This window comes from Taudactylus pleione, unplaced genomic scaffold (genome assembly GCF_031769625.1).
Source record: "Taudactylus pleione unplaced genomic scaffold, aTauple2 ptg000006l, whole genome shotgun sequence".
NCBI classification, from domain to species: Eukaryota; Metazoa; Chordata; class Amphibia; order Anura; family Myobatrachidae; genus Taudactylus; species Taudactylus pleione.
In genome coordinates this window covers 20,155,681-20,281,565 of record NW_028284409.1, presented here as the reverse complement: position 1 = coordinate 20,281,565, position 125,885 = coordinate 20,155,681, and the positions used below count along the sequence as shown (strand labels likewise).

Here is a 125,885-nt window from a genome sequence, read left to right as displayed (position 1 = left end):
TCTTGTATCTTTGGCACTTGCGTAGCAAACATGCATACGCATCGTGCCATGCGATTTGCAGCGGCTGCGTGAGCCACAGTACGGGATGCTGTGGCTGCTTTCGCACCATGCAATCCTATGGATCACGGGTGCAAACGTAGCAAAGATGCAAGTGGACATAGCTGTAGGTTATGTGGGGTAACTATCTCCTCCCTTGACTAACGGCGTCCACTGTACTTACGATCGGGATACCGGCTGTCGGGAACCCGTCGACTGTATCTCCACTGATGTCTGGATTCCGGCACGGGTCTTCTGCTCGCGGTTCGTTATTCCGGCGCCGGGATTTCAGCAGCCGGCATCCCGATGGTAGGTATAATAACTACATCCCCTCTCAACAGCTCCGTCATTTTCTTCTTTTCCTCAGTAACTGATGCAAACGGGTTCCCTTGAGTACAGATTTGACTTTAGGGAAAAGAAAAAAGGCACATGGTGCTAAGTCTAGAGAGTATGGATGGTGTTCTAGTTCTGCAATCTTTATGTGCGTTGTCCTGATTGTGGATGAAACCATTTTTACACAACTCTGGCCTCTTTCATCTGATTCTTTCCCGCAAAGCTGCTAGAACATTTTTGTAGTAATGTTGATTCATCATTCATTGATGTGCAAGTCCTTCTGGGATGTTCATCATCTTCAACATCCCCACGACCATTGCTAAATCTTTTGTGCCGCTCAACCACACGTGCCCGTGACATACAATCTGCCCTGTAAGCCCCGGTTAGCATACAGAAAGATTCAGTTGGCATTTTGTTCAGTTTAATTAAAAATGTTTAACACATTGCTCTACTTTTTAACTAAGCATTTTTACGATGCACGGGAAAAACACAACTTCTTGGAATGCTGTATGATAGCAAACTATGTGAGAGAGTTTAAAGGGCCCGTTTAAAGGGCATGCATAATTAGCAAGGTAGCGTCATTGTACAAGTCACCTGCATGTACTTCAGCCAGCACTGATCGCAGTGCTTGTGGCAGGGTAAGGCTACCTCAAGGGCTATGAGCAGCTCTGATACCTCTCGATGTTACAGATTAATCAAACAATTCCAGGACATGACGTGTGTTGCGAGGGGAAAGGGGGTGTCTTAATGCACTTGTGAGTGCTCAGTGCCGTAGCTCGCTAAGACATAGAGGGCGTCCTTACGCCACGCAGTGCGAGCATTTAATTTAAATATCCGGCCCCTTTTTGCCAGCGAGCAGCCACATCATGTGAGCAGGTCTGAATGAGCTCCTCTGTGAGGAGGAAGCAGCATCAGCATTGAAACCACCCTGATTCCTCCTCCTTAATGATATGTGACAGCTGGGGAGACTGAATGCAGGGGAGATCGATGATCCTGCTATGAGTGGTGCTGAATCCAGTGCGCTGTTCTATGAGGATCAGGTCTGTCAGCTGGGCAGCACAGTAATACAACACATAATTCTGCCATTACATCTAGGCAAACTAATAGAGACAGCCTTTAGCTTCCAAGTTATACAGGAGCTGTTGCCACAGAATTCGCTCCAATCTAATAAGCACAGAAGGCTCAGTTATTAAATGGAAATTTTGCCTCAGTAAATATTTCTCAGAAGACAGCTTACTGCTGCTGTATTGCACTTATGTTATATACATACTTACCGACATTCCTAGGCAGGTTTCCGGGCGCAGCAGGATGGGACCTGCTGCTCTCTTTGGGGGGTGGGGCAAGACGATAGACGTCATTGCCCCACCCCCATACAGAAAACTGTGTTTTGGGGGTCCATACGGAGGGGGCGGGGCTAAATGTTGCAATTTGTGCCATTTAGCCCCGCCCCTTACCTACGGACCCGAATATTCCAGGTAGAATCTCCCTTTCCTGCCCACTGGAAGTGAGCGGGATGCGGGAGATATGCCTACTTTTCCAGGGGTGTGGGGGGGTTACCAGAAAAATCAGGAGCTTCCTGCGATTCCCGGGAGAGTAGGCAAGTATGGTTATATACTGTATAGTCTGATAGACTATGACAGGAAAGGGTGCTCAGAACTTATCGACAGGACAGCAAGGGATTATAAATTACAAGTACCAGCACACTAATAGGCTAGCCTATGATGCTCAGTTTGTTATATAGTGGAAAGCAAGAAATAGTGTTAATTAATTGTGCCAAACTGGCAGCTTAGATGGAGTGCCCCCGAGTGCCCCCAATGAAAATTCTGTCAATGTCCCAATATTTATGCACCTGACTGTATATACAAGTGGCCATTGTTTTATTTTGTCTCATGCAAAGGGACATACAGGAAACTTTAAATTGGATGATCAGTAAAAGTATATTAATGTATTATATGCATATTTATGTTGTGATTTACTTATTGTAAGTCTAAATGTATTTTTAGGACAATCATTTATAGTCATTTTTATTCCAAAAACTGGCACCTTGTTTATTCTTTCTACCATATCCAATTATAGGTGTAGGAGTAATAAGATAGTTTATTTGATCTGAAATTCATTTGTAAGGTTAACAGCGCAAAACTATTGTCTGTAAAATTCTAATAGATTGCTTACCAAACAACTCTGCGAACAGGTTTCTCTTTAACACTTCCTTGTTAAATATAGGTAAATAAAATTGCAATAAAATTGAGCTAAAAGTAAGATTTATTCACAGATTACAATTCAGCAGAATATGCTTTATCAAGGAAAGGGGAAAGAGAGAAATAAATACCTGCACTCTATCATATAATACCAAGCCCCTATATGATCTTAATATAATATCTTATTCATAGTCATGGGGGTGCAGCCCTAATCAACCAAATTGAATCGTTTATTAGAAAAAAAGGAAAAAGAAGTTGATGGTAATGGGCGCACGAATCAAATATATTGCAAGATAAAATTTAACTTTTAATGGTTATTACCTTAAAAAAGATATCCCCGATATGGGAAAATATACAGTGAAAAATAAGGTAAAAAAATTGATATCAAAACAAAACACACATGTAAATAAAAGAACGGCAGGTCCACTGTTGTGTTGTTGTGCAGTGTTGACTAATGTCTAAACATATATTGTGTCGGGGGGAATCCCTTTATATAATTCAAAACTATTGTCAATTGATACCTCACCACTCAAGATGCTGTAATAGGTATACAACAGAACGGATTGTGATTAACTATGGACTCTTATTGTAATGATGTAAGGCCATAGCCCTTATTTAATAAGGTAAGTATATCACCCACTATAGTAAGTGTGCCACACAGAGGGATTGTTTGTATCAATATTATCTAAGCCCCACTTCAGATTTATCGTGGTGATTACCGATTACACCTCTTAGTAAATACCGATATTTAAGGTATTGTATTTCGCATAATGGAGGTAACTCTTATCATATATTTACTATAATCCTTCAATTGAAGTGATACCTATCTTTATATATTAAAGTGTTTGTTTCCCAAACATCAGCAGCTCACTGCTGTTAATTGTTATGTTACATCCAAACGGAAGAACATCGGCATATTAGTATACTTTAATATATATTTATTGAATGTTGTTATGGGCTGGTTATGATCCAGTCCACAATTATATAAATCGTTTACTGGTATTAGTTGTATTTAAATTAAGACATTCACAGCCCTAGATATAATATATTGATTTTAAATCCACATAAGTTCTCAATAAATTAATTAATGTATTCTCACAGGTCAAGAGAAGGTAGTGGGTTGTTTGGCAACATTCTAACAGATTATCCGTTTAACTTGTAACATGATTCATATTATGCGTATACTTAAACCCTATATCAGTTTAGTAGGACACACTATATTATCCAATGTGTTGGTTTCACTGTGACAATTCTGCTGTACATAAAACTAATTGAGTAATGACTGATATCTAATATATATAACAGAATTATTGGTCCACTGACATCCTGGAGCAATTGGAGGTATTCACTGAGTAATAACACAAAATAGGCTACTATGTAGCATCACACATAATTATAATAGAATCATATTCTTTGCACAACAATAAACAAGCATGGAGCTGCCAGTGACGCCGACGCGCGCGTTTCACTGTAAACAGCTTTATCAAGGCTGAACCCGAGTGTTCCGTTCGACCGGCTATAGTAAGACAAATCCCCAATCAGATTTGTGTCCTTAATCACATGTCATTTTCAGCAGAATAACAATTGCCACACTGGACATATGATTCAACAATTTCAGAAGACAACTCATCATACACACTGTGAGTAATAAAGATTACACTTGTATCCACAAATTTAATAGAGCTGGAACGCTTCTTTCTTGCGCTGTGATATAAATGGGTTAACGAAATACCTTAATGCTTCAATATGCAACATATATAATGACTCTACTCTCATACTAGGTTTAATTAATACCGCTTTTACACCAAAATTGCGGGTCTGACTCGGAGTTGGAACAGATTTCATACCTGGATCAGACCCGGAATTTCCCCAGCGCCGACCCAGGATATTCCCAAGTTGGCGCCGTTCACACCGGAGCCGGGGTTGCATAGACCTGGCTTTTCCGGCGTTGAAGTGGACACTCCAAGCGCCACTGAAGCCGGACCAATAGGCCGGCATGCGGCACGCTCCAGGTCATCGTGACCCGGAGTGTGCTGTTCACACTGCAGGGTTTCACGGGTTACTCCTGTGTTAAACCCTGCAAGTTACCTGGGTTGGATTGCCGAGTCACTCGACCCGACGATCCAACCCTCTCCCCTTTTAACCCTGCAGTAACCCGGGATTTAGCTCTGGTGTAAAAGGGGTATAATTAAGTCCCAAAATGTCCCTCAAGTCACTTAGACTCTGGCCAGTTACCTTTCGTTGGTGCATGAAGGGATGGGTACCTCAGTAATATTTATATTATTCTGATCTTTGATGCTGTTGATTAATGTCTGTACTGACACTTAACATTTGCAAGCCCGGGGATGTGCTGACACTGAAGAGGGTTACTCTGTCTATACTGGTGTTTCCTGAAAGGAATTTAGATCCACTATATAACAAGCACAAAAAATATTTAAGGTACACCACCCTAACAAAGATTTTGAATTGAAATGGTTTTTAAATTGAGTATATTTATTTTTAATATGTGTATTTCTTATATATTAGTTTTTAATCATTGTTTTATCTTTTAACAGTAGTACTGGAATTCGTTGCACTTTAATTATTAACATCATTTATGGATTGCCAAAACCACTATTCCCAGAGTTCTTTTGGGTTTTAAGAGATGGAGAACTGTTTTTTTCCGTTTTATTGGAAACAGAGTAGAAAACTACAAATCCCAGACTCCTTTGGGCATGATGATGCAACTTCCGGTTTTCGGAGCTAAGGAGCCGCGATGTGACTTACGGCCTGCAAGGACGGCATCATGCGAGATATGCCGCTATCTCCGGGGGAGGGTTAGGATCTGACCTCCATTCTAGAGAGGTCCTCCCATTGGCGGATGAGCGCTGACTGTGATATTTCTACACGTGGACTTGTTTACATTTATAACCGGAAATGGTACATGCGTGGTGTTCCGGTATGGACTTCCGGAATTTCGTGATATGGATTTACGATTTATATCTGAATATACATTTTTACTGTTTGTGAAATAGGGCCAGTGTCCCTGGGATTATAGGGCTAGCAGAGCTACTTAGACTTTTTTGATTTATGTTTATTATAATGTTGTGTATTTTACTTGTAATGAAGTTGGCTCCTCCCAGTAATTAAGTCTTTATTGAAGGGGGTATTTAGGGAGCCCATAGTTAGTAGACTCTCACAGCCTTGACAAAGACCTTGAACTGGTCGAAACGCGTTGGCAGTAGAGTGACATCAACAGACCTTCCTCCAAAAGCCTGTGTGAGACGGATGTGGACGAGTAGCTGAGGTTACCCGGGTTAGAAACATCTCCTCAGTCATTTTTTGCATCTATCTGACCGGATTCTGGTACGAGGCTAACTTCACTTGAGACATTGTACCTGTTGGTGGTTCTAAGGAGCCTCAATCATCTATTCAAGTGTCTACATTTTTAATGAAATTATTGTTTGTGATGTACATTAAACGTGTTATACATAAATCTTGGTTTTAATTAGCCTATTTTGGAAGACACGTTTGCTATTAGTGTGTGCTGCAGGGTGATTATTACTTCACCTATTTGTTTAATTAACATTTGTTAATTAATATTATGCTTATTTTTGTTTGACCATCTACACTAGATTATATTTTTTTCTTTTTACATGGTTTGACTTTCCATATCAATCCTTCAAGACGGAAGGATAAAAGGAAAAATAATTGGTACATTTAAGATAAGTATCACTTTCGACATGATCTTTTATTGGCGCTAGGGTGGTGTACCTTAAATATTTTTTGTGCTTGTTATATAGTGGATCTAAATTCCTTTCAGGAAACACCAGTATAGACAGAGTAACCCTCTTCAGTGTCAGCACATCCCCGGGCTTGCAAATGTTAAGTGTCAGTACAGACATCAACAGCATCAAATATCAGAATAATATAAATATTACTGAGATACCCATCCCTTCATGCACCAACGAAAGGTAACTGGCCAGAGTCTAAGTGACTTGAGGGACTTTTTGGGACTTAATTATACCCCTTTTACACCAGAGCTAAATCCCGAGTTACTGCGGGGTTAACCCGGGTAGCTCCTTGGTGTAAAAGGGGAGAGGGTTGGATCGTCGGGTCGAGTGACTCGGCAATCCAACCCAGGTAACTTGCAGGGTTTAACACAGGAGTAACCCGTGAAACCCTGCAGTGTGAACAGCACACTCCTGGTCACGATGACCTGGAGCGTGCCGCATGCCGGCCTATTGGTCCGGCTTCAGTGGCGCTTGGAGTGTCCACTTCAACGCCGGAAAAGCCAGGTCTATGCAACCCCGGCTCCGGTGTGAACGGCGCCAACTTGGGAATATCCTGGGTCGGCGCCGGGGAAATTCCGGGTCTGATCCAGGTATGAAATCTGTTCCAACTCCGAGTCAGACCCGCAATTTTGGTGTAAAAGCGGTATTAATTAAACCTAGTATGAGAGTAGAGTCATTATATATGTTGCATATTGAAGCATTAAGGTATTTCGTTAACCCATTTATATCACAGCGCAAGAAAGAAGCGTTCCAGCTCTATTAAATTTGTGGATACAAGTGTAATCTTTATTACTCACAGTGTGTATGATGAGTTGTCTTCTGAAATTGTTGAATCATATGTCCAGTGTGGCAATTGTTATTCTGCTGAATTGTAATCTGTGAATAAATCTTACTTTTAGCTCAATTTTATTGCAATTTTATTTACCTATATTTAACAAGGAAGTGTTAAAGAGAAACTTTTTGCAGAGTTGTTTGGTAAGCAATCTATTAGAATTTTACAGACAATAGTTTTGCGCTCTTAACCTTACAAATGAATTTCAGATCAAATAAACTATCTTTTTACTCCTACACCTATAATTGGATATGGTAGAAAGAATAAACAAGGTGCCAGTTTTTGGAATAAAAATGACTATAAATGATTGTCCTAAAAATACATTTAGGCTTACAATAAGTAAATCACAACATAAATATGCATATAATACATTAATATACTTTTACTGATCATCCAATTTAAAGTTTCCTTTATGTCCCTTTGCATGAGACAAAATAAAACAATGGCCACTTGTATATACAGTCAGGTGCATAAATATTGGGACATAGACAGAATTCTCATATTTTGGCCTCTATTCACCACCACAATGGCTTTGAAATGAAACAAACAAGATGTGATTTAACGGCAGACTTTCAGATTTAATTTGAGGGTAATTACATCCAAATCAGGTGAACGGTGTAGGAATTACAACGGTTTCTATATGTGCCTCCCACTTTTTAAGGGGCCAAAAGTAATGGGACAAACTAAACAATCCTAAATATAACTTTCACTTTTTAATACTTTGTTGCAAATCCTTTGCAGGCAATTACAGCCTGAAGTTTGGAATGCATAGACATCACCAGACGCTGGGTTTCATCCCTGGTGATGCTCTGCCAGGCCTCTACTGCAAATGTCTTCAGTTCCTGCTTGTTCTTGGGGCATTTTCCCTTCAGTTTTGTCTTCATCAAGCGAAGTGCATGCTCAATCTGATTCAGGTCAGGGGATTGACTTGGCCATTGCATAACATTCCACTTTTTAGCCTTAAAAAACTCTTTGGTTGCTTTTGCAGTATGCTTTGGGTTATTGTCCATCTGCACTGTGAAGCGCCATCCAATGAGTTCTGAAGCATTTGACTGAATATGAGCATATAATATTGCCTGAAACACTTCAGAATTCATTCTGCTGCTTTTGTCAGCAGTCACATCATCAATAAATACAAGGGAACCAGTTCCATTGGCAGACACACATGCCCACACCATGACACTACCCACCAACATGCTTCACTGATGAGGTGGTATGTTTTGGATCATGAGCAGTTCCTTTCCTTCTCCATATTCTTCTCTTCCCATCACTCTGGTACAAGTTGATCTTTGTCTCATCTGTCCATAGGATGTTGTTTCACAACTGTAATGGCTTTTTTTTAGATGTTGTTTGGCAAACTCTAATCTGGTCTTCCTTTTTTTGTGGCTCACCAATGGTTTACATCTTGTGGTGAACCCTCTATATTCACTCTTGTGAAGTCTTCTCTTGATTGTTGACTTTGACACATATACACCTACCTCCTGGAGAGTGTTCTTGATTTGGCCAACTGTTGTGAAGGGGTTTTTCTTCATCAGGGAAATAATTCTTCTGTCATCCACCACAGTTGTTTTCCGTGGTCTTCCGGGTCTTTTGGTGTTGCTGAGCTCTCCGGTGATTTGGCCACACCTAATGTTTTTGCTATCTCTCTTATGGGTTTGTTTTGTTTTTTCATCCTAATGATGGCTTGCTTCACTGATAGTGACAGCTCTTTGGATCTCATATTGATAGTCGACAGCAACTGATTCCAAATGCAAATGTCATGTTAATTAAATAACGAGGGAATAGCCCACACCTGTCCATGAAATAGGTTTTGAGTTGATAGTCCCATTACTTTTGGCCCTTAAAAAGTGAGAGGCACATATAGAAACCGTTGTAATTCCTACACCGTTCACCTAATTTGGATGTAATTACCCTCAAATTAAATCTGAAAGTCTGCAGTTAAAGCACATCTTGTTTGTTTCATTTCAAAGCCATTGTGGTGGTGAATAGAGGCCAAAATATGAAAATTCTGTCAATGTTCCAATATTTATGCACCTGACTGTATATATATCACTCCTACTAGAAGATGTGAGTTATTCACTTTTAGAAACACCTCTCCTGCACCAATTTTGGAATGTTTATGCAGATTTTTGTTGGTTAGCTGCAGTAATATAGCATAAAGTCACAAATAATTTTCCGCTATAAATGTTCCAAGTTGTATCCCCATATATAAGTTGCCTGTTTATCGTTGGTCACTCATATGGGTCACAGTATTAGGAGACCCCAGGAGATGTACTCTCCACTGTGCAGCTCCAGAAATTCCAGGGTATCCAGCACAATATGAAGGTTAAGCAAAAAGAGTGACAGCACAGCGGCATACAGCAATAAATGATCCACGTACCTCTCGGCTAAAATTGGATGAACTCTACTCATATGGTCTAAAAAGTCCCCACATGCGATCAGTCACAGCTTATATCAAACTTTATAGTTGAAAACCAAAACATAACCTAATGATCCCTCTTGGGATTTGATCCCTGGTCTCAGTCTCTAACCCAATCATATACCAACTATACTATATGTCCTGCCGATACATAATTTGAGGTAAAATTAATCCTCATGTTTCCCAAAGTATTTGAGTAATTAACCTAACCTCACTGATGTCATGAGAAAGACTAAAAGCATCCCACGACCACAGGGTAGGATCAACATGAGGATCAATTTTACCTCAAATTATGTATCAGCAGGACATATAGTGTAGTGGGTATATGATTGGGTTAGAGACCAGGGATCGAATCCCAAGAGGGATCATTAGGTTATGTTTTGGTTTTCAACTATAAAGTTTGATATAAGCTGTGACTGATCGCTCAATATTATTTTTCATGTGGGGACTTTTTAGACCATATGAGAATTATGTGTATGTAGAGTTTTCAACCCTTCTCATTACCAAGCTATGTAGTGTAGCGGAATGATATAGGTTTATGGTCTAGGAGACTAGAGTTCTAATTCCTTAAGGGGAAGTAACACTTTTGTAATCTAAGTGGTTTGTATTCATTGAATTATTATTGCAATATATCATTATTGTTTTTTTTTAGATCATAAGTTCTTTTTTATTTTCTGGGTATTGTTTATAAGGTGCCAGTAGGTGAATGACTTTATATTGAAAGATAAAGTTTTATAATATGAAATTTCTAAGTAACTTTGCAATGCATATAACACTAATAGGTTTATATGAGTTACACCTGTTGAGAAAGGTGTTAACTAATTAATTAGATGGGCAGGTATAAAAAGGAGATACCTGTACCATGGAACCTTATGCTCTTTAATAAAGCTTCCCAGGTGAATGTGAAACGTGTCAGCGACAGACTTTTTTGCTGATAATACTAGATTTAGATGGATGGCTGACTAGTCTATATCTACTTTCAATTATCCTCTACAACGGTCAATATCTTGGAGGAACATCCTCTAAAAAGACGGAGATTGGACTCTGTCTAATATAAGCTGCACCACTTAATTTTGTTTGCCTGACTTAATTGGAAGGATTTATTCTAGCGGGAGCCGCAGCTATATGGTGCTCGCTAGCAGTGGCAGGACTGCAAAGCAGAGAGGTACGTACCCAGAGCTGTGGATCATTTATTGCTGTAAGCCGCTGTGCTGTCACTCTTTTTGCTGGACCTTCATATTGTTCTGGAAACCCCGGAATTTGTGGAGTTGCACAGTGGAGAGTACATCTCCTGGGGTCTCCCTATACTGTGACCCATATGAGTGGATACAACGAGGAGCCTTATAGCGGAAAATAATTCATGACTTTATGCTATACTACTGCAGCTAACCAACAAAAATCTGCATAAACATTCTGAAATTGGTGCAGGAGAGGTAATTGTAAAAGTGAATAACTCACATCTTCTAGTAAGAGTGATATATATACAAGTGGCCATTGTTTTATTTTGTCTCATGCAAAGGGACATACAGGAAATTTTAAAGTGGATTATCAGTAAAAGTATATTAATGTATTATATGCATTTTTATGTTGTGATTTACTTGTTGTAAGTCTAAATGTATTTTTAGGACAATAATTTATAAAGTTATTTTTATTCCAAAAACTGACACCTTGTTTATTCTTTCTACCATATCCAATTATAGGTGTAGGCGTAAAAAGATCGTTTATTTGATCTGAAATTCATTTGTAAGGTTAAGAGCGCAAAACTATTGTCTGTAAAATTTCATGCTGGTTCATTAGAGCTGGCACAAGCTCTTTTTTGTTTTGCAGCTAGTTATGTCTTTTTCAGATTAGCGCCTCCCCTTAGTCTTTTTCTTTTACTGAGAAGCAATCTATTACACCATACCTAACATTACCTGTACATTAGGGGGTATTACACATCGGCCCCTCATGCACAATTACAGGAGGTCTGACCCGTCTTAGAAATTGCAAATCTCGTTGCACACAGTGAGTACTTAAGTTGCGTAGGCAATCACAGTGGCTAATTTATATAAACCCATGCAACAGCTTGAAAATGGACAGACACCTGCATTTGTGCAACCACTCTCCTATCACCCCCCCCCCCCCGAATGCTCACGGCCTGTCACTCACACTGCGATCGATAGTACGCAACAATTGGCCAATCTGCGTACGCGGTTGCAATTGCGATCCGTGCTAAATCAGGCAGAATGTACTAAGGGCAGTAGTAATTGATACCTTTGATAAATGGGATTAAATTCTTGAATTATAAGTAGTATTGTTTGGTCGAAGTAATTGCCTTTTCCTAACTCAGTCTTGAGTATAATAATTAGTTCAATAAAATCCCTTTTCAAAAACATCTCATTGTATAGGTATAAGCATGAATTGTTACACAAGCTTTTCTGACATGAAAACAATTTCTCTTTTATTTAATTGTTGCATTAATATTTTCCATTCTATCACTCAATTTGAATTATCCCTTTTATCTCAACAATAGTGTTTCTTTCTAATGTCTGCATTATTCCAAAGGGACAATTATAGTCATTTTATTGCTATAACCAATGGATGAATAATAACAAACCTCTGACTTATCTATGTGGCATACAGTATATTTCTCAAACTGCATTTCACTGAAATATGGTGCTCTAACACAGCAAGAATCAATAATGATTATTAGCAAGATAAATTAAACAAGAGGCTTCATCATTGTTCCAGACAGCACTTTGTGGATACAGGGCCTGATTAAGAAAGGATCGTAGTTGCTTATACACCCCGCAATAGGCCGATTGTTGCGCACTGCGCATGCCATTTGTGGGTTGTGATGTGTGTGCTCGGGTGAACGCAGGCATGCCAGTGCGTTGGGATGGCATTGCAAGGATGTGCATAAATTATCCACTGCAATCTAATAGTGCTATGATCTATTTGCTTATGATTAACCATTAGTTTTAACAGATAGAAATCTCTAGTATTTCTGTTTATTTATAAAAAAAATATTGAATACTTACAGTAGAGTACAGTACTGGTTTCGTAATTTTTTTTTATATCAGGTTAATTATCCAGCACTTCTATTTTTTCTTTATTACTCCTTTATACAAGACTTGATATCATGTGAATTATTAAGTGGATGGATTCCAATATATAAAATAAAATCAAAGACAGGTAATTGTAAACTGGTAATTACAACATGAATTATGAATTAAGTACTTGGAAATTACGAATTATAACTTACCGATAATTCAGTTTCTTCGAAAGCTCCATGGCAGCCATAACACTGGGTTAGTCCTCCATTTCCCCAACGACAGACAGGAAGTTTTTTCTACAGGGACCTCCCACTGGGCATATATATGCTACCTCCTCCCTTTCCTTAGTGTCTTTTGAGTGTCTCTTCATCACCTTCTTTGTAGGAAAAAACAGAATTCCGGGAGGGTAATCTAAAGACTGCCATGGAGCTTTTGAAGAAATTCAATTATCGGTAAGTTATAAGTTAGAATTCATTGCAACGCACATCAGAATATGTAAATCAAGCATCCAAAATGGACGGCAAACCTCAATCAGTACAAAGCATGCATTCAGATTTCATCAGTGAAACAAGCCAAACACACAATGCAGCGCCCCCACTAGTCAATAATGAACTGCAAACTTGCAAACAAGAGAATTCTAGACACAGGGAACCCATGAGGGACAACCTTCCCCCACACCAGGTGTCTGAATCTGCAAACTACAACAAAGGCACAACTACCCGCACACAAAGGTGGTATGATACAAGCCAACAGGAACCACACTCTCCTAACAGGTAAGACCACACACCATTTACTCACCATGTTAATGCACAAACCGCATCTCCTAGAGCCAATCAAGACACATTAGACTTTGCCAAGTTTCTTGCTCGCCGTGAGCTGGTCACAAACGGACTCTCAAAGTTCAATGATCGCCCTGAGAGCTTCAGAGCCTGGCAATCTTCTTTCCAAAATGTAATTAGAGGGTTAGACCTTTCACATAGTGAAGAGATAGACCTTTAAATTAAATGGCTTGGGAATTAATCCGCTGAACATGCTGGAAGGTTAAGAGTGATCAATATTAACCACCATGAGAATGGCCTTAATATGATCTGGGATAGACTTAAGGAGTGCTACGGCTCACCAGAGATAATAGAAAGTGCACTATTCAAAAGAATTGATGATTTCCCTAGGTTACCTAACAAAAGCTACCAGAGAATGAGAGAATTAAGTGACTTACTAATGGAGCTTCAAGTAGCCAAGTGTAAGGGAGACTGACCAGGATTTGCCTTCCTCGACACAGCCAGAGGCATTAACCCTATAGTGCAAAAGCTACCTTACAATTTGCAGGAGCAATGGCTCACCCATGGTTCCAAATATAAGCAGCGGCACAACGTATCATTTCCACCATTCTCTGTTTTTGTGGACTTCGTGCACCAACAAGCTAAGACCAGGAATGATCCTAGTTTTGCCTTTACACTGACCAGCTCAACCCCTATTCTACCTAACCCCTGTAAAATGTCAGTCGCAGTTCACAAGACTAATGTGCATTATACAGATTCTTCCCACAGATCTACACATTCTACTCATCAAGAGAACAAAGATCCTGCCAAGCAGTGTCCCCTGCATAACAAACCGCATCCTCTCCTGAAATGCAGACCCTTCAGAGAAAAGTCCCTGGAGAACCGCAAAGCATTCCTAAGAGAAAATGGCATCTGCTACAAGTGCTGCTCTTCTACAACCCACCTTGCCAAGGATTTTAAGGCTAGTGTTAACTGCATAGAATGTCACAGCACAGAACACAACACAGCTCTACACCCTGGACCTTCCCCATTGACTTTACAACACAGTTATGGTGACAGAGCATGGCGGGGAGCTCAGTGTGGAGCAAAGAGACAATACTGCCAGTCATACCAGAGATAACTTCACAATGTACCGAAGTCTGCAAAGACACTATTAGCAGCAGATCTTGCTCCAAAATCTGTTTGGTCAGAGTCTACCCCAATGGCCAACCAGAGAAAGCCATCAAACTTTATGCAATCCTAGATGATCAAAGTAATAAGTCTCAAGCCAGATCAACCTTCTTTGAGACCTTTAAAATCTAAGGACCCAGCACTCCATACTCCTTAAGGACTTCAGCAAGGAGTTTCGAGACAATGGGGAGAAGAGCAATCGGCTATCAAGTTGAGTCCTTAGATCAGGGGTTCCCAACCACGGTCCTCAAGGCACACTAACAGTTCAGGTTTTAAGGATAGCCATACTTGAGCACAGGTGACTTAATTAGTACCTCAGTTATTTTGATTTAACCATCTGTGCTTAAGCATGGATATCACTAAAACCAGGACTGTTGGTGTGCCTTGAGGACCGAGGTTGGGAATCACTGCCTTAGATGGAAAGACATGCCTTCCCTTAACCACTATCACTGAATGCAATGAGATCCCTGATAATAGGTCTGAAATCCCTACACCAGACGCAGCTATCTATCATGCACACTTGAAATGTATAGCACATCTGATACCAGAACTGGACCCACTAGCCCAGATAATTCTACTCATTGGGAGGGATATCTTACGAGTCCACAAAGTCATAAGTCAGATTAACAGTCCATACAATGCTCCTTATGCTCAAAGATTAGACCTAGGATGGGTCATAATAGGAGAAGTATGTCTTGGAAAAGTGCATAAACCAGTTACTGTCAACAGCATGCTTACCTGTACTTTAGAAAACGGATGCCATTCTCTATTTCAACCATGTCACAATCACTTCCTCATAAAGGAACCACCACACTGCACTGTCATGGACTCTCCTAGTGACAACCACATCTGTGACAGCTACCAAGAACATTTGGGGTCCACAGTCTTCCAAAGACCAAAAAGGGATGACCAAGTTGCAATGTCCATAGAGGACAATCTATTCCTGGAAATAATGAAAAAAGGGACTAGTCAAAGATGATGCCAACAGTTGGGGTGCACCTCTACCCTTTAAAACACACAGATGGCGCCTACCTAACAGAGAACAAGTATTTCAACGCTTCTCTTAACTAAAACGCAACTTCCACAGGAAACCAGAAATGAAAGATCACTTCTTCTCTTTCATGGACAAAATATTTGAGAATGGTCATGCTGAGATAGCTCCCATTCTTAAAGACACAGATGAATGCTGGTACTTACCAATGTTTGGAGTATACCACCCAAAGAAACCAGGTCAGATCAGAGTCGTGTTTGATTCCAGTGCCAAGTTCGAAGGCATCTCCTTAAATGATGTTCTCCTGACAGGACCAGACCTTAACAACAAACTCCTTGGGAGTACTCATACGTTTCCGTAAGGACTCTATTGCCTTCACAGCTGATATTCAACAAATGGTCCATTGCTTCCTTGTGAGGGAAAGTGACAGGAATTTCCTAAGATTCCTTTGGTTCAGAGACAATGACCCCTCTAAAGATATTGCAGAGTACTGCATGAGGGTCCACATCTTTGGTAACAGCCCTTCCCCTGCAGTTGCCATCTACGGACTCAGACGTTCAGCTCAAGAGAGTGAGCTAGAGTATGGTTCTGATGTTAGACAACTTGTAGATGACTGTTTAAAATCTATGCCAACGGATGAGACAGCAATCAGCCTCCTCAAGAGAGCTCAGGAAATGCTTGCCTGCTCTAATCTCAGGCTTCACAAAATAGCTTCCAACAGCAAAGGAGTGATGGAAGCCTTCCCTTCTCAAGATCATACCAGTGACTTAAGGGATTTAGATGTAGGAACTGATTCTCCACCAGCTCAACGTAGCCTTGGACTCTTATGGGACTTAAAATCCGATTCCTTTACCTTCTAAGTGAACAGTGAGGAAAGACCCTACACCTGCAGAGGTGTCTTGTCTGTTATAAACAGCTTGTATGACCCCCTTAGAATTTGCTGCTCCTGTCACTATCCAAGGTAAAGCCTTGCTCAGAGACCTAGCCTGCGAGTCATCCGACTGGGACGCGCCACTGTCTCCTCAGAAAAGAGATTTGTGGGAGGAGTGGAAAAGTTCTCTGTCCACCTTAACCAACCTTTATATTACACGTTCATATGCTCCTGTGCCTTCTACAGAAGTACAAAACCAGAAACTGTGTGTATTTTCTGATGCTTCAATCCAAGCAATTGCAGCTGTTGCACATCTTAAAACTGTGGATACTAGAGGCCAGTGTCGTATTGGGTTTGTCATGGGCAAAGCGAAGTTAGCACCACTTCCAGAGCATACCATACCCAGGCTAGAACTTTGTGCTGCAGTGCTAGCTGTGACAACGATCCATACCATGATCTCAAATTGTCAACTTGAGCCACACAGATTCCAAAGATTCTCAACTTGGAAATCACTTCTTAGAGCAATTACCTGCCTAACTCATGTAGCCTGTTCATTTAAACGTGCCAGATTTCTAAGAGTGACTGAATGTATAGGTTGGCATCACTGTCAAAATATTTACGCAACCAAAGAACTACAAATTCGCTCAAACATCAACACTAAAGGTGTAGAGCGATACCTCAGTGAGTAAAGTTGTACATAGACTTTCAACCTGCCTCATTCTTCTCATATGGGAGGTACATAGGAAAGGATGATTGGCATAATACACAGAATCCTTAATTCCATATTCCTACAAGTAGGTACTGCAAGACTTACTCACGAGAGTTTAACAACTTTCATGGCTGAAGTCTCAGCTATCGTCAATGCCAGACCTTTGGCTGTTTCTAATGACCCAGAAGATCCGCTTCTGCTTATTCCTGCTACTCTTCTTACTCAGAATACCAGGACTATCTATGTTCCTTCTGGAGAGTTTACCAACAAAGAATTATTCAAACGACAATGGAGGCAAGTTGCCAAACCAAACCTAATACCTGGTGACATTGTGCTTGTCAGAGATTGCCAGTCACAACGTAACGAGTGGCCTTTGAGTATTGTCACCAAGACGTTCCCGAGCAAGGATGGAAAAGTTTGTAAGGTCGAGGTCAAGATCTGTAAGCAAGGAGAGACTAAGTTGTTTCTCAGATCAGTGTCCGAACTGTTCTTACTGTTACCTACTTAGAGTTTAAATTTGTGTTATCAACGATACCAGACGGGGAGTGTCATGCCTTCAGCATAGGGTTTATGTCACACTAATTCACATTAGCAGCCCCACCTAGTGGTCAGGACAGCAGCAGTTTAAATCTGAAACATTTTGACCTTCTTAGCATTCCATAGCAGTCTAGCAATGCATTCTGGGCCAAAGGAGCTGTAAGCAGCTATTTCCTTTTTCACATGGTCTCAGATAGTCATCATTACATATGCTCAACCTGGTACAGCATCCGATGGTGAGTTCTAAGCTTCAACTGTGCCATAGATCTGCTTAGTCTATACTTTGCATACTGTATGTTTCATGTTGTTTGCATATCCCGTTATGTATATGTTTGCCTTGCATTCCCATGTACATATAGTAATTGCTTTTCATTGTTTGTTTTCAGTTTAACCACATCACTTGCCATTACTTGTCATCACATCACTTGTCATATCATCACATTACTTATCATTTCTACGCAAGTTCCTCTATCGAATAATAAACTCAGTTCTTCAGATCACATCTGACTGGATTATTGGAAAATAGAGTATTGGTTATGCTGGCTGCTCCAAATTTGTCACTTAGTGCGGGGCAGTACAAGGTACACTGCAGAAGACACAATAATAAAGTTTCTACTATACCTATACTAACTAAACCAAAACAGTTGCAACCATCTAATCAGGACTTACCCCATCTGGACACTAATCGGCTGTTGGAGGGAAGGCTGCTGCTGCTATTGTTGCTGCTCCATGTCTGCACTTACAGCTCCATTCGGCAGAACTCACACCTGATGTCTTCTCCGGTGTGCGGCGCCATTTTAATAGCCCTTTGACCCTAGTGATGGACGGGCACCTGCGCAGTGTGCGCCGTTCTGCCTCCTGGGTGTTGACGTTATCCCGCTCTGCCGGCCGCGTCCTACACGAGGCTACAGCTGATTCAGCTGTAGCCCAGCGCCCATCATCTCCTTGCTCCTGGTGGCCACGTCGTGCAAAGTCTGACTAACTCTGCAACAGCGCTACCAGCCATCTCTGCATACCTTCTATATGACCCCAGGCACCACCCCACCACAGACTGCAGTACAACGGCATCTTGCTGGGCACAAAATTGAGGCGAGTCCTGTCTGGTAAAAAATAACAAACTTCCCTACTCTGTCTAGAGACAGGAAAAAAAGACATTAAGGGAGGAGGTAGCATATACACGCCCAGTGGGAGGTCCCTGTGGAAAAAACTTCCTGTCTGTCGTTAGGGAAATGGAGGACTAACCCAGTGTTATGGCTGCCATGGAGGCTGAAGAAGAAATGGTTCTAAAACTCTATGTATTATTGTGTTTAGGAACTATTTAGATTTTTCAAAAGGCACACACAGTTGATTTCCACATAAAATGAAAATAGGAGGATGACTGGGTTAGCCATATGCACAGGGGTAGATAATGGTCTTAAAAATAAACAGATTGCTATTCTCTATGTTACACATACCGGTTAACTTATCAGTAAGGTATATTTGCAGATAACCTGGGGTTATAAACAGAAGAGTACTGTAGAGTCCAATTGCCAAATGATGTACAAAATTGGTAAGCTGAAAAGGAAAGTGGCAGATGATGTTTAACCTAGGGTAACTAAGATTATGCAGCCAGCTAGGCTGTGGTGACAATTACACCATTTACAGTGTAAATACAAATGGGAAATCTAAGATGGAAAATGATTTATAAAGATTAGCAAACTGTAAACTGAACAGCTGCACTCAGTGTAAGACAGATGATGCTAGACAAATAAAGCTCCAGGATGCATTAAGCAGTATGGATTCATTCCTTGTAAACCAAACAATTTTACTACAGTAAAATCACTTTCCAGACCACATTAAATATGGAGTACAGTTTGAGGCATTTGTCTACAAGAAGGAAAAAGCACAACTTACGAGTGTTCAGGAAGCAATGATACTAAGGAAATGGAAGAGTAGTGGACTAGTTTACAAAGAAAAGATGCCTTAGAGGTGATCTATTTAGTGTTTTGTGAAAGGGATCCCAACACGCGGTATCCAGGGATGACGATGTAGTAAAGACATCGAAAAGTAGTATTACTGTGTCTAGTATGACTTTATTACCTGTGTGCCATTGACAGATATTGTGTGTGTATGCATTATATAAATATATTTTTTTTTATTTATCTTGCAGCAATATTTTTTTTTTCCGTCATATTACTTTGACGAAAGGCACCACTGAACCCAAAAAGTGAAACATGGTATATTACCATGAAAGTAAAATACAGTGATCGCGCTGAATGAAAAAAACTGTGGGTCCCAAGGACCCCTCACTTTTAAAAATTGGGGTCCTACTCCAGAGTTTCTGGGTCCAATCACCATTTATACCCACTAACTGTAGCACGTAAACACTCGCTATAGCGAATATTTTGTACTGAGAATGACATGGGGAGAAGGGCACAGGGATGGGAGAGTACACAGGAGAGCAGAGTGGGTACAGACATGGGGAGAGGGTAACGGGCACAGGTGGGAGGGCAGAGTACACAGGAGAGCAGAAGTGGTACAAACATGTGGAGAGGGGAACAGGGGGCACAGGTGGGAGGGCAGAGTACACAGGAGAACAGAAGGGGTACAGACATGGGGAGAGGGGAACAGGGGGCACAGGTGGGAGGGCAGAGTACATAGGAGAGCAGAAGTGGTACAAACATGGGGAGAGGGGAACAGGGGGCACAGTTGGGAGACTAGAGTGCACAGGAGAGCAGAAGAGGTACAGACATGGGGAACAGGGGTGGGAGGGCAGAGCAGGATTTAATAAGGGTCATAATCTATGTATAAAAAAACAGTACAGACCAGGTTTATCAATGAGAAGCATCAAACAGGTCACTGCAAGTTGTTTTATTACCGTAAGTAAAATGTCTGCGGCACACCAGTTATACCCCGAAACGTGCATCACTCAGTGAATAGGGTGTCTCTAAGGCCTGGCGCTGTGCCCCTCAGTGCTTCTAGGTAGGACCCTTCAGCTGAACTCTCCTCTCCTGTGGTGAGTCCCTGGCCATGGTGGTGAACAGCAGGTGGCACCCTGTCACAGATTTCTGCAGGGTGCTTAATGAAATAGGTATTAGAGGAGCTGCATCATTAGTTGATGGAAACGGATCTCTGTCCGTCTCATAGGTGAAGCCTCTTGATGGCAGATTGGTTGGGAGGGGGCTGGAGGAAGACACAGCCCGGCTGCAGTCCTATCGCTGTCCTCGGCTGAATTATTTTAATCAGCTGGAAGAGTCGGGCGCTTGCGGTCGTTTATACTTTGTACTCCCAGCTCAGCCTCGCATAGGCAGTCAGGCACTCTAGGAGTCTGGACACCTCAGCGTGGAAGTCAGGTGGAACGCACAGTCGGCGGCTATTGGATGAAACACCGCCGGCGGTGATTGGTGAATGCTGCCGGTGGTGATTGGCTGCTGTGTGTGTGCAGCAGCAGTCATCGCCGGCAGCATCTCCCCAACCAATCACAGCCAACAGTGATTGACTGTTCTGCGGTGTGCACACAGCACGTCCTGGGGGACCAGATCATTTTTAAAAACAGAGTCCCTCACTTCCTGTATCGAGTAAAACTGCGCTATAGCGCATATTTCGCGATAACTGAAAATACATGTTCAGCATTACTTCCCAACAGAGCGGCAGATTAAAGTATTATCTTCCACTCCCTTCAAAGCAGAATAGACACATACGTAGGGCAGTGTCCTAATAGGATATTATATAGTTAAAAATCCTGAGACTTTTGAACAGAGCTATTTGAACTGCTGCCTCACCATGGACTCTGTAATTGTGTATGAATCTACCAATCCAATTGTGTGCGGAGTGTCTCCTCTGTGTCATTATTATGCACACAGCACTAGGAGGGAACTCCCCTCAGCACTGTCAGTGTCTCTGCCTGACCTGTAAACCTTTCTTCTGGCACTGTCAGTGTGGCTGTCATTCAGTCCTATTTGTGAGTCTGTCTGTCCTGTCAGTGTCTCTATCTGACCAGTGAGCCTGTCTTCTAGAACGGTCAGTGTGACTGTTCCTCACACCTGTTTGTCACTCTGTCTATCCTGTGTGTCTGTCTCTCTGACTTGTAAGGTCAAAGACAGATACACAGCATAGACAGAGTGACAAGTAGGTCTGGAGAACAGTCACACTGACAGTGCTAGAAGACAGGGTCACTGATAGACAAACAATGACAGTTCTAGAAGACAGGCTAGTCTTTTAGAATGGTCATTGTCGGTCCCTCAGTCCTGCTTGTGTTTCTGCCTGTCCTGTTAGTGAGCATCACTTTTGAACTCTAGTAAATGTGTGTGTGGTGGGGGGGGGGGACCAAAATATTGTGTGCTTTAGGCTTATTGTAGCAGCTTTCCTTTAATTTGTTCCTAAACCAAGCATTTTGATACCTCCCTGTACAATTACCCCTGCATATGTTCAAAATACATCAACATCTATAATATATAAAGATATACTTTTGTGCATGTAAATCAATGTGTATGTTATTTCTTCCAAACTAACCCATACAACAATTATTATGGACCATTTGTATGCAGTGAATCTCTCAAGTCTATTCATTATATGACCTAATAACAATGCACAACACCACACAAAGCAATGACCTCAGGAGAGTTCTTTTGTTTTATAATTTATTTGGCAAAGCGTAGCTGCATAAACTGTTCGGTTGCAAGAACATGGCTTACACAGCATGTGTTGAACACAGCAGTGACGTATAAACTGTATTAACAGGAAAAGCTTGGATGTAGCATAAACTGCCAATCATTACCTTTCTGAAAGACAATGAAAACTATTTCTTAAATGTTCAATCTGAACAGCATCATTCAATTGTCTGCAGCTTTATCTGATGCACTGAAGACTCCTGGGCTTCATGACCTGGTAGCACAGGGACAATAAAAGACAAACACGTTTCCTGGTAGTATGACAAAGCTGCTGACTGCATCCACATGCTATTCTACGACACGTGAACAATAAAGCTCTGAGAAGGAAGCTCAGTTCTATATTTTTAGCAGCGTTTAGCAGAAACTTTATGTTGTGCATGTATTTTAGTGTCATTTGGTAACAACTCTCAAATTTAACATTGATGTTGAACATTGCAGTTTAATGTATGAAAAGATTAAAACAAAATATGTGCAGTTTTAAATGTGTTGCATCAGCACAGAGTAAGTCAAGCACTCTGGCTTTCTCAAATGCATAACAAAAATGCCCAGATGAAAGTTTGCAAATGACATTTGCACAGTTTACATTTTTTCTTAAAAGCCAAAAAGAAAAACACGTCCATGCCTTTTATTTGTTTGTAGCAGGGTAACAAAATTCAAAACAAGCTGCACTGTTGAGTTTGATGAAAAAGCTTTTGGGAGTGCAGTACAGCACCAAGCCATAATACTATGTTTGGATCAGAGTGACGTAGCCATTATAATTCATCCCTGTAGAGAGAAAGGAAAATTATAATATGTTATTGGAAAACAAAATGTCTTAAACCATCAATATAAAGACAGAAGCAAAGCTGCAAGCAAATACAGACTGGAAGCCATCTAACTTCATTGTTAAAGGGGCAATAAAATATATTATGACATTGTTCTGTTCTGTGTAAAGGTGGAATTGTCTACTGCGTTTATATTGTCACCTCTTCAATGCTATAAAAGATCGTCAAAAACGCCATATTTTTGGTTGGAACCTTTATCCTTCAAATATATTTTTCCCATCTTAAAAATATAAGAATACTGTGTAATGTTACTGCCAGGGGGGTTGCTTTGTGGCTTAAAGAAAATATACAAAATAAACAGCTTCCATCAAAACATAACTCCCAGTACAGAGCAATACCAAATGTACTCTACTGCTCAGATTCATTCCTTGATAAAATGATTTGGCGATTTCAGACAGTCGGAATGACAAATAGTTCAAATCGTCCAGTGTGCACGCACTATGCGCTCTCCAGCCGGGTCGCCCGTCGCATCTTCAGATCTGCTGTACATGCTGCAGAATCTGAAGATGTGGATGACAATCCCATGCATTTGGATGCGGTGGGGGAACGCCATTGTGCGGTTGTTCACCATATTGTGTGGTGAATATTAATATTAAGCTAGTGTGGTGTGTACGGACCACACTATATGTTGTCAGTCTCATCTGCCGTCGGCTGTGTACACAAGTCGTCTAGTGTGTACCCGGCTTTAGTATGATTAGCTTATGGGCAGTTGATACCTGTTGTAGTATTTAGATAATCATACAGTAATTGTCCCTCTGATTGTCTCAGCAGTTAGCAATGCCACGTGGAACACATATAGTAAGTGGGTGTGTTGTTTAATTCTTGTGTTTTTCCAACTGTGCAACTATGAATCTCTTATCATAAACATTATATTTAGACACAAATCACTGAAAAAGTGAAGAATAGAACTATGAAAAAAGAAAACTTCAATAGGTTGTTTCTGTGGATGAAGAAGTGTGAAGTATTTGCGGCATGGCTCACAGCTTCAACTGCCGCAGACTCTCATCACTTACTTTATAGTAAATTACTATCTAGGTTTTCAGGAAATCTTCTGCTCTTACTTTTAGGATATTGCATTGGTTTAGTTTTTAGAAATAACATTCATTACACAAACATGACAATCAACAAAATACAGTGTATAGGAGAGTCCTAGACTGCACACCCTTAATATATATATATAATGGGAGGTGCTACCTGTTGAGACTATTAATGCAGGCACAAAAAAAGACAAATCACAGGTGCACAACTCCAAATTACTAATTATATATAAATACATTATGCAATAAAATTTTGCTATAAATAGGTTTTTAGCATAATCATGGCCAAGGTTATGGGCCTACCCACCATATCCAGGTAACCACTGTAGGGTAGGTCTCTAACATACTAGGGTTCAAATCCAGAGCACAGGAAACCCCAAACCAGCTCAGCCGAGCCACCCCAGGGCATCGCTCTAATGAGAAAGATGAAGTGTAAAGTAAGATAGGTAAGAGCAGCTGCGGCTGCATATATAGGATGGAGAAGTGAAAATACAAATATAATAAACAAAACAGTAAAAGTGTCAAAATGTGCAAAAAAGGAAAACATGTGTTATAATGCGATGCCCTGAAGCAGACCAATCAATCTAGGGGACCCACGCCCCAAAAATCAACCCTTGGGTGGCTCAGTTGAGCTGGTTTGGGGGGGTGTTGTGCACCTGTGATTTCTCTTTTTTTGAATCTACAAAATCAGGCAGATCGCACCAGCTTCCTAATATGTACTTTAATACAACTAATGCATGTATCATTAAGTGATCATATTGCCCTGATTCAGTTAGGAGGAAAAAAAAAAAAGGAGCAAACACGGAACAATTTAAGCTGCAAACACACTATACCATGTACTGTATCGTACACATTGTATAGTGTGTACGTCCGATACGCTGTTTGCGCCGGTTGTTCATCGCATCGTCCCATCTACTGTTCTGCACAGCAGATGGGATAATACAATGAACGACATGATGCTGTTGCATGCAGCATGTAACGACACATTGCGCCGTCATACCTTGGATCGTGCAGTGTGTAACGTGCACGCAACGTATCCTTACATCGCATCACACTGGTGTGTACCCAACGTTACTTCTGGAACATCCCATGTTGCAATGCAAGGGGTGCAAATGCATTTATTCTTTTGCATGCAGGGAAAATATTGACTACTTCTGCATGTAGCAAACAAATACTATGCAGCTTTGTTTTTACACTGAAATTTAATATTAAGCTAGGATGATTTAGAGCTCTTCAGAGCTCTAAATCTCTCTGCATATTTAAAATAAATATGCCCCAACTGCAGTGCAACATGGTTATCCCAAGTAACACATTGAACCTTTTGTTCGCTCTCTTTTTTTAATTCGCTCCTATCTCTGAATCAGGCCCATGGTGCTCTCAACAAGGAATATTAGTTAAATGTGTTTATGATAAATGTCCTAATACAAAATGTAATTCGCATAACAAATATGATGCATGCAATAAGGGAGAAGTGCAAGTTAAACCCTTGTTCATGCATTTACATATTTACTATAATAAAGTAATATGTAATAAATTACTTAAACGCAGCTCTTGTCATATCATGCCAATGCAGTCTGATTTGCTAAGCCAGTGTTATATGGTATGGAAGTAGCAGAGAGCAGTGACAGCAGCAAATGCAGTCATTCAAGTTATCTGCTAAAATCCAGACCTTTCACCTTGTGTGTGTTTGGAAGGAGAAAGAGTGGGACAGAAAATCACTTCCACCTTGACCATTGCTTTTCTTTGTCTGTTAAAGGCACATAGATCACCCCCATCAGAGGTTTCATTTTGACACTTCCATCTTCTAACTTATCGTATTGCTCCAACATTTGGTTTCCTCCAGCGGGTCCAACAGGTAGTATTAGTCTGCCTCCAGGCTTAAGCTGTTCTATAAGCTGAAACAGTAGAACACAGGATTTTATAAAGCGAGTTATAAAAAAACTACAGTTAATTGTATTACTGTGAAAAAGCCAAAAAAACATTCCAAACAAAAAGGAGCACACAGAACCACAAAAACACAACTGAGAAGCTAAAACCATACCTTTTCTATGTAATGTTATCTACAATTCATTGCATTTTGGTCATGTACTATGGTAAAAAAATATTTAAAACAGTGAAGACCTCCTGGTGTCCAGCTTAAAGGCACTATAAATGAATGGAAAATACTGCATGTGAAAGACCCAAGATGTGTCTACATACTACAGTATGGCCATATGCTAGAAGGAACCCAACAAACAAATTGCTTTTGTAGAGCACACAGCCAAGAATTCCTTCAGTGTAGCACTCCTAGCATCCTTACCTAAACCACCAGAAGTCATAATGCCCCCATTCATACCTGTTTCATATGGTGGTAGATAGGATAGCTGCTGTGTGTAAGAATGAGGAATGATACAAGGCAAGCAATGGATGTATTATAATTTGAACACTTTATAACTATGTACCACATGCTACAATTTGTGGGATTTCTGAAAATTGCTGAGTACTTTTTAACACAACAGCTTACTAATTATACAATGACATGCTCCCTATGCCTACAAACTAACTTCCTCTCTTGGCCTCTCCCAGTGGACTGACTCTCCTACAGATTTTGACAGTGACTGCCTTGGTTTTGTTTTCTGTAGAGCAGTGTTTCCCAAACTCATTCCGCAGGGAGCACTAACAATTCATGTGTTCCAGGTCTTCTCATAGAACACAAGGGAAATAGTTGACGATACTGCAACATTTGTACATCATCTAATGCAAAGTAGAATGACATCAGCAAAGATATCATAATTCTAATGACTTCCTCACATATAGTGCTATCTACCATTCCAAATATTAAAGACTCTGGAGACTGCCAAACAAAACAAGCATACTTATCTTACATCGTCAGTCAGGCCACCTCTCAACTCTCTCACACCAACCTATCACTAATGCTGGGAGGAGGCGTGGCAGTGCACTGCTGAGCCTGCTGGGACATCCTCAGACCACAGCCACGCCTCCTCCCAGCATAGAGAGAGGAGCAATGGAGAGAACCGAGTGACGCAGTTAGCACACCTCCTGTTCCTTTATTCAGCCCTCTCTCTGTCCCACCACAACCAATTTCCCGCCGTTTGGGCTTGTTTTGTTTAGGACGTCCTCGGCTTTTGTTGGGAGTTAGCACTGAATGTGTGAAACAAAACGTTTTCGCAGTAAAAAATTAGTTCTTCTCGGAGACGGTGTACTAACAATCCTGATGTTTTTTGTTATATTTGTGGCAAATATAGTGTTGCAAAGGAAAGAAAAAATATAACAGTATTCATAAAACAAGCGTATCAGGCTTGTTTTGGAAGTTACATAAGCCAGCAAGACAAGATTTGGGTGCCTCACAAAGTTTGTTAAACCTGCGTGGAATCACTCCGCAATTGGACTAAAGGTGATCGAAAAGGACTTAATTTTGGCATACCTATGATGTGGTGTGAGCCAAAAGATCACTTGAGTGACTGCTATTTTCATGCTGTAAATGTGAAGGGTATGAATCGATTTAAGAAACGCAAATGGGACTACCCAAGTATGAATTCTGCAAAACAACAGATACCACATTACCTGTACCAACATTCAGTTCTTTGTGCGAAGTTGAATGTGATGATGTGGAAATGTTAATCTCATCCAGTGCAAGTGACAACACAGATGGAAGTGAGTTTGAAGAAAGTTCCTCTACTACAAACAAATATTCTCAAAAGGAACTAAACGATTTCATTTGTGACTTGAATTTATCGAAAAAAGGAGCTGAGCTTTTAGCATCCAGACTTCAAGAAAAGCACTGTCGTGAGCCGGATGTTACTATAACATCGTATTGAAATAGACAGCAAGCCATGCTGCCGTTCTGTAGCCAAGATAACAATCTTGTGTATTGCGACAATATTCCGGAACTTCTCCAGATGATGGGCTTACCAGAATATCGAGCAGAAGACTGGCAGCTCTTTTTGGATAGTTATAATAGGAGCTTAAAATGCGTATTACTGCACAATTGGAATACATTTGCGTCGATTCCTATCGGTCATTAACAAAACTTAAAGAACAGTATGAAAATATCACGGTAGTCTTAGAAAAAAATTGCTTATTCTCAGCATCAGTGGTCTGTTTGTGTCGATTTAAATATGGTAAACTTTATTCTTGGGCAGCAAAGTGGATATACTAAGTGTCCTTGTCACATATGCTTATGGGATAGTCGTACAAAACAAAAGCACTGGCAGCAAACCGTATGGCCTCCAAGAGAAGTTATAACTGTAGGAGAAGCCAACATAAATCATGAGCCCTTAATTGACAGGAAAAAAAAAACATACTGCCGACTCTCCATATCAAATTGGGTTAAATTAAACAATTTGTAAAAGCATTGGACAAGTCAGGCGATTGTTTCACATATATTTGTCGAACATTTCCATCTCTTAGTATTGAAAAATTAAAGGCAGGAATTTATGATGGCCCAGATACAGAATGTGGTGAAGGATCCAAATTTTACCACATATATGACTGAAACCGAAACTGAAGCATGGCTGAGTTATGTGTCTGTCATTCAAAAATTTTTAGGCAATCACAAGGAAGACAACTATCATGAATTAGTCCAAGTGCTAAAATGTTTTGAGACAGTAGGTACCAACATGAGTATTATTAACTTTTTTGTACAGCCATTTAGATCACTTCCCGTCCAATCTAAGATATTTAAGCGAAGAACAGGGTGAACGGTTCCATCAGGATATCCAGGTAATGGAAGAAAGATATCGAGGAAGGTGGGATCGTCACATGATGGCTGATTACTGTTGGAGGGATAGCCCGCATCAAGAATACAAAAGAAAATCATACAAAAAACGGTTTTCATAGCTTCCTAACACTTATGTAATTATCTTTTTAACATTGTTTAATTTAATTTTTCATAAATATTAACGACATATGCATATCTCAAAAACTAGAGCCAATTGAAAAATAAGCATGGCATATTCATGATCAGGAGCACAAAATTAATCAAAATCGGCTCTTAAATCACTGGCAACAGATTGACTGTTCCCCAGTGTTATTGGTGGTCTGTACAAGCATCCGAATAGCATTTCATTACCGATGACGTAAGGATTTATTTGCAAAGTGATTGACAGGCAGGGACCATTTGTGGGCAGCAACGGGGAGGTGGCGACTCAAAGGAAGGCATGTTGCAACCATTTTCGGTGCTTGACTCTACCTGCGACCCTGTATGCATTCAAAGTGGTTCCATAGTCTGTTTCCACAGCCATTCAGCGCGACCATAGGGTTACTCAGAAGTCTGATGATCTACTGAACTGCGACCTTGTATGTAGTCGCTTGGATACAATTCCTGATGGCTGCTACACTTGTATATTTTTGGACAGCTGCTGTGTACATATCCGTATCCGCAGCTGTATTGGCATTAGTGTACATCTCTGAATCAGGCCTACTGTCTTGGTTCTCATCTGACATATCAAATCACTGATTCAGTGTTCACTTCTCTGGATCTCTTCTTAGTTTCTGCTGGAGTACCAAAATGCTCACGTCTTATTCCTTTCATTAGCTATACTATGATTATTGTTGATTTTTAAGTCTAAATAATTCTGGACAGTGAACATGAAAACATGACAATTCATAAATCAACTGCTAATGTTTACATGGAACTTCAAATTAATGTTGATAATCTGGAACTTTTAGTCCTTCCTGGCAAAATGTTCTCCTACACATTTGGGTGATGTAGAGTTGAACCCAAGTAGGCCCTAACTGCTCTTGTAATGCATGCACAGAATTAGACAGGTATTTCCACCTGTATGTAAAGTTGTACGCATATCTGTGACTGAACTGCTCCTATTTGTAGGCTTGGGGTTTGACTAGGTGCAAACGATACATCTGACAACAGGCGTATTTACATTTCTGAACACCACTGCACAACCTGCAATTCCATAGACATGCTCTCAGTGAGCATTGTCTAAGTGAATGCCCTTTAATACCCAATTATGGCCCTTCAGTCGCAAGTGGAAACGCAAAATAAATCGAGACCGTCTATGCAATGGCCGTACTTGTGTACGATTGTTTCCAGGGCATATGCAGAGCAAAAACACACAAGATATGCTACGCAAGTGCACTTGCATTAAATTCACCGGCCTCTCAATATGTTGTTCTTTTATTGCTTTAAGACAGTATGATATATGTATAAAGGTAGCGGAAAATGTGTGTATTTTACCAACTTATAATAAAAACCAGGATAAGTACAAAATGATTCTACAGTACTAAATAGCTAACAGAGATAACTTTGTAAGCAGCTATAGATTGCATTTATCAATTTAGACACGTCAAACTAGCAATGAAGGCAAATGGAGTCGAAAATATACTTACAGCTTGTGGCACAACAGGTGCTGCTGCGCCCACATGGATAGCATCATAAGGTGCTTCTTCAGTAAGGCCCATACGTCCATCTCCAACTGATGTATAAAGAAAAACAGAGGTAATTATTAAAAGATCAATATTTAGATTCTATGTTCTACCGACTTGGAATTAAACGTATTATGTTGCAGACTACAGTAAGAAAACATATAAAGAAATTATAATACACATTTGAATCACTAAAAAAAGATCAAAATTAGCAAGAAATTTTGTGTAAAAATAAAAAAATAAAAAAATCAAGACTGTCTGCTCCCACTGTCCTGGATACAAATACAATGGCAGTGTACATAGCTGAAACACACAACTACCAAGACCTATGGAGATGGGCGACTCAGTTAGATGCGAATATTTTGTTTTTACCATGTAGGTTTTTCTAAGTAATAAAAGGTGCATGTAGCAATAAGCAATTTAATTACAAAACCTGAGATAATTAGAATAGGTGAATATATTCTTACTTCACTAATTTTTGCTCGCACCTCCTAAGCTGGCGAAAAGTTATAAAAATTATTAATTTTAATCAAGAAAATTCAGAAAACAGGTTAGTACTTTAAGGACACACCTCATTAAAATATTATTTTTGGTTCCTAAACTAAAACAAAGCAAATACAAAAAATGGTTTCCCCCTAAGTCGCTTCCTCTTAACCATAAAATATGGAGTGAGATTGGTCTTTTATAGGGGGCTGGCATGTTGGTGTTGTGAATAGATGTAACAGACGGCTGTTTGTAAAGATATGGGAAGTTAATGTAGTTAAATAGCTTATATAAATACAGAATAATAATGTGAGGAGACATCAGGAATAACCTGAAATCATTACAATATCTGCATATAGCTATTATTCGGTTTGTTGCGGTCTGTCTGAGAGGAAACCTATTCATATAAAAACTTGTGCTAGTGTATCACTGTGGCACAAAAGCAGTGTCATGAAATTGAGCAGCAACCCATCCCACCGCCAGCCCCCCAAACCCCTTCATCTCCTAAGCTTGCATGGGGCTATATTTAAGAAGTGGCAGCTTTTGTAAGCTGCTGCTTCTCGGCAGGTTGGAGCTGAAAACTTAAAGCAGCACTCAACATTCAGTATAAAGCTTGCAGTGCTTTACTCTGAATGTCAGTGCTGCTTTAAAGTTTCAGCTGCAAACCGCAGAAAGGTGGCAGCTTTTCTCAAATATAGGCCACTGACTAATTTCTCTAGGTCTGGTTCTCCAGCACTGCTGACAGATGAGCTTCCACCTTCAGTCTGCCCTTCTTACTCCCTTTATCCACCTCTAAAAGGCTGCTGCATTCTAATTTCTGTCCTCCGCAAGCAGACAACAACTAGAGGGCTATTTTAGATGCATGTATTATACCCGATGCAGTTGAATTTTTCCTCTTTGACAACTCATTAACTCGATGTGCTGAGTAGATAAGTCTACCATCAGGCAAATGTCTGTATGCTACATAACAAGAGGCTTAAGCAAGCCTGCTAATGATGAAGCATGCTTTAAATAAATAAATAGAGATTATATCCATATATCTCTCTATCTCCTTGGTACAGATTATTTTTCGACATAGTCCCCATACTTGACTAAGCATTTGTTCCAACGGTTCGCCAAGGCATCTATCCTGGCATATAGGCAATCAGTGTCAAGTGCCTAAAGTCAGGACAAGATGGCTTTTCGAAGTTCACAGTCTGTTGCAAATCGCCTTCCACCCAGGTACTTCATTAATGGTCCAAAGAGATGGAAATCACTCGGTGCCAGAAATCTGATTACAGTATGCATCTCAATGTTCAACCATGCTTCCACAATCCCTGCAATCTTACAACTGATGTTGGGACAGTATGACTGATATGTGATGCAGTCTAATGGCCGCAGTAGGTAGCAGTGGTGTACCTGCTCTGCACTGGTTGGAAATTAGAAATAGAGAACACGTGAGAGATCCTTTTATCTACTTATTGAACTGTATTATATATTCATAATTGTGGAAACACCCTTATAAAAAGGAAATAAGTAAGGAAATATTGCAATGTCTACACATATGATATGGGAGAAAACTTTTTAGGGTATGTGGCCATCTTGAAGTCAGCCATCTTGGATTCAATTCTATTTTTTTAATTGAGAAGGTAATCATGTGACATATCAAACAGATGCAGAATTTTATAAGAAAAAATGGTGTTAATGACACCTCTTGCTAGTGTATTTTCACACTGTCGACATGACTGTTTTATATTTAATACAGCATTTGCTACTTTTTAGCTAATATTGTGGATTTTGTTTAAATATTCTGTTACTTTTTTTTGCTAATTTAGCTATTTTATTTGAATATTCACAATATTTTTATATAGTAGAATGTGAATCTTTTGACATACCTAGCATTGTATGGCCAAAATGGTATACACTATGGGCCTGATTCAGACCCACTCGCGAGCGGCTGTCCGCTCGCAAGTGGGTCGATGTTCTGCACTGAGCATGCGCACGACGGAGGGAGCTCCGTCGTGCGCATGCGCCAGGCGCGACGAGCGAAGGACTTTCCTTCGCTCTTTGTATCTGATCAAAGGGGGCGTACTGTCGATGTTGATTGACAGCATGCCCCCTTTGGTGGGCGTGCCTCCCTGACGGGGGCGTTCCTAAGGGAACGCCTACCGTCAGAAGCCGGCCCACTGACATCACTAGTGATGTCAGTGGGAGTGATTTGGGCTCTGATAGAGCCAAAATCACTCCGGGCATTGCGGTTGAAAGCCTCAACCGCAGGCTCCGGCTCGCAGTTTCGATGGTCGCGATGGTCAAGACCATCGCGGCCATCAAACTGCACGCTCGTATAGGCTGTGGGTGGTGACCCACAGCTATACGAGCGTCCAGGAGGACGCTCCATAGTTACGGAGGACGGCCCTCATTCAGAGCGTGCGCTCTGCTCAGAGCGTACGGCTCTGAATGAGGGCCTATATCCCTTCACTGTGGTGTGAGACAAGAGGGTTCTTTGGAATGATATCAGCAAAGCTTAGGACACATCTGTACTTAACTACACAAAAACAAAAACTATACTCCTTAACTACATAAAAGTTTCTTCTACTTCTCATTCATAAGATTGTAAACTCTCCAGCATGATTTTTTTTAGTTCTGCTTTATAAATATCCTCCTATTTGCCTTCTGTTCATCTCTGCAATGCGAGTAAAAATGCACCGCCGCAGCCACAGAGGCCATAGTCACACAGAGAAACCTGCACCTCCCAAAAGGGCTGGTTCAGATGTCGACAGTGTGCCGATGGTGGCATCTAAAGATTCACCAGCAATATGACAGGGTGCAGAGATGCTGAAAGTGGGCATCTCAGGCCATGCACAGTCAGAAGCAAGCTACTACACCAGGCAAAGGCTGATATTAGCATTTGCATACTATTGTAGCTACGTCTCAAGCAACAGGTGCAAGAGTAGAAGCAGCAGCGTCCACATCTGAATCCAGCCCAAAGGGAGGAAGTGCAGTGTCTCGTTCCAAAGGAATCAACACAAATACAACAATCCTGTTTTCCATTCATGTAATTGAGGAATGTTCTAAAGCTACCCCTAATCGAGGGTATACACAATTTTCTGAGCGCAAAACCTTCCACCCAACATCTATATGGATACACAAATGTTAAACTAGTAGAATAAGCATTGATATTCTCAGGAACTAGTTTTCTGGAGCCAATAATTGACATGATCCACCTAGCAATAGTTTGTTAGTTGCTGGGCAACGGCTCTTGAGTATCCTACAGAACAAAAAAGTTATCCATCTTGCTAAAAACGGAGGTCAAATCTAGGGGACACCGAACTTGGGACCTCTATTCGTCCAATAAAAAAAAAAATAATCTTCTTGAAAAGGAAATGACACTTTCATGGTTTAGACAGCTCTGTTTTCATGAAAAATAATAGAAAGAAAAAACTACAGGAATGTGCATGTGGAACATGAGGTTCATCCTATGGGGAGATTTATCAACTTCTGGAAAGAGAAAGTGAAGAAGTTGCTCATAGCATCTGATCAGCTTCTAAAGCCAGGTACACACTAGTCTGTATGTGCACCCAGCGACGGCAGATGTGACAGCATGATACATATCTGGTGTATGACCGCCCGATATATAATTTCCCCATCGCATCCAGAGGTATGGTGTCAGTAGTCGGATCTTCAGATTGGCCTGCACTGCAGGCCGATCTGAAGATACGACGAACAGGAGCGTGCAATAGTGCATACACACTAGACCATGTTGATGATTTGTCGTTCTGATTGACCTCAAAATGATAAATCGTCCAATATATTGTCTAGTGTGCACCCAGATTAACTGTCATTTGTCTAGCACAGCCTGTAAAATCACAGTCAGAAGCTGACTGGTTGCTATGAAACTTCTCTACTTTATCTCTCTTCAAGATTTAATACATCTCAACCTAAATATTGCGTCTGTCGCACAGTTAATACAAAGTCAATATTTTGCTTTCTTGATAGATCCTCCTCAAAAACAATGGCAGCAGCAAGGTCAGAGTCTCCCAGCAATTCATCATCCTTCTGAGAGAATACTCAGGTTCTAATCCCTGTCAGGACTGAAACTGGGTGGAAATAGGCACCTACTAGATTTCCGAGTAACAGACTCTAAAGCACTTTCCAATGAGGAAGAGATCCACGTTAGACTCTGCACTGATTTTTTTCTCAAGATAGCTCCTCCTGCACTGCTGGGCTAGGATTTAAAACTCTGAGGGAAAGATTTATTCCCTAGGGCCATTGGAGGAGGGGCTATACTTAACATCCGAGGGTGAGCAACAAGTTGTGTAAGCTCTGTGATGTTTGGGGGAAGGGATTGTGCCCAGGATGGCTCCACCAATACAGCTGCAGTTAAGGTTGTTCAAATAGAACATGGCACTAGTGCACAATCTGACAGCAGAGATTACAAGTGACAGACACTGAACATATTCTAAATAGAAGTGTAGATCAAAACATAAAAGAACTACACTTCAGTAATTAAAAGAGTAGAAAAAATACATTTACAATCACATTATTTATTGGAAAACCACTTCCTTGTGAAAGGGCCACTGAAATGCACAATTTGACATAAAATACAGTGCATATAGAATAACAAACATTTATAAAGAGAGCAATGCGCAAAATAATAGTAAACTAAACTTTAAGAACCAAACTGTAACAGAATCACATATATAATAGGCTAATTTTCTCTACTTACTGGGCCTCGCCTAAAGGTGTCCCCTGTACATTGGACAGATCTCCGAATACTACTCTGTCCCTGGAGGGAAGTGCAATAGTATTGCTGTCACACCTGGTCTAACCAGGCTGCCAGATTACAGCAGAGCAGGATAACTGTTAAAAGGCAACCGCCTAGAGCTGGCTATTTACACCCCAAAACAACAGAAGAATATTCCTTATTTATTCTGTTCTAAATAATCTTATTTGCCTTTCGGAGACCTTTCTGGAATGATTGTGCCCCTAATACTGGTTACACACTAGCCGCTATATTGGCCGCTCAATTGATCGGCCAATGTATCTGCTGGCCATCGGCCAGTGTGTATAGACGATATGTCTGAACCGCGTAGTTTACAGACATATCGCATGTGCTGTACAGTCGATATATCTGTCCATCAGCAAGTGTGTACACTCACAGCGGCAGCCAGGGGAAGGGGGGCGGTCCTGTCCCCGACTCGCCTCCCTGCCAGCGGGACCCGCGGCTGCTGGATAGATAATGGCCATTCAGTGTGTATGAACGACCATCATCTGAAGATATATCTGCAGATCACTCGATCTGCAGATATAGCTTCCAAGTGTGTACCCTTACTAAGACCCCAACCAGATAAGTTTGGTTGCTGCTTCTTTACTGATCTGTTTTAATTTCTCCATATTACCAATATACTGTATATCTGCAACATTACAGGCTTTTACATTGTTGCTATAGTGTCCTTTGGAATAAAGATACTTTGTTATATATATTTAATAATGAAAAGTTAAGTGTCTCCAATTATGAGACACATAGTTGTAAATGCACACACTTTATTAAAGTGGTTGACCACATTTTAATTTGAAAGCATATGCTTTTATTTAGTAAATGTATAACAAATGTGTTTGTATCAAACTATGATTGGCCACCTGCATGTCTCATGTTTTTCTATAAATGTAGCGCATATCAAACAATATTTTGTGTATAAGAAAGGTTAGGCAATATTTCTCTAATATTTATTTGGTAAAACCTTGGATTTCCTGGTGATGTATATGAGGTACTGCACTGTGACTCTAAGGGGTATATTTACTAAAGGTCGATTTTCATCTATTTTAAAATTGACATCAATGTTGTGTTTCCGAGGCTAAATAACACGTTTACGAATACTTTAAAAAAAAAAATTTTTTTAAATTGTTAGTAAATGTGTGGTTTAGCCCCAGAAACACAATATTGATATCCATTTTAAAATAGATTAAAATCAACCTTTAGTGAATATACCCCTAAGTGTCATCAGCATTGAGGGTGCCGTGGAGCTCCACTCCTCCTACAATAAAGGACAATCTATTTTCAAAACAGAAGATAAATAAAATAAAAAAAATAAAAAAAATTTAAAGATTAAGTTTCCCTTTAATTTTGAAAAATATAACACCTGGTTGCTTAATGTGGCATTTGGTGAAGCAGCTGGAAGTACACAGCTTTAACTAGAATTAGAATTGTAAAGACTACATGTGCTCCGTCAACTTCTGAGGTGGCTGACAGGTATAGCAATAGTTAAAAGTCTAATCCAATGTTCTATAAAATATTAAAATTAAATTTTACAAAGTTTATTTTTTTCTATACAAATTAATGCATTAATTATTTATATACATATATATATATACACATATATATATACATACATATATATATATATATATATATATATATACACATACATACATATATATATATACATACATATACATACATATATATATATACATACATATACATACACACACACATATATATACATATGTACATACATACACACATACATATACCACAAACTTAAAAAGTACATCATACTTGCCTAACAATTTCACTCGACCTGAAGACAGTAATGTAGGGTCATCTTTTTTCACATTATTTATAGAATCATCAACTAATTCCTTGATATGGTCAATTCCTACTACTCGGCCCTTGGGTCCAACCTCAAAAAAAAAGAACAAATAGTTAATATCTACTTTTTTTGACAAGGTAATATACTGTGTTCTGAATGACTTATTTTAATAATGCAGATTTAGGGAAGATCACTGGGCCTGATTCAGAGCTGTATGCTGTGCTGATGTTTTCGCAGTTGAAAGATAATCGACAATCTGCTCAAGCCAGACGGTGCATGTGTCAAGGTACAATACCTTAGTCACTCACAGCGACTATTTGACAGCATGATTGACAGTCATGGAGCGTATGGGGGAGGTAACGGCAAAGAACATAGTCTTGTCGCAACCATTTCCGCTGAGCCATATTCATTGCGACTGCGTTCCCTTACACAAGGAATATGTCTCAATTCCCATGACCATTCTGTGGGACCATAGACTCACTCAGGACTGCAACAATGAAATGATCTGCGACTGATGCTGCGTCTTTGTACGCAGATGCTTGGATTTGCAAAGCCGCAGGTGGGCGTCTCAATACATCTCCCGGCAGCAGCAACATTTGCATATTTTCGCATCGTAGCTGCGATGGCATTACCATACAATGAATCAGGCCCCAAGTACATAGGTGTGCAATAAATGAAATACGGATATGATGCATAGGTTGTCACTGAAGAGCGGTAAGCAGAAATTCCACCATTTAATGTGAACACTATGTTTAGTTGATTGGATGCTAACAAACAAGACAAATGTGCACTGTTATAGCCAGTGATAGGGTTAACCAGCAGATGGCATGTTCCGAAATTAAACTATTTTCTGTGGACATTTATATATGCTTTAACAAATACATCAGAACACAAAGAAAGTAAAATGCATGCAGTTTTTCACATTTAAAGCCAATCCAATTGTTTTTGGGTTCCCGTGTTACCAGTCTAAAGTGACAAGAACAAGAGCTATTCAATAATTGCAAAGCCATAATTTTGATGGATTACCACCTGTTTGTTCTAAAGCTATCTTCACTTGCGCTGCAATGGTGTAGGAATGTAGCCATTATCAGCCAGGCCCTATATTTTAGGATTTTCTTTTTTTCTCCTTTAATTCTTGCATTTATACTTTTTGTAGAAATGCATAGAGTGTAATGTATCAAATAGTGTTGTACATTATTGTGCTGGAATTAACTGAGTGCAGTATGGCTTGGTCAGGTAGAAAATGGCACCATCCAAGACAGCTTACACATCATAAGCTCCCACAGGCAAGTGCCACTGGATCCTAAGAACAGACTTCTGCGACAGGGATGACCGCAAGTAGCCCAGCATTACCAACAGGTAAGCTGTGACTGCATTTACCTTGTACAGTGAACTACCAAGAAGGGGCTAGTAGCTCCCTGAATGCCTAAATCCAGGGTCCCAGGATAGGCTTAACATGCCCCTCAATAACCCCTCAAAGAGTCCTTGCTATTCGGCCAGGCAGCGGGTGAATGGCAAGGGGAGACAGGTGCCATTCATTCCACTTCAGAAGGCGCTTGTGGCAACTCCTACAAAAGGCCTACAGCACCAATTCGGACCAAGTTCAATATATATTTACAAAAAAGAGGGCTTGTTTTATTGTTACAATAATACAATAAACATTTCGTACAATCACAGCTTCTGGGTGTATTGTATTATTTGTACAATGATATATTAGCGCAGACACCTATTTTCCCATTGGTCACATTTTCGGAGGTAGCAGAGCTCCCAGTTTGTCAGCTACTTGATAATATTGCCAGGCTTCACAAACATGTTATTAGGTATATACAGTCAGGTCCATAAATATTGGGACATTGACAGAGTTTTCATATTTTGGCCTCTATTCACCACCACAATGGCTTTGAAATGAAACAAACAAGATGTGCTTTAACTGCAGACTTTCAGATTTAATTTGAGGGTAATTACATCCAAATCAGGTGAACGGTGTAGGAATTACAATGGTTTCTATATGTGCCTCCCACTTTTTAAGGTGCCAAAAGTAATGGGACAAACTAAACAATCCTAAATCTAACTTTCACTTTTTAATACTTTGTTGCAAATCCTTTGCAGGCAATTACAGCCTGAAGTATGGAACGCATAGACATCACCACACGCTGGGTTTCATCCCTGGTGATGCTCTGCCAGGCCTCTACTGCAAATGTCTTCAGTCCCTGCTTGTTCTTGGGGAATTTTCACTTCAGTTTTGTCTTCATCAAGTGAAATGCATGCTCAATCGGATTCAGGTCAGGGGATTGACTTGCCCATTGCATAACATTCCACTTTTTAGCCTTAAAAAACTCTTTCGTTGCATTTGCAGTATGCTTCGGGTCATTGTCCATCTGCATTGTGAAGCGCCGTCCAATGAGTTCTGAAGCATTTGACTGAATATGAGCATATAATATTGCCCGAAACACTTCATAATTCATTCTGCTGCTTTTGTCAGCAGTCACATCATCAATAAATACAAGGGAACCAGTTCCATAGGCAGCCATACATGCCCACGCCATGACACTACCACCACCATGCTTCACTGATGAGGTGGTATGTTTTGGATCATGAGCAGTTCCTTTCCTTCTCTGTACTCTTCTCTTCCCACCACTCTGGTACAAGTTGATCTTTGTCTCATCTGTCCATAGGATTTTGTTCCAGAACTGTAATGGCTTTTTTAGATGTTGTTTGGCAAGCTCTAATCTGGTCTTCCTGTTTTTGTGGCTCACCAATGGTTTGCATCTTGTGGTGAACCCTCTATATTCACTCTTGTGAAGTCTTCTCTTGATTGTTGACTTTGACACATATACATCTACCTCCTGGAGAGTGTTCTAGATTTGGCCAACTGTTGTGAAGGGGTTTTTCTTCATCAGGGAAATAATTCTTCTTTCATCCACCACAGTTGTTTTCCATGGTCTTCCAGTGTTGCTGAGCTCTCTGGTGCGTTCTTTCTTTTTAAGAATGTTCCAAACAGTTGATTTGGCCACACCTAATGTTTTTGCTATCTCTCTGATGGGTTTGTTTTGATTTTTCAGCCTAATAATGGCTTGCTTCACTGTAAGTGACAGCTCTTTGGATCTCATATTGAGAGTCGACATCAACTGATTCCAAATGCAAATGTCACACCTAGAATCAACTCCAGACCTTTTACCTGCTTAATTGATAATGAAATAACGAGGGAATAGCCCACACCTGTCCATGAAATAGCTTCTGAGTTGATAGTCCCATTACTTTTGGCCCCTTAAAAAGTGGGAGGCACATATTTAAACCGTTGTAATTCCTACACCGTTCACCCGATTTTGATGCAATTACCCTCAAATTAAATCTGAAAGTCTGCAGTTAAAGCACATCTTGTTTGTTTCATTTCAAAACCATTGTGGTGGTGAATAGAGGCCAAAATCTTAAAATTCTGTCAATGTCCCAATATTTATGGACCTGACTGTATGTACATATATACATACACATATCTATCTATCTATCTATCTATATATATATATATATATATATATCTATATCTCCGAGCCACATATACCCACAGCAAGCAGTGCCCCACAAATAGGGTGTAAGATAAATAATTAAACTATTATTAGCAATTTCTTTTCCTTGGAATACACTACGGCAGCCATATATTTCCTGAGCCTGTTGCCTGTTTATGGTTTGGGGAGATTCTGGGGATGATTCTTATCCCTGTCTTTACTCAGGTAACTAGGTTCTAAACAATTGTGGATAACTGCCATGGAATACAGTATTTCAAGGAAAATAAATTAGTGGGAATACATCTGACATTTAAACAAAATATATAAAACAAAAACAAGAGGAATAGTCACCACCATTCAGAACAGTTTAATTAAAATAAAATATGAGAAAGTAACAAAGCTCTTGTTAACAATTTCAAACATCCAAATCCAAAGGAAATCTTCATCCTTTACATATTCCAAAGGGGATTAAAATAAACACAATAACAGACAAAGGCATATAGAACCCTGCTGTTTAATGACATCTACTGTACTTTAGTGTTATGTTTCGCGTACTAGGCATTTTTTCTCCTGAGACATCCATATGCCAGTATTGACAATACAGTGTACAGTGGTTAAGATTCATGGTATGTATTGTTACCTTTAATGCTCTGTCCAATTCAGTATTGCAGTATTTAATTTTCAACTGATTGCACTGTTGTGTTATGCATATTCCAACTGGCACTGTTACGCTGGCCATACACGCTACAATTATCGGGGCGATCCGCCTGATATCGGCGGATCTCCCCGATAATTGTAGCGTGTATGCGGGCGACCGAGGGTTAAATATTGCTCGGTCGGGCATGCAGGATTGTCCAGCATGCCCGTCCGATGCGATATTTACCCCGTAAACTGTCGGCCGCATCGGGCAGTGTATGCCCAGCACGGCCGACAGACAGACATTTCCTGTGTTCCTTCCTACGGAAGGAATAGGGAAATGCCTCCTCCCTCGGGGGCGGAGCGCAGATGTCTGCCGAATACACTGTGAGAGAAATCTCACAGTGTATGCCGGCGACATCTGCGGCTGGCAGCTGGCCAGATAAAATGTCTGTCGGTCTGACAGACATTTTATCTGGCCGTGTATGCCCTGCATAAGTATTTGTCTTTTTCTTTCACACAGTTAACATAACAAATATAAATATAGTAATGTCAAATAAAAACTACAAACCTTTTCCTTAATGAAAGCCAAATAAAAACATGCAATCATTGGAGCTGGACGCAAATTATTTAGCATGACACACTGTCAGTAATTATCAATGTTATAGGAGGTAAGAGTTAAAAGTTGATTATAATAGTTTATATGTAAAAAGTTTAGAGAAAAAAATACCACTGGGCAAGAAGTATACTTAGACGCTCAAAGACTACTTTTAGACGTGCCCGCTAGGGAGGGAATCTTCACGAAAGAAGAACTATAGTAGTATAGAGTACTGATAATTGAGCCTGGAAATGAATATCCAGGCATTAAACTTAAAAAAAAAAAATAAATAAAAAAATCAGCGTCACCAGAAAAGTTAATAAAACGCTTTAATATGGCTTCTGCAGCGAAAGTTCATTGAGGTGAACGTCATGCACCAAGACCAGGCAAAACTGTAAGAGGGACCCAAGCTATGCTTCAATATCAGTTGTGAGGATAACCGATTCCTAGTTATGTATTAATGTTTTAACCAAAATCACTTTGTTAATGTTAATGAGTAGTAGTATCAAAAAAAGTATAAAAAAACACAACTATGTAATACATATTTATTTGGAGTGTGTTTCAGATGTTATTTATATCATACTTTTTATTTTTATTATTGCTTGGGGATTTTAAAACAAATAAATAGTATGAGAAGATAAATATTTAATATTGCTGTTTCACAAGGCAAATCTAGGATTAAAGTGTCCATGTGTGTCCACGTACATCTATCCTCTGTGTGCTACAAGTCTTTTCATGGGACTTTCCCTTCACATGCATCTTAATCGCACAACGATGTGAATAGGACAAGCAGCTTCTGCTGATTAAAATGACATGCGGCATGCCTATATTCAGTGTGTGACTGCGGGTGTATCTGCATGCGAAACACTACATTGCAGGGTCATTGGCTGTAACACAAACATAGCGTTTTTCCATGTAGATACACCTGTAGCCGCACACAGAATATAGGCATGCCGCAAATCATTTTAATCAGCAGAAGCTGCTTGTGCATCTGTGTGATTAAGATGCATTTGAAGGGAAAAACTTGCAGGAAAAGACCCCCGGCTCTACAGAGTCATGCCATGGCATGGTGTGACTAGAGGGCTGTTTATTGTGCAAGGAGGCTAGATGTATGTGGTCACATCTGTACATAAATAATGTTACAGAACAGTTTGGAGTTCAGGCAGTGAATTAACATGAGGTGCAGCCCAGGATAAGGGGAGGACCAGATGCATGTGCAGGATATAGCAAAGAACGAAGAGGATGAGCACAAAGATGGAAAGAAAATATTCTATATGATCTAAAGTACATCTTTCGCACAATGCATGTGTGACACTATTAATTTCCTGACAAAATGTTGCTTAACCTACGTGTGTGTGTGTGTGTGTGTGTGTGTGTGTGTGTGAATCTTCAGATATTTAATATATTAAATATTTCTACCACAAACAAATGCAGAGTATTTTGTTTCAGGTTGCTGCATTTGCTCTCAAGTGTAAACAATCCCCATACCGTTGTAAAGACAGCATAAGGGATCCAAAAGCCGACAAAGCTCAGGTGATGCATTATGTTAGCAAGTATGTAAATCTTGCAGATGGTTAGCATTTGTATTGTTTGTTGCAATCTAATAAATTTGTTTTATTCAAAATCTGATTTTACATGTGCTACATTAATGTTCATAATACTTTATAATGTAAACTCTACCCTCTTGTGCAACTCTTTACTTATACTGTTATCTACTGCTCACTCTGATGTCTAACACCTGGTTGCTTACGTTCTGTTGCTTATTTAAGGGTTATGATCACTAATGCAGCAATGTATATTAACCTTGTCCTGCATTGTATTGTACTTTAAGTCACTTGTTGCTAGTTCACTTATATGTCTATGTACTTTGTAAGGCGCTGCGGAACACTTGTGGCACCATATAAAAGGATAATAATATTATTATTAGGGGCTACAAAATGCCTGATATGCAAAACAGTGGAGTTAACCATCCGGTGCTTGCTGCAGGTAGTTATTTGACAAATGCGACAACCTTCCCCAATTCCATTTATCCTTGGTATGAATCATTATTGTATTTGTTTTTAATTATTATGATTAGTCAACTTTATAACTATGTAGCACAGCACATTGAGGGGATGATAAAATAAAAACAAAAACATGAGGACATGAAAATGAAAGAAAAAAATGCCCTGCCCACATGAGTTTGCAATCTTCTATTGCTGCTGACCACTCTATCAGTACTTTCTTAGGCTCCCTTTATTTTACATAATCCAATATAAAATACTTCTACTAACATAAGGCCAAAAAACTAGATAACACCAACAAACCTCTTAAGTCAATAGAACTCCCAACTGTACTCCTCTGCTTTGCACAAGATCTGCCTGTCTCATCTACACTTATTACCAGGGGTGTAATTCGGTAATTGGAGGCCCCATATCAAAAGTTTGTTAGGGCCCCTATGAAACACCCAATGGTGAAAAATGTATGAAACACATGTAACTTTGACAAGGAAGATGGGACCCCCTCAGCTCTGTGCCCCATAGCAGCTGCACCCTTTGCACCTATGGTAGTTACCCCCATGCCTGCTCCCATTCAAGATTACAAGACAATGGGCCTGATTCAGAGATGTATGCTAATGCCATTGCAGCAGCGATCCTGTATGCAGCTGCGATCCTGTATATAGCTGCTGTGTGAAAATATGAAAATGGCGCACCTACCGAGGATTTTATTGAGAAGCCCATCTGGAACTTTGCAAATCCAAGCATATGCGTAGAAAGACGTAGCATTGGTTGCAGATCATTTCATTATCGCAGTTCTGAGCAACCCTATGTCTCAGAATGGCATGGGAACGGAGATGCTGGAGACCTTTTTATTGCATATGGGATCACAGATGCAGGCTGTGACACGCCTTGAAAATGGTTGTGACGCGCCTGCGTTCTTTGCCGCCACTCCCGCTACCTCCCATACACACTCTGACTGTCAATCACACTGCAAGTAAAAAGTCGCTTTGAGCAACCATGTTAATGTAGCTTAATACATGCGCAGTTTACAGATAATCTCTCAACTGAGTCAATATCAGCACTGCGTACATCTCTGACACAGGCCCATTTCCCGGGCTGCACACACTCTCTGTGATGTCCTCACTTGTACAGCAAGACTTTCTTCTAGCCTCCAAGCATTCCCTGGTAACTCATCAATATACAAGCTTATGAATTTCCAAAATCACCCACTTGGGCTGTGTGTGTGTCCAACTCCGAAACTGGAGGTTTTTTCATATGACATTTGTGTTTATAAAATAGATAACAATGTCTACTGCAGTGTGATACCTGGGTGTAAACATATTTGGAAAATGCATGAGTAGATGGAAGGGCATACTTCAGTAACACAAGATCCTGAAATTAATTTATAGCACAAGTCTAAACATATGAGTAACTGTGGATGATTTGCCTGCAGATTTCCACTTGTGGTGCAAGCAGCCAGTTTAATAATAATAATGGTAAAACAAGAACTTCACAGAGCTTGACATCATAACTGGGTGGAAAAACATTTTCTGAGTTTAGTGCAGCAAACAGCACAGACAATGGACTACTGGGCAATGAATGAAGGCGATAAAGTCCATATTTCCCCATGTTTTTGGCAAAAGGAGGATTGTGTGTATTTCCTCAAGTTAAAGAGTTCTACATCTCTCTATAGAGTTGTGGTTTTCACGTAAAGTACGTTTAGCACATATCCCTAGCATGGTTTAAGTGCATTATTCCCATACATAGCGTGGTCAACACTAATCACTCCTTCATAGCTTGAGTGTTAACTTCACGCAAGGTTGCAGCACTTTTTTCCTAAGTGAAGGAGTGTCTTCCAGGATGACATTGACCCACCCCACCAACAGAACACATGGGTCATACAAAGATTTAGAGCATATCACAACGATGCTACCCATTTGTCATATCCTTCTCAGTGAACATATCTCAACACAGTCAAGCAGTAATGAGAACAATGTCTGAAGCAGTATCTTTCACCACTATCAACCAAGAGAATTACTTTCTTAATGTATATTGCTGCACCGGTTATGCTTAATGCAAGATATTGGTATATTCAATGCAGTCAGCCTGTCATGATCTGTGGCAGTACCACTGGTCATCCAGTGTACATTCCAGCCAGTCTAAACCTCTGGCCTATCAATGATCTAGCAGTCCTGGCCCTGGGTTAGATATCTAATTTAGCTGCTATGGGTTGCAACTGGGACTCGCTGACTAATACCTGCTTCTCAGTGTCTTCCCTGCAAGTTAGAACAGTGTGTCTGCCTTCCAGGCTCCAGTCATTATCTGTGCCAGTATTTCTGCAAGGTTCCTGCATCATATGATTACCAGTTTCTCAGTATTCATCAGAGTGACTGCATCTCATCAAATATTTAAGCAGTCATCATTCTGATTGCTTCTCAGCAAATCAGAGTGAACTTAAGTGCTTGTTTATCTACAGAGACTAAAGTGTATCTTTATTTGTATATTTATCCGTTTCAGCAATTACCTGTCATACTGGTTGCCTGGTACTCTGATTTCTGTTCTACACTGTTTGTGTAATAAACTCTGTTTGCTTCACTCAGAACAATGGCACCATTGGTTTCTACGGGCATGCATACACAGGGGAATTCCACGTGAACTGTGACACAGCCCATGTGTGTTAACTCTAGGATACTTTCAGGAAGGGTGTTACAGATCATTAAAAAGGGCATATTTTAATTTTGAAGGGCAATATTTTGCTGCAGGGCAGGAATAGTTTCTCCCAGTTTTAATGATGTAGATAGCTATTTTGGGTTTTACTCTGCAGCACCAGGAAAGTTAAGTCCTGTGCAGCAGAGCTGTAATAGTAAAAGATAAGAGCCTAAAATAAAGCATCCAAATGTGTGTAGCTGCATTACTAGTAACAATACCTGGCGCTGCAGCGTCAAATTAGTTATGAAAAATAAAGCCAATTTGTAAATGGGATATATTTTCAAGTTAAAAACCTTCTGTAATGATGATTATAGGGTAGTGATCTAAATACAATGTCTCGAATGCCACCCAAACCTACCTTCAGGGTGTGATACAAAGATGTACGTTCATCCGACGAAGAATGTACTGTACATCTGTGATGGTTAGGGGTCTGTGCAGGAACCGTTCTGTGCATGTGCAGAACAGGTCCTGCAATCTCACTCACAGACTCCCCAAGCCACAGCATGATTTAAATGCTGCTGTGTCAGGGTCTGAGTCGGCATCCACAGATTTCTGGCCTCTTACATGACCAGCACCCGGTTAGGCTGTGGAAAGCTTCAGCTCCCGCAGCCTGGCCAAAGGAGCAACCATCGGTCTCAATAATTGCACTGGTGATCCCAGCCTGCAACGTCAGTTGCAGTGCTGGGATCGCAAATGCAGCAAGGAGGCGTCTGACACCTCCTTCTGCATTTGCATCTGAGATGGATGAATTTGCTCAGCTGCTTGTGTGCGGCTCTGCAAATCCGTCCATCTCGGAATCAGGCCCTCAGTGAGACAGTCAACAAAGGCAATACATACTGTAAACGTATAACGGGAACTATAGATTTTGCACCTTGTATTTTATGTGAAACAAACCTGAAAAAGCGGCTATTAAAAGCACTGCTAAGTGTGACAAAATAATAAACAAAAATTGCACGAGGCACTAGCTTAAAAATACAATGTAGAAATAGCAGCAGAGCTCTGAAGAGCACCCACTTGGGAATTGCTAAAGGTTTTCCCTATGACAACTATAGGTTTCTGTTGGTCTGTGGAAATGCTTGGCACTAGATGTTGGCAGGGAGGCTGCAATCTTGCACCGAGAGGATTATAGGGATGGTGGCAGACATCAGCTGACAGCAGGCTGTAGTGTATTGCACTGCACTCAGCAGAAATTGGCTCTTTATGTAAAGCAATGTTTGGACTCATTATGGTCATCATACAGAAAGTATTACATATGGTACATTCAATGTTAAATACTGATGTTTCCATTAAAACACAAAATAAACAAAATTAAAAAAAATAAAATCTTAATTTTCCTTAAATAAATACACAAAAATGTACGAAAACCAAAAGAACATTTGAATGGTTTTTAATTATCATTTAAACGTTTGGTTGATCATTCAGGTGCTATAATGCTGCTACTATCAAGAGTTTGCAACTCTTTTTTTACGAAAATTCTCAGTTTTTATCTATGACAAGTTCATATTTTGTAGGATTCTGAAAAGCTCAATGGACTCGATTTACAGATTATACAATTATCTGTCAGATATCTGTCCAATCTGGCTGGTTGGAATGAAAACCTGGTAATGTATGGGAGCAAATTACAATCGTCCATTTTCTCACTAACAATGGAAAATAGCCAAAAATGGTTGTTCAGACAAATTGGTTAAACACACACACAAATTTAACCAATTTCAACAATTTTTTTTGTCCTTTTTTCAGTATTTAAAACCATATGATCGACTGTCATTTGCTCCCATACATTACCAGGTTTTCATTCCAACCAACCAGATTGGACAGATATCTGACAGAAAATTGTATAGTGTATGCCCAGCTTAATAAGCTTTGTGTATCAACCTGGTAAAATGTAACAGCTTTAATAATAGAAAAACAGAAGCAAATAAAACAAAAACAAAGCTAACCCCTTTGCTGCTGAGGCTTTTCATGTCTGTGCTGAGCCTATTTTGACATAAGAGAATGGTAAACATTACTGCTGGCATAACTATACACTGGAACTGAGCTACCATCACAACTTCAACTATTCTTCTAAATGTCATATGTATCCTTAATAGTATTTGAATTGTACATGTATTTCACTATTAAAGATTTGTAGAAATCACATCTATGCAAAATTACATCTTATAGTCAAAGAAAGCTAAATTTTTTAAAGATAACTTTTGTCTGCGGCTTCGCCCATGATGAAATCGCTTCTGCCAACATTTGTCTTATTTGAGGTCTTCCAGTAGTATTGCTTTGCATAGAGGCCCTGTTGCGGGGGTGGTCCACATGACGAGCAGCGCTATACAGACTGGTGGCAGCAGCATCTTCTCCCACCACTCACACAAATGTCACTGTGTGACCTGTGTACAGACTGCTATGTAACCTGTCCTATTCACCTACCACTCACACCAATGTCACTGTGTGTCCTGTGTTCAGACTGTTATATAGCCTATCCTATTCACCTACCACTCCCACCAATGTCACTGTGTGCCCTGTGTACAGACTGCTATGTAGCCTGTCCTATTCACCTACCACTCACACCAATGTCACTGGGTGTCCTGTGTACAGACTGCTATGTAGCCTATCCTATTCACCTACCACTCACACCAATGTCACTGTGTGACCTGTGTACAGACTGCTATGTAGCCTGTCCTATTCACCTACCACTCACACCAATGTCACTGTGTGTCCTGTGCACAGACTGCTATGTAGCCTGTCCTATTCACCTACCACTCACACCAATGTCACTGTGTGTCCTGTGCACAGACTGCTATGTAGCCTATCCTATTCACCTATCACTCACACCAATGTCACTGTGTGTCCTGTGCACAGACTGCTCTGTAGCCTATACTATTCACCTATCACACCAATGTCACTGTGTGTCCTGTGTACAGACTGCTATGTAGCATATCCTATTCACCTACCACTCACACCAATATCACTGTGTGCCCTGTGCACCAACTGCTATGTGGCCTATACTATTCACCTATCACACCAATGTCACTGTGTGTCCTGTGCACAGACACCTATATAGCCGATCCTATTCACCTACCACTAACACCAATGTCACTGTGTGTCCTGTGCACAGACTGCTATGTAGCCTATCCTATTCACCTACCACTCACACCAATGTCACTGTGTGTCCTGTGTACAGACTGCTATGTAACCTGTCCTAATCACCTACCACTCACACCAATATCACTGTGTGTCCTGTGCACAGACTGCTATGTAGCCTATACTATTCACCTATCACACCAATGTCACTGTGTGTCCTGTGTACAGACTGCTATGTAGCCTGTCCTATTCACCTACCACTCACACCAATGTCACTGTGTGTCCTGTGTACAGACTGCTATGTAGCCTATCCTATTCACCCACCACTCACACCAATGTCACTGTGTGTCCTGTGTACAGACTGCTATGTAGCCTCTCCTAATCACCTACCACTCACACCAATGCCACTGTGTGTCCTGTGTACAGACTGCTATGTAGCCTATCCTATTCACCTATCACACCAATGTCACTGTGTGTCCTGTGTACAGACTGCTATGTAGCCTCTCCTAATCACCTACCACTCACACCAATGTCACTGTGTGTCCTGTGTACAGACTGCTATGTAGCCTATCCTATTCACCCACCACTCACACCAATGTCACTGTGTGTCCTGTGTACAGACTGCTATGTAGCCTCTCCTAATCACCTACCACTCACACCAATGCCACTGTGTGTCCTGTGTACAGACTGCTATGTAGCCTATACTATTCACCTATCACACCAATGTCACTGTGTGTCCTGTGTACAGACTGCTATGTAGCCTATCCTATTCACCTACCACTGACACCAATGTCACTGTGTGCCCTGTGCACCAACTGCTATGTAGCAGGACGGATTTCCAGCTAGGCATCCTAGGCGCTCGCCTACGGCCCGGCGAGACCCGAGGGGCCCGTGGACGGGCCCCTTTGCCCGAAGTAATCATCACCCGGCCGTTCACAACTTCACAGCGCTCCCAGAGGAGCACTGCGCGAGTCATGACGTCACGCGGTCCCGCTTCCAAATCCCAGAGAGTCCCGTGTGGCTGAGACAGAGAAGACTGTGTGTTGCGTAGTATGCGGCCGCCAGGCATCCTGTGCGTGGCAGTGGCACACTGTGACTGCAGACTCCAGTAACTCACCGGCGGGGACCCGCCGCCCTGTCCCTCCCAGTCCTCCCGCCGCTCTGTCCCTCCCAGTCCTCCCACCGCCCTGTCCCTCCCAGTCCTCCCACCGCCCTGTCCCTCCCAGTCCTGGGCCGCCTCCTCCATAGTAATGGCCAAAGCTGTCCAATCAGAAGGAAGGAGCTGAAAGAGCAATGAGCAGCACAGAGGCCACAGGAAGTTCAGGAGCAGCAGTATCTAGTGACAGCGGCTGACTGCTGTGGACTTGCGGCTAAGAGGACAGATGAACCGGCAGGTGAGGAATGTCACTGGCCATGCGAAGGGTGAATGACTGAGGAGCCGGTAGCCATGTAAGTGCCTGGGGCGGATGAGTGAGGAGCGAGGGCAGGGTTGGTGAGGTGTCCCCAGGGAGAAATGGGGGGGGAGATATTACAGCTGTATAAAGCTGCTGCAGTACCCGGTTTTTGAAGAGACAGTCAGCTCTGTTGGTCACTACTAGCTACTGCGTGCAAAGGAGCTAATTACAGGGAGATCTCTCCCTGTCGGTAAGAGTCTACCTCATGCTGAGAATAAGGGATAGTCTACAAATTACTTGCCACTTTAGAAGTGTATTCAAACACTGTTGAATACACTTATATAGTGGACAGTAGTTTGTAGACTATCCTTTAGTGCCAGCATCAGAAAGTCCTCACAGACAGGGAGAATGCAGCAGTCATTTGGCAGCCAATAGGTTAAACCTGCGAGCTCCTACCAAGCAGAGACCAGCTCCGTGGATGCAGTACTTGTCTGGGACTCTGCAGCTGAGACACAAGAGCAGCCCCCTCAGACACCAGTGCTTAGTATAAGCCGTAACATTTCCTTGTCCAGGGCAGCAACTAGGAGGGGGCTAGAGGTGCACGTGCACCGGGTGCTGGATTGCAAGGGGTGAAAAAAAGCTGACTTGAGGTGGCTTGGGGGCTGCAGATTCAGAAAACGGACATCCAAAAATGGCCGCCGCCAAAGAGGAGACAAATGCTAGAGGTCCTTAGTGGCCATCTAGTGTGTCTCCTCCTTCTCGGCGGCCATTTTTGGATGGCCGTTTTCAGCAAATTCCATGCGGACTAGCCATCCGCATGGACTCTGCTGAAAACGGCCATCCAAAAATGGCCGCACCTAGGACGAGACAGATGCTAGAGGTCCTACCGGACCTCTAGTGTCTGTTAGGCAAGCGCAATGCACACAGCGTTCCCGGCACTGGGAGAAGATGCTGAAAGCTGCATCTTCTCCCGTGAAATCTCCTGGCAACGAGCATAAACCCCCCTTACAATGTGCATAAACCCCTCTGGCAACCAGCATGAAACCCCTCTGGCAACCAGCATGAAACCCCTCTGGCAACCAGCATGAAACCCCTCTGGCAACCAGCATGAAACCCCCTGGCAACCAGCATGAAACCCCCTGGCAACCAGCATGAAACCCCCTGGCAACCAGCATGAAACCCCCTGGCAACCAGCATGAAACCCCCTGGCAACCAGCATGAAACCCCCTGGCAACCAGCATGAAACCCCCTGGCAACCAGCATGAAACCCCCTGGCAACCAGCATGAAACCCCCTGGCAACCAGCATGAAACCCCCTGGCAACCAGCATGAAACCCCCTGGCAACCAGCATGAAACCCCCTGGCAACCAGCATGAAACCCCCTGGCAACAAGCATGAAACCCCCTGGCAACAAGCATGAAACCCCCTGGCAACAAGCATGAAACCCCCTGGCAACAAGCATGAAACCCCCTGGCAACAAGCATGAAACCCCCTGGCAACAAGCATGAAACCCCCTGGCAACAAGCATGAAACCCCATGGCAACAAGCATGAAACCCCATGGCAACAAGCATGAAACCCCTGACAATGAGCAGGTAATTTTAAAGTAATTAGAAGCCTTACTGTGGGGTATAAAATGGTGTCGGGCAAATATGTAAGTGGCACTTTGGTAATAGGCATTACAGTGTGTGGCATTATGGTGTGTGGAATAATGTAAGTCACTATACCAGGGACGTCTGAGTAGTGCACTGCCTTATGGAGGAGCAAGGACAAACTTCAGGTACAGGAAGAAAGGGCGTGCAAAATTGCTGCCTTGCACTGGGTAAGAGATATCCTAGATTCGGCCCTGCCTTGTCTTGTAACTCTGTTCTTGCTGGAGCAGCTTACAATGCACAGTGTGTGAAAAGGAACATGCCTATTATATGTGCATTGATCAGACTGGCAGATTTAGTGTTAATTCCCCTGGTGTATATTTTAGGGTCCTTGGGAAGAGGTGTGCTCCTGTGTCACTTACATCTAGGGGAGTGAGTGTAGATCTACTTTTATCCCTATATGTATAAGATTTATAGGAGTTGTCAGGTTATTTTTATATCTTCAGTAACAGTGATTCTTGTGTGATTATTCCTATCAGCCCTTAGGGCCTGTAAAGTTTTTGCCTTTATGCTGTGAGATTGTCAGTCATTTTGTCCCCATGTGTTTACTGTTCTCCCCCTGTCCCTGTGTGTACTGTACTCCCTCCTTGTGTATATACTGTCCTCCCTCCTTGTCCCCCCTGTGTATACTGTCCTCCCTCCCTGTCCCCCTGTGTATACTGTCTTCCCTCCCTGTCCCCCTTGTGTATACTGTCCTCCCTCCCTGTCCCCCTTGTGTATACTATCCTCCCACCCTGTCCCCCTTGTGTATACTGTCCTCCCTCCCTGTCCCCGTGTGTATACTGTCTTCCCTCCCTGTCCCCCTGTGTATACTGTCTTCCCTCCCTGACCCCCTGTGTATACTGTCTTCCCTCCCTGACCCCCTGTGTATACTGTCTTCCCTCCCTGACCCCCTGTGTATACTGTCTTCCCTCCCTGACCCCCTGTGTATACTGTCTTCCCTCCCTGACCCCCTGTGTATACTGTCCTCCCACCCTGTCCCCCTTGTGTATACTGTCCTCCCTCCCTGTCCCCCCTGTGTATACTGTCCTCCCACCCTGTCCCCCTTGTGTATACTGTCCTCCCTCCCTGTCCCCCTGTGTATACTGTCCTCGCTCCCTGTCCCCCTGTGTATACTGTCTTCCCTCCCTGACCCCCTGTGTATACTGTCTTCCCTCCCTGACCCCCTGTGTATACTGTCTTCCCTCCCTGACCCCCTGTGTATACTGTCTTCCCTCCCTGACCCCCTGTGTATACTGTCTTCCCTCCCTGACCCCCTGTGTATACTGTCCTCCCTCCCTGTCCCCCTTGTGTATACTGTCCTCCCTCCCTGTCCCCCCTGTGTATACTGTCCTCCCACCCTGTCCCCCTTGTGTATACTGTCCTCCCTCCCTGTCCCCCTGTGTATACTGTCCTCCCTCCCTGTCCCCCTGTGTATACTGTCCTCCCTCCCTGTCCCCCTGTGTATAATGTCCTCCCTCCCTGTCCCCCTGTGTATACTGTCCTCCCATAGGCTATAGCGGTTAACGTCATCTTCAGATGGCGTTAGCTGCATGGACCAATATCCAGTCCGGATATTAGTAAATTTGGCAGCATCGCTTGCCCCATAGAAACCTATGGGGGAGGAGGCTGCCAGCAGTAATGGAGGGATCACAGCAGGTATCGGAGAAACCTGCTACGGTCCATCCTTAATACATACGGGGGATACTTAGTATTTGAGGTAAACCCCCCCGGGAATTATACCTCAAATACACTTTAGTAACAGCACGAAGCAGTTTTAGGTTTACATAAATGTATGTTTTTATGTGAAGTCCATAATATTCTTATTTGTATTTAGCCATGGCGAGTGACTTTACTTGCTGCATGTTTTGATCATCATTTTTATAATTTGTCTTAGTTTGTGACCGGTGCCAGCGCTCACCTTTGTGTGTGTGTGTGTGAGAGGACAGTTCCTCCCTCCATGTGATGCTGAGGTCAGGAGCTTGTACTCTTGTTTTGCATGTGCCTATGTGGCACGCCTGCTCCCTATCTGTATGTGTAGTTTGCTACTAATCTTCCGTGTCCATCATCTTACACTTGTTACAAAAGATGCGCCTATTTACACTTGCGAACAACTCTGTGGCCCTCGTCCCGTCAACCTGCCCTCATTGAACTTTGACTATATGGGAGCGCCCTGTTATGGTGCATACACATGGTCAGACTTTGTAGGACAATATGAACGATATCGTTCACTGTTATATCGTTCATATCGACCATTTTTTGGCCCCTTCCAACCCCCAAACGATGGACAATGCACGGGCACGGATGGTCGAAAACAATAACGACCATCTCCCATGCATGCAGGCCAACCTGGTCGATATCGACCAGGTTACTATAGGGACCCGCGATCAACGTTATAGTAGTTTGGGGGTTGGTGGTGTGCTGGATGTTCAAAATCAAACATATAGCACATGCAGGACGATCAGACAACGGTATAGTTATCGTTGTCTGATCTGACCGTGTGTATGCACCATTAGAGCCCTATTATACCTCTTCAGCCAGAAGTGAAGATTCACTTGAAACACACATGGCTCTGCATCACTTGGTTTGGAGTATTAGCAGAGGACCCACACTCATATTGGACAAACCACGCATATAGGTTTTTGTCACGTTCTTTTTTCTGTCATGTACTGGTAGAAAAGCCAGGGCCACTGTCTGGTATTTGCCCTCCAGGCTAAAAGTTGCCAGCCAGCCCCTGTCTATCATCCAGGCCAGCTAGCCCCGCTGCGACCCGCCCCAGCAGCCACTCTGCCAGTGCCAGCATTAAGTTCCAAGCCTTCCGCGGCCACCGCCCATCAGCAGCAGTGCTGCAGGTAGGGTCCAGGAACTCTATTAATTACCCTGTCATATACACACTCTAAAAAAAAAAAATAAAAAAAAAATACATATTATAATATATATATATATATATGTGTATTTGTGTGTGTATATGAGAGAGAGAGATACATATATCTATATATACACACTGTTTGTGTGTGTGTGTGTGTATATATATATATATATATATATATATATATACACACACATATACATACATATACATTATATATATATATATATATATATATATATACACATATACATATATATATATATGTACATACACACACAGACATATTTACCGTATATAAACACTATACACACACATATATGGGGGCCCCAAACTAGTATCTTGCCTAGGGCCCCATGAGGTCTAAATCTGGCTCTGCTATGTAGCCTATACTATTCACCTATCACACCAATGTCACTGTGTGTCCTGTGCACAGACTGCTATGTAGCCTATCCTATTCACCTACCACTCACACCAATGTCACTGTGTGTCCCGTGCACAGACTGCTATGTAGCCTCTCCTATTCACCTACCACTCACACCAATGTCACTGTGTGTCCTGTGCACAGACTGCTATGTAGCCTATCCTATTCACCTACCACTCACACCAATGTCACTGTGTGTCCCGTGCACAGACTGCTATGTAGCCTCTCCTATTGATCTACCACTCACACCAATGTCACTGTGTGTCCTGTGCACAGACTGCTATGTAGCCTATCCTATTCACCTACCACTCACACCAATGTCGCTGTGTGTCCTGTGTACAGACTGCTATGTAGCCTGTCCTATTCACCAACCACTCACACCAATGTCACTGTGTGCCCTGTGCACAGACTACTATGTAGCCTCTCCTATTCACCTACCACTCACACCAATGTCACTGTGTGTCCTAGACTGCTATGTAGCCTGTCCAATTCACCTATCACTCACACCAATGTCACTGTGTGTCCTAGACTGCTATGTAGCCTGTCCTATTCACCTATCACTCACACCAATGTCGCTGTGTGTCCTGTGTACAGACTGCTATGTAGCCTGTCCTATTCACCAACCACTCACACCAATGTCACTGTGTGCCCTATGCACAGACTGCTATGTAGCCTCTCCTATTCACCTACCACTCACACCAATGTCACTGTGTGTCCTAGACTGCTATGTAGCCTGTCCTATTCACCTACCACTCACACCAATGTCGCTGTGTGCCCTGTGTACAGACTGCTATGTAGCCTGTCCTATTCACCAACCACTCACACCAATGTCACTGTGTGCCCTGTGCACAGACTGCTATGTAGCCTCTCCTATTCACCTACCACTCACACCAATGTCACTGTGTGTCCTAGACTGCTATGTAGCCCTCTCCTATTCACCTACCACTCACCAATGTCACTGTGTGTCCTATGCACAGACTGCTATGTAGCCTATCCTATTCACCTACCACTCACACCAATGTCACTGTGTGTCCTAGACTGCTATGTAGCCTGTCCTATTCACCTACCACTCACACCAATGTCACTGTGTGTACTGTTTACAGACTGCTATGTAGCCTATCCTATTCAAGTAAACGTGTGCCCAAAGCACCTCTCCCCCCCCCTTACCGACAGCGCGCATGGTGCCACACCTATCTATTGCATTGATGATGTGAATACATTTTGCTTTCTTTATTGCTCAGCTTTAACTCAATGGATCAAGATGAAACAAAGTGCAGGTAATATCTAGGAGTTTCCACTACATAATGATGCAGTCTGCATGAAAATCGGTTCAGTAGTTTTTGCGCCAACTTGGAACAGACAGCCACAACATTCTTATAATATTAGTATAGATATTCCACTATTGAGACATCTGAATTTGGAGCACCTAAGCCAATATAATCTTTGCAAGCAATATACAGGTTTTTTTTTCTTACCATTCTTGAAAAACAAGCCGTTAGAATTCCACTTCCTGATCCGACATCTAGAGCTTTGGCACCATCGTGTAACTGATCATGGAGGAGTTCTAATGCATACGCATGCTATGTAAAGAAAGGTTGAGAATGTCAGAAGTGGAGAAAGGTTTGTTCACATTAAGTATAATGCCACAGCAAACCTGCTTCATAGAACTCCTCTTTGTCCGTATTTCTATTCAATTTAAAGCACCAAGTCCTCACTGCCATTTTTAAGAGTAAAGATCACATTGTACAAGTATAATTGAATATCACTTGTCTGTAACCTCTGCTTTCCTATCATACAGAGAAAATGACCTAGTAACTAGGGTGGTGCGACCTGTGCCAAGGCGCAGGGCAGGGGGCGCTGTTTGGACCTGTCAGTTTTCCTGTTTACTATCATTCTCACTTGTAGCTTCCTCTTCTTTTATCCCCAGCATCTCCTGGCCTCCCTATCTCTTCCCCATGAGGCCATGACTCTTTTTTAGGTGCACTATCTTATGTCCCGATTTAAAAGGTGTGTGTGTGTGGGCGCCAAAAAGTCTAGTTACGGCTCTGAAAATTACTACATATGGTCTCCATATACACATTCTGTGCTACTACTTTCTTAAAAGCAATTCAGGGAAAACAGGAAACCTGAACATTTTGAAAAATTTAAAAATGTAACCATTTACTGTAGGCGATGCAACTGTTTGCACATTAAAGGTCACTAAATCAATTTAAATTTCCAATGTATTACTACTATTAAATGTGTCCATCTGTTAGTTGGCATAGTAAATGCAAGAATATACATACATACCCTAAAGTTTTAAAAATTATATTAACATCCTCTGTAAAAGTTATACTTTACTCACTGCATAGGCAATTTATTAGGCAGACAATAAAACATTTCTACTTTGATTATAAGAGGTTACGTATATATTTTAGATCACCATGGCCTGCAATGCTGAAGGTCTGTCACATCAAACTAAACTGAAAGATCAGAAAACCCAGCACATTTAACTTTTTCCTTCACAGCAAAAACAGAACAGAACACATACCATATGTGGAGCACTAATTGTTGCTTGATAACCTATCAGAGACAAATAAAAAAGAAAAAAAAAATTAGATTAAACTATTATAGGATTTAGTCAACACCAAGGGATCAATCCAATTAGGTGCGAGTTGGGTCCTACAAGCAGTTCTCGTGGTGAATTTGCACTGAGAATTTCATTTCATTTCATTTCATTTCAATGAGGGTACTCAGCGAGGAAAAGATATGATGGAATGATATATCACGCACACAAAACACACTACACAATCCTGTGTACAGCCGCACAATACATCATCCCATGCTGCATTTAGCAGCAAGGCATTATTCATTGCATCGTCCCATCTGCTATGCAGCAGATGGGATGGTGTGATGAACGACCGGCGTGCACGCACAAATCGGGTGTACACACAAGGGTCCGCACAAAATATGTTGTTCTGATCCACGTTGGTGCGATATATCTTATAATGTGAACCCGACTTAAATACTGGACAGGTTTCTTTCACAGAAGAATCAACCATGTATTTATTGCACCACATGTCAATACTTTAGTCATATATATACTGGGCTGGTATACAGTGTGGTATTCCATAATGCAACTTCTCCTACGGCTTTAATGGTAAAGCAAATTCCATTCACTTGCATTTTCCATTCTAGTTTGAGTATACATATTTTACAAGTTAAACTACAGATATTTCTTTTTGTAAACTGATGCTATATTTGCAAAATTTAAAAAGTTGAATATAATAAAGAAAAATGTAAACACCTGAAAATATAGCATCTACAATAAGCAAGCAAGAGTTAAATATTAAACTGGTCGAACATTAAAAGAAAATACACAATAATTACAATTTCAGAATAAAGAACAGCACTGTTACCTATTGATTGAGGAGAGTCCATATATGGATTGCATTTCGCATAATGTCTGCGATCTGTTGCCAGCATTACTTCAAATACATTGTCTGACTTTATAATTCCATTTTCTGAAAATCGTTTTAGAAAAGTTAAATTGTTAGTATAGGTTTTTCCAAAGAAAATTACTCTGTGAATAAATATAATTGTGTAATATTTATGCCCTAATTCTTATTCATTACATTCATGCTTTAAAGTATGGATGAAGTTAAGAATGAATGTATTGAACAAACAAAAACAAAAAAAAAATCACTCTTTAATAGTACAAAACGTGAGGTACTACCTGCAAATTAGATGGAGGAGATAATAAAAAGGGAAAAGTGGGATCAGGGTGAATTGTAGCTGTTGGATGAATACATACTTGGATCATGTAACTTAATAAATTGTACTATTTTTGTGAAACATTCTGCGTACTACATCCCTTCCTCACACTTTCTAGTTTCATTTCTTGCAGGCTTTGTAGACTATTAACACTTACTATTAAAAATAATTAACATGCATTTTGACTTTATCTATATAATAAGCGAGAAAGTTTGTGTGTGTCTGTCTGTCGCTAATTATTTCACTTGTGATTCTTTGAGGAGACCTGGAAAAGATGTTTTACTCCTCAGGACTCCAGTTCTAGAACTTATGCACTACACCAGTGTTGGCTAACCTTGACACTCCAGCTGTTATGGAACTACATAACCCAGCATGAACTGCTACAGTTTTGCTATTAGGGCATGCTAAAACTGTGGCAGGGCATGCTGGGATATATAGTTCCACAACAGCTGGAGTGTCAAGGTTAGCCAACACTGTACTACACAATAATTGCTTAATTTCATACGATCAACTGGATTCCAAATCGTTGAGGTAATGTTTTTTTTATATGCTGGATCAGGCCAATCTCTGTACACACTAAAAATTCTGAATGATGCCTTTCTGACGGGACCAACACAGCGCGCACAGCACGTGCTAGGTTAGTGACGGATGCAACAGGTTATCAACAGACCTTCGGGCCCTGGTGCAGCGGACACACTAAGCAATTCTCAGGCCAAGCACCCAATATCGGACAGGTCGCCCTGAGAAATGTATAGTGCAGGGGTCTTCAACCTTGGCCCTTCAGCTGCTGTGGAACTACACATCCCAGCATGCACTGCCATAGTTTTAGCATGCTGTTTATATCAAAAAGGTGGCAGTGCATGCTGGGATGTGTAGTTCCACAACAGCTGGAGGGCCAAGGTTGAAGACCCCTGGTATAGTGTGTACCCAGCTTTAGTGTGTCCTAAACACAGAATTTGAGTGTGATTGCACTATTATATAAGTCTGCACTACCAGATAGCCAGAGTTATCTTAGCACACAAGTCTGAAATGGATGCGGAAGGGTGTGTGGATGGTAAGACGAGCAGAAGTTGCTATCTTTTTCATATCATGGAGATTGTGGTTTCTTATACCCAGTTTACACCAGAGCAAAAACCTGGGTTTTTGCTGGGTCTACCCGGGTCTCAGCTCAGTGTAAAAGGGTCCCTTAAAAAAAAAAAAACCCGGGTCAAGTGACCCGGCAATCCAACCCAGGTAGCTACCAAGGTCAGACCCTGGATGGACCTGGGTAATGGTGCAGTGTAAAGAGCGCAACCCGGATTATCCGACCTGGGTCATGCCTAAAATTAGCTGATTGGTGGTTGTGGAGCAGTCACCTCCCACTTTTTATGACCTCACAAGTTTAGCAGGGGAGACCCAGGTTCAGTGTGAACGGGGCTGACCTGAGAATAACCCAAATCGATGGTGTTGTGTAAACAGGGTCTGACCTGGGTTGGAACCATGTCTGAAAACCCAGGTCAGACCCGGGTTTTTGGTGGAAAAGAGGTATTACTGATCTTCCTGCTGAGTTGCACAATCCCGACAGGTTTAAGACAAACCATTGGGCAGCCCCTGGGGTTCTTGTGAATGATGCCCTACCTGAGAGCGCTGCTCTGAGGAAGCTATCACTTCGCAACAAACTAATTCATCATGTAATATAAAGTGGTATTACTGCTTGCATTTTTCAGATCTTATGTGACAGTATATATTATAATTGCCAAGAAGAATAATGTAAAAGGACTTCAGTGTTTTGACATTTCTGTGTGGGCAGCTGGAATAACACAGGCTTTCACAACTTAGGCCAAGCACTTACTGAGGGGGATGTTCTGAAAAACAGCTGGAATCTGCACAGTAAGCTAGTTCTCCACAGTTTTATCCAGCCATGCTAAAAATCATAAAAGGTATCAAAAGATCACACTAAACTTATCTTAGTGGATAGTCGTACATATTTTATTAACAAGATAGATTTACCAACATCTCTCGGAAATGCTGCACCTTTAGGAGAATCTATGCATGCCACCTTTCTGTGAACAACATGTTCAGTTTTGGGTCAGTGATTATATGCTGGGATTTGTAGTCCAAAAACAGCTGGAGGGCCGCTTATTGCCCACTGGCTTATACTGTTTGATATGCACACATCAAAATATTTTACAATTCAGCATTAGGGTACATCAAGATTGCCAGCTATATAATAAAATCTACATTTCAGTAAGAATAAGAGGAAGGAAATATCGAATGATATAAATAATTTAGGTTAAAACAAACACCGATAACCAATATGTGTAAATGAAATTGGCTACCTTTACCATTAACCAGTTTGTGCCACTTAAGATTGGAAACACTTTTAAATCAAATCTACACAATTACAATAATTATTTGCAAACCTTGCTTCCATGGTATGGAAATAAAACATCTACAGTACCATATAATACTGTTTTTAACACATTGTATAATCGTAATTAGAAGCTAAACTTTCTCACAGCCCCCTTCATTTGGTCTGACTCGTTTATGACAAGCTTTCCAGTTTTGTCTTTTTGAAGCACAGAAAAAAAAAAACAGATGTACCAATAGAATGCTGGTACAGTATACATGTTTTGTCTTTTTTCCCTACAGCAGCATTCTGGCCTTCTTTCTGATATAGAAACAGTTAAGGGAGATGTCCACAATAGTTTAAGGCACGTTTGACTAGGGTCAAAACACTTTTTTTGATCCTGATCTCCTGCATGTCTACTGTATGTGTCTCTGTGGTATACGTTTGGCATCCCGGTGGTCTGGATGCCGACGCTTGCCTTACCGGCACCAGAATACAGACGCCGGTCAGAATCCTGGTGCCGGCATCCCGACCGACGGGATGCTGAAGGTAAGTAGCGTGGTGGGGGGGAGGGTTAAGATTAGGTTTAGGCACTAGGGGGAGGTTTAGGGTACGGGGAGGGGGAGATTAGGGTTTAGGCACCAGGGAGGAAGGGTTAGCATACAGACCACCAAGTGTCGGTATGTTAAACCTGTCAGGATCAAAGCATCAGGATTCTGGCCGCCTGGATCCCATGATGCTTCAATAAAAAAAAAAAAAAAAAGATTAACAATAGGTTTTATTAATTTTCTGCACTTTAAAATTATCTACTAGAACTACTGTGGCACGCTAGGCAAGGGAAATGTAGTCTGGTCTTTTGCATCTCATCACGCTACAATCTGAATGCTGCCCTCCGAGTATTTTCACATTGTGACGTGAAGTGTCACTTAGGATCCGCATTGCCTTACTACATTTCAGCTGAGTACTCTGGCTCCTTCAACGGGAAGGCGCATCGTTCATCTGTCAAACATGTCAGATATGTCACGATTGAACGATTTTTAAAATATATAAAATAATTATTGTACAGATCTGAAGGAAAATCTGACCGTGTGCATGCACCATTAGTGTGTGGTGTGCACTACTCTGTAAGGGAATTCCGATACAGTGTGGCCCTTAATAGTTTAGTCAGACTTGTTAAATTGCCCAATCCCTGTTCCATAAGCAATATGAATTAGACATTTTCTAGAGTGAAGCAGCATTACTGGGTCATTCCATGTCAAGTGATCCAATGCAAGTGACCTTAACAATTACTTTTATTCTCTCAAATGTAATAGTATACGAGAGGGTCTCAAATAAATATTTTTTAAAAATGTATTTAGTTTTTGAGCTATAAGGGTTTGAAAATGTCAATAATCCACAAATTTTGCAACTTGTGAACAATCAAATGCCTACATTTTCTCAGCTCCAGGATTATGATAATTAAAGATAAAAAAAAAAAAATTGTCCAGAATTTTAGTTTCATGTACTGTTCCACATAACTAGGTTTACGGAAGTAAACATGTCAAGGTCACAGCCAAAGAAACAAGTAATTGATTTAGAAATCGCAACATAAACCTTGGCGCTCCATATAAAAATATTTTGGTGTAGGTAAACTTGGATTTTAACGGTCTTCTCCCGATCAGGTGAAACAATGAGGTTCATATGTATGCAAACATAACTTTACTGACAAAAAAATTATATCACACACACACACACACACACAGCACGTATAATAGTAAAAAAGAAAACAAACTCTCAATGAAAATTGAACAGCAGTCCTGCTTATGACTGGAAACTATTGTTGCGTAATAAGCTGAATCTCTAAATATAGTTGCTATAGTGTGGCATGAAATGCCAATTGTTTCCACGTGTTTCTCTGTACATATTATCAGTAGATAAATTAATCCCAGATACACGATTGGCACAATAGTTCAGTCTAGCAGCCGAAAATATAGAAAATACAGATATTACAATATAGAGATATTACACTACAGCTCATTAATTTCAATACAACCCCAGATTCACATGTATATGCCAGAGTGAATAACGATATATTTAATTGGATTCACTTGTATAAATTATAGATAAGACACTCATCTTGAAAAAGGAACCGCAGTGCGCTGATACGCGTTAAATAGTGTCTTTCCTGCTCATCATTTTATCTGTGTGGCTCCCCTACCATCTGTATATGCTACCTCTGTACCTCGATTTAAACCCGGGTTCCATCTTGATGAGGACAAAGATGAGCATTATTCCATCCATGATGGTATGGTTTTTTAATAGTTGATCTTAGTAACATATCCCATTTTTGGGTTAGATAAAAATGGGTGACCGCCTTGTTTTTTTCATCTTTAATCCACATATTGTACCTTTATATGCAAGTACTAAATTTTTAGAAGTAAGCATACTTGTAAGAAATTGACCGTATACCCTTTCCCCTTACATTTGGGTGGAATTCCATCAAGGGAGTACATTCTGAAGCTGGGAGTGGATCCCCTTTCACCTTCTCCCAACCGTGTTACACATCCTGGTGGTGGTGTGTGCCCACAAAGTGACTGTATTACACTATTGTACTTTTTGTTGTTTCTTCCATGTACTGTGATTCTTACCGGAGCAACTTGCACATTGTACTGTACGAACTATTGGAACAATTCATAACCACAAGTGAGGTTGTTTTGTTCTGTACACCCCCAGATTTGTTGATTTCTCTGTAAAGAATTAACTGGATACTTGTTTTGCACAGAAATAAGGCCATCTGCTGTGACTTGCAAGTGTCCGATTTCCCACAAGGCCACATCCCCCTGATTTCAGGCGTGTGGCTGCGCTGTGTGCAACGGTCCCTCTTCCTAAGCTAGAGAAGCTGGGAGGTATGCTAACAGCCGGATAATGTCTGATCCCTGAAAAAAATAAAGAAATGACACCCACAAGATCACGAGGTGCTCGTAGTAATATCAGATACATACCCAATAGGGTGGGGTCAAAAAGGAACATTTTTTGACTGCAGGGGTCGAAAAAAAAATTGTGGGACCACTCGAGAAGATGATTGCAGGTGCCTAAAGATTTTCTATTTACATCCTACAGGCATACCTGCAGGACACCACCGCAAAGTGCTGTGGCATAGCTTTTTTTCGTACCATTTGTTGCTAAGTAGCAGAACACAATAGTTTTGACTCATAATACACACTCTGTTCACCGTATAGTGTCATATAGTAAGTGCGCTCAACATAGCCGTATCATCTAAAACGCAGTTGTAGGGTATCTGTTGTCCTACGCCTTCAGATCTCAGCTTATTGCAAACAAATACATGCAACAACCCAGGACTCACCACTATGGAAAGTAGGCCCTCTCATTTTTATTTTATATTTCTTGTACAGGTAGTACGTCTGAACGCGTTCGTCTATGGTTTGCAGAGTGACTGTAGGTAATGATGCTTTCATTCATACAGCTATAATTCTGTTAGCAACAGCCCTAGCAAGCTCTGCAGTTGAATGGTTATGACATGTATCTAACAAAGTGTCACGTCGAATGACATGGAATTGAAAAACTACTTTTTCATAAGTCGGAAAAACAGTACCATCAAACACCTGAGGGGTCCCGAAAATAGGACAGTTAGGAGGTGGGGAAATTGTTTTCTTTCTAGTGGAATCGTCCAGAGCATTATCCGAATCCATCCCAATAATAGAAATTATTCAAAAGATGATCCGATGGTTGAATCTTTAATTCCTCAGAGCTGCAATTGCGGTGGCTCCTTCCTGGCTGCTGTGCGTTTGCATCAAGGGGCATTTTGTACTCGTTGGAGGCTATATCTGGGAATCAGTCAGCCTCAGTGATACCTCCCCTCTCTAGGCTGCTGCTAGACAGCCAGACACATTGCTAGCTCCGACTGGCTCACTGTATCAATGAGCCAATCAGAGCACAGCCTGCCCCTCTAGCCTGTACTGCTGCAGCTTCAGATTTTGAAAAACTAAACTGCAATCATCTTCTCGAATGGTTCTACAAATTCTTTTTGACCCTCGCAATCGATGCTGAAACTTTTTTTTTTCAACCCACCCTAATGCCCAATGCTGTTTTGAAACTGATTTGCCAACACTTGAAGAATTCCAGTGTTTGCCTTGTAGGGTGATACTGTGGAAAGTTGTGAAAACGTGTAAAAGTGGTCTCATAAACAGCTCCCAGTTATCAATCGAAATGCAATCTGCCATAGTCGCTTTGAGAAATGTAGGGCATAGCTTGCGTGAAACTGCTCGCTTGGAGGTTTCTCTTGGTGACGTGCAGTGTACCTCAAGAGATACGCCATAAACAGTGTACGTGATTGCCCAAGACCGTGACAACCTGTGACCACAAAACAGAAGGGCAAATTTATCAGATTGTGTGTTCCAAACAGCTCCTGGTTTTAAGTGTGATCCGCTCACTGTGTCAGTATCGGAGGTTGCCTGATTGACCAAGCCGCCTCCGACCTACAACACCGGGGATAACACTGTGTCCAACGGGAGACTGCCCGGCACCACCGCTCGCTTGAGTAGCGTGCCGTGTGTCTCCCCCTGCAACCGGTGACACACGGCACGCTACTCAAGCGAGCGGTGGTGCCGGGCAGTCTCCCGTTGGACACAGTGTCATCCCCGGTGTTGTAGGTCGGAGGCGGCTTGGTCATTCAGGCAACCTCCGATACTGACATAGTGATCACACTTAAAACCAGGAGGCCACTGCTCCCCGGCATTTACACCGTACTCTTGTCCCCGAGAAGATCATCCCGGGCACCATACCTCAGATTGAACTTATAACAACTTCTTGCTGCCATTATAGCGGGACGCCGCTTTCTGATCAAGAAGACTGACACTAAGCATCCAGATTCATTTTGGGATCGTGCACCCCAGTTCACTTTATCACTCATATTAATATCACCCCTTGGCCTGATATTCACTGCCCATTCACTCAATCCTGACATGCATATATCCTATGGTCTCTTTAACAGTTAATTTTGATTTCATTCCTAACTAATCTGGTAGGATATTGTATGTGTGCATGTGCAGGTTTTCTGCTCTATATGGTTTAGCCACTTTGAGAATAAATCAATTTTTATTACATACTATTTGCAGTATATAAAGAAATTGTTACCTATTGATTTATCATGTCTGTGTTAAACATAGATTAACTTCATACTTGGTTCACAGACACCGTACGATATTAATATATGCTAGCTGAGCGCAGTATTTCTTTTTCTCTGTTATTACTTAAGGACTCAGATATCCTATACAGCAGCTCGTTTGCATTCCATGCCCTCTAAAAGTCTTGGTGCGCTAGCATCCATTTGTTTTCTTCATAAGCTTACTAATTATAAGTCTCAAGGGAGAATCATATGACGTAATTATAGCTTACATAGCTTTCACAAAAGGACTAGATTCGTAATGGATTTACTTTTTCTTCACATATGCCTCTGTAGTGTGCAGTTTGATATAGAGATGATTAATCACATATAGTGGTTACAGGGCCGGCTCGAGCCCTAGCCACGCCGTGTGCAGCGAGGGTCCCCTACGTCTACGACCAAAAGGTGGTGTGGCCTAATTACCATAGACCACACTCCTAAATGACGCAATTTGGGGGCGTGCACGCCTCCCATTTAACGTCAGGCTGGGGGTTGACCCAGCACGTCCTCAGTAGCTGGGCTGCCCACAGATCTCTCCCTGCACTGAATGGATGCCGCACGTGCATCCATTCTTGTTCCCAGAGGCCGGCAACGTTGCCCAACATCACTAATACCGCGGGACGAAGTGTGGGACAGTGCCCAAAAAACGGGATTGTCCCGCTGAAATCGGGAATGGCTGGGAAGGGAGCGCCCTTTATGGGGTGGTGACCCTGTTCGACCGCACTGGTCGAACATGCCTCGAGCCGGCCTTGAGTGGTTATAACGCTGGTGTATTAATTAGTTAGGGGCTAATATACATCCTTTCTTTCCCCCTGCTCATACATATGTTAGAATGCAGCATTGAATACAAAGTGGGTTCGTTCATTAAATACTTATAACGCTGATATGTCTTAGGACTAGCCTTCATTCTCTAAACATCAGTAGCGTATAGTTTTACAAATCCCTCTTCTCAGCTACACAGCAATATAGTAAGCATGATATAGGAGGGGTTAACAGCGATAAAAATGTTGAAAGCGCTAGTGCATATCTTTATTATGGGCTAACATTAGCCTTCTCCTCTAAGCGCTGACAACTTATTCACGCAATATATTGTATTCTCAATTATTTGTACATATAATAGTGGTCAGAAGACCAGGGAGACATGACAGAAATCACCGATGCGCGTTTCGCTGTATAAGCTTTGACCAGGCTCAAACTAGCTTCTTTTATTCATTACAATCTGAAAAAAAAAAAAAAAAATCGACGATTTGGGTGGTGCATTGAAATTAATGAGCTATAGTGTAATATAAAATACTGGACCTTTTGCAACAATTCCAAGATAAAAAAAAATAATTTTTTTTACAGTTTTGATATTTGCAAAACACTAATTTTTTCATGACACTATAAGCAAAAATTTGTAACAATATAAGATCCCATTGAGATTTCAACTTGAAATTTGGTATAGACAGTCAATGAACAAAAAGTTTTTGAAAATGTTAACCTATATATTTTTTTTAAGCGACCATGGACTGCTGACTTCTTTACACCTATTTATGTAGTATATTAAATTAAAGCTTGGAAAGTTCTTAAAAGGTTTTTTTTTTCTTTTTAAATACCTTAGTACTGGCCTGAGAAAATTAGGTTTTTGCATAAGTGCCAACATTTATGGATTTAAGACATTTACAAACCCTTATACTGTAAACCAAATACATGAGATCTTTTTTATTTAAATGTATATTTGAGACACTCATAGTATGTGCAAAGAATAAATATAAAAGTAAATGGTAAGGTAAATTGCATTGGAACACTTTACATGGAATGACCCTGTCAGGGAGCATTTAGTTGACAAGCGTTAAACACAAGTTGAGCGCACACACAAAAACTCTCAATAACAAGCTACGCACAAGACCATTTGTACCAGTTAAAGATATTTCATTTGTTGTCAATAAAAATGTAAAATTGTACATGCTGTCCAACTTAAAATTACAGTTACAGAAGCGCTGCTTAAAATTGCATCATACTTTCTTCACACCCAACTAGAATGTAATATACTTGCTGCTAAATGTCAAAACACATGAGTATTCTAATAAAACTGTAACAGATAACTATACTCTTAATGAGCCCTGAAGTGCAAAGGAGTATAAAGACTCATTAAGACAAGTTTTAACTGGCGGGAAAAAAGTCTGATCACAATCTGCATTTACACATTGCATACATTGTTGGCACCTTTCATGCCTTCTTTCCATACTCCGTACAGAACACAATGTCCTCACGCACACATAGCACTGGACAGCCATTATACACTAAAATAATATTGAATGTGGATAAAATCATCAAAGCCTTTAAATGGTATGTGAAATAACTAGTAATGTGTTATATCTACCCAACAGTCTGCAGCATTTACCATTGCTGCCCATAAAGTTTACTGCAAACTAGGACATACTTGCCTACCCTCCTGGAAAAGTCAGGAGGCTCCTGAAATTAGGGTACTGCTTCCGGGAGCCAAGAAAGGCATACAAGCACCCCGCTGTGCCACCTGTCTGCTTGGCCCTGCCTACCTCCCCATTCTGCGGGCAAGATGGCTGATAACAAGGCTTCGACTAGAATAAATAAAAAAGGGCTAGCTATAACAGTCTGTTACAGAACCTAAATTGATATGTATGACTGACTACCACTGTTAACAATATATTGAATTCATAACTAAACAAAACAAATGCCAAAAGTGACTATTAAATTAAAGTCCAAAATACATTTTTATAAATGGTTAGTAATAAAATGAAGAGTGATGGAGAAAACGCTGAACTCAGTGGCAGAACAAGCGATAAGTGGTGAGCCCAAGACCAAGTGCAAAAATATGTTTTGCCCTACTCTACATAATATGCCTCCCTCATTAAAATCAAACCCCAAATTTGACCTCCTCACATAAAATATTAAATCGCAAATATGCCACCCCCTCCCTTATAAAACATCCCTCAAATCTGTATCCTCCCCTTCATTAAAATCATAACTCAATTCTAAACTCCCTCCCTCATTAAAAAAAATTACACCTTAAATCTAAAATCAACATCTCATTAACAAATAAGACTCCAGAGTTTACTACCTTATTAAAAATCTCACCAGCAATCTGCCTCATCATCCTTCTTTAAAAACCATAACCTGTAACCCCTGCCCCCCTATATAAAATCATGGTCGGGCCCAAACATGCAAGTCCCCCACACATATTGAAATCCATATTCCAAACTCCCCCCTTTCGCTCACTTAAAATAATTCCCCTTTCATTCCCCATTATTGAAAATCAGACCTCAGGTCAATATGACCAGTCATCCACCAATCAGCATAGAGTAGTAGCCTTTAAATCACACACTGCTGCTGCATGCTTGTATGTACCTCATAGATGGCCAGGAGACTTGGACAGGCAAAATATGCTGCCTGCCTGCCTGCATGCCAGAGGATACTGGGACTAAAGTGTACAAAAGGGGACCAGCCTTGAGCCGGCAAACCCTTTAGTTCCCTAAGGACCCCTGTAGTGCACTGCTGCACTAATGATTTTTTCGCCCCTGGCTGAACGCTGCGCATATTTGCAAAAAGCAGGTTATAGCCAAGTACCTTCCCTGCTGTTAGTGCATTGAATGGCAGTCTAAGTAGGAACACCTCATCCCTTTAAAGATGACAAGATACAGAACAGACAATAATGTGGAGGTTCAGTTTGAATTTCCCGCTATATGCAGAGAAAAGGGGGTCTCTTCCATGACAAGCTGAGTATATGTGGTATCATGGAACAACTGGTGGCAGTACACTTTAAGGAATACGGTCATCAGCTTGCAACTTTGAGATATAAAATCATAGACCACATTCCAGAGTCAATAAGGGGAGGTGATCGATCTAGAGCTGTTTTGAAAAGAGAGGCGTCCTGGATTTATAAATTGGAGAGTCACTCCAAATTGACTAAATGAACGAATCTCTTGGAACACATTATTATAATGAATTCTTTATTTGCAACTTATAGTGTGTTTCAGTTAGCATATTACTGCCACTTAATTGAGATTCATCACGTTAGTATTAAGTGTAATATTTGTTTTTTGTATACTGGGTTACAAGTATCTATATACCTCATGTATGAATGTCATGTAATTCTTCTATTGTTTTTAATATTTTATCCCACAGCCGCCGGGTGCCGTGAACCAGCATCACTGTTGCCTAGCAACCAACACCCCTGAGAGAGGCACGTCATCAATAGATGCCGTCCAACGGGTCCACGCTGTAGACCGGTGCCTGGTTGGCGGGTCGGATCGAGCTGCACATGGTGGTCTGGGATATAAGGTAAGATTTGTACATTTGTTCATTTTTGTATTCTTCACTTGAGGACGAGGTGTTACACACCTCGAAAGGTTGTGCAATAAATTGTATCTTGTCTAAGTCCTGTAGTGCCGTGCTTTTAACCTCGGAGGGTCAACACATTTTTTATATTTATATATATATATATATATATATATATATATATATATATATATATATAAATAAATAAATCAATAACTGTATAAAACTCCTTTATTGCAAAAAGCAAAAAAAGGGGAAAAAGACAAAATATGTCTTTGTGGGAGCACTCTTGTGTAAGAATTAAATATGATGTATATGGAAATGAAGTGAAAATAAAACTTAACATTTATTGAAATGCTTATTAAGATGAATTCCCGTCAAGGGTGAAATTATGAACAGGTATCAATCCAATGAGAGGTCACCATACTTATATGAATCAAAAAATATATCACAAAGCATATATAAATAAATTCCAATATCTTGCTATATATGAGAGTGACCTTATATTTGATCTAGAGTGACATGAAGTGTACACATATAGCAACGTTGTGTCATCGAAAACCCTGAGGGAAAGGACAATGATAAACATAAATTGAGAAACATATAATGTTATATATCTCCTGCAGGGATATGATATAGAGTGTACACCCGCGGCAAAATTATTCAGAAAATAACCCTGAAGGAAAAAAAGAAAATTCTTAAAGATACATAATGTATGTCTCCTACAGGGATAATTGCCTACTCCAAAATTTTGGAGTAGGCAATTATCCCTGTAGGAGACATACATTATGTATCTTTAAGAATTTTGTCTTTTTTCCTTCAGGGTTATTTTCTGAATAATTTTGCCGCGGGTGTACACTCTATATCATATCCCTGCAGGAGATATATAACATTATATGTTTCTCAATTTATGTTTATCATTGTCCTTTCCCTCAGGGTTTTCGATGACACAACGTTGCTATATGTGTACACTTCATGTCACTCTAGATCAAATATAAGGTCACTCTCATATATAGCAAGATATTGTAATTTATTTATACAGGTTGAGTCTCCCATATCCAAAATGCTTGGGACCAGGGGTATTTTGGATAACGGAATATTCCGTATTTTGGAATAATTGCATATCATAATGAAATATCTTGGGAATGGGACCCCAATATACACACAAAATGCATATATGTGTTATATGCACCTTATACACATAGCCTGCAGCTCATTTTATACAATATTTTCAATAATTTTGTGGCTCAACCAAAGTTTGTGTACATACATGAAATAAATTTATGTTTCATTTACACCCTATACACACAGCCTGAAGGTAATTTTATACCATATTTTTAATAATTTGTGCCTTAGACAAAGTTTGTGTACATTGAACCATCAAAAATCAAAGGTTTTATTATTTCAGTCATGCCAAAATTATTCCGTAATTCGGAATATTCCGTATTTCGGAATATTTGGATTTGGGAGACTCAACCTGTATATGCTTTGTGATATATTTTTTGATTCATATAAGTATGGTGACCTCTCATTGGATTGATACCTGTTCATAATTTCACCCTTGATGGGAATTCATCTTAATAAGCATTTCAATAAATGTTAAGTTTTATTTTCACTTCATTTCCATATAGATCATATTTAATTCTTAAACAAGAGTGCTCCCACAAAGACATATTTGTCTTTTTCCCCTTTTTTTGCTTTTTGCAATAAAGGAGTTTTATACATGTTTAGCACAAATTTTTTGGGAGGCACCACCAACTTGTAAATATTTTGAGAATTTTATCCTAATTTCTATTATGTTGGTTTCTGTTATTGCGTCATAGTGACTCTCCTTAAGTGTCACTTAAATTTAACCACTAGTGCGGTCTCATTCCTCTGTTTGCATATAATCAATAACACCTGGCACTCCAAAGGCAGCTGACACCTTCTGTAAATTTGCTTGGGTGCCTTCCTCTAGGATATGAAATACCCCCACTACATCCAGACAAATGAGGAGGCACTCCGAGACTTGTGAAAAGGGGAGAGAAGCCTTTTAGATGATTTTTGTGTGAATGAATTTTAATGATCGGAATATCAAATTAACGTTTGATATTCTAGTTTCTATTAACTTTTTGGATGTGACAGTATATTTGGAGGATGGAAAAATTCAAACCAAATCCTACCAAAAACCAACGGACTGCCTGTCATATATACAAATGGGTAGATGCCATCACCATCAATGGCTTGCCTCCATACCAGGGGGTCAACTCAAGAGGATAAAGAGGAATTGCTCGAAGATAGAGGATTTTAAGGATCAAGCCGATAGGATGAAAGAAGCATTTATAGCTAGTGGATATAAAGAAGATATTGTAACAGAAGAAACAAAATCAGTAATGGAGCTGGATCGAACGGAACTGTTGGCTACTAAACCTAAAAAAATTAGGGAGGAAAAACTTCAGTGGGCCTTCATCTCAGATTTTAATTCCCAACATAGGGAATTGAAAGAGTTTTTAAAAAACATTTGTCCATACTTAAAAGGGACCCTGTTTTGGGTAAAGTCATCCCTAGGAAACCGTTACATATATACAGAAAAGCGTCGAGGCACACGCGGGAGGCACACACGCGGGCGGCGGAAGTCAGGGGACGGCAATAGGTGATGAACAGGACCTGCCACTTCCGGAGGAAATCCGGTCGGAAGGCATTTAGTGAACGCTTACACCTGAAGAATCCCACCCTGGAACATGTATTTTAACCATTTTAGGTTTAGGTTTCTGCGGACATGCTTACTTTATACATCAGTCAAGATGCATATTAGATTAATTGGCTACACAGGGTATTTAAGGTACCAATGTGTGTAGAATTCCCTATACCTTGAAAAAGACCTGCGGTGACAGGTTGAAACGCGTTGGTTACAGGGACCTTTTTATTGCTGGACAATTTTGACTGTTTCTTTGATGAGACAGTGGACCATATTTTTCAACTATCAGGTCATCATTCATTATTTTTATTAAATGTTTGAGTTTATATTGTATTCCATTAAAAAGCTTTTAGCCATACATACCACCCCTCTTTCTTTTTGTGAGGATATATCATACGGGGATTAATTTCAAGAACATCCCGGGGACAACTGAAGAGAAACCCTAATATTCAGATCACAGCATCTATACCACGTGAGTAGGGTATGCACCATCCTACCCTTCATACAATTAGTGTGGATTTATATAAGAGACCAGTTTGGAATATTAACTGGGCGGGAAGAACAAAGAAACCTTTTTTGGGAATTTAACCACATATTTGAATGTGAGTTGGGGTACGCATCTAAAACATCTGACCATCTGACAAGAATTACGCCATTCTCTTTCATATAGACATTAACAGGAATATATTAGATCATTAAGACAGTTTTTTCCTGTATTTACATTTATTTCATGTACCATATGGACAAGTCTTGGAGACTGAGAATGCTACATACAAAGTGATGTACGCCAGGATTTTCCACCCATGATAAGGACTAAGTACTAGATTTATACCCCTTGCTTTGTATTATTTAATATGTTTATCCAGCGCCACTTGGTGACACAATAATTTTGTTTGTTGTATTGCATTTATTGGAGCTGGGTGAATCTCCATTTTTGTGTTGGACCAGGGGCAGCAGGTTTTGCGCAGCATACTTTTTAGATATTTCTCTAAAATTAGTTTTCCAGGTAGCTCACAAGAGCAACTTCTCCCAATCATCCAAGAACAGTTTGATGACACAAAATGCCTTTTCCAGCATGATGGAGCACCTTGCCATAAGGCAAAAGTGATAACCAAGTGGCTCGGGAACAAAACATCGAAATTTTGGGTCCATGGCCAGGAAACTCCCCAGACCTTAATCCCATTGAGAACTTGTGGTCAGTCCTCAAGAGGCGGGTGGAAAAACAAAAACCCACAAATTGTGACAAACTCCAAACATTAGGCAAGAATGGGCGGCTATCAGTCAGTATGTGGCCCAGAAGTTGATTGACAGCATGCCAGGTCGAATTGCAGAGGCCTTGAAAAAGAAGGGTCAACACTGCAAATATTGACTCTCTGCATAAACTTAATCTAAATGTCAATAAAAGCCTTTGACACTTACGAAATGCTTGTCATTTTACTTCAGTTTACCATAGTAAATTTTGATAAAAAAGGTCTAAAAACACTGAAGCAGCAAACTTTGTGAAAACCAATACTTGTGTCATTCTCAAAACTTTTGGCCACGGCTGTACTGTTTTATATAGAGATACCAAAACCCAATCCCGCGAGTTCACTGTTTATTCCCATCCTCATTTCACGTCAACCGGAATGGATTTTGGGTTGATATCCTCTGCCTTACATCATAGACTTCTAGATTCTGCCAATGGCACAATAGCACTTTCCAAACATGCAATCACCAGATTCGGCCTTTTTTCCACCCTGTGTCACATCATATAATTTCCAATTCCCCACCTATTTCTCATCCCCAGAAGATTTAAAGAAACATTTAGCTTTCCGCTTTTTTAATTTTGTTGATGACAATATTCCCCATACTAATAATATCAATTTGTTTTAGGCTACCTCCATGCCAGTACCTTGGGACAAATTATTTCTTATGTATCTCAGAAGAAGCAGTTGCTATAGCAATGTTTCCAAGCTTTGTGTGTTAATTTATCAACTGCATAGTCTGCCATGTTAGCAAATGACATTGTCACCACGCATTAAGGCTTTGCAGAAGCCCAATAATTATAAAACAACTTATGCACAGGGCGGGCCCAAATTAACCTTACTTTCAAGAAGAATAGGTAGTTTAGGTGGGGCAACAAGTCTGGGAAACTTTTGGCTTAATAGGGCTCATCATAACGCTCCAAGTTTTTGAAAAATCTGACAATACCTAACAGACTCTCAGATTATCGCAAATTCTTTCTTGAAATATTATGAATCCGTTTATGCAGCACCCTCTCTTTACTCGGTCCTAAGTATGCAGTTTCTGCGTGGAGCTAGCCCCCTTGGCTTTTTGATGCTAACTATGCTCTAATGGTGCACCCGGTCATCGATTGTGAGCTACTCTCTTTCCAATGGCGAAACCCCAGGCCCAGATGGACTCTGGGGGACATTCAGACCCGCTCGCAAGCCGGTCGATGTTACCCCACTGCGCATGCGCACGACGGAGGGAGCTCCGTCGTGCTGAGTGTTACAAATGATTGTCTCCCCAGCTGCTGCCCTATTTGACCCTCCTGTGTAATTCTATCATAGGTGATCATGGATCCCTAGATGGTTCGAATATGGCCAGAATTATATTATTGCTTAAGCCAAGCACAGACCTAACTGAAGTACAGTCTCACAAGCCTATGAGGATGGGGTGGGTTTATGATCCGGGAGCCCTTCTGCACATTCTCTAGCCGAAGCGCAAACTAAAAGGGACTCTCCATTATCCCCCACACAGAGTTTTGGCTGCATTTTGTCTTTAGTACATCCCGCCATAAATCTGTAAGACCAGAAGATTTTTACCAGGCTTGTTTCCCTTGGGTATCAAACGTTATTACCATCCCTACTTCACCCTTCTTAAAATGGTTTTGTCAAGTGCGTGACGACAGTGCATAATGTCAGACAACTGATAGCAACTATGACACACACTGATAACGAGGTTGAGAGGGACAATATCAGTGTTCGCAAATACGCGCTATAGCGCATATGTTACCCGATGTTGGGCACTGGGGACGCACTTTTAGAAAGTTCTCGGGTCCCCGGGGATGCGCTGTGTTGTGGCCAATCCATGACAGCTGGCTGCAGCACAGCACGTCCCCCTGAGAAAGACACAGCGCTGTCTGTTAGAGCAGCCAATGAGAGTCAGATTCATTGGCTGCTGCTGTGGAAAGCCGTGCTGGGATCAAGTGTCTGATCCCAGCATCGGCACAGCATCCGTGCCTGCCGCTGGGACAGTGTTTGTTCCCAGCACCGTGTAAGCCACCACGGCGGGTACCTGGTGAAGGGACCACCTGGTCCCTTCCACCAGTGTCGGCGGTAAAATGGCGGCGGCCGACGCTTGGCTCCGGGGGCAAGCTGAGCAGAGCTCACTGCCCAGAAGCCAAGTAGCAGCGGCGGTTGTTTGGCAATGGCCGTGCGCCATTTGGCTTGCGGTCCAGCAGGCAATAGGAGTTACACGCGACAAGCCAATCGCAGCTCGCCGCGAACATTCAGTCCGGCAGCGGAGGGGAGGAGTGAAGACCTCCCGAAGACAAGTGAAGAGAAGAGCGGCGCGGCAACAGTTCCAGCGGCCGCTCAAGAGCCCAGAAGACGGCGTGATCACGAAGGAAGAGGCGCCGCCGCTGGCCAGGACGGGCCAGCGGCAGAAGAATGAAGCTGGGGACCGAAGAGGATTGCGGGGGTGGAAAGGAAGAGCTATCAAAGCTCCCCCGCGCAGCCTCTTCCACCATACGGGTAGGCGGCTTTGGGCCACCGTTATTTACCCCTCCCTAGACCACCAGAGTTGTTGGGCACTGGGCCCGTGGGATAAATGCAGGCAATAGACCTGTGGGTATATAGGTGGGCACAAGCCCCGGGCTACATAGGGGGCATTAGGCCCAATTGAATGTGAGTGACCTGGGCATTAGGCCCAAGTCACTAATAGGTGGGCCAATAGTGGGGGCAATGCATAGGGGGTAAATCTACTGGGGGGGCTGCATAGTTGGGGGGGATTACTACTGGGGGCAATGCATAGGGGGATTACTACTAGGGGTAAAATAGGGGGGGATTACTAATGGGAGCAATGCATAGGGGGACTACTAGGGGTAATGCGTAGGGGGATTACTACTAAGGGTAATGCATAGGGGGATTATTACTAGGGGTAATGCATAGGGGGATTATTACTAGGGGTAATGCATAGTGGGTCAACAACTGGGGCAATGCATAGGACGACTACTACTGGGGGCAATGCATAGGAGGACTACTACTGGGGGCAATGCATAGGAGGACTACTACTGGGGGCAATGCATATGGGGACTAAAGGGCATTAATGTGCGGCATAATGTGTAAAGGGCATTAATGTGCGGTATAATGTGTAAAGGTCAGGCATGGCTATGTGGCATCATTTGTAAGGGATATTACTGCATGGCATAATGTGTAAGGACCGGGCATTAATGTGCGGCATAATGTTTAAAAACCGGGCATGGCTGTGGCAAAATGTGTAAAGACAGGGCACTGCTGTGTGGCATAATGTGTAAAGGGCATTAATGTGCGGCATAATGTGTAAAGGCCGGGCATGGCTGTGTAGCATCATTTGTAAGGGGTTAGGGGAGGTCTGAGAGGCATATGGGGAGCTCTAAAGCATAAATTATGATGGGACCCAGAAATGGTCAGGTAGCACCCCATTTTTTTAAGTGGAGGGTCCCTGGGACCCACATATTTTGTCACTCACCGCGATCACTAAATATTGTCATTAGTTGCTATGTGGACAAGGCGTTGTGACTCATTTATTACAGGTCATAAATTATCAAGGCCTTGGTGCTGACTTTGTAAGGTTTTTTCATACATCTCAACCTGAAGGCCTTTCTCACAGTCAATAGAATCAACGCCTTAGACTCCGTAATCAGGTATTTCTTTAAATGCTCAGTTTGGAGAGGTGTGACTGAGGGTTCTGTTGTACTTAAGGAGTCTGCCTTTGCAGATGACCTGCTACTGTGTTTCCACAACCGACATGCAGCGATTCCAGCGGCATTAAAGATTGAGAGATTTCAAATCCATTTTTGGCTTTTCAGTTAACACTAGCAGAATGGAAACTTTGGCCTTTTTTCCAAGACGTTAGCGAGGGATGGGGAAACATCTTTCCCCTTCCGATGCCCAATGCCCTGAAATACTTGAGGCTACACTTACACTCACAATTCTAATCTGTTAATTTCCCTATCTTGAATGGGTCTACCCTGGTGGATTTTCAATCATGGCATCACTTCTCACAATCATTCTTAGGTCACTATCACTTAATTAAAATAGTAATTTACCCTGTATATTGTTCACACTACAAATGCTGCCTCTATTATTAGATAAATGTGACATACATTTAAGTGAATGCTGTGAGGAGTAAATTCATATGGGCCAATACATGCCTATGTATATCCTTGTTTAAGCTACAGCAGCCCTTGCTTCTGTAAGGGGATACCCTCTTCCCTGCTTGGTGGATAAAGCTGGCTTACTTTATTACAACTAAATTCTAAATTGGTCTCTGTGTCCTATGCAAAAATGCATCTTACACTGTTGCACTGCTCCTACTTAACTCTGAAATTACGATTACTTATTGTTGCCTCCACCACATCATTTTTTTCTTAATGTACACACTTAAGAGGTAGATTGACTATAGCTTCTAAAAATTAAAAGTGAAGTTACCCATAGCAACCAATCAGATTCTGTCTATCATTATCTAGGATGCAACAGAGAAATGATAGCTAAAATTATTGGTTGCTATGGGCAACACCACTTTTCCTTTTTAAAAGCTTTAGTAAAATGTATCCCTTAGGCTGACCTTCTACGTTGCATGTAGACTTGTCAAACTCCAGGTGTTTTAGAACCTTGTTCAGAGGAACCTGGAGATTTACTTTTTTATTTATTTTTTTTATAACTGATTGGTGGGCACTAATGATTAGTCTTCTGACCCTAGCGCTCTGCTGAACCACGAGTCTAGGCTGCTCTTAGCAACAGCAACTGCTGCTAAAAACAAACTAATTTTCCAGTGGATAGCTACTGAAATTTCAAGCCTCACTCACGTTACCTCAGCTTTCACCTGTTTACCATGGACTAGACTAAAATGTCCATTGATAAGAGATGTTTTTCTCTATTTGGCACCCATATATCAAGATATTTTCTCCTCAGACCAAGGCTACCCTTAAAGCCACGGTAAAGTTGACGTCTTGGTATAATCAGTCAGTACCGGCAACTGGTTCCTCCCCATTATAATTCCTGCAACATTGGTATAATCTTTAGGCCTAGAACGAGGTGCTGTACAGGACCTCTGACGTCACAACCACGTGACCTGCGACAAAAGGGGGAGGTGAAAGGTACAAGTGTCCCCTTGCGGTCTCGCTTCGCTCAAAGCATTTCAGGCACGGTGGGTCGCTTCGATCGCCACAGGAGAGCAATGGTAAATGACTGTCCCTGTCGTATTGGTCACATGGTTGTGACATCAGAGGTCCTTTCTTCAACTTGGATCTAGCAACAACCCTGGTAGAACCCCACCTCCTGACTCCATCTCTTGGCTTTTCCTCTGTTCCCTGTATGAGAGGCATCTTTACCCACTTCACACCAATTCTCAGTTGCATATAGTTTTTGTTGTGATACACAATTTGTTTACCAAGATATGATTATTCTTCATTTTCTTATGCTTTGTGACAGCCTGATCACCTATGTACTGTTACTATCCTATTTTTATTACACTTTATTGCCACTCTGGAACCGTTCCACAATTTATATTTAAAAAAAAAAAAAAAAAAAAAGAGCAAATGGATAATAAGTAATTGAAGATATAAAATACACAAGTCAGTTGTATGAGGTTTTGTATGGAATGTGCTTCACACCACAATCTTACTGCACCAGTTTAAAAGTACTGTATCCCCGTCACATCATTACAAGTGCTATTAATGCTGAAATGTTCAGACTGACTACAAGTTGGCATAGCTTCTTCCCGATTCATACTTTCCTACATATGGATGTGCAAGAGTTGGCTGAGCTGAAATAATCTGAGCTGCTGTAAGCATTCTAAATGGGTACAGGTTGCTCTAACAATATTTATTGAATTTTCTACTTGTCTCCAGTTTTGATTCATGATCGCAATAGGTGCTCTGACATCAGTCAAATGCACCTAAAATGCATGACACCGCCATGTTAATATGCCCATATGGATAAAATCGAGCATAGCTTATTTGCCAAGCATGCATTTAGACACACCAGCACACTTCCAGTAACAGTTATGACATTTTTAGGAAGCAAATTCATCTATATATGTTTATTATTATTGGGGCTTGGCCATGAAGATGGGCTGAGAACATTGTGACTTATTTAATAGATCCTTAAAACGTGCACACGTGTTGTAACTCAATGGTTGTTAATAGTTACAACACAGTCTAGGTCTAATTCACAACACTGTTTTGATCAGTACAGTTACAAGATGATATATAAAATTATACATTTATGAAAAATGTTACATTATTTTTGAGCAGACATATAGTAACAGGCGTTGTGATACAGAGATCACAGTATTATACGCTTTGTGTAGCTTTTTAAAATAGCAAAAGTGACACATCGTACATATTTAACCTTTACCAACAAGTCATATGATCAGCATGTAATTAAAGGCTGAATTACCGTGGAATTTGCCATGGTAATGAATTGACATGTGTAGTGCACACTGTAGTATACACATCTGCCCTATGTGCAATAAGAATTTATGACAGCTTGTATTTGCACTGCACACAGTGTGCCTATAACATCCGCCTTGTGTAATGCACATGTACAGAGAACACACAAGCTCATCACACACAAATCATTCATCAACATTATGTGCAATAACAGGGACATCTGTGCACGTCCAGCAGCAGCAGCCAGATACGGCGGTGTGCGCCTCCTGTGCCTGCATACGTGCTGTCACATCCACCATCTGCCTGACCCGGCTCGCACACTCACTGCGCAGGTTGCCGACCAGCTCGGCATGGTTGGCTCCCCCTGACTTCCAGGCCATGACCGAACACAGCGCACGGAGGAGGTACTCTGCTGCTTTCAGCGCGGCGACTGCGCCCAGCAGTTTGCCCAGGAAACCCAACACCTCCAGCCAGGAGACGTCATCCGCTGGCCCGCCGGGGGAGGAGAGGGCGGGGCCACGCACGGGCTCTGGGCCGAGGGGGAGACGGGTGACCACGCCCAGCGCCGTCACACATGATCCGTTCCCGGCCACGCCCAGCGCCGGCATTGACTCCCAGCCCCAGGTCTCGGGGACTCGTCGTCCTTCTGCGCAGGCGCCACTGACGCGCCAGCAATGTGCAGGTTAATGTTGGTGGCTCATCCGCCCGCAGAACATCATCATACGGTTACACTCAGGCAGCGGTCTGAGGGCTATGGGTATTTCCGTCCTCCTCAGCTGCAGTCTGCCAACGAGAGGCGACGTGCTGCAGTGGGAAGATTGTATTACCACAAATGACATTACCAGGCGCCTCCCCCCGCTTGTGGGCTGTCCTGCACACTGTTGGAATTGGAATATAAGAAAATACATCAGTTTTCACTATACGATGGAGATGGATTAGGGCTTGATTTAATTTGTGCTCTCAATATTAAATTAGCATTTCAATAGTATACTAAATCTAATTGCAAACATTGATTTCCTGACACGAGGAAGTGCAACACTTTGATATTGCTAAGGACGTTTGTGAGAATGGATTGTAGCTTTGCAACAAACTTTGCTGCCTAGATTTATTTTAAAGCTGTAATAACTGCCTATTTTCTAATCATAATATTTTCTTCGTTGTAGTATTCCCATAGCAGCACTATTTTCAGTATGCAGTAGTAACATAAATAGATTTTAACACATATAGGGGTCTATTCATAGAGCAGAGAAAAGTCCTGTTCAACGGTACACAGGGATTTTCTCTGGTGCAATTCACTGAGTTCATTATTTGTTCTTCGGGAGGCTTGCCACCTAGCAACAGCAGATGGGTTAGGCAGCAAACCTCCCGAATACGTTGGGGCAGGGGAAAGTGAAAGAATTTTCACTCCCTCTGCCATAACACTGAGCGGTGCGTGCGCACGTCACGTGCCCGTTGGAGCACGTGCACACCCGCAGTCACGTGCACCGCTGGTCAGTTTTTTTCTGTCGGCGGAAGATGGAGGACACAGTTTCTGTCTCTGTGACAGATTAATTTAGAATGTCCTCTGCTGCTGGCAGTGTTTCAGGGAAAAGGGCACTATCTTCATCTGAAGAAATTATATATAAAAGGAAAAAGGCTGTTCCAGTCACAAATCTGGGAACATCTAACTCCTCAGACTCTGAGGAAAATATTTTCTCTCATGGAAGTGCAAAGTCACCTTCCTGTTCAGGAAGTCAGCAGGAGCGGAAAATATCACATAAAAGTAAGTTTAATCCCAGGGCCACCTGTTCAGGTGATATTGCCCGTAGCAGGCAACATTCTAGTGCTGGGAGCAAGCACAATATTTCTGCCTGGTAGCTGGCATAATTTATCTGTCCATAGCTGGCAGCATGAAGGGACCCGCAGTCTGTATAAGGGGTCACCTACCGAACAGCCACATCTTTCCTCTAGTGATTTTGGCCACCCCTCCTCGGTGGACTGGGAGTCAGAGGAGATAACGAGAACCTCTGCCTCTTCACAGTGTGGAGAATTTAGTGAAGTGCAGATGGCCAGAGTGGCTTTAGCGGGGAAAACCCCCCCATCAAAATTATATACCACACACTGGCCCCTAAAGAGCAATTCAGAGGTACAGAAATTTTCTCAGCTCGCCTTTAGAGCAACTCTTATTAAGGAAGATTAATTAGTTCTGCGCTCCTATACAGGGTTGCCAGTCATACCTGCTCTTTTTACTCCTAGCATTGACCCGGCTTTGGCTTCTATAGTGGGGAGAAAAGACAAAATTATCCCACGGATCGTATGTTAAGAAAGATCCAATACAAAATAGCAGACGCAGATGGCCCTCTTCTTACTAGATAAAGCAGAGAGAGAGGGAGAGCCCGGAGGTACCCTAGATTCTTTGGTGGCATCTAAGCTTGCTCTACTTAGAGCTATTAGCAGGGCAGCTCTTATCATAGGTCAAACATTTAATCACATCACTAATACCTGCAGATCTAGGTGGTTAGTCTGGCAGACCTTGCTCCTAAATCCATGGAGTTCCCTAACCTTACAGATGACAACCTATTTGGCCCGCAGTTTATAGAATAGGTCAAAATTATGCCACAAAGCTAGGAAATCCTTTTCTGACATTAAAAAAGTGAATGAACCTCCCAGGAGGCCCTTTCTTGAAGGGGGTCGGACTCCGAGAGCCACAGGTCCGACCCGAGACTTTCAAGGCACAAGGAGAGCCCAGAGAGGAGGCTTAATGCAAAAATCCCATGATACCCCTCGAGAATCAACCTCAGGTGCATGGAACAACGCCAGACGAGGCCACGGTTACGGTGAGTCCACGCTCACTTCACCACAAAACCCTAAAATATTCATATGCGGAGTGGCAACAAATTACCACAGACAAGTTGTTGCTAAAAATAATCTACCCGGGATTAAATCTCCCTTTAATCTGCTTCCCTCACCAGGCATTTCATACTCCTTGTTCAAGGAGTTGCAGTCCTCTGTTGGACGATGTACTGACTCTGGCCCTACAACAAGGGAAGATAGAATTGGCAAACAGAGCATTAAAGGGCTGGGTCAGCCATTTGTTTCCTATAAAAAAGCAGGATGGTTCCTTAAGACCAGTTCTGAATGTCAAAACTTTGAATCGATTTTTAAAAACAAAACGGTTTTGCATGGAAGGAATTTCAGGCATCCCTTACCTTCTCACAAAGGACTGCTTCTGCATAAAAATAGACCTAAAAGAAGTTTTCCACTCTATATCAATACACACGAATCACAGACGTCTTCTCAGGTTTTATTGGAGAAACAATCTGTATCAGTGGACAGTGATGGTTTTGGCCTTTCCACAACCCCCTACATCTTTACACGGGTGATGAAAGCGGTAGTGTTTCACCTGCGCCAGCAATGGGTTCAATGTATAATATACCTAGACTACATACTTTTGATACACGCAGACCACGATACCCTTTTAAAGCACAAGCATTTAACCATTTCTCTGTTATCAAACCTGGGTTTCATGTTAAATATCCCAAAGTCAGTACTGACTCCCACCAAGAAAATCACCTTTTTAGGGTTCGTTTTAGATACCCATTCTTTCTCTCTAGCCGTTCTGTAACAGAAATGGCTAGACACAAAAGATTATATTCAAAAATTGTCCCAAAAGCACAGCATGACCCTCCGTACCTTCATTGGGAAAATGGTAGCGATGTCTCTGGGGTTTTGACACGTTCCGCTATTATGCAGAGAATTGCAACGCCTCTTAAGAAATTTGATTCACGCCCAATATTCCTTGACAGACACCATATATCTCTCCAGGAATGTAAAAACAGACCTGTCCAAATGGAACAGTCTTCCCATTCCTACTCCTCGTCCCCTCCTAGATCCCCTCTCCTGCATAACGATCACCACGGATGCATCCCTAACAGGATAGGGATGTTTCTCACAAGAAAAAGCAGTAAGGGGCGCTTGGTCAAAGGAACGATCCCGCTTGTTCATAAACATTTTGTAATTACGTGCAGCAACATTAGCCCTTCAGGCTCGAGACCCCATTCACCTTACAGGGGCCTATATCCAGCTATACCTGGACAATACAACCGCAGTGTCCTATATAAACAAGATGGGAGGCATCAAGTCAATATCCCTATGCAAGGAGGCGTTAGAAGTGTGGGATTGGGCAGTCCAGAGATATTCTTCTGGTTGCAGCTTATGTCCCAGGGGAGTTAAAAGAATTAGCAGACTCCCTATCCTGGAAAATGATATCCCTAGATTCGGTAGCACTAAAAAATCAGATCTTTCAGAAAATAGTTAACACATTTGGGAGATTACAGATCTCTTTGCCAGGCCCATGAATGCTCAGATTCAGGCCCTCATTCAGAGCCGTACGCTCTGAGCAGAGCGCACGCTCTGCATGAGGGCCGGGCTCCATTTTCATGGAGCATCCTCCTGGACGCTCGTATAGCTGTGGGTCACCACCCACAGGCTATACGAGCGTGCATTTTGATGGCCGCGATGGTCGTGACCATTGCGACCATCGAAATTGCGAGCCGGAGCCTGCGGTTGAGGTTTTCAACCGCAAGCTCCGGAGTGATTTTGGCTCTATCAGAGCCAAAATCACTCCCACTGACATCACTAGTGATGTCAGTGGGCCGGCTTCTGACGGGAGGCGTTCCCGTGGGAACGCCCCCGTCAGGGAGGCACGCCCCTGGCACGCCCACCAAAGGGGGCGTGCTGTCAATCAACATTGACAGCACGCCCCCTTTGATCGGACACAACGAGCGAAGGAAAGTCCTTCGCTCGTCGTGTCTGGCGCATGCGCACGACGGAGCTCCCTCCGTCGTGCGCATGCTCAGTGCAGACCATCGACCCACTTGCGAGTGGACAGCCGCTCGCGAGTGGGTCTGAATCAGGCCCTCAGTGTTTTGTTTCCAGAATATGGACAAAAGGGGTGTGGAGGATGGATGCAATGTTCTTTCCTTGGACAGATCTGACTTGCCCCTATGCTTTCCCTCCCCCCTGTCACGTTCCGGTGCAAGTTTTCCTCTGTGGAGGATGGTGAACTGGGGGGTTCGGGTGACTATGGGAGTGACTGGACTAGGTCTCCTAGTTGCGGCCGAACCCAGGTTTGGCTAGACCTGCCCAGAGGCGCGGAGTCTAACTCACTTGGTGGTTTTCTCCAGTGACCCCTCCAATTGGGATTTGGTTTTCGCCGCACCAAGTGAGCAGGTCGCGGCCCTCTGGACAGGTACCTGGGAATGGCAGAAGACCTGGACTATAATGAATGCTCTAATACTGGAGGTGAACGGAATGCTAGAACTCTGGAGATGGATCTGAATGCTAGAACACAGGCATGGACTGGAAACAGTTAAATATGTTGGTGCTGATTTGCACAGAAGACACAGAGCAGATTGGACAAAGGCAAATACTGGGAGTGCTAGAAATGCTGGTACTGCTTTGCACAGACAAGATACAGAGCAGAATGGACAAAGGCAAATACTGGGAAAGTGCTGGGAGGACCAGCTGAGAGCTAACTAGTGATTAGCACAGTGAGACACAGAGAGAAGTGTACACAGGCACATATATTGGGAATTGTAACAAAGCAGGTGCACATTTGCACAGAAACACACAGAGATGTAGACAGGCATATACTGGGAATGTTACATATGCAGGTGCAGATATACACAAACAGAGCTGTAGACTGGCTGGGAATGCTTAAAGAGGCAGTTGGGAGCTAATTAGTACTAGCAGGTAATCTGACACCTCAGTAGCACAGAAAGCTGCAATAGAACTAGCAGCACATATACAAGACACACAGACATAGAAAAACATGGTACTAGGAGATAACTAACTCTCAGACTGAGAATAGCAAGGAAGCTAAAGCTGGAGAGTTTAGAGAACTGTGAGCAGGCTGAAGCAACTCTCTGCAGGAATAGCACAGAGCAACATAGTATCACAGGCACTGGAACAAAGAAGTTGAACAGCAGTTACTTGTTCCTGGAGTCAGACTTAAATACCCCTGGGTGGCTGATCAGAGGATCAGCTGAGTGACCACAGGACTATCATTGGGAGAGACTATTCAGGTGATATGAGCCAACATGGTTGCGCCCATGCCCGACACCCCGGATGGAAACCAGGATGCACACATGGAAGCCGTAGCGGACCCCAGGGAGAATACTCAGTCACCACTCACCTCCACTCCCAGCGTCTGGACACCTAAACCCAAGGACACCAGCGCAGAGGTGAGTAGCAGCTGATCCCAGGTCGCATCCTGACTCCCCTGCCCTATTCCTGAAAGTCTTAAAAAAATCAGGGAGGACAGAGTGCCGCAAATTGTGGTAGTATACCCTGTATGGCCATCCAGAGTCTGGTTTCCTCTGATCAACCAGTTACGAATATGTCCGAAAATTCCTCTAGGGTTATCCAAGGAATGCATTCAGGGGACCCCAGACCTGTTAGAGACACTTCCCCAATGTATGTGGATGGCAATATTACTAGGCTGTTAACAGATGTAGCTCTAGCACCACCGACGGATGCCCTAATAAATGCCTCCTTAAGGCCCCGGACAAGGGCTAGATATTGTACAATCATAAAAGAATTTAACCTTTGGCGATCCAAAACAAACCTGTCTCACCAGTCTTCACTACTCCATTTAGCTTTAGATTTTCTAGCCTCTAAGTATGAGTCAGGCTTGGCATCAGCTACCATTAACTCATATGGTTCCACTTTAGCTATTATGATTCCAAACTTAACGAACAACAAATTATACCTACGTAGTTCCAAAATATTCACATACTTGGGACATCGAGCCTCCTGTGAAACAGACTCCAACATTTAATTTTATCCCGTAAATTAGCATATTTGTTAGCTCTAGCCATAGCGGCCAGAGGAGCGGAACTAACCCTTATACACGTCTCAGACCCGTGGTTAGCACAGACTCCTGCAGGGTACCACATTATCCTAAAAGGTCACACCAAAACCTCATCGTTTAATAATCCCATAGTTGAATTTGATGTTATCTACAACCCTTAAGAACCTAACCTTTGTGTAGCTTCGTGCCTGTCCTCTTATCTGGCCCTGACTGCCCCATGAGAGACAGTATTACGCAACTCTTCATTACATGTAGGAAACCTTTCGCCCAGCAAGATCCTCCACCATCAGAGGATGGATTGTAGAATCCATGAGGGAGGCGGGGGTAGATACAAACCAATTCAAAAATCACTCCTTTCGGGGAGCGGCAGCCACAAAAGCGGCAGCTAAAGGCATCCCATTACAGTCAATAATGCTAGCAGCGAGATGGTCCTCAGCTCGTACATTCGCTAAGCACTATTGGAGACCAACAGATCTACAGAAGTTCGAGTTTCTCAGAGCGATCTATGACCTGCAAATTGGATTTGTTCTAGGGAACAGGATTGCCACCTAGCAACAGCTCCCACCCTACCCACCCTTTCTCCTTTGGCTAAGGCTGTTGTTTCCTCGGGAGAGTCTATGTTTAGGTATTAATAGCTTTTTCTCATATTATCCCTCAAGGTGCAGCAAGAGACCCGAAGAAGCCTCAAGCAGCCACCAATAAAGACCAGAAATAGACTACCAGCCAGCATTTAACTCTGTTCCGGAACTCTGCAACCAATGCCATTACCGTTTTCTTTATTTCTTTCCAGTTTCGATCTATTAAGCAGTTTCCAAAAGATATCTGTTAACGTTCAATAAACTTGTTCTTGCTTGAAAATCACTTGTGTCCTAGTCTTCTAACACAGACTTAGAGTGCTGAAACAATCAAGCCTAAGATTTAACTGTGTTTTTTTTTTCCGTTATCCCTTCTAGGTTGGTTTGCCACCAGCGAGCTTCCGAAAAATCTGATCAGCGGTGCCTGTGCACGTGACCGCGGGTGTGCACGTGACCTAACGTGCACGCAACACTCAGTGTTATGGCAGAGGGAGTGGAAATTCTTTCACTTTCCTCTGCCCCAGAGTATTCGGGAGGCTTGCTGCCTAACCGACCTGCTGTTGCTATGTGGCAATCCTGTTCCCTAGAACAAATCCAGTTTGCAGGTCATAGATTCCTGCAAACTAGTGTTTTCTCCAGCGGCAACCCCGTTCCGTACCTGAATCACATCGCGATTCATTAAAGGTCATAAAGCTCTGCTTTCTGCTTCTCGGGTGTGTTCAGATTCGCCATCTCAGGATAGCGTAATCTAAACAACATTACAAAGTGGGCAGGGAAGTTGCTTACCTTCCTGTCTTCCGCTTGCAGTGCCCAACACCTTGTGCTGGCTCCACCCCCTTGATGTCCTCGCAGCCTCCCCTGAGCTCAGCAGCCAGCACATGCACAGGAGGACCTTCCTTCACCTCTGCTACTTACCCTGGACAGCAGCCGAAGACAGGACTGCCAGACCCCTGGATATCGGATCGCATAGCTGGAAAGGTAACTATACATGAATTGCAAATTAAACAAGCTATATATTGTGTCGAAGCCTGATAATTGGCTGAGACAGAATCTGTTAAGATTAAAATCTGCACAACGCCATTTTGCGAAAGGCAACAGGACGCCATTTTGCGAATGGCCACCCAGCGCCATTTTAGTGAATCTCACAATATCAGTACATACGGCGATGTTATTATTTAGCGTCGTGTGATTTCCACGCAATAGAACAATGTTAAAAGTCCTCATATAAATACATACATGTACTAAAACATATATGAACAATCCTGCAAAACACGTACCACGGTGTACTCCACAAACACGTAGATGCACAACGCTAACTGGCGTCTTTTCTTAATATCCTTACACTTACACATTGCACACTTACATAGGAAGGTTGCCTAGCATTAAGGTTAATATGCAAGGTTTTATTCATTATTAATTATGTAATAAAGCAACTGTATTTAAGATCTCAGGTTTAGTACATGATAAAACAAAGAACAGGGCGCTTAGAGAAGGTCCAGACTTAGTGATGATTATAAGACAGTGATACATATGCCCTCGGCGCTGCAGGTCCCAGGAAACCTACTGTGAGGGTTTCAGAAAAAAAGAGCCAAAAAAATTACAAATAAGACTTGCGCTGCCGATGCACAATAAATCACTGTTTAATAATAATCTCCTCAAGGGAGTATCGATGTATCGAATACACAATAAAACACATGAATAAAAAATCAATAATAAAGATAAGTATAAAAAGGATCTCACATGTAGAATAGTAAGGGAAGATGGAGAGATTGAATCAAATCAAAAAATACAAAATGTCAGAAATAAAACCACAGTGGCAGACAAAGTAACGTTTCCTAAAAAAAGAAAAACCAGCTGGTAGCTAAAAAAGGGGGGGGAGGAATTATCAAATTCCGTTTGAATAAGTAATGAACCTCCTTGTACAACAGAATCAGGTGTTATTCTTCACAGCTGTTTGCATATATATGCGCTCCATCTACAGCGCAGACCCTACTAGTCCGTGTTGAATACTGGGGACGCACGGTACTATCATTACTCCAAGAACATTCATCAAACTGTGAGTTGATTTTTTGCAGATCATCTACGCAACCATACATATAAGTATTTAATTTGTGCCTCATTGAGGTAACTTTCCAGGTGTGTCCACCTCAGCGTGAATATTTATTTACCATCATTATATACCATCATTAGGAACATTCAGTGTGTCAACTGAGAAATTGTGCCCTATAAAGGAAACATTTTAAACCTCTAACTGACTATGTCATGCCTAGTAGACACATTACCTGTCTGAATTACCTTTATTATCTGCCTGCCGTACATTTACCAAGTGGATTACACCTAGCAAATTCATTGGGGATTTGTGATCACCTTTGATTCTCCAACAGATTCTGTTGTACAAGGAGGTTCATTACTTATTCAAACGGAATTTGATAATTCCTCCCCCCCCTTTTTTAGCTAAAAGCTGGTTTTTCTTTTTTTAGGAAACGTTACTTTGTCTGCCACTGTGGTTTTATTTCTGACATTTTGTATTTTTTGATTTGATTCAATCTCTCCATCTTCCCTTACTATTCTACATGTGAGATCCTTTTTATACTTATCTTTATTATTGATTTTTTATTCATGTGTTTTATTGTGTATTCGATACATCGATACTCCCTTGAGGAGATTATTATTAAACAGTGATTTATTGTGCATCGGCAGCGCAAGTCTTATTTGTAATTTTTTTAGTACATGATAAGCAGACCGTGTTTGGTGCCATTCTGAACCACTGTTTATTTGCAGATTTCCGGTTCTATTGGCGAGGAAATCGCAACATGCATCTGCAAATTATGGATCATAAAGAGTTAGGCATTGAAATGTACTCTGTAATGTAGCCAGTTTAGACTTGTTCTTCGGCGGGAAAATGGACACAAAGAACTGTTGGAGGCTGAACTATAACAATACAAACTGACCTATGAACTGTATCGTAACAGAAGAACCAGGAAGAAGAACCAATGAGATTATGCCAACTTGTTCTATTGTATTGCCTATCTCTGCAAGGGTTTATATGCAAGCACCCTGGATCTGTTAGTTAGTCATCATTCTTTGCTGTTGACAGAGGTTTCATAGTTGATGCCGGGAATCTGGATCCAGAGCGCATGCGTATGTCTTCGACTGTACCTTGTGATTGTATAATTTGTTTGCGTTAATTGTATTTAGATCGCAGCATGTAGCTATCTGTTTTTTGGTGAATAATATCTTTTTGTGCAATCCAAGTCTGGAGAGCAATTATTTCTTGTGAGACGTATAACGCTAAATAGTGACATTTAGGGTGTATAGATCATTAGGTATTCATAATTGTATCAAACCGATGTGATACATAGTGAAAAGTAACAATTCAGTTTTAATTTTCTTTATGACTAGACCTCTTACTTAATAGTTCTATAGTGCACACATTACACAGCGCTTTACATAGAATATTTGCCATTCACATCGGTCCCTGCACCAGTAGATTTTACCATCTATATCAGTGGTTCTCAAACTCGGTCCTCTGGACCCCACACAGTTCACCTTTTACAGGTCTCCTAGCAGGTGCATTCATTACTCACTGACACATTTTAGAGATCCACAGGTGGAGCTAATTATTTAACTTGCGATTCTGCGAGGAGACCTGGAAAACATGCACTGTTTGGGGTCCCGAGGACCGTGTTTGAGAAACTGTGATTTATTTAATTATACTATTTGTCGCTGATACCACTTTCAGACATAAGTAAAAACCTGCAAATTTACCGGCGAGTCAACCCAGGTTCTGCTTATGTCTGAAAGGGTCTGACCCGGTTTGACAGTCCTGAGTCTGCAACCTTGCAATCGACCAGGGTTATTCCATGGACTTGCGACCCATGTCAGTGCCCCGGCTGGGTTGGGTATGGGTTGCCGGCGCTCAAAATCCAGTCACCAGAATCCTGAATAGGTGAGAATTCCAAAACCTGGAGGTAAGTATCCTAACACTAAACCTAACCCTCCCCTCCCACAGCCTAAACATAACCTTCCCCGCAGCCTAACTCCAACCCTCCCCCTAGTGCCTAACCCCTAACATAATAAAATATGCTGGGAGAGCATTCCCAATTTGTGGCTACAAGCCACTGCTGACTGATTATTTTTCTTTTATGTTCCTGTGTGTGTCCAGGCCTACCTCACGTATGCTAAGGTGCAGTGTTGAGAACCTGTGGTACATGATATAATTTTGCTAGAGCTATATTTTGATACAAAAAGTGAGTATTTTAGACTCTCTCATCTGGAATGATTACTAAAGACTGGGATGTAGTTAGCAGACCAGCGGACGGGATGGTGCCGGTCTAAATCCCAATGGTGCAAGCCCAACAAGAAAATTAAGATAGGCGTCAAAATACAGATGCTTATCTTAATCCAGACGCTGGAATCTAGACAGATGCCATCCCTAACAAAGTAAGCCAGGGCGTCTTGGCTGTTAGCTGCTGGGGGGGTGAGAGTTAGGTTTAGGCAACTTAGCGGGATTAGATTTTGGGGGGGAAAGATTAGAGTTAGGCACCACTGGGGGGAGTTAAGCACTTTGGGGAGAGAGTTAGGTTTAGGCACTAACGGGGAGGGTTAGGGTGCAGGGTGGGGAGTGTTAGGCTACAAGAAAGGAGGATTAGGGGGAGAAGAGGGGAGGGTTCGTATACTTATCCAACCATCGGGATGCCGCTGTCTGTATTTTGACAGGAGGCATCCCAACTGCCGATATTACATACCAATTCCCTAAAGACAATCTATATGTCCAGTGTATAAGGAGACCAGGGCTGTGGTAGGTTCTCATGCTGCTCTCCCAGCGCTTTCTTAAACTTAACATGTGTAAAGCTGGGTACACACCAGAAAGATATATCTGCAGATCGACTGATCTGCAGATATATTTGCAGATGTTGGTTGTTCATACACACTAAACGACCATCACTGCCATCTGGCCGGGGGGGGTCACATCATGCCCCCCTCCCCAGCGACTTGTGCAGCAAGTGTACGGGGGGTCGTTTGACTGCCCATTCACACAACACGATGCGCAGATATATCTCCCATCGACTGTGCAGCACAGACAACGCGATGTCTGAATGACGTCATTCACAGACATATTGCTGGCACACACTAGCCAACGCACACACCATATATTGACCAATCAATTGATCAGCCAATATATCTGCCAGTGTCTACCCAGCATTAGACTGATCATATTCCTACCCTCCCTCATAATCTCACTACCCACAATTTCATTATCAATTGATGGCACACTCACTTACAAAGCCCTCACCCATTCCTCTCCCACTTCCATCTTTTACCTCATCTCCCTTTACACTCCCACCCACTTTGCTCAACAAATGCCTCTCCTGCCAACTGACTACTTCCTCCTACTGCCTCCAAGAATTTGTCCGTGCTGCTCCCTACCTCTGGAATTCTCTCCCTCTCCCTATCAGACTCTCCACCTCTCTACAAATCTTCAAACTGCTCTCAAGCCCCACTACTTCATCATAGCCTTCCAGCTCTAATCCTAACCCGCTGCTACATGCTCCTTCCCTGTCTACCCCATCTGTGTCACCCATGTTTGTCTGCCCCTCCCCTTTAGAATGTAAGCTCTCACGATCAGGGCCCTCTTCCTTCATGTGCTTCTCCTTACTTATACTATCATCTACTCCAGTGGTTCCCAAACTCAGTCCTCAGGACCCCACACAGTTCACTTTTTCCAGGTCGCCTAGCAGGTGCACAGGTGTATTAGTTACTCACTGACACATGTTAAAAGATCAACAGGTGCAGCTAATTATTTCACTTGTAATTATGTGAGGAGTCCTGCAAAACATGCACTGTTTGGGGTCCTGAGGACCGAGTTTGAGAACCTGTGATCTACTCCTTACTCCCCACAGGGGCACCTAACACTTGGTAGCTTACGGCCCTGATGCTTATTTTAAGTGTTATGATCGCTAATGCAGCAATATGTATAAACCATGTCCTTGTCCTGAATTGTATTGTACTGTAAGCCACTGGTTTCTTGTTCACTTAATTGTTTATGCACTATGTAAGGTGCTGCAGAACACTGGTGGCACCATATAAATAAGGATAATAATAATAAGATTCTTTACATGCAGCGTACAGGTTCAGCAAGCCTGCCCCGGCATGATGGCACTTGTGGTACCACAAGTGCTAGCATGCTTGGACATTAAGGGCCCGCTAGCACTAGTAGTCTGCCTATAAAGAAATTATTAATAATAGACCACACATCGAATGTTTTAGTACTTTATTGAACCCCCTTCAGCCCTTGTTTTCCAATTTAATACTCACAAAATCTATGGATCAGGTCCTCTTTGATTCACGTAGGCTTCCACGCTTTCTTGCCAAAAAAACAAAACAATGGACAAGCTGCTTGCACAGCCAAGACAAAATGATAAGTCACATGTGGACACTGCCATAGAACTGAATGTGGAATCGCTAATTGGCTGAGGGCCTGATTCAGAGATGGACGCTAATGCAATCACAGCTGCTTTTTCATACATAACGCAGCTGCAAAAATATGCTAATATTTGCAAAGATCACCGGTGCATAAAAACGTCCACTGCTGCCTTCATACCTACGTGCAACGACGCATACCTGCGTAAATATCAAACATCGACGCACATCGAGTGGCCATCCTGCCTTTGCGGCAGGTCTGACCAGCTGCAGACTTGGCCGCTCTCCTTATGCAGAGGACTCTCATGCTGCATATGCAATCGCAGTGGCTTATTAATGCACGCCCATGTAACAGCGTTTAAATGGACAGGCAAGCCTGCATTTTTCGGAACACCCCTCCAAACGCTGGCAGTCTGTCACTCACTCAGCGATGTATTCCTTTGTGCGTCTGTAATCGCAATGCAATCGCAGGGCATTGGGATTACGGGCGCAAATCGAGCAATTGTTTGCCATTGTACATGCATAAAAGCCGCACCGCATACGTAATCCTCATTGCGTTCAGCTCTGAATCAGGCCCTGAGAGCGTGGAGCGCCACTCTCGCTGCCAATGTAGAGTTGCATGCAAATATGGCTGTAAAATGCATGCTGCAAGAAGTTCTAAGATAAGTGCAAACTGAGTTTAGTGTGTCTGCTTCTAAATCAGATGCAGACGCTGTTACATCTATGTCTTTATAGTAATTTTGTGACCAATGTTCTTTATACAAAATGACTTGGGGTCCCCCCCCCAAAACATAACCAGCCTTGGGGCAAAATTTACTAAGCGGTGGGATCTAAACCCTGGCGGTTTGGTGGCAATTTGACGGCGGGTTCTATTCTGTTTTAAACCCCGGGGGTTTGGTGGCGGTTTTGCAGCGGTTTCTAAAAGACAGCCCTATTCTATGCTAAAATGTGTTTTTATTGCTGTTTTGCAGTGGTTTTGGCCTTAGTAAATCTGCAGATAGCAAAACTGCTTCCAAACTGCCGGGGTTTAGAACCCGCTGCTTAGAAAATTTTGCCCTCAGTCTCCTAAGCCAGTCCTGGTTCTAAAAACATGGGGAAAAAATTGGTGTGGGGTCCCCCTATTTTTAAAACCAGCACCGGACTCAAACATCACCAGGGTGTAATACCACAGCCAGGGGACTCTTTCACCGGGTCACATCGGCCAAAGCATTAACACCCCAAGCTAGTCACCCCAGGCTTAGGCTGAAGCCAGGGGCTCTTCCCTGGCTGGAGAGTGCAGGTGTAATAGTGGGAGTAATACATGGCTACTATTGTTTTATACAGTGGGACTACAGGTGTCAGCATGTCTGCCCTGTGGCACTTGTGGAACTACAAGTGCCAGCAGGCGGCCAGCACCCGTACCACAACTGAAAAAAAAATGCTAAAAAAACACACACAATACACACACACCATTGAAAGTACAGTTTTATTACATACAGAACACACACACACACATACTTACCTTCTGCCAGGTGATCGGTCCACTTCTCCAGTAGAATTCCCAGGGTCATAGCCAATCAGCGGCCATGCTAGAGTAAGAGGCTGCTGATTGGCTGTGACCCACTTGGCTGTTGATTGACAGCCATGCGATTCTCAGCCAATCAGCGGCCACTTACTCAAGCGTGGCGGCCTGGCAAATGATGGAAACCACCCGGTCTCCGTCATTTACCGAGGTAGAGATATGTGTTAACACATATTACTAGAAAAGTGTACCAATCACCTGGCAGACGTTACGTATGTGTGAATGTTTTGCATGTATTTTTTACTGTTTGATTTACAGTGGGGGTATGGGTGTTGGCCTCCTGTTGGCACTAGTAGTTCCACCAGTGCCATAGGGCTGGCACCTGTAGTACCACTGTATAAAACAATAGTAACCATCTTTTATTCACACCATTACCCCTGCACTCACCAGCAAGGGGTGCAGGGAAGAGCCCCTGGCTTCAGCCTAAGCCTGGGGTGCTCAGGAGAGGGGGAACCCTTTTTTGGGGAGTCCCCACCTCCCCTGAGATCCCCAGCTTGGGCTGACTAGCTTGGGGTGTTAATGCTTTGGATAGGGTGACCTGGTGAAAGGGTACCCTGGCTGTAGCATTATACCCCAGCTAGGTTGAGTCCAGTGCTGGTTTTAAAAATAGGGGGAACCTCACGCCATTTTTTTCCCTATTTTAAATCCAGGACTGGCTTTCAGAGCCCAGTGCTGGTTCCCAAAATACAGGGGAATCCAACACGTCCCCAACCTCCCAGAATTTTTAGAACCATGACTGGCTCAAGAGCCCAGGGATGGTTATGCTTTGGGGGGGAACCACACATCAATTTTATAAATTTTTTTTTATAAATTTCAAAGACACAGGCAGCCTGCATGAATCTCACTTATGTGTGCAGACTGCTTGTTCAGGAGGGAAACACGGGGATTAAACACAGGTAGGAATGATCACATAAACCATCGGGAAACATGATCCTGACAAACACGGGAGCTTGGTAAACTTCTGAATTTATTTTAAAAAAACATCCCGATGCTGTGCTTAATTCATTATGGAACGCAACTGCAACAGCACGCGCAGTTGGCCAATTGTTGCGTACTGCACATGCGTTTGCATTGAAGTGCACGTGCGTGAAGGCTACATTGCGATCGCACTGTGATTACACAGAGCGTGGTAAGCCATCACAGAATGACATGTAGTCAGCGTTTGGGGGTGGTGACAGGAGGGTGTCCATTTGAATACTGTTACATGGGTGTGCATAAATTAGCCATTGCGATACGCAGCTTGAGTGCTTACTGTGTGTGACGAGGTCAGCAATTTTTGAGTAAGGTCAGACCTGCTGTGATTGTGCGTAAGGGGCTGATGTTACTCAATGTTACTGATGTATATGCAGGACTGCAAGGTATTACAGATGTGTGAAAGCAGTAGTGGGCATCTCTGTGCTGGCTTTGGGTGTCTCTATACTGGTTTTGCAATTGCAGTATTTAGCATATTTTAGCAGCAGACCTGCATGCGTAATCACAATAGCGATCCATAGTGAACAGGCCCTCTGATCACTCCTACTCATATTTAAAAACAGACAGACATGGGCAGGATACGATTCTTAGTAAATTTACCCTTAAGAGTCTATAGTTTGTCAAAATAAACATTCCAATTGGCATGTTTCCCATGTTAATAGATAGACCCCCTACAACACAAATAAAACAGCCAATGTGTGTTAGCTCTGCCTGATATTGCTGTGATATTGAAAATTTACTCTTTTTGTTTTACAGAAAATGAGCAGCGCGTTGGATAAGAATGTGAATCTCACCAATTACCTTATCTAGGCTCGCAAGGCACACCATAGCTTATGGAAAACCAAAAAGCAAGGACTATTCAAATTGCCAAAAGAGGCAGCGAGCTTTAGAGGAAGTTTATGAACGTCTGTCTGCTCCACTATTCACTGGCAACAGCTGAGTGGGTCAGAGGCAGAATCAGTAAATGCGCACCATGTTCTGGATGCAGCTGAAGAAGTTGCAGTCTTCCCAGAAATCTGGTACAGACGTGGATGATGTCTTTGAGCCAGTGATGGACTGGGGCTACTCAGCAGCCCTGGCAGTCCCCCTAATGCGCGATCCTGAAAAGGGGTGTAGTCTCACTAGAAAGGGGGCATGGCCACACATCATGGGGGCGTGATCTCGCTTAACGCCCCTGTTTTTCAGTGTCCCGGCCAAGCAGAGCTACAGGAAGAGGTGCTGCTCACTAAAAGTGCCAGATGGGCAGCCCAGAACTGCTTTGAGCCCACTTTGTTGTACTTCAACATGATGTCCTTTGTAACTGACCAGGAACTATTAAGGCCATCTGTGGGGAACCTGAGTGGCAAAGTGAGTGCTGGGTTGTCTGCATCAATTAGTGGAGAAACGGAGGACATATATTTTGTTGGATACAAGTTTCACACATTACCTGAGAGCCCTCTGAATGGATACAATTGAGCTTACAAGTTGTAACAATATTTGAAAAACCCTGTAGTACAGTACATGCAGAACCCTTTAATGTAATTTATTTGAAAGAAGTAACTGCATTGCAACACTGTACATGATAGTCTATATGCTGAAGTAAATTTTCCACAATTAATAATTCTTCTAAATAATGGAGTCTAAACTAGAACATGTTTAATAGAGGGAATATCCCTAGTATTTTACACAATTTAGGCCCCTTATGAATGAGTGACTAACCAACGTAGTATGAATATATATATATATATATATATATATATATGTTTATTGGATACATACTGAAGAATTCTTATGTAGTTTTTACAACTACCTAATTATAGAAGATGTCCTATGTTTAAGAGTGGCTAATCAACTTGATGTGTGACATCACTGGCAGTTGGTGTGGCTCCCCTATTTAAATACTGCACTGCAGCCACACATCTGGAGCTGCCACTAGCTGTATGATCCTGATGTAGCTTATGATGCAGACAGCACTGCAAAGGGGTAAAATTTCATGGATTCCCCAATAGAAGTTAAGCCACAGGTGAGGGAGGCAATGTGTTAGTACGGGTGTGAGGGAAGTTGTGTTACTATAGAGGTGAAGGAGGAAAATGTGTTACAACAGCAGTGAGAGGGTAATGTGTTACTATAGATGTGAGGGAAGGGAATGTGTTACTATGGAGGTGAGGGAAGGGAATGTGTTACAACAGAAGTGAGAGAGGGAAATGTGTAACTACACAGTTATGGGAGGGGAATGTGTTACTATACAGGTGAGGGAGGGGAATGTTAAATGTGTTACTACGAGGTGAGCAAAGGGAATGTGTTACAACATAGGGGAAGAAGGGGAATATGTTACTACAGGGGTGAGAAGGGGTAATGTATTTCTATAGGGTGAGTGGGTGTAATGTGTTTCTACAGAGGTGAGGGTCTGAATGTGTTACTACAGGTGTGAGAGAGGTATTGTGTTTCTACACAGTTGAGGGTGGGAAATGTGTTACTACAGAGGTGAGCGAGGATAATGTGTTACTACAGAGGTGAAGGAGTGGAATATGTTAGTACACAGTTGAGGGAGGGTAATGTTTTACTATAGCAGTGAGGGAGAGGTTGCATTACTATAGAGGTGAAGGATCAATGTGTTACTGGCGAGATGAAAATTGAAACAGGGCACATCAGCTAGTACTCTATATAAATGGATTGATAGGTCCTTTTCAGGGCTAAATCCATGCTAGAAAACAGTGGGGTCCTTTTCAAGATCAATGGAATGTCGTTAAAGGCAAGGAGAATGTAAAAACTGAAGGCTGCAGATGGACTTCAAGGTCCATTCTTCAACCCCGCATTGCCGGGTATCCCAGCTAGCACTTAAATATGACTACTGACTTAACAATGAAACAATCTGCATTTATCTACAATATAGCAGCAATCAACAACCAGCTTGACTAATGGTGTCAGAATGCAGATGTGCACTACATCCAGTAAAGGATGATCAGCTTACAATGCTGAATAGACTGCAAAATACTCCACTAGACGGAGTGGGTATAAAATCCTGGCAGTCGGGATGTCTGCTGTCAATATACCGACAGCGGCATCCCGATGCTCAGGATCCTGACAAGAGTCAGGTAAGTATACTTACCCTCCCCCTAACCCTCTGTTTGCACATCCTAACACTAACCTTCCCTCCACCCTATCCTAACCCTAACCCTCCTCGTTAGTGCCTAAACCTAACCCTCCCCCCTTACTGCCTAAACCTAACCCCCCTCAGTGGTGGTTAACCCACCCCCGGGGGTACCTAACCCTAACCTCCCCTCTCCCAGCCTAACCCTAACCCCTCGCCTGTGATGCCTAGACCTGACCCTCTCCCAACCCCCCCGCAGCTAAGTCCTAACCAGCCCCGCTTCCTGCGTCGGGGTATCACCTCATGTCTGTATTCTGGTGCTGGTCTTGTAGCCGGGTAGTGGCATTCCGGCGCCGGGATATCTTCAGCTGGGATGCCACACGTCGGGATTATAACTATATCCATACTAGACCAACCAGATTGTTAGTTATTTTATATGTACAGTAGCAGGTGCAGATTTTGTTTAACATTTGCAATATATTGCTTGTGTACCTTATTTGATTATACAAACCAGACCACCATTGAGAGTATGATTAACTTAGTGAATGTCAACAGATGAAAACAATGAGAATTAAGGGGAAAAAAAAGTTGTACAGGTATTTCAAATATAAGGTTTAAACTCCTACAGGTCTATGGATTACTTTTTGTGAAGAAACCACTTTTTGTCTCTTCGATCAGCAGATCAAATTCATGACTTTTAGAAAGATAATTGTAGAGAGGCATCAACAACATCTTTATTAATTTATAGGTTTTTATAAAAACATTGTGGAAGTCATGTCAAACAATGTTTTGGGATATTACTAATGCATATTTAGAAGTGAGAGTAACTGACAGTCTGTTTGATAGACATCTTATTTTTCTTTGCAGGGCTGTCTTTACCATACTCGAATACTCTCATGGAATGTTTGGGATAGTCACAAATTTCAGGGTGTTCTGGGATTTTTGGAACAGTGGTAAATCGTGTCATCATTGATCTGTGGTAAATCGTGTCATCATTGTTCTGCCCCTTGACACAATGCTGTGAACTATGGCACTGATAAAATACATCATAAGGTACTCTGTGATAATGGTAAGTCACTCCAACTGACACGTGGCAAATACACTCACTTTGTGGGTGTAATACTGTGAATACACTTTGGGCAAACTCGCATCATGGTCCAAAGCAGAATGTAAATACAATGAAGTCAAGAGTGTTGAGAAAAATGCCTGGTGGTATTTCTGCCAGTATTTTCATTTAGTTTCTACCAAAATTTCCCAGAGGTTGTATAAGATAGTTTGGAGCTTCAGCAATTTTCCTCAAAAGCCATCTCAAATCGGGATGCAGTCATAATGTTGAGATTTACTATGTCAAAAATCATAATCACAGTGTTGATAGTTATGATGTCGACATATTTTAAATGTCAGCATGCAACACGCCGACATCTGTGAAATGTCGACATATTTGGAATGTCGACATTCTGAATGGACTGAAAGATTAGAGTTAGGCTGTGGCCGCAGAGGATTATGTTTAGGGTACTAAAGGGGAGGGTTAGGGGTAAGGGATATTCAACACTGGATGCGCTGTAGAATCAGCTGGAAGTCCTCATAAGCTGACCGACAGACTCAGAAGACCCTACTGGAGCTGCTGAACCCGCCGTACCAGGTAAATTACCACTTGACCACCAGGAAAGTTTTGTCGACATTCTAATCATGTTGATATTTCATCAATGTCGACATGATGAATGTCGACATGGTTAGTTGTCAACGTTCAACCAGGTCGACATTTTCTTGCTGATATTATGACTGTCGACATGACGAATGTTGGCAAAATATACTGAACTCGCTCAAAACACATTTATTCACTCAAACATTGTGACAATTACATTCTGTGTGCATTGTTTTGTGTAAGTGCACCTAGAATGTCACCATTCCAGCTATAAAAATCCAAAACATCATGAAGATTTCACAAAAATTCTGTTTCTAATAAAATGTTTTGGGAAAGGAGCAGTACAAAAATAAGATTTAGTTTTATGGAGATAGACTATTGAAATAAGAGAGACAATATTTTATAGGTGTCATTTGCACTGTGTACGAGGGCACAACCAAAAAACACACACAAAAAATAGGCACTAGACTACCATCTGCTGTCTAATAATAAGTACGGATATATTGAAGGAAAAGGTATAGTTTACCCAATTTACTTATAGCAGCCATCAGTATAGGAGGAAACTGAAACATAGAAACATAGAATTTGATGGCAGATAAGAACCACTTGGCCCATCTAGTCTGCCCCATTTTTAAACATATTGCTACCTCAACCCTTATTGATCCTTATTTCTTCTGAAGGATATCCTTATGTCTATCCCATGCTTGTTTAAATTGCTCTACTGTCTTAGCCTCTACCCCCTCTGATGGGAGGCTATTCCACTTGTCCACTACCCGTTCTTGAAGTAATTTTTCCTCAAATTTCCCCTTAACCTACCACCCTCCAGTTTCAGAACATGTCCTCTTGTTCTAATACTTCTCTTTCTTTGAAGAATGTCTACTTCCTTTACCTTGTTAAAACCTTTTATATATTTGAACATTTCTATAATGTCCCCACTTTCCCTTCTCTGCTCCAAACAATACATATTAAGATCTTTTAGTCTTTCCTGGTATGTTTGTGGTGTAGACCTTGCACCATTTTAATTGCCCTTTGTACAGTCTCTAATGCAGGCCTGGCCAACCTGTGGCTCTCCCGCTGTTGTGAAACTACAAGTCCCAGCATGCCCTGCATCAGTTTTGGTATTTCCTAATAGCAAAACTGTAGCAAGGCATACTGGGACTTGTAGCTTCTTAACAGCTGGAGAGCCACAGGTTGGCCAAGCCTGCTCTAATTTATTCATTTCCTTCTGGAGATCTAGCCTCCAGAACTGAACACAGTATTTGAGACGAGGATGTACCAATGACCTATACAGTGGTAATATCACTTCTTTCTTTCTGCTACTGATTCCTTTCCCTATGCAACCAAGCATCTGACTTGCCTTCCTCATTGCTTTGTTACAATGTTTGCTTGCCTTTAAGTCACCTGGAATAGTGACTCCTAGATCCCTTTCTAATTCAGTAGTTTCCAGTATAGTGCCATTAATACTATATTTAGCCTTTGGATTTTTGAGACCCAAGTGCATGATCTTGCATTTTTTGGCCTTAAACTGTAGTGGCCACATTCTTGACCATTCTTAGATCATCAATCATTTGTTTTACCCCTCCTGGTGTCTCTACCCTGTTGCATACCTTTGTCTCATCTGCAAAAAGGCATAGTTTCCCTTCAATACCATTTGCAATGTCACAAATAAAGATATTATAAAGCACTGGTCCAAGTACAGATCCCTGAGGTGCTCCACTGGTAACATTTCTCTCTTGAGACTGCACTCTGTTTACTACAACTCTCTGTTTCCTATCCTGCAGCAATGATCTTATCCATTCAACTATCTTTGTATCCAATCCCATGCTTTCCAGTTTATTTAACAGTCTGGGATGTGGAACAGTGTCAAAAGCCTTACTAAAGTCTAGATAAGCTATATCTATGACCCCGCCTTTATCTATTTCCTTAGTCACCCAGTCAAAAATTTCAATAAGATTTGTTTGACATGATCTCCCCCAGTAAATAAAAGCTGTTTGGGCTACTGCAAATTGCTGGATTTAAAAAAATCTACGACTCTTTGTTTTAAGAGTGTTTCCATCAATTTCCCTACTACTGATGTAAGGCTCACTGATTGGTAATTGCTTGTCTCTTCCTTTCTTCCACTTTTGTGCAGTGGGACAATGTTTGGTCTTTTCCAGTCCTCTGGAATTACTCCAGTAGCTAGTGACTGGTTGAATAATTGTGTTAATGGTGTTACCAGCACCCCTTTAACCTCTTTTAGTATCCTTGGATGTATCCCATCTGGCCCCATTGATTTATCCACTTTCAGTTTTGAGAGTTCTGTTAGTATCTTATCCTCTGTAAATGTGCTTGTTCCTTTCTCATTTTTCTGATTATACCTGCAACTTATCTGTGGCCCCTTATCCTCTCTCTCAGTAGTGAATAGTGATTATTAAGATGATCAGCTATTACATTGTCTCCCTCAACAAGATTCCCTCTTTCTGTCTTTAGTCTTTTTATTCCACCTTTTGTTTTTCTCCTTTCACTTATATAATTAAAAAAAGTTTTGCCCCTTTACCCACTGTGCCATTTTCTCCTCAGCTTTTGCCTTTGCACATCTGATTACTTTCTTAGCCTCCTTCTCTTTTACAAGATACACGTTCTTGTCTTCATTATTTTGCGTCTGCTTGTATTTCCTAAAGGCCATCTTTTTTGCTTTCACAATACTTGCTACCTTTTTCCCAAACACACTGGCTTCCTTTTCCTTGTGGTTTTCCTAACCCTTTTGATACAAAGGTCTGTTGCCTTTAATATTGCACTTTTAAATTTTCCCTCCTCTCCTGCACTCCTTTCATGTACGTCTACTCTACCAAAGATTTGCTTACACATCTTCCCATCCCTGCAAAATCAGCCTTCCTAACATCTAACACCTTTGTTTTTGTATGGGGTCAGTATTTCTCTTTATTCTGAACCATACTGCTTGATGATCATTGGATCTCTGGTTTTCACCCACTTTTACATCAGATATTCTGTCCCCATTTGTAAGTATTAAGTCTAATATTGTGTCTTTCCAAGTGGGCTCCCTCACCAATTGCTGGAGGGAGGCTCCCTGCAATGAATTCAGGATGTCACTACTTCTAGTGGAACTTGCCACAGACACCTCCCGGTTTATATCGGGTAGATTATAACCTCTACTTTTAATGCCATTTTAATTATGTCCTGCAATAGTTTATTGTCCACTTCCTCTTCCTGACCTGGTGGTCTGTAGATCACCCCAATACAAAGAATCACTTTCTCCCCTGTTTCTATAGTCACTCAAAGGGACTCGATTTTTTCTGCAATACTATGTATTAATGTAGTATTTATGCTTTCCTTGACATACATTGCTACTGCTCCTACTATTCTTCCCAGTCTGTCCATTCTGTCCTTCCTAAATAAAGTATATCCCGGTATAGCTATGTCCCAGTTATGATTTTCATTGCACCATGACTCCGTAATAGCCACAATATCCAGATCATCCCTTGTCATTATTGCAATTAGTTAGGGGATTTTATTTCCTAAGCTCCTAGCATTTGCACACATTGTTTTATTTGTTTGATTATTTCTCCTGTTCCTAGGTATGTTCATCTCTCTGCCTATGTTTATTTGGTTTTGTTCTGAATTATCTTCTGTTGCTGTGGATATGCTTCTTGCTCCATTTGCCAGCAGAAATAATACCTCTTTATTGGGGGAGCAGATTTCTTTTTTCTTGTTTGGTTCACTGTCCCCCTCTTCTAATTTAAATAGTTCTTGGTGAAACTTTCAAACTGTTCACTCAGTATTCTAGTTCCTTTTGAAGATGGGTGCAGGCCATCATATTTGTATAAGCTTCTATCTTGCCAGATGGCATGGCTATGGACTGTCAATCCAAATCCCTCCTCATAACACTACTTCTGTAGCCAAACATTGAAGTTTCTGATGCAATGATTTCTATCTTCCCCTCTGTGTACTGGCAATACTTCTGAAAAAGTTACAGTGGTTGCCACCTGATTTAGAGGAGTCCCTAACTTCCTGAATTCATCTTTTACTGCCATGACTTCAGCATTGGCCAGGTCATTTGTCCCTAGGTGGACAATGACATCCACCTCTCCATCTTTTCTTGCTGCCTTCACAATTCTCAGCATGAGCTTTTTATCCATTGGAGCTGTAATAGAGATTATAGCATAAAATAAAATTAAAAAAATAAATAAAATAAAAATGAAATATGTTAACAAAGGATATAAAAAACAGATATACCATAAAAATTACACCTTATGGAAAGATGTTTAGAACATTCAGCAATTTACTTCTTGTAGGATAAAACTTGCTTCCTAAGTATACACATTAAAGGACTCCCATAGTTGTGCATATATTTGATATTAAAGCCAGAATCTGCAGCTCACAAGCTACAATTTGATCCTATGTTCTATGTCAATTGTAGCAGTTTGTTTCAATTAGTTCAAAAGAAAGAAACAATGTTAATATAGCAGCCAGTTATTAGTTCCACTGGGCAAATATAACCCAGTTTTTTGAGTGCAAAAAAAGTTTGTGCTTTTAAATCCAATCCTATTTTTAGCAGCCTGTTTTTATAGCAGCCTGCATGTTATCCACAGGACACAGTACAAGCCACAGCTGTTCATACAGACTGCGAGCCACTGTTCTCAAGCCCTTTTATATTTGGGAGGTAGGGGAGAGTTTAAGATATTTTATGCATGCATGCTTTTGTTTAAACTCATGGCCTTGCCCGTATCCGCTTTTCCTGCTGGGATACTCACTGCCGCAATGTCCATGTAACGATGTACTTAGTACAAGACAGCTACACCCTTGTTTGTCAGATGCCTCGGTATCCAAATATACCGCCACCTAATTAGTGCAGAGAATGGTCCACTTGTTTGGCAAGCAGTCAGGTGTCTCTATTCTCTACGCGTTTCTCCACCTCTCAAGCATTGGCAGCTTCCTCAGAAGATATGCAGTGTGGTGTCAAAGTTGTTTCATTTATACACCCACACTACTAATTATATCAGCTGTCCACATTATCAATGCTGGGGCATTCTGTGTTCCTGCACCCAGTGTGTTTCAAGGCTTGTTGTCATGTCACACAGTTTATTATTTGATATAATTTATACATAAAGAAGGTTGTTTGAAATTATATCCCGTATAGTTCAACCTTCAATATTTCTTTGTTTATTCGTTGTGTTTAACATATTTATTTTTGTTGTAATTTGCCTTTGCCACAGATAAATACATATTCTTTCCAATTGGTAGAATCATACCCAGACATATATTCCATATAAAGGTACACATCTATTATCATTTGAAATAGTTTTTATATATAATTTTATATACAGTTAATATAAATATATATGTGCACTCTGGATAAAAAAACTTAATCACAAGGTTTTAGTGTGCAACGTTTCAGCGCTTTTATTAGTGATTTTGTCAAGCCAACAAGTGAAAATCAGACATACCTTGCATGTTATATAGCATACCCCATGTGTAGACAGACCGCCCGTCACTCCGGCACCCGAGGGCTTGTCTTAACAGAAGTGACCTCATCACCCCATCAATCCGTATCAATGCATAAAAACATTATGTGGCCAAATAGTCTCACCACATTCTTAATTAAAAACAAACACATAAAACATCAAGGCAGAGAGTACACTTCACAAATGCATAATACCTTAATGACGCAAATGCTAATTACAATTACATAGAAGTATATCAAAGCCTACATTTAATCCTGGCGATGGATAACACAGTTATCAGTAATAAGCAGTTTGACATATAACCCATCTAGATAAATCAATCATAGACTATAAAGAGGACACAATTAGTGGAGTTTATACCAGGAAGCAATAAACAAGTGACAAATAACTGTTTGCCATGCTGCGCTGATCCAAACAATCCTGTACTGTGTTAATCGCTACCAATATATACCAATACATAGTATGACCTCAACCTGAAGATTAAAGATAGAACACATGTATATAGGAATAAAAAATTTTGAGCAAAGAACTAAATCATAGAATATCAAAAAACCAAATGGCTGTCACTAAGTGAAACAATGTAATCCTAATGTTTCATTAAGCCCGCTAGGGGCCAAAGTGTCTAGCCTAATTATCCACTCTATTTCCCTTTGGAGCAATTTACGGGCTCTGTCACCTCCCCTAATGAGGGGGGGGGGGTACATGGTCAATGATTCTGTACCTAAGGGATGAGATGTTATGTTTGTACAAGGCAAAATGCCGTGCCGCTGACTGTTCACTATTACTATAGGTAATGGAGTAAACAATAAACTTACTAGTACTTGTAAGATGATATCTAATATTAAATTTGATACCTGAGTATGGATGGAAAAATCTGGGTCCAGTTTGAAGAAATCTGCACGTAGTGCAATTAGAGCACTTAAAGCAGTCCAATTTAGGAGTGCCCAGAAAAGAAGTGTTTTTGCTCTTACCAAACTGGAAGATGTCATTGTGAACTTCATAGTCCCTCAAGGGGTTTAAGGTCTTTGTCAGTCGTGATGATTGGCTATAACGATTTTGCATGCTGGTTAATGAAAGTGCTCATGTGGTTGTACTTATTCACCCAAATGTATTTATTTGAGTTGCGTGTACCCTTTTTATTAGTGGATAATAACTTATCCACAGGAATTGCCAATGCTTTAGATTTAGCTTGCTCCAACATGGAACTACTGTAGCCCCTCTGAGCTAGCCCCTCTGAGCAAATTTAAGATACATCTCTTCAAGTTGTTTAATGCCCTCAGTTCGATTGTTGGCTATTCTCAAAGCACGCAGAAACTGTGAAAAAGGTCATGCACATTTCAAAGGAGCAGGATGTGCACTGCTAGCTAGCAACATATTGTTTCTGTCTGTGACTTTGGTGAAGAGTGACAGCAATAATTTGCCCTCATTTTTGGTTAATGTTACATACAAAAAATTGACCCTTTGTGAATCTATGGTGTAAGTAAATTTAACGTGTTGGTTTAAATCATTGTACTTATCCATGACCTCAACAAAGGATTTTGGCATGCCATCCCACACAATCAACAAATCGTCTATATAGCGATAAAATGCAATTATATTCCTAACCACAGCAGGGTCTGCAAAAAATACATCGTATTCGACAATAAACATGTAGGCATTAGCGTACGATGGGGCCACATTGGACCCCATCGCACAGCCCAAGAGTTGCAGAAAAAACAAACCATCATACATAAAATAGTTACGAGTTAATACCAGCTCTAATAGCTCCATAAACAGCTCAACACATAGTCCACTGTAAAGCAGATTGTTGGTAATCAATAACCTAGTAGCCTGCATACCTGCTGCATGAGGAATGCAGGTATATAGACTGCAGACATCTACGGAGCATAAAACACAATCTGATGGTAACGCAGACAATTTGGATGAAAGTAATAGACTGTTAGTGTCTTTCAAAAAAGTGGGCCGGGATTGTACACAAGGTTGTAACAGGGAATCCAGATACGTAGAAATGGGCTGGTATAATGACCCACGGGCAGCTATGATAGTCCGTCTGGGGGAATTAACCGGATCTTTGTGTATTTTGGGGATTAAGGCCCTGATTCAGAGCCGGACGCTCTGACAGAGCGCTCGCTCTGAATCAGGGCCGTCCCTCTGAATTTAAGAGCGGCCTCCTGACAGCATGCCCCTTTGGTGCGAGACCCATAGCGACGGCTTGGCCATCATTATTCGTGTCTCACGCATGCGCACGACGGAGCCGCCTCCGTCGTGCGCATGCGCACTTGGCCAACATCGACCCGCTTGCGAGCGCTCAGCGCTCGCGAGCGGGTTTGAATCAGGCCCTAAGTACAATAAGGGTTTAACAGGGTGGTTGACCTCTAACGCTTTTGATAGCTGAAGAAATCAACCCTTGAGTGCAAGCTGTAGATAACATAGAGTCTAGCTCTTTTTTGAAAGACACAGTGGGATCGGAGGACAATTTTTTAAAGGTAGAACAGTCACTGAGTTGCTTCTCAGCTTCTAATTTGTAATCATCAAGGTTTAACACCACAATGGCGCCACCCTTGTCTGCATGGCGAAACACTACATCTTCATAAGATGCCAAATTCTTAAGGGCCAATTGCTCAACTTAAATTCCAAAATTGTTTTTTTTTTTACCTGGGATCTTCACAAACAGCTTTATCTAAAAGACCTGAGAATGTCTTAATAGAGGCATTATTGCTTTTAGGATCGAAGCTGGATCTTTGCTGTAACTTGAGTACTTGTGGAGGTACAGATGTGCCCAGCTATCACGTGGCATCACAGCGTTATCTCTCACGCCACTCATGGCGCGCCACACACCACGCCATGAGTCGCGCCACAAAGAAAGTTTAGTAATGAAAAAAGTCATTACGTGTAATACAACTTTTTGCCCACCAGATGTCACTTTTCCTAAACTACATAGCGCATGTGTGTGATTTCCAATGTACAGTAAGGTATGTTTTGTATCACCGCTCGATGATTGGCTGACAGAAGCGGTGATTCGATACACTATACAGTATTACAGCGTTTTCCACATGGAATCAGGAATGTACAGTATAATAAAGCGTTAGAAGAATGTCTAATAAAGTTTGAAATCATTAAGCTCTGTATTACCCACTGACTGTGCGGTTGAAATCATACAGTACTTGCGCAAATGTAAATACTGTCGGCACTGTCCCAGACTTAGGCATTGTAGTGGTTTCATTACTTTACAAACTACAGAACTCTAGTAATGGGTGAAGCGTGTGGCCTAGTGGTCTAATGCCTAGTCTCACTGCTTCTCCCCTCTTCTTGTTCTGTGGGTTCGAGACCTTGAAAATATGTTTTTTTTTATTATTTTTAAAATATTCACTTAAAATATTCAGTATTCAATACAGTACATGTGGAGCACATGCCCAGTGCTTCGGGAGTCAAACAGCGAAATTTGGATTTTTATTACTGTACATACAGTACTGTACCTTAGAATGCAAACTTGCGTCAATGCCGGCGCTGACCCAGACTTGGACATTATAGTGATTTTTTATGACCATCAACTGGTAGTGGTCTCTGTTAAAGAGAGTGGGCTCTGTATTACAAACTGATTCTGCGTTTAAACCGCAAAATTGCGTCAATGTCAGCGCATGCCCAATGGAGGGGTTACAATGACAATGGAATGTGTGCCACATGCCCAGCGGAGCCAAGCCATAAACCAAGTAGCGCTATGCCATGGCGCATACCCAGTTGTCTGTATTGCTACAGTACTGTTGAATTTTCACACTTGTGCCATTCTGCACTGTCATTTCATGACTTCAGAAAGTGCTACAGTAGTGGGTTTGTTTGGGAGCGCAAACTTGCGTCAATGTTAATGCTGTCCCAGACTTGGAAACTTTAGTGATTTAATGAGTTCAGTAACTGATAGTTGACTCTGTTTGAGAGTGAGGTCTCTGCATTACAAACTGACTGCGTTTAAACCGCAAAATTGCGTCAATGTCTTCACAGTTGGCGCTGTGGTGACTTATAGCCAGTTCTGAGGGGTTACGGTACAAATAGGATCTCTGGCACGTGGCCAGTGGCGGGGTTGCAATGCATTGCCAGTGGAGCTGCGCCATAGCCATACCCTTGTAGCACTATGCCATGGCGTACAGTATGGAAGATCATACAGTAGCGGGTCATGATTCACACACAGTGAAAGTGGGATCCCCATATTACACACTGCCTGTGTAATAATATTAAAAATAAAAAGTGTAACCTTGACTGTATAATAATAATAATAATAATAAAAAAAAAAGTTTAACCTTCCAGGTTCCGAACCCGGAACCGGGTTGTACAGACGTCTGCAATGTAGAAGTTCGATTTCTTACCTCTACGCTACAGACGCCTGAGTACTTCATCGTAGGGTACTGTAGATGTCACATAAAGTACTGTAGAGGATAGATGCAATTCTTACTAGGAGAGACTTGTGAGCAAGGCGTTAGGTGATCCGCTTTGCTTACACTTCTCTCCTTCTGTTCGAGACCTTGATAATTTATTTATTTTTTTAAATGTTCACTATAGTACTGTAGTTCAGTATTGTTATCCAACCCTTACAAAACTCAATATATTATACTGTATGTACTGTAGATGTGCCCAGCTACAGTACTGTAATTTGTTGCTCCATACGGTACGCCATACTGTATACCGCATTGCTACTGTAGTTGCCCGCTACACTGTGGCGTATTGAGTCTCATAGCACTGCGCATGCCCAGTTGTCTGTATTATAGTAAGTACAATACTGTCGACCCTGTCCCGGACTTACGGTAGACATTGTAGAGATTCCATGACTCTAGGAACTACCGTACAGTACAGTAGATGCAGTAGTCTAGGGGGCTAATGCCTAGCCCTACTGCATCTACCATTTTCTTGTCCCGCTGGTTCGAGACCTTTAAAATATATACTGTATACAGTAATTTTATTTTGTTTTAAATCTTCACTAATACATTATCCAGAAATTCTGGTATTTCTATGCCACAGTACTTTATGACAAAAAAGTGTAACCTTGACTGTGTAATAATTATAAAAATTAAAAAGTATAACCTTTCAAGTTTCGAACCCGCAAAAGGGTTGTACAAGCGACGTAATGTATTGGTTTGATTTTTTACCATTACACTACAGCTGCCTGCAATACCAAGGTTGCACCTGGCTTGAGTGTGTCCTACAATACTGTACGTCATCGTATCTCAGGCACATGCCCAGATCTACGGTATACCCATGTAGCGCTTTTTTTTTTTAATTCTTGGCTACTTTTGTTCAGTATTGTTATCCAACCCTTACTAAACTCAGTACATTTTATATATTAGGGGGTAAATTTACTAAGATGGGAGTTCTATTAAGAAGTGATGTTGCCCATAGCATCCAATCAGATTCCATGTATTATCTCCTAGAATGTGCTACTGTAGATAAATGAGAAGTAGAATCTGATTGGTTGCTATGGGCAACATACAGTACAGTAACTTACTACATGTTTAACTTTTTCCCCCAAATTTTTTTTCTTCCGCCCCCAAAATGAAAGTGAATTTTTGGGGTGTTCTGACTGTTTTTTTTTTTTTAAATTACGCAGTTTACAGTACCTTTAGGGGACTGTCTTAAGGCTGCACGTTGAAGGCTTCCCGCAACGTTGCACCCGAATTCACCAATTTTTTCCACCTGCTATTCATACAGTAGGCAAAACTTTTTCACATACTGTCTTACTGTACATTGCATTGACTTCCCGTCTACGGTAGGCGGAAAAGCTTTCAAATTGAATACAACGATAATTTTACGCCTGGCGAAATGACGTAATTGGCAAAACTTTTTTTAGCCGATCACGTCTTTTCGCTCCAATGGGTGAAAAAGTGCCAACCAATCTGCTCCCAACTGTCATCTCACAGGCTGTTTGAAAAATGACAGTTGGGAGCTGATTGACTGACACCTTATCACTTTTTTATCACTTTTCACTCTGTCTCCTAACACTGCTTAGTACAGTAAATAGACCCCTTAGAGTGAAAAGACGAGATCGGCTAAAAAAAGTAAATAGACCCCTAAATTGAAAACGGCCATCAGTGTATATGTCTACTGTACTGTATACTACTGTAAGTGCCGGGCAGCTGTGAAATCACTGGGATGGGCAACAGGGATACTGTACAGTATATGACTGTGGGCGGCAACCCCCATCGGCCGGCGCGCCCCTGGTGAGTGAAATCCTGGCCATTAGGAAGATACGTCCCTGCATCTGTGTGTTATTGACTTTTTGTACCTTTTTAATGACAGATGCACGTGTAGGGTCTCAGGCGCACTTAAAGACTGAATTACATACAGTACAAACACCAATTTTATAAATTAATGACAATTTTTATTTAACCAACAGTAACATGCTGTACAGAGGGGGGGAACTTCTTTAGCTTTCCACCCCCGTAGTCCTCTACTGTCCCCGGCTTCTTTCTTCTGCCGCTGGCAAGTCCTGGAGTTCCAAGCTGGACACGGACATGACTACTGTACAGTACCTAGGATGAAGGAGATGACGTGAGAACAGTCCTTCCTCAATGCCGACCGATACACCCTACTGGATCGAGGACTACACAAAAATATTAGGATTTTAAGTTAAAATCATCACTGGCACTTTTGGCCTTAGATCCAGAGTTTCACCTATACCAGGTGCAGACTCTACCTTGCATCGGAGTGCAAGGTCCACTGTACGCCCTGAAGAAAGGAGGATAGGCAGAGATGAACAGACAGTAAAAGACAGACACACAGGTACGGTACATACAGTAGTCACCGGAGATACTCTTTTTCTTCGTCCCGCTCAATCCCACAGAGAGGTCCCTGTAGGAGAGAGAATATGCCATGCAAGGCCCTTTCCTGCTCTAATAGTGTGTCACACTAATCTACTGTAACATTAATATCAGCTCTACTGTATCTCACCAGCCTAACAAACTACAATATTAATGTACAGTACAGTTGGCCTCACAGAGGGCCTACCGGTACCTGTTATGGTGGAAGAGGCTTTGAGGGGGGGAACTTCTTTAGCTCTTTTGCTTTCCACCCCTGTAGTCCTCTCCTGTCCTCCGCTTCTCTCTTCACATGGGTCTTCCTCGCTTCAGACCTGTTGGTCTACTGTAGGTTGGGTTTAATGTTCTGTTGGCCTCACATACTGTAGGGCCTATCTGTTATGGTGGAAGAGGCTTTTGGGGGAAATTCTTTAGTTCTTTTGCTTTCCACCCCTTTAGTCCTCTCCTGTCCTCAGCTTCTTTCTTCTGCTGCTGCCACATCCTGGCCAGCGGCGGCGCCGGGTCTTCCTGTCTTCTGACAAGTCCCTTCAAGTCGTGTTTGTTGATTGAAGATCTGTACTTGTATGCGTGACTGTCCTCCATGCATGTTTCCTTGGCATGCGCAGCACCCCATTCAACGTGTCCTTTATCCGGGTAAGTTCTTCTTTTCCAATCCTAAATCTTGTCCAGCATCTTGAGAGGATATCATCTCTTAAATTGTTGGGGATTGGCACTTTCTTCCGACTTCCATCAAAGTTCACCCGCTTGGTCCAATTGCAATACAGGTCGTAGGGCACGTGTTCTTGAAATACTGCTTGTGCATATCGATGCATCTCACAATTGACAGCTCTGTAAATTTCATTGTCCTTGTCAACGTTGATTACAGCCAGTGGTATATCTGGTAAGGGTGTTCCAAATACAGTCAGTGGTGCTGGGGTGCTCGACATGACAGGCGTTCCTGGTGAAAGTACAGGCATGCTTGCATTGTTGATCTACGTTGTCGCATGTTTGCGTTTTAGGCGCAGTTTGTAATACAGAGCCCTCTCTCTCATTCTATACAGTCCATTCACTACCAGTTTCTGCAGTTATGAATTCACTATTGTGTGGTGGAAAATTCAACGGCACCATCAGTTTTTAATATACAGTACAGACACATTCATAGCGGCACACTAGTTGTCCTAGCAGATGGGGGATGGTGTCTTTGGCAATGGTCACTATTCGTAGCATTTTTCAGGACACTAGGGCAGAGCTGACTGCTTTCACTAAATGGATTAACAAAACATCCTTTATTATGGTAATGAGAGGCTCTTGCTTGATTTGGGGGAAGGGACCTGATGCACTGTGTATGACTCTCGGCCCACTGGGCATGCGCCAGAAATCCCATCGCAACCCTCCTACTGGGCATGCACCCGCCTTAGATGGAAATTCAACAGCATACCGACTGCAGTAATACAGCCAAATGCGCATGCTCAGTGATGATCTTCCATACGCCATAGCATAGCGCTACATGGCGTATGGCTTGGCGCCACAGATCCCATTGTACCCCCTCCATTTCTAATCCATCGCAGATGGCTGACAGCCACCATAGCACCAACCGTGTAATACAGAGAGCTCTCTCTCATACAGATCCCACTACTACCGTACTTACTGGACATGAGAAATCTCTATAGTGTGCAAGGTTGGAACAGCATCATCATTGTCACAAGTTTGCGATGAAACGCGATTTTGCGCTTCAAATGCACAGTCAGCTTTGAACACAGAGAGCTCTCTCACAGACAGAAACCACTCTCAGACACAGTCCAAGAGACGTTGCTATAGTGTGTAAGGCTTAGACCGCATCTACGTTGTCGCATGTTTGCGTTTTGCATTTTAGGTGCACAGTTTGAAATACAGAGCCCTCTCTTGGCGCTACAGATCCCATTGTAACCCCTCCACTGGGCATGCACATGAAATCCCATTGCAACCCCTCGAAGCAGACAGCCACCACAGCGCAGACATTAACGAAAGTTTTGCACTATTTAAACACACAGTTTGTAATGTCTTACTTTTAAGCAGCCTTTTAAACAACAACACTACAGTATTACAGTACAACACTACTAAAGTAGTTTCACTATAGTGTCCAGAGCAGACAGTGCCAATAAAAAAAATATACAGTATACGGTACGATATATTCTTTTCCAGGGATCGAACCCAGGACCATAATTCTTCCAAAGTGATCACCTAACCACTAGCCCACACGACAGTTACAGTGAACCGCACAGAGCGGCCTCATCCTTGTGCACTCCTCCCGCTGCTGTTTTTAAAAATTGTCATACTGTGTTTCATCCCATCTCAGTGAAAGCTGTGCGTGCATCTCATTAATCTACAGTATTGGTTATACTGTGATAACAACTCGGGTAAGTTCTCTACTGTTCAGTTACTGCACCGCATATACAATACTGTATGCGCAGTGATTTGCATCCTGTTATAAGATCTTACTGTACGGTACAGTACTGTACTGTTTTAATGTGACATTAAAAATATTGGTTGTGCGAACATGAAAATGCTGTGAATGTGATATCCATCCAATTTACTGTAAGTTTAACAGTATGGCATTCAGTACAAGGCATTCAGTACAAATTACAACAGTGGAGCACTCGCCACCCAGCGGTTAAGCACTGTATTACATGCAATTACAACAGTGGAGCACTCGCCACCCAGTGGTTAAGCACTGTATTACATGCCATAGCATATCCTTCATTGAAGAATACCACGGTATGCCACAAGTCCATGGCGCGACTCAGAAGCCTGCATGCCACACCACAAGTCCATGGTGTGACTCACGCCATGCCATGAGCAACAAAATAGCTGGGCAAATCTGTACATCAGTGGGTACAGAGATTTTATCCACAAAGAATTCTTTCATTTTTATGCTTTTATTTATCATAAATGCTTCTACTTTCCACTGTTGTCATGTCAAAAGGTACAGTCGGAACAGTCGGAGTCCCTTTCTTAGCACTGATAGTTCACTCTCAGAAAGTACTCTGTCAGACAAATAAAAAATTAGATCCTGCGTCCCCTGATGGTCTTCCCCTGCGTCTGATTCTGCCGACCTCCGCGGGTACGTTTGGTCCTACTTCTAAAAAATGGGCCCTAGTATGGTTACCTACAGGAGATTGGACGTGACCCTTATGTTTATGCCTAGTTGAAGGCTCAATATCACTATCTGTAGTAATTGCTTCTTCCGAAGTGTCAAATCAAGCTTTATTTAAAGTGCATCTAAATAACGGGCGTCTGTCAATTTGTGAATAAGCCCCAGTTAACCAACTATATAAACGTTGGTGTTTTAGGTCTCAATTTATGTATTAAGTTTATTGATCCAGTCACCCTGCTTGTCAGATGTTAATGTTGAAAGGTGGCTAGCCTCAAAGCTGTTAATCTTATCCTTGGTGATCGTGATCTCTCTCTTGGATTCTTCTATAACAAGTAAAAGTAAGTCAAATGAGCACTTGTTTAACACAGAAGTTCATTGTTTGCAGAATTCAACATTATAACGTCCGATCGTGGGGACGTTCTTGACCCTAAAGCCACGGGGTATTTTCTTTTCCTTATAATAGTTGGACAACATCAACCTGTGGTAGAAAAAGTCGATTTCTCTTTTCTTTAATCATAGTAAATCGTGAAACAAATCCTGCGGTGAGGATGTAATAGTGTGCTCAGTCAAATCATCTGCGAAAAGGATCGCCTCTGCCTCTGACTCTGAGAAGGTGAAGACTGCACCCTGTTCTAAGGAAATGCGCTGCTGTACTCCTTCAGTATTGTCTGCTGACATTGAAACTTGATTACTAGTCCCATGTGAGACCAACAACAGGTCTTCAACTGGCCACAACCCGGATAATCAGTAGAAATTTGCTTACACTGGTAACGTCACACACCAAACAGGAATCTAGGCAACTAAATAAGCCACAACCTGAATAGGCTTGATGTAAACAGTAGTCCAACACTATGTAGCTGGCAAAGTTAATCCAGACACAATGCAACGTGAAGTGCTAGTAGTCAGAACTCTGCTACACGTAGAGGCTTGATTCAAAAAATGTCCAAGGTGCCTTGATAATTAACCAAGTGGCTAGTGAAAACTGCACCAGCAGTTCACAAAACATGCCACTTAGCAATACATACATTTCCCTGAGCCGGCACTCTATAATATACACGTCCAACGGCGGAACTCCGGATAAAAAAACTTTAATTACAAAGTTGGCGAACAGTTAATTGTCACTTGCTTATTGCTTCCTGGTATAGACTCAACTAATTGTGTCCTCTTTATAGTCTATGGTTGATTTATCTAGATGGGTTATATGTCAATCTGCTTATTACTGAAAACTGTGTTATCCATCGCCAGGATTAAAGTTAGGCTTTGATGTGCTCCTATGTAATTGTAATTAGCAATTGCGTCATTAATATATTATGTATTTGTGAAGTGTACTCTCTGCCTTGATGTTTTTATGTGTTTGTTTTTAATTACGAATGTGGTGAGACTATTTGGCCACATAATGTTTTTATGCACTGATACGGATTGATGTTCTGTGCCATTGTTGGTATATCACCTTGGTTACGGGGGGTGATGAGGTCACGTCCGGTGAGACAAGCCCTCGGGCGCCGGAGTGACGGGTGGTCTGTCTACACGTGGGGTATGCTACATAATATGCAAGGTATGTCTGATTTTCACTTGCTGGCTTGACAATAGCGCTAATAAAGTCACTGAAACGTTGCACACTAAAACTTTATGATTACGTTTTTTTTATCCGTAGTGCCGCCGTTGGACGTGTATATTACAGCAGGTCGCGTTGGTGGACTGACTGTGGATGTCACCCGGCAAAGCTATCATCTTTACCTAGAGAGTGCCGGATCGTGGAATTGTGTGTGTATATATGCATATATATATATATATATATATATAAAATAACAAATTTACATTTATAATTTCTATATATAATCCCTTTTTTTTTATTTATTTATTTTTTCCCAAATACTCATATCACCATGCAATCTAGTTTATTTTTCATCATAAATTAACTTTATTCAAATTATATAAGTAAAGATAAAAACCAAACATAACTTCATTATACACCAGCTTAAGTTTGGAAATACATATATCCCTCATGATTTTAACCCATAATGATTTTATCCCATTTAGTATAAAGCATCCTAGGCTATATCATAACTAAGCAGCCTTAACCAGCCTAATCCTGTGTGGCTGACAACTATGATCGTTTACACATACAGTATACATATAGATTACTCAAAGGTTTTGTTTTAAAAAAATCTCTATTCTTTAAGTTTATAATAGCTAACGAGACATACATCCAATGATTATATAAATAAACCCACATAAATGTAACCTTACCAAAATTTGATCCATTCAATATACCTCGTCACAGTTAGATTATAACTATGAACATTTAACCATTATTTTTGTGGAGCGTATTAACTATGAGTAATGAGTTATACACAGATAGATACTATAAAATCCCTTAATTCAGATATATATATAGTGTTAGAAGGCCTGGCCTTTCCTCTTTCCCTTCTTGGGGCAGGAATTCAAATTTGACCTCAATGGATACTCCACCTAACGATGTTACATCCTAATTAACAACCTATATTATCACAGAACATCCCACCATGGATCTACTTCTTGATAGCTGATGCAGATAGAAGTTGAAACTAACACATAACCCCAATATATACTCTTAGGGTCACTATGTATTATTAAGTTCCACTGTGTCATTTAGACCCTGCGGGCTCAGTGTTTTTAAATGGAAGATCCAGTATGCTTCACAAACCTATTTCCTCCTCTACTAGTAGGTTTTACATGATCTATAGCCTTTATCGTGATCCCTTCAAGTCCTCCCCCTTGACACTGTCCCACATGTCTAGAAAGTGTATGTGCTTTAAATACATTCATTGTGTTCCTTTTATGTTCCATAAAGCAGATATGTAACGATCTCATATTGCAGGTTGCCCCTGCACTCTATCACATAAATGACAAACATCGACCTGCAATTTAAGAAATCCCTGATTTGGAAACTATCCCCCGAGATATTTGACTTGAATTCCACTGTTTTCTTATTAGTGAATTTGCAGGTCATACATGTATCCCTTCCGCATTTATGAAATCCCGATGGTTTAGATGGTAGCCAGGTATTCCTTTTTTCTAGACTCTTTTTTTAATCTCTATTGAAATGGCTAGGTGCCAAGTTTAATTTTGGATTAGCAGATTTTCTAAAGACTACCGATTTATGGGTTATAATTGAAGGACCAATAAAATTATCTAACTTGAAAATGGGAAGGTTCTTTTTAAGTACTTTTTTAATTTCATGGGAATAAGAATTATACTGTGTCACAAAGGCAAATGATCTCTCTTCCTCTTTTACTGCTCCATTCTTTCCTTTCATCAAATTCTCCCTATTTTTACCTGCTACTGAGGATACGGGCAAGGCCGTGAGTTTAAACAAAAGCATGCATGCATAAAATATCTTAAACTCGACCCTACCTCCTGCATATTAAACGGCTTGAGAACAGTGGCTCGCAGTCTGTATGAACAGCTGTGGCTTGTACTGTGTCCTGTGGATAACATACAGGCTGCTATAAAAACAGGCTGCTAAAAATAGGATTGGATTTAAAAGCACAAACTTTTTTTGCACTCAAAAAACTGGGTTATATTTTCCCAGTGGAACTAATAACTGGCTGCTATATTAACATTGTTTCTTTCTTTTCGAACTAATTGAAACAAACTGCTACAATTGACATAGAACATAGGATCATATTGTAGCTTGTGAGCTGCAGATTCTGGCTTTAATATCGAATATATGCACAACTATGGGAGTCATGTAATGTGTATACTTAGGAAGCAGGTTTTATCCTACAAGAAGTAAATTGCTGAATGTTCTTAACATCTTTCCATAGGGGGCACAACCAGTTTCACAGAATTACTTGAATTTTGTATGAGATCAGAGTTGGCAGGTTTCAGATTTGGTCCTATAGTTTTAATGGGACCAATTTTGTGTTTTCATTAAGTGAATGTAACGGCTTCACATAAAATGAGACATATAATAAAAATAATTCCAATATTACTTTACTCTGATGATTAACATAATCATCAAATGAGACTCCACTGAGGAGCATTTTAGCAAGTCAAAGGTAATTAATTAGGTTATTCTAAAGTACAGGACGTGGTGGCTTTATACTTTTTTCACAATTATCTTGTAATAAGCTAGACCCGGAGTCTGACTTAAATTTAGGAGATGTGGCATCCAAATGTTCTTGTATTTGCATTTATCTGTTCAGTCGAGACCAATTGAGGTTCACTGGTTGCTATAGTCTGCTGCCCACTGACTCTACTAGTGCGCCAGTTTTAAATCTTGTCAATCTATTTAAGCAGTGTTTTGTGCACTGCTCACTGTCACAAATGTTAGGTCTCCTATCTCTTCTGTTCCTAGTGATTCACCAGTTTCATTGTGCTACGTTGTGTTCCTAACCCTGTCTTGCTTTTGACCTTAATACTATTTATTGTATTGATACTACACTTCAGATCTCCTCAATCTGACCATCTTCTTGGCTTTTGTTATGGTAACTTCCAATATCTGCTGGTTTTCATATTAGCCAATCAGACTTTTGATCTTAGTGCCAGATAGCCACATGAAGGGGCAGGTCAGATATCTGTCACTTCTGCACTTCCACAGCAAAGTCCTAACCTCCTTGTGGGGCCCCTGATTAACAACTGAGATCCATTAAGCTCTGTGGCTCTGATCGGCCAGCACACATTTTTTATTTGGCAGAAAATCAACAACTGTTTCCTGAAATGTGACAGTACCACCAATAATTTTCTGCCTTCTAGTTAACAAGAAAAGCAGATCGTAGTCATGTACCTTAATATGCTGGGTACATAACCCTGACATGCAAAACAAAAGGACCATATATAATACTTTTCATAGAAAAGGCCCAAGGAATTTATTTGGCTGATGCATTCACATTTATATCCTTTGGGAGATAGGAAACTTTTTGTTTTTCTGAGAGACCTTAAGTTTTTTGAACCTATTGGGGAGCACTACATAGAGGCATAATACATGGGGCCCTCCTTACAGCATCCCCCATACCTGTTGGTGGCAGCCATCATTTGGACAATATTTTAAATAGATTGTGTGTGCATAGTGGCAGAACCTTTGGATCTCCTGTGCCAGTGCCTTCTTTTTGAATATATCACTTAAAAGATGGCCACCAGCAGCCAGTATAGAAGAGGTGCCTACTGCTTGGCACACAGTAGGGTCTATTCTGGGTGCAGGGTCCTCCTTGACCCAGGGGCCATTGTGCACCACACACCCTGCACATATTCTGATCACCCCACTGGCTCTGCCCAATAGTAATAATAACATGTATTTAATTTATTCCAACCACTTGTTAATTCATTCAGCTAGAAAACAAAACAAAAATCCATTAACCTTTTTCATTACTTAATATCGTTAGGACATGAAAAAAATGGACATGAGGTTCTGTTTTGTTAAAAATAATATAAAACTTGATGTTATCTTTTGGCTAGACATAAGTTAACAATTATGTCAGTGACTTGGCCAGAGGTACAGTACTTGGGAGGAAAATAACTATTTTTCCTCCCCTGTCTGGTATACTCCTCACACAAGAAAAACCCAGTGGTAATCACATCATACACTGGCTCCTTCTATATTACTATGAATAAAGAGCTGTTGACAGAATGTGTGTGGGATACGTTGCCAAATAAGTGATCTGAATTGCTGGTAGGTCGCAGGGATGAAACGCAATAAAAAAACAGACAAAGACATAGGAAGTTTAGCTCCAGACATTGCTTGGACACAAAAAAACCTTGTACTATTCATTAAAGAATGCAAACATCTTTGAGGTCTTCATGCAATATATTCTAACACACTGGAGGTAATTATGTTAAGAAAAATGTCATAATCAAAGTACAAAATCCTCTTTGACTATGTCACATGCCTCAATTTATGTTAGTGTGCATAGATTTTAACCAAATGACATGGGCTGTGTAACTAAAAGCTAGTATGCAGAGTTGTAACTAGACTTTTTGGTGCCCTGCACCAGAAAGAGCATTGAAGCCCCTCCCTGCCCCCATTTTTCAAATAGGGACATAAGTGCACCCGAAAAAGAGCCATGGCCTCACGGGGAAGGGCCAGGGAAGAGATATGGGAGGCCAGGAGATGCTGGGGATAAAACAAGAGGAAGCTACAAGTGAGAATGATAATAAACAGGAAAATTGACAGACCCAAACAGTGCCATGGCACAGGTCGCACCACCCTAGTTATGGCCCTGCTAGTATGTTTCTTGCTAAGTATAGAGGTGTGATTTTACAGGTGTTCCCAATTTTGTGAAGCAGTGCAGATATCAAATTTTGTTTGTTTTGCAAAATGAAGTAAAAAATTGATATAAAGTGTAGAGATGGGGTTGTTACTTGCAGGAAAAGATAGCAGACAGACATTTGGATCTTCAGGTGAGGAGAGAGGGGGAGAGGTCAGGAGAGGAAAGGTAGATCTGAGTATCATCAGCATAGAGATGATATTTGACGTCAAAAGAGTTGATGAGTTCACCTAAAGAGGATGTATATAGGGAGAATAGGGGAAGTCCAAGAACAGAACCTTAGGGAAGACCTACTGTTAGTGGAAGAGGGCGAGAAGAGGAGCCATGAGAAAAGACAGAGAAGGAATGCTCATATAGGTAGGAGGACAGACAGGAGAGGGCAGTGTCACATAGACCAAGGTAATGAAGGATTTGCAGGAGGAGAGGGTGGTCCACAGTGTCAAAAGCAGCAAAGAGGTCAAGGAGAATGAGCAGAGAGTAGTAGCCCTTGGATTTGGCAGCAAGGAGGTAATTTGTGACTATCGTGAAGCCAGTTTCAGTGGAGTGGAGTAGCCAGATTGAAATAAGTCAAGAAGGGAGTGGGAGTAAAGAAAGCTGGTCTGTTATGCTCAAGGAGTTTGGAAGCAAAAGGGAGGAGAGAGATGGGTCGATAGTTAGAGAGTGTGTTAGGATCAAGGGTAGATTTTTTAAGACTGGGAGAGACAAGTGCATGCTTGAATGCAGAAGGGGACAGTGGCCCTGATTCAGAGCCGGACGCTCTGACAGAGCGCTCGCTCTGAATCAGGGCCGGGCTATTTTTTTTTTAGAATGGCCTCCTGGCCACTCGCGAGCGGCCAGGAAGATGGTCGTGATGGTCAAGACCATC

General features: G+C 41.7%; 1 protein-coding gene across 5 annotated transcripts; it reads right to left on the bottom strand.

Annotated features, from left to right (window-relative positions):
- Positions 1-22,285: 22,285 nt before the first annotated feature.
- On the bottom strand, positions 22,286-82,922 carry PCMT1 (protein-L-isoaspartate (D-aspartate) O-methyltransferase). 5 transcript variants are annotated; one of them, XM_088454358.1, is made up of 8 exons: positions 82,625-82,922; positions 59,843-59,947; positions 58,975-59,006; positions 57,920-58,024; positions 37,603-37,723; positions 30,542-30,627; positions 25,863-26,088; positions 22,286-23,097 (listed from the first exon to the last, which is right to left on the bottom strand). In XM_088454358.1, the coding sequence occupies exons 1-7, from the start codon at positions 82,905-82,907 to the stop codon at positions 25,909-25,911; spliced, it is 912 nt and encodes a 303-aa protein (XP_088310484.1). In that variant the 5' UTR covers positions 82,908-82,922; the 3' UTR covers positions 22,286-23,097; positions 25,863-25,908. The 5 variants fall into 5 exon arrangements, with proteins under 5 accessions (XP_088310484.1, XP_088310475.1, XP_088310468.1 ...); XM_088454349.1 differs by having other exon boundaries at positions 25,870-26,088; XM_088454342.1 differs by having other exon boundaries at positions 25,919-26,088.
- Positions 82,923-125,885: the final 42,963 nt, after the last annotated feature.

Excerpts from the sequence above, each read along its gene's own strand:
- PCMT1 (XM_088454342.1), bottom strand. The coding sequence starts at position 82,907 with ATGCCGGCGCTGGGCGTGGCCGGGAACGGATCATGTGTGACGGCGCTG. Across the intron at positions 30,628-37,602 it reads AGGTCGAGTGAAATTGTTAG|TTGGAGATGGACGTATGGGC; the intron begins GCAAGTATGATG and ends TTTATACATCAG. Across the intron at positions 26,089-30,541 it reads CACCTGTTGTGCCACAAGCT|CTTATAGAACAGCTTAAGCC; the intron begins GTAAGTATATTT and ends CTACTGTTTCAG.